At 40.3% G+C, this 144,179-nt stretch overlaps 1 protein-coding gene across 5 annotated transcripts; it reads left to right on the top strand.

Moving 5' to 3' along the window:
- Positions 1-24,332: 24,332 nt before the first annotated feature.
- On the top strand, positions 24,333-138,248 carry LARS2 (leucyl-tRNA synthetase 2, mitochondrial). Of its 5 annotated transcripts, none has more exons than XM_030551161.1 (22): positions 24,333-24,457; positions 26,634-26,880; positions 31,534-31,662; positions 47,796-47,887; positions 54,324-54,384; positions 65,600-65,689; positions 68,841-68,984; positions 82,184-82,291; positions 85,931-86,090; positions 89,473-89,577; positions 95,846-95,961; positions 96,876-97,159; positions 100,657-100,755; positions 103,858-103,995; positions 105,910-106,013; positions 106,948-107,130; positions 111,090-111,259; positions 111,847-111,924; positions 113,956-114,067; positions 116,363-116,406; positions 125,385-125,512; positions 135,796-135,882. In XM_030551161.1, the coding sequence occupies exons 2-21, from the start codon at positions 26,656-26,658 to the stop codon at positions 125,496-125,498; spliced, it is 2,556 nt and encodes an 851-aa protein (XP_030407021.1). In that variant the 5' UTR covers positions 24,333-24,457; positions 26,634-26,655; the 3' UTR covers positions 125,499-125,512; positions 135,796-135,882. The 5 variants fall into 5 exon arrangements, with proteins under 5 accessions (XP_030407021.1, XP_030407022.1, XP_030407018.1 ...); XM_030551162.1 differs by lacking the exon at positions 135,796-135,882 and adding an exon at positions 134,193-134,264; XM_030551158.1 differs by lacking the exon at positions 116,363-116,406 and having other exon boundaries at positions 135,796-138,248.
- The last annotated feature ends 5,931 nt before the right edge of the window (positions 138,249-144,179 follow it).

Below are 144,179 nucleotides of genomic sequence, written 5' to 3'. Positions count from 1 at the left end.
GAGGTTAAACAGGCCACTAGGTGATACAAAAAGCACAGGAAGGAAGTGGGAAAGGGGCAAGCAGAAAGAGAGACTGAGATTGCTCTTGCCTCATGAGCTGAGGGCTCCCTGGGACTGTCAGTTGAGGCTATATAGCATATAACTAGGGTGGAAACTAACATTGTAAATAAACTGCACCGGATGCTTTACCAGCTAAAAGGTCTCTGAGCTTTTTGAGGGCTTGAGCAGAGGCAGGAGCGAGCAATACATTTTTTTAAATGAATGTATTACCCCCACTTGACCGTATTTCATGAATGTCATGATTTCCCTGCATTTTGAGCTACAAGGAGAACATGGGCTGCAGATTTTATAACATTTAATTCTGAAAATGAGGTGTTGATTGGTATTAAGGGGGAGCATTGAAACAGCAGCAGCCCAGGATGTTTAAGCTTCCCTCTAATTAGCTAACTCTCAGGGATCAGGAAGATTTCCATCAAATATCAATAGATTTCATATAGCTGTGAGATTTATTCCAACATCTAAAATTGTTAAATTTCCGAGTAATAGGCGTAACAGAGTGCCTGTGCATGCAGCTGTCACGCCAAGAAAATAGATCAGTTTGATAATAACAGATGCATATTAAAAATAAAATTAGTACAAATAATGGATAGTAATTAAGTTATGTCATCACAGATAATTAAGGGGTCCAAACTGGAACTCCCTGATGATTGTCCTTGCTTCCTTTTTTAAAAATAACCAACCAAAAACCCTCTTTAAGAAGGATTTAATACAGCAAGCAATGTTAACATGGATAAGAGAGCAAGGTAACGGTAACTGCACAGGCAACTGGAGCTTATTTTAGTATCAGAGGTTTCCAAACAGTAATATATGCAATGTATATAAAATAGTAAAATGTGATATTTTGTTAGACAGTGAATGGGAACTGGTTATCCTCTACTGATGCCACATCTGAAATAATTTCTGGCTGGTTCCATAAATGTTTCCTTTACAAGTACTTCCCATGCCCAGGGGGCATGACTTAGACCTCATTCCTGCAATGAGCATGGCATAGGCACCATTTACCTCTAGTCAAGCTCTGTGTGGGCACAGAGTTCCTCTCACATGGAGCTTGTCCAGAGTCACTGTAGTCTGAATAACATAGACACGCAAGAACCATAGATTCAAAAGAATGCAGCAGGCATGTTCCCCTAGCAAGCCAAGGAGGTCTGGCTTCCCAGTGCCCTCAGTAGGGAACTACCTACCAAACCACACCAAACACCGGACAATAAGGGCAGGATCCATGAAGAAACTCTTGACACTGAGCATTGCAATGCCTAAAAAATCACAGAAAGAAGCTTTGCAGCTTGCAATGCTCATGATAATGGCACTGTTTGTGCTAGATGGCTGGCTGATCTGTATATGGCCAGAGGATACATATACATGCTATTGCTTTTAAATCTATTAATGGCCTTAAACCACAAAGATCATAAGATTCTGATGATGATACACAACTCTTCACCTCATTAAACTCAGTCAGTCCATTTGCACTGGTATCTCCAGCACCCTGATGGGTGGATTGCCCGGTGTTTCTTTTGAATATGATGCTTCAAATGAGAGGCTTCAGAGAAGAAGCAGAGAGGGAATAGCTATGTTTCCAAAACGAACACTCCTAATGCATGAAAGATATCTGGAGAAATGCCTGGATCACATGGTGATGGCTGCTTTAAAAAATTGGATAGCATCATAATGATATAAAATATAGAAGATAACTTTGGTCCATCTGCCTAGCAGACCAGGACTTCAGTCTCCATGACTGGAAATTCAACACTTTAAACAAGTATTAAAAACATCTTGATTTTTAAAGATTAAAAACAATAAATGCAGAATTTTGTACAACAAATATGTAATTTGGCTCGCCACTGCGTATAACTAGCTCTGTACAGCAGCTAAGTTGTATCAGTACATGTGATGGGGTCTATCAAGTCTTCTCTGCCCCCTGCTGAACCATGACTCTCCTCATCCAAGAAATATCCACTCAGACCAGACGACTAACAAGACAGCCCTCCAGAGCAGTGGTTCTCATCTAGGGTTACGGGTACCCCAGGGGGTATGCAGAGGTCTTCCAGGGGGTACTCAACTCATCTAGATCAGTGTTTCTCAACCTGTGGGTTGCAGCCCCCAGAGGAGTCACAGAATGGGTTTAGGGGCTTTCAAGTGCAGGGCCAGCAGTAGGGGGCAGCAAGCAGGTCAACTGCCCAGGGCCACAGGCCACAGGGGCCCCCACAAAGCTAAGTTACCTACTTCAGCCTTGCCAGCTGGGGCTCAGACTTCAAACAAGGCTCACAAGTGTAAAACAGGCTCTAGTAACACATTGAAATGTAAATACTGTACAATATTTATATTCCAATCCATTTATTTTATAGGGAAAATGAGAAAGGATGCAATTTTTCAGTAATAGCGGCAGTGACACTTTTACATTTTGTCTGATTTTGTATGCAAGTTATTTTTAAGTGAGGTGGAACTTGGGGTACACAAGGCAGACCAGACTCCTGAAAGGGTACAGTAGTCTGGAGAGGTTGAGAGGCCTAGAAGGGCCAGGAGAAAATACTGACCAATCAAGAACCAACAGAGAAGTTAAGAAGACTTGCCTGCATTTGCTCAGAGGTAGAGCGAGGTGACACTGGGACAGAAGAGGAGTACCTCCAGGTGAGCCCTTGCCTAGCAACTGAGGGTATGTCTACACTACAGGATTATTCTGATTTTACATAAACTGGTTTTGTAAAACAGATTGTATAAAGTCGAGCGCACGCAGCCATAAAAAGCACAATAATTCGGTGGTGTGCGTCCATGTACCGAGGCTAGCGTCGATTTCTGGAGCGTTGCACTGTGGGTGGGTAGCTATCCCGTAGCCATCCCATAGTTCCCGCAGTCGCCCCTGCCCATTGGAATTCTGGGTTGAGATCCCAATGCATGATGGTGCAAAAACAATGTCGTGGGTGATTCTGGGTAAATGTCGTCACTCATTCCTTCCTCCATGAAAGCAACGGCAGACAATCATTTCTCACCCTTTTTCCCTAGATTGCCCTGGGCAACCATGGAGCCTGTTTTGCCTTTTGTCACTGTCACCATATGTGTACTGGATGCCACTGACAGAGGCAGTATTGCAGCGCTACACAACAGCATTCATTTGCCTTTGCAAGGTAGCAGAGATGGTTACCAGTCGTTCTGTACCAACTGCTGTGCCATTGTAAATTGGCGATAACATGATGGTTTTCAGTTGTTCTGTACCATCTGCTGCTGTCATGGGTGCTCCTGGCTGATCTTGACTGAGGTCGGCTGGGGGCGCAAAGACAAAAATGGGAATGACCCCCCGGGTCATTCTCTCCTTTATGTTGTATCTAAAAATAGAGTCAGTCCTGCCTAGAATATGGGGCAAGTATACTAGAGAACCAGTGTATCAGAGAACCAGAGAGCACAGCCGCTCCATGTCAGATCCCACAGAAATGATGAGCTGCATGCCATTCTAAGGGATGTCCCTGCAACAACCCCACCCGTTGCTTCCCTCCTCCCCCAACCCTTCTGGGCTACCGTTGCAGGGTCCCCCCATTTGTGTGATGAAGTAATAAAGAATGCAGGAGTAAGAAACACTGACTTTTTAGTGAGATAAAATGACGGGGAGGCAGCCTCCAGCTGCTATGATAGTCCAGGCAGTACACAATCTTTTCTTTAGACATGAAAGGGGGGGAGCTGATGGAGTTCAGCCCCCAGTTGCTATGATGAGGACGGTTACCAGCCATTCTGCACCATCTGCCGGGAATAACCGGGAGTCATTCCTATTTTTACTCAGGCGCCCCTGGCTGACCTCACCTGAGGCCAGCCAGGAGCACTCACGGGCTGATGACGAGGACGGCTACCATTCCTACTGCACTGTACTGTCTGCCACCGGGGATGGGAGGGGAGAGGAGAGGATGGTGCTGTTCATTGCCCCAGCGCCGTGTTTACCAGCAGCATGCAGTAGACATACAGTGACATTGAAAAAAGTCAAGAAACTATTTTTTTTCCCTTTTCTTTCACAGGGGGGAGGGGGAGTAAATTGACGAGATATACCCTGAACCACCCCGGACAATGTGTTTGACCCTACACGCATGGGGAGCTCAGCCAAGAAAGCAAAAGCATTTCGGAGACTGCGGGGACTGTCGGATAGAGTTGGAGTCCTCAGTCCCCCCTCCCTTCCTCCATGAGCCTCCATTTGATTCTTTGGCTTTCCGTTACGCTTGTCACACAGCACTGTGCTGTGGACTCTGTATCATACCCTGGAGATTTTTTTCAAATGCTTTGTCATTTCTTCTTCTGTAACAGAGCTCTGATAGAACAGATTTGTCTCCCCATACGGCGATCAGATCCAGTATCTTCCGTACGATCCATGCTGGAGCTCTTTTTGGATTTGGGACTGCATCGCCACCCGTGCTGATCAGAGCTCCACGCTGGGCAAACAGGAAATGCAATTCAAAAGTTCATGGGGCTTTTCCTGTCTACCTGGCCAGTGCATCCGAGTTCAGATTGCTTTCCAGAGCGGTCACAGTGGTGCACTTTGGGATATCGCCCGGAGGCCAATACTGTCGATTTGCGGCCACACTAACCCTAATCCGATATGGTAATACCGATTTCAGCGCTACTCCTCTTGTCGGGGAGGAGTACAGAAACTGGTTTAAAGAGCCCTTTAAAGGGCCTCGTTGTGTGGACTGGTGCAGCGTTAAATAGGATTAAAGCTGCTAAAATCGGTATAAATGCGTAGTGTAGACCAGGCCTAACTGCTGGCATTTTGAAAGGTTTCCCCACCCCTTTTTCTTTAAAGGTGCAGACAGCTGAATCCTGAGTTCCTATTTTATTACTTGACTGTTTAGAGCAGTGATGCTCAGACTGAAGCTTGTGAGCTGCAAGTGGGTCTTTAATGTGCCTCCTGTGGCTCTTTGCTGCACATGATATTAAAACACTATGTGATTTAATTATTAACCAACCTAAGTTATGAACCAATATGAATGATTTTACTATGTTGTTAACCAATCATAGTTGATAAAATAATAATTGGTCAGTCATTTTGCTGTGAGAATAATAAATAAATTATATATATATGTCTGTGTGTGTGTGTTTGTGTATAAACTAAATATTTCCCATCATACCATTTAAATATGAATATATAGTAAATGAATTCACACTACTGTGGCTCTTTTATGTAATGCAGATCACTAATTTGGCTCCTGAACCACTGAGGTCTGAATATCACTGGTTTAGAGACTGACACCAAGTTTATGGTACAGACTCCCCTGCTTCAAGCAGGGGTCCAAACCTTGCAGACTAGGGTGTCCCTGCAGTACCACATGTGGCCCTGAAGGGACTCTACAGAGCAGCAGAGCGTCTCACAGTGCATTAGAAGAAAATGACAAGAGATGAAAAATGCAGGGAAGATTGCTTTGCTCTAAAGCTGGATAGTTGAAGAATAATAGAAATGAAAATGTATTGATTTTGTCATATTTTTCCTGCCCCTACACACACCTACTCACAAACTTTAATTTGTTCAGACTCAGGAAGAAGCAGTTCACTGTTATAGATTTACTCTCATGCTTTTTAGGGCTGCTTGAGACATCATGAACATTATGGGGAAAAGTCACTCCTGTGAAAAGCTCTAGCACAACTTATGGCCCACTTAATCCCTCAGGATAGGGTTCAGATGTGACTTAATTAGTGCCTAGGCCTCTGCACAGGGTGGAATTTCACCCTCTTTAGGGTTGTCAACCCTCCCGGTTTTGCCAGGAGTCTCCCGGAATCGGGCTTTATCTCCCCGAGGCTACTGAAGCCAAATGGGGAGACTTTAGGCTGCTAAAAGTCCAGTGGTGCAGCGGTGCTAAGGCAGGCTAAGGTTCATTGCCCCTGCCCAAAGTGCCGACTCCACAGCTTCCACTGACTGGGAACTGCGGCCAATGGGAGCTGTGGAGGCGGTGTCTTCAGGCAGGGATAGTGTGCGGAGCTCCCAGTTCCAGCCAGGGGCTGCAGGGACGTGCTGACTGCTTCCGCCTCACTGCACCACCAACTGGGAGCTAACTGAAGTAGGTGCCATCCAGCCAGAGCCAGTACCCCAAACCCCCTCCTGCACACTAACCCCCCGCCCCATCCCTGAGTCCCCTCCCACACCCAAACTCCCTCCCAGAGCCTGCACCCTGCAACCCTTCCTGCACCCCAACCCCAGGCCCCAGCCCTGAGCCCCCTCCCACACCCAAACTCCCTCCCAGAGTCTGCACCCAGCACCCCGTCCTAAAGATTGTCAGAATTGTACAAGAGGGGGAATGGCGCATCAGACAGTGGTGATGACATCATGACTCTCTCCTAGAGTCCTAAAGCATGTCAAGTTCAAGCTCTCGGGGTAGGAAAGCAATAGTGGACATTACCAACCTCCAAGCCTGCAACAATGCTAACAGGGAAATGTCCTATGTGATTTCAACTGGATAGTGAGGCCTTCTGCAATGTGATTCCTCAGGGTGAATTGCACTTGAACACACTCATTACAAAGAGCAGACACAATCTAATGATGCACAATGAGAACATAATGCAGCCCATAGGAAAATGTGACTTTTTAGTAACTAACCTGAATAACAACAGATGGAACCAACTGAAGTTGGTGGGGGTGGACGGTAAGCACCATAGACCTCTCTTGGGGAATGCAGTGATACAAGCCTGGGATGTGATCAAAGTGCAGCATCAGTAGGGTGACCATATTTCACAAAGGGAAAATGGGACACAGCATGGCACTGATCCAAGCCACTTGCCCGAGCCCCACTTCAGGCTCCCTGCGTGATGGTAGGGACTCTGGAACCCTTCCTGCTCCCTGCACGAGCACAGCCTCCCCACTACAAACTGCTGACACCGTGGCTGGCCCCCATGCACGTTCCTCCGCACTGCACTCCACTTTTTTGACAAAAGTGGGCATTTGTCCCATTAGCTCTTGATCAGTTGGCAAGAGCAAAAGGGACAACTGCCCACTTTTGTCAAAAAAGTTGGAACGGCAGAGACAGAGCTTAAAAAAGGGACTGTCCTGGCCGAAACAGGATATCTGGTCACCCTAAGAATCAGAATTTTATAGCTGCAGTGCAAGAAGCAAAATGGACAATGGAAACAATTTTAAAAGCATATGAGGATGTCACAGATGCCTCAAAGGAAAGCTGAGGTGGAAGTAGATCTCACGGTGAAACCTGTGTGCTTACCATGAAGAAAAATTCCAGTGGCACTAAATAATCCAGTTTGCAAAGAGCTCAAAAGTCTGCGGAGTAGGGGTATCATAGCACCTGCAGAGGCCAGTGCAACCTGGGTAAGCAGCCTGGTGAGGTAAAGAAGGACAACAGGCACTTTACACATCTGTATAGACCCAAAGCCACTGATGCGGGCATTGAACAGCTGCCACTATCAACTGCCCACTATTGATGACATCTTGCCTGAACTTTTCAAAGCCAGAGTTTTTACGGTCTGTGATGTGAGGAATGGGTTTGGGCACATAAGCCTAGATAAAGAGTCCAGTGTGCTGACAACCTTTGCAACACCATTTGTTCGCTGCAGACGGCTGCACGTACTGATGGGCACAAGCCCAGCACCAAAGGTGTTCGAGAGAAGACTTGCCCAAGTACTGGAAGGACTGCCTGGGTGAAAATAATGGCAGATGATATTCTCACTCTAGGTGAAGGGAGCAATGATACCAAAGCTCAACGAAACTATGACAGAAAACTGAAAGCTCTTCCGCAGCAATGCAGGGACAATAACCCAAAACTCAGCCTGGAAAAACTTGTGATTCAAACAGTGTGAGGTGACACACACTGAATATCTGCTCACAGCACATCCCAACAAGATCAAGACAATCAAAGACATGCCAGCTCCAGTGGATGTGAAAGGAGTACAGCACTCAGGAATGAAACATTTTCCATCCCAATTCTGTCCACACCTGGCTGCACTAGTGAAACCCATACATCAGCTCACAAGGCAGGATGTGGCGTGGGTCTGGGCACGTCCTCAACAGCAAGCATTTGACAACAAATGATAACGATTGTCCCTGTCCTGAAGTACTACCGGCCAGAAGAGCCACTGACATGCCAGTGAGTTGCATCGGTGAAAGCACGGGGTATACCTCTTTTGCAGGAGCAGCCAGTTGCATATGCCATAAGAATCCTTTCAGAGACTGAATGGGGTGTGTCCAAACAAGAAAAGAGCTTCTGCCTGTAGTATTTGGAGTGGACCGATTCCATCAGTACACATATGGCCACTCAGTAGCAGAGCAATCAGACCACAAACCCCTAGAAACAATCGCAGCAAAACCCCTTCTTCGCCTTCCAAAGAGATTGCAGCACATGTTGCTGCATCTCCAGTGCTACCAGGTGGAGATCAGATCCAATCCAGGATGATTACTGGTGTTAGCTGACACTGTGAGCAAAGCATATGTACCCAGTATCAGCGGGTTGGGGGAAGGGAATCAGGACATTGAATCCATTAACATGCTGCACTATCTCCTGGTTTCAAGAGCAAAGCTGGTGGAACTCAAAGAAGCCACAGAAAAGGGCATCCCACTACAGCCATTTGAGAGCAATACTGTCTATGTGGCCAGAAGACAAGAGCCAACTACCAATAGGAGCAAAGCCATATTTTTTAAATCAAAGATTAGATGAGTGCGTAGGATGGAATCATATTTTGAGGTCAGAGAGATGTTATGCTCACCTCATTACATAAGGATGTCATGCAAAAATATGTGCTGCAGAATTGGGCATAGACAGCTGACTTAGATGGGCTCCAGTGCATGTTTACTGATCAAGAATGAATACACAGCTCTGCTCCCTGATAGAAAGGTGTGACACCAGCCAGTCATGTGATTACCGCCAGCAGAAAGAGACTCTGTTACCACATGAGCTGTCCACCTGACTGTGGGAAAAGGTGAGAGCAGACTTATTTACTTTCAAGGAAAAGCAGTATTTAATTACAGTGAATAACTACTCAAATTTCTGGGAGGTGGGTGCCCTGTCTGATACAAGAAGCAAGTCAGTGATTGGAAAATTGAAGGCACCAACAACAGACTCCAATTTGCCTCAGAAAAATTAAAGTAATTTGCTTGCAAATGGGAGTTTGACAACCACACCTCCTCCTCAGTATACCCACAGAGTAACGGTAAGGCTAAGGTAAATAGCTAAGAGATTGTTACACAATGCTGTTTCTTCTGGTTTTGATTCTTTGTTAGCATTCTGGCACCCAGAAATATCCCATTACAGGGATTCCAAAACAGTCTGGTGCAGGCACTGTTGGGACAAAGGGCCAACCCTGCTACCAACGAGGGGAGACTGATGAGAGGAGATGGCCAACAGAGAAAGCAGGTGTTGTTAGTGCTGTGGAGTGTTGCTGATGCTATAGCATTGTTATTGCTGCTGTTCTTGGAGCTCCAGTGTTAGCTGTGTTTCCGAAATATCGGGTCTGCCTAGCTGAGAGCCAATTAACAGCCTGACAGGGATAAGGAAAAATGCTTTATTCTGCAGAAAAAGGAGAGCCTGTACCTTGGTACAAAAGACTCTGTCTTACACAAATTTCACAAACCTTTTATACACATTTAGACAAAGACCCTTGCGTGTTAATACTTGATTGGTAAGTGTAAAATCTCATGTTCCCCTTATCTAAGTAGAACTAACTGGTTTGGAGCAGGATCTTCTTGCCTTGAGGCAGGGAAAAAGAGATAGTGCAAAAATGCAAGCTACTGTGTCCATAAGCAGTACTTACTCCCCCCCCCCCCACCTACTGGCCGCTTGTAATCTATTAAGGGGGGTCAGCCAGCTTTCACAGCTGCACTCGGGTTCACAGCCTTTGGGTCACACTATTAGTTATACCTAGGGTTCCAGCAAGGCCTATAGCAGGTACTAGAATACAACAGGTCAGCCCTGGAGTCAGGCACTCCTGTGAGGATTCAGCCTTTAGAGGACACCAGAGAGAGTGAACTAAAGGAGTGGTGAGGGGTGGAGTGGCACCCAGGTCATTTGAAGTGACTGCAAGAGAGATAAGTGATCCAAAGGAGTGGAAGACACTTATGACCCAGTGGACGCAACACTGAGAGAGAACTTACAGAGAGACAACCATCCAGAAACCAACCCCACAGGGAGAGAGAAGACTCCACAGAGAGATAATTTGCTGGCCTCTGAGTCAGGTGACAGGAAGACACACATACAGGAGCAGCACCAGGGTTTCTGGCACCCTAGGCAGAATTCAGGGGGCGACATTTTGTGTTCTCCCCACGGGACGTGGGGGAGCTTCCGGTTTCCCTCCCATCGCGCCGCCGAAGAAAGACCCTCCGCCGAAATGCCGCAGGCGACAGTGGCAGTCATTGAGCTGCTCAATTGCCTGCAGCTGTTTTCCACGGCACATCAGCAGAAGGTCCTTCTTCGGCGGCGCAACGGGAGTGGAACCGGAAGCTTCTGTGCGCCCGGTGGGGAGCGCACAAAATGCTGCCCCCCAAATCCTGGCACCCTAGGCGGCCACCTAGGGTCGCCTAATGGAAGCGCTGGCCTGCACACATAGGCCACTTCCGGTGTGATCATGGTTGGGGAGACCAAACTATCTCAAAGATTATGTAACCAAACCAGCTGAGCCTGTGGTAAAGATGAGACTCCAACTCAGCTGTGTGCTAGCAACCTTTGACTGAAGGGACATGGGGTGGGGGGTCTGAGCATCAATTATTTATTTCTAATGTTTATATTTAAGATGTTTGTAAAACAGGTAAGATGTATCATGATCAGTGAAACTGGAGTGAGGTCAGCCCATATACCCTGGAGAACCTATTATTGATGGGTAACCAGAAAAACAGGAAATGTGGAGACTTGGAAGTTAGGCTGGAAACAACTCAGCCATTTGGACAGAGCAGTCTACCAGGTTTAGTAAAGTTCCTCTTGCTCAACTTTAACCTGCACACAGCTTCATTCTGTGTGAATGAAACAGCCAGCATAGATTCATAGATTTTAAGGCCAGAAGGGACCGTTATGATCATCTAGTCTGACCTCCTGCATAACTCAGGTAATGGAATCTTATCCAATAATTCCTGCATCAAGCCCATCTTAATGAAAATAACACCTCATTCAGTTTATTTTTTTATCCACCAAACATCACTTGTAACATATGCAGTATATTGAAAATTGTGTTAAAATTGTGATCCTGTAGCTTTAAATCACGTGACATTTTCTTGCTTCTGCTTGCATATAGGAGGCTCTGTAGAGAAGCATATGGTCAGGGTCAGTTTGCAGATAGTCAGCTTAGAATGAGGTGGGACGAGTTGTGCCTTTCTGTTTTAGGAGAAGCCTGCTTTGTCTCTCTCTGTTATTGTGTTCTTGTGTGTTAGGATTCTGAATTCTATTGCAAGCTTCCAGCAAGAGGCTTTTCTGATTTTATCTAATTCCTCTTTTTGTATGAAACATAGCCCTTCACAGTACTTTTGAGGATCCAGGCCTTAGTGTCTTCCATATTAAATCAATAACAGTAGTGAAGTCCTGAACAGTTATCATGGAATCTCTGGCACTTCTATTTTACAAGGTCAAAACTCTAGCTGGGGTTAGGGTTTTTGGTTTTTTACATTTATTTTATTAATTCATTTCCTTTTTTTAAAATACTTTTTACATCACTGCTTAATCGATCCTCTGATTACTTGCTTGACTTTGTGGGGTGAACAGAGGGAGAGAGAGCCAATAAATGTTTTATCCACATAGAAAACCGCAAAGGTCAGAAGTACGCGCTATCCTAAAAGAGGTTAATGGAAAAGGCAAACTCCTTAAAGTCACCTGAAATAATTTTCCTGCTATAATTTGAAGTGGTGCTGGGTAATGAATATTTTTTTTTGCATTTCACATGCTGATTTTGTAAACTTATTCTTCTATGGTAGAGGAAACCCTAAACATGGTTTTTATATACTGGATCAGCAGACAATGCTAGGAGAGCAAAATGTAAGTATTTATGGTAACTATCAGCTGGGGCCAAATTATAAGGCTGCACAGGTATTTTTAAAGCATGTCTGTTTCTGTGGCAGAATACAGGGGCACTTCAGCAAGATACTTCACAGTGGAAATAATGAATTTTTTACAAGCCTTGTGTAGATAAAAAAATGTTAAGGAACAAATTAGTGTAAATTCTGTGTAATCTCAAAGAAAAAAGGCTAAAATTAGGCCCTGTGAAATAATTTACTCCCAAACTTCTGACTCAGAGTGAAACTGCATTATACCACTGCTTCCCTATAGGGAAAAAGGGGTCAAGCAAACAGCTTTGCAGCCTTGCATAACCTGAGAAAAATCATAAAAATGCACTTCCCTTTTTGAGCCACACAGCAGCTGACTAGGAACTCTAACATATTTCTTCTACTCAGTTTCAAAAAATTAAGGAATGGATCAGTAGCATATTGCCTGTACATTTTCCATAATGTCCCAGGCTCTCTACTATTTAAGTGTGTGTGTGTATTTTCCTTTTTTATGTGCTTTTGTTATATTATGCACGAAATGAGGTAGCTTCATTTGTTTCTTGGCTAACTTTCCTTTCCATTAGAATCTGCAGGTAGTATGCAGGAGAAATCTTGCTCTAGGTACTGTTCTCTTTGGATGGGGAAATTGTGGCAGAGAGGTTAAGTGATTAGCTGAAGCCTACAATGGAAGCTTGTATCACAGATGGGATTAGAACTCAGGAATGCCTAGGCCCCTGTTCTTAGACCCCACAGTGGTAACTGCTGTGGTGGTTATTCATGGGGTTCATTGCTGACAATGGATCTAAGTGGAAGAAATTTTAGTTTTGATGCAAAAGAATTGAAATGTTAAGTGGCTGGGGAATAAGTCCTGTAGCATTAAGTGGTGTTGTGCATGCCTAGCATAAAATAACAGTTAATATCTTGGATTTTCATGGATTAACATGCTACTCAATAATGTAATTGTCTCTAAGGTTAAAACAGGCTTTCATGAGAGAACTGTATTTCCTGTTATCTCTTGAAGTGTTTGTCTCTGAGTTGTCCTCGGTTCACCCATAGATTTAATTTGGGTTTTCAGATGACCTTGGTTAACTTCATTTGATCTTGTCTGGCCTTCCTTTTGTTATAAATGGGCTAAAATAAGAATTGAACTAATGGATAATATAGAGGTTTATGCTGGGTTTAGGGATTGAGCTCTCTGTTAAGTCTCTATTGTTGATGAAAGATGTTCTCTATATTCTTGTATATGATATAATACCTATGTCATTGTAAGCCTATACTGAATGTTATTGGCTTGTTCTCAATTGCACTTAGTTAGAATCACACTGTCTGCAATGTCCCAAAGATAGATGGTAGGGGGAAATATTCCTTGTTTCTTATTTTTACTGTTTTCTTTAACGTATACAGTAGTGGTTGCCAACTGGAAGTACATGGGCAAGACTTTGCAGCCTTGTGTGGTTCTAAAAATGTTATACAGACAAAACTACACAGGATCTTTTTAGGGGCAAGACAAAGATGCCACATTTATTATGATAACAACTTGATTTATGACCAATAACTAATATTTTAATCCTTATACACACACATTATACCTAATACACACACACACACACACACACACACACACACACACACACACACACACACCCATCAGATGTTCTGCAGCTGCTGCAGTATTTACCAGTCCTGAAGATAGTTTGAGTTCATGGCTTTATTGTACAGCTTGGGTTTGTAGCTTGTGGTGGCTAACTGGCCAGGAAAGCCAGGCACAAGGACAAGCTGGGTGTCTGTTGGGCATGCACCGATGCCCTTCCATGTTGGCAGCAGAATGTTACCCTCCAAATTCTTCCATCTCACCCATCCTTTTTGTAGGCTTTAGTTTGAATCCAGAGTCTATAGGTCTTGCTATGTCATGCTGCCTCTGGGTTTGGTGATTGATCACCCGTCAATATCAGGCATGACTTTCAGCCTGGGACCTGGCTTTGATCTTCCTTCTATTGTACCTTTTTTTTTTTTTTGAGGGTGGACTCTTCTTACTTTGTTAGGGCTCTTGTCTCCATCTTCAGCCGATGGTGTTCGAACTCTATTTCATCCAGACAGGCTGGGGCTGGACGTTGATTCCATCATCCATACATACCTCATCCACACATCTAAACTAAACTAATAAGATTACTGCAGGGTTTGCAGAAATGAAGGTTGGAGGAAGCTTTTACAAATGGGGTGAGCGTTTTAAAATAGGGTTTGAATTACAATATGGCAAACAGTGAACAGAAGTTACAATATATGTAGTGAATGGTGAACAGAAGTTACAATACTGAAACAGTGCAAGTCTCAGTGATCTAACCAGGAATTGGACTGATAGTGAAACTTACAAAGGCAGCTAACTGAACAGCTATGGCTCTTAACAAGCATCTTCATTGTCAATTAGCTAGTTTTTGGGGTAACCGGTTTTATGAATGAATGTTGTTTCATTCATAAAGCTTTACTTATGAAGTTACATTAATAAAGTGAACAATTAAAAACAATTTCATTTATCAGTTCTACAAAAAGATATCCACCCTGTTCCTCAGCATCTTCCTTCTCACCACAGAGAACTTGGAATCCAGCTGTGCCCGTGTCAGACACTGAAAGAAGCTTCTCCAGATGGCATTGTTGCATAGTCTGGTGAGAAGTGGAATCTTGGATGCTCCAATTGCAGTCCATTCCTCCAAACACTTTGGGCTGGATTCACAAAGAAACGTAGGCATGATGACATTCAACATCATCATGCCTAACTCTTAGGTGCCTAGAACATCACTGGGATTCACAAAAGCCTGAGTTCATCACCTACGCTCCCTGTACAATGAATGGAGAGAGAGAGGCACCTTCACCCATGTCTACATCACCAGTGCACAGCTTCAGTTCTGCAGTTGTGCAGCTGTAGTGTAGATACTTCTCACATCTACAGGAAGTATTTATTCCATCAATGTAGTTAATCTACCTCTCCAAGAGGTGGTAGATAGGTTGATAAAATCCTTTCATCTACCTGTCTGGTCTACACTGGGAGTTAGGTTGATTTAAATATGTTGCCCAGGGCGTAAAATTTTGTGCAGCCATGAGCAATGTAACTAAGTCGATCTAATTTTTAGGTGTAGACCAGACCATTAAATGGAATCACAAAAATCAGCATTGTACGAAGCACTTCACTGAGGTAGCCAATGAGAGGTGCCAAGCTGAGCAGTGTGTGCTAAGACCTGCCCTTCTCTCAGATATAGGTGCCTAAGTCTGGGCTGCAGGAAGGCACCTCCCTCTGCTTGAGATTCTGAGCTGAAAACCCTCTCGTGGCAGTGGAGGAGGCAGAAGTGCTCCCTCAGATCTCTTAGCCCAGTCTAGCAGTTATCACAACATTTATTTTTTTTTGGTGGCCTCAGAGAGCACCACCAACTCTTGCTGGTGGCTGGTTTGACAATTTTTCTGCCACTCTGGGGGCCCCGCCATCCCTGGAAAGGTGGGTCAGGAATTCACCAGCTGCCTGGAGTCCCAGGTTCCTCTGGCACTGTGCACACCAGCTCCATGTGTGTCCAGAGGTGGAGGCTGACTGGTGCAGGGCACTGATCCCTGCTGGCAGTGCCAGCAAACACCAAAGTGGCACATGCAGGATTAACAGCTGGGTGCTTCAGGGAGGGGCCAATGATTTGACACCCCCCCCCTCCAATCTCTGCCCAGAACACTGTCGTGGGTGCAAAAAATCCGCCGGTAGCCTCATTTGAGAAACACTACTCACCTGGGATTTGGGAAACCCTGGTTCAAGTTCCCCTTCTGCTTGATGAGGCAAAAGGATTTGAACAGGGGTCTACTGCCTCCCAGAAGAATGCTCTAACCACAGGGCTATGGGATAGTCAGATAGGGGTGGGGCCTCAGTCTTTTCTATTGAAGGTGTTCCAACAGTGAACAACTAATGAAAGAATCATTGGGGAAGGCAGAGAAAGAGTTTGTAGCCTGGTAATTAGAGCACTCACCAGGGAGAGGGGAGGCTCGGGATCCAGTCACCCTGCTCCAAAGACTTTTAAAAATATATATTTGATGTGGGAACAGCTTCCACAGGAGAGACTGAGGGAGCCCTACATCAGAACATCCCATAGCTGAATGGTTAGGGTACTCCCCTGAGAATGGCAGATCCCAGTTCAATTCCCTTCTAGTTGGGGTGAGGGTTGACTTGACCCATAGGTCTCCCACATCCCAAGCAAATACCCTAAACACTTGCCTAAAAGTTATGAGAGAGCTTCTCCTCCACCCCACATCATTTAGTGTATAAACTCAGCTATAGAGGCCCAGCCTGAAAGGCAAACTTTGAGTATACTTACCAGATTAGGCCCACAAGTGAGTTAGGCAGGGGGATGCCCATCTTTCCCCTGTTCATGATCACTCCAGGGCTTAGGTATCTGGATGCCTGCTGCTGCTGCCCAGTGGCAGAAACAGAGGTGCCTGGGCTCTGTGACTTGCAATGGGGCCTGATTCTGGGATTTAGATGCCTAAAGTGGCAGTTAGGTGTCTAAATCCTTTTGTGAATCTAACCCTTACTACAAAGCAAAGTTCTGATTGTAGTAAGCACCACTCAGAGCAGTAAATGTTTGCAGGACTGGGCAATTGTATGTGCAGAGTGTTTATCAGACTATCATCTGAAATTTAGATTATAAAGCAACAAATAATACTGCTGTGTTTTATTTTCACATCCTCCCCTAATAAATTAACAGAAGAGTTGTAATATATCTAACATAAAAGCATATTTGTAGAACCCTCGAAATATCTGCAAACCTTTTTTTGGATCAGATGTGGACACAAATTTTGTATCTGCACAGGGCTCTACATATTTGTTTAGCACGAAGCTCTTCCATAAGCATTTTAAAGGGCAATTTGATTAGTTCAGTGTTATTCCAGATTATCTCTTGCTATAAGCAAATGAAATATATAAGTAGATTTTCAGAAAGAGAAAAATGATTTTTCCTGCAGTGAATGGATTTAAAAAGATAAGACAAAAGTCTGTCTAAGTGATTGGCTGTAATCTTGATGACAAGCTTGGAAAAATATAGGTCAGTATATTTACGGAAAAATACTTTAAAAAAAACAGTTTTAAGTAATTAATGTGTTTAAAAAATGCACCAAAATTCTGTATAAAATCTGGTTGTGGTTTGACGTATTTTTAATGTTTCTTACAGCTTTGTAGCACAGAAAACACCCTCTGAGTTAGAGAGAGATTTTGCCACCTTACTCACTCTGAGTAGTGCCTTCCTCTGTGGGTAATCCTTTTAAAATTAATGAAACTACTCACATAGTAATGTTGTACTAAGTGTGAGCAAGGGAGGCAAAATCTGTTTCTTAGTTGCTGCTAATATATTAAGTTGAAAACCAAATAAAGAATCAGAGTTTAATAACTTTACACTGAATAGCACTTTACCTCACAAGTAATCTCACTGACTTTAGTGGAGTAAGGTCAATTAAGAGGATTGGAATCTGGACACAACTTTCATTCAGCTTACCTTCCTATTTAACATCGCCCCTCTTTAAACTAACACATTTGTCCTGCCCTACTCAATGTGATTATTTCTATGTATTTTTGTCCTTCTATAAGAGCCATTGTTTTCTGGTCATTCCCTCATTGGAGGGCTGCTTTTATAAATGACGAGTCTAGTACTGTATATCTAGTTGGCTACTCCTAATGACTTTGGGCCTCACACTGATAACAGTTACTGAGCTTCAATCTAGACAGCTATCTAGAAGATCAACATGAAAGTTCCTTGAAAGCTACACTTCCAAACCAACTTAAGCAGCAGTGGCCCCTACCGCTGGTGATTTTTCACAAAAAAACCCCAAATGTACATCATTTTAAGGTTTGCCCTGATGCTGGATCCCAATAGTGGAATGTGTCAATTGTTCCCAGACAGCTGATTGATATTTGACAATCTGCAGCTGATTTGAAAATTCACATAGCCACATTGTAACTTATTCCTGCAAAGATTTGGGATGGAAAAAGTTGTTGAGAAACTCCAGACATCATCACTTAAGAAGAGCCAGGAAGAGACAATGGAATCAGTTTGCTTCTCCTTACACTGTGATAAATCAGGCATAATTCCAATGGACTTTAATGTAATTACATTGAAGTAAGAAAGGGTAGAGTCAGACCCGTGCTTATTTTATTTTCTGTGGCACAGAGGTTATAATTGAAGTATATTTGATAGATGTACACAGCAAAGCTGAAGGCTTATATCTGGTAAAAATTATTTTTAGTGATGTAAGACACACAGATGTACAAAGAAAAAATATATCACCCAGCTCTAGGCACTGTATTATATAACCAGAAGTTGTTCATTTCCACTTCACTTGAACACAAGGGTAAAAAACATCGCCCCTCTTTAAAGCAGCAAAAGGGTGTAATCAACAGAAAAAAAGTATTTCATGTTCCCTGTGCAAACTCGTAGTAACTACAATTATTAACTGCATTCTTTAGACAACTGGATAAGATGTTATTTTCCAGCCAGAGGTACAATTAATTATGCTGCTTGTAGATCGTCTTTATGGACTTGTAGCAGGGCAGTAACCCCACTCCTGCCCTGAAGGGCTTAAAACAACCCTGGGAGAGGGCTGTGGTAGGGCAAAACTTGGGCCGATTGGGGAAGTAGCCACGGCTGGGCCACGCCCCAATCAGGCTACAGCTGGCCCTTATAAGAGGGCAGTGGACTGGGAAGCAGTCAGTCTCTTTCTGCTTTCAGAGTGTGTCGGTGGGCCTGGGTGCTGGGAAGCTCAGGGTACCTAGAGTAAGGTAGGGCTGGGGAGCTCCAGACTGGCATCTCCCCAGGCTGGAAGGCCTTGTCTAAGGCCCTATAGAGGTACTGGCTTGTAGAGAAAGGCAGCAGGTCCAAAAACCCCTTGCCTGTGATGAGTGGCTTATATTGCAGTCTGACCCAGGGAGGGGGGGCTAGTTGGTGACTGGCTGTAGCCTACAACTGAGGTGAGGTGGGGATAGTGGGTGGGGTTTCTGTGGGGAGGGAGACCCTGTGGGGAGGGGTTACTGCCAGGGGTGGCACTCCACATAATGGGGCACTGGAGTCCAGGGAGGGATGTGGGGGCCCAGCAGCAGTAGGACATTGGCATGCAGAGGGTGCTCCAAGGCTGGAAAATGAGCTAATTCCCAGGACACCAGCAGGAGGCACTGCAGGAGTGAGTTTGCACTGCTACCGACTTTCGTGTTTTCCTCCTTAGTTCAGTTTTTTTAATAAAACAATTATTGGCCCCATTTCTGGGCTGATGCCAGGCAAACACAAAGGAGAAGTAGAAACATTATAAAATTCCAGCTGTGTATTGCATAGCTAGATGTGTTTTACATATGCTGTGATAGTGCCCATTTGGATTCCTAATAAATATGATGGTAGCTTAGTCACAGCAGTGCTTGAACTGTCCAAGCCCTGATCCTGCAAATGCTTTATGCATGTGCTTATCTTTACTCAGGTGAATAACTTACTTCCATGATACTACAAGTGTGTAATGCTAAACACTTGCAGAAATGTTTGTAAGAGTGGGACCTAAAGATTTAGCATGGTTTGGGGACATGGTTAGGGTCCCATTTCCACTACTAAAAGGAAGGATTGTATAACTATCCAGACAAGGTGGTAGTTTAGCTGGACTCTTAATGCCAGCATGTGTGATGGGTTGTGGACGTAATGTGTGATTTGTTTTCAAAACTGTATTTAAAGCCACTAGTTACTAGGGTGATTGGTACTAAGCAAGATACTATATTTTTCAGTAATTTTCTGAAGATGCTTTTTTGCTCCTTCCCTTCTGTCACAGTTCAGGGCATCTACTCCTATATTCCCACTCAGTGGTCCAGCAAGGGCACCCACTCTAGGCTCCTCACCTATCACCTCTCTTGGATTTTTCCAGGTTCAACAGTTCCCTGTTGTGAAGCTCTTGGGGCAACCAGGGCAGTAAGTCATCTTGTCAACTGCCTTCAGCATGAGGGAGTCTTGCCTGTGCCAGCTAGCTGTTAGCTCACTAGCACAACCAGCCTGTCAGCCACTCAACCACTCTTCTCTGAATGATAACAGATATTGGTTGACAATAGATACACCTATGTCCCTTCAAAATGTCCCTTCTTTGTATCATTAGATACCTGCAGAAATCCCAGATCCTCCGTTCCCAAAGGAACAGTGTACCCCCGTTTACCAGTTTTACCTTAGACCACCAGTCTTGTATCTCACCCGGCACCTGAGTTTAACTGTAGTGAAAACAAGAGCATTAAAAAAAGTATAAGGTTCAAGAAAGATTCAAATACAATCAAGTGAGAGCAATGGAAACAAATGGTTACATACAAAACACAATCATAAAATGTAAACTTGGGACTACACTTATTAATAGGTACCTTTCCTATTTCGTAAAGTAGATTCTCTCCACAAAGTTCAGTCTTTCTGCAGCATTTGGTAGTGCCAGAAGCCAGGACCAAATTTTTTATGAAGCACCTCCCTCTCATCAAGGTACCTACCCTGCTAGTGAATGGATTACTTTTGGGGGAATTCTGCACCAAAAAAATTAAAAATTCTGCACACAATATTCTAAAATTCTGCATATTTTATTTGTTAAAATAACACAATATAATCATGCTGTAGTAAGTAGAGGCCCTGAGATATAAACCTTGGTATCAAAGGCCCAGTATGAGGCCTGAGGCCTGAACTAAAGTAATGGTCAAGACTTTGCTAACATAAAGCAAAGTTAAGCTGTGAGCCAGAGGCAGGCCCTGCTCACAGAAGCTGGCAAGGAAAGGCTGATGCTGCAAGAAGATACATACCTAAAAGGTACTGAACACTAGATATCAGAACATTCACATACTTGCACATTCCACACAGATAACAAGGAACAGGCTGACCCATCCCAATAACAGGGCCAAAAGGGTAATATGATGGGTAGAGTTGTTTTGTTCGAACCAACATGTACAAGGTGAAAGGTGGCCCCTTACTACGTAGAGGAGTTGTACCTTGCTACGTAGAGGGGTTGCACCTCAATACGTCAGGAGTGTTGTATAACTTGTTTGTACCTGTATATAAGAATGCATCCCTGGGGCAGTGTCTTTGTCCAGCCGAGGGGGCAGTGGAAAGTCCTGCCACTGACTGAGCTGAGTCCATTGTCAGGGAGCACATATGTACTGGCTAGTTGCACCTCAGCAGCACCTTGGACTACGTTTGCTGGGGAGCTGGAGATTGTGTTTCTATTCGACAATAAACCTGGCCGACGTACCTTCGTACCTTACTAGAGTCTGTGGTTACTGGGGGTTCCTTTCGGGTCTGCTGTGTCAGCTATCATCGAAGAGCTGGGACAGCACACAGAGGGAACATACGCACGCAGCCGAGTGATATCAACATTGAACAGAGCAGAGCACCACACCGGTAGCATCTGACAACACATGCCAGTTTCAATTATTTTGATAATTTATTTCAAAATATGTGTCAGCAAATATGTCTGTAACAATACAGACAAAAAAGATTCAGGAAATGTTTTTTGACAAATAGATTCCTTACTAGGCATATTAATACAGAATGTTGAGTAATTCATTTAAACTACAATACAGAAACCTATTTCCCACATCCCTCAGAAGCGGTGCAAAGGTTTGGGGGAGTCGGGGTAACGGAGGAGCTGAGGTAGAGGGAAGTAATTGCTGGGAAGGAGCCTAGGTGTGAACTTGGGGTGTGTGGGTGGGAGAAGTATGGAACAGAGTTTTTTGGCAGGATGGATTGTTAGCGAGCTTCCCCCAAGCAGATCCTACTTGACCCCTAGCCTCTCTTTCAGTCTGGCACATCTGCCCCAATCCCCTACATTCTGGCTCCTCCCCATGTGTTCCTGCATCCTCCCCAGCCACCTGCTCATCCGCAGGTGGCCCTGCACCCCCCCTCAGCCACCCCTCCTCCCCATCCCTAAGTATCCTTGCACCGTCCACTCAGCCCCTGCCCCAGTCTGTCCCCTCATTAGGCCTTCTGAACCCCAGTCTGTGACCACCCCCAACAGCTCCATGCAGTTGGTCCCCCCCATATCCTGTGCCTTCTGATCTGGCCCCACGGGCAGGGCACTATGAGGAACATAGCCTTTTCTCTTCCCTATCCGCTTTGGGGTTGCTCCCACCTAGGAGCAGCTGCTCTCTTCTGGTACCACAGTAGCCTGATGGGTGAAAGGTATAACTGTAACACCTCTCCAGCAGAATACATTTTCTGCAGAGAAAAAAAATTATACACAAGCGATTAATTCTGCACATGCGCAGTGGTGCAGAATTCCCCCAGGAGTAATGGATGCAGTGTCTTTCTCTATCGTGTGATATACTGAATCAGTCTTTTGTCTTTATTCACAGACAGGGTGACCCCCCCCCTTTTCACTTCCAACTATTTCAATGCTTATGCTTTGTAGTTGATGGTTTTCCATTGACTTTTCTGGGTTGATGAAACTGGACAATTGAGTAATACATTATGTAATCAGCTACTGGGGGTGGGGAGTGATAACTCCCTCCTGTTTGAATACGCCATCACCAAGACATATGATTTCCTGGTGACACACTTTCACTCCAAGACCATAAGGGCATAATTTTCTACATAGTTACATTAGTCTTTAAATATTACCTGTACATACATCTCACAATAAGTTACAAGCTTTCAGCAGAGATCTCACATGCTATCCTTTATGGTTAAATACCATGAAAGTGGTGTATTGGGTGTAGGAGTTGCTTGTAAGAACAGTAAACCCTTTGCCAGTTGGCACTAATGGGCTTTTGTCACATCTTCCCTCACAATGAGTTCCCCAACAAGCCAGTCTAAGTAGGCCAGCATCTGTACTTTGCTTACAATTCAGCGTAATTATCCACAGCTGTAAGTTACCACACAACCCTTTTTAAGCAAGCACATTTATTCCTAAGGTAAAAAGTATTATGGCAACAACATATTAAAAACAATAAAAGAACATACACAGACACTAATAAGCTTATTAGAGATCACCCCAGCTCCAGTCTTGAGCTCTGGTAGGATTCAGTCCTTCAAATCCTACCAAGGGGGTTTTCTGTGGTCACAAGTTCATAACCACTTTTGCTCAGAACAAGAAGTTCTATGCCTTTCCATTATACAGCTGGGGGAGGGGGAGGTTGATATCCAGAGACTGAACAGGTAATCAGTCAGACAATGGTTGTCTCCTTCAGAAGGCTGGGTCTGGAAGTGGAAATTTGCATTTACCTCACCCCAGTTATTTCATAGGAAGCTTGCTTCTTTGGCTCAAAAATTCATTCTTGTCTGGCACATTGTTTAAAATAGTCCTTTGATGCTCATAACACTTCCCAGGATTTACTTTGGCCACATATCTGCTTGAGAGAAGTTATGTACAATTCCACATTAATACGCAAACTTTGCAAATGAGACAAGGGACTCCACAGCTATTTAAACTTCATTCAGTAAGAGCTCCCAAAGGTAGGCCCATTTCCTGCAGTCTCTCTCACAACTAGATTTTGGATTCAAAATCTCTAGCCAACTTTGTGGGTAAAGTTTTGGGTGAAGGCTGAGGCTGGATCTTATTTTATTTAAGCATTCTGCCCCTGCATGGGTAAAAGAGTGGTGGGAGCGGGGCTTTAAAGCGCTGTGCTTTCTCCATGTCCCACCCGGCACTCTGAGGCCCCAGCATTTACTTTTAGAAAATAAATACAAGTACAAAATAAGGATCAGGGATTTTTTTAGTAGTTGCGATGGACCATTAAACGCCAAACCCAGTTGGCTGAAAGGCTGCCTTGTAAGATTGTTTTGCTCCAGTCCCACACGCCTCCGCGGTGCCCCTGCGATGCGAGACGAGGGGGCTTTGCACAGGTGCTGAGAACACACGCCCCACGCTCCAGTCGCACGGCTGCAGCCCTGTTCTGCAAGGGATCAGCGTCCCCGGAGTTTACACCTCCGGAGCTGGCTGCGGGCACTGAGCTTCCCGCCCAGGAAACCCGGAGCAGCCCACGGGACGGTGACGCGGGCTCGGCTGCAGGTTCACTAGCTGGGGATGGGGCGCGGCTGCCCGCGAGTGAGGCACCTGGGGCCGGGCAGCACCTCACTCCCCGCTCCCGTCACAGCCTGGGCCCCGCCCCGGCCGGCGCGCCAACGGAATCGGGATCCGGGCACGTGGGGGAGGGAGGCGGCCGGCGCACCGCGGGGGCTCCGAGTGCTGACTCCTGAGCGCCCGCCCCATTGCTTGGCGCGAGCCTGTGCCGAGCGGCGCCGTGCCGCGGGATGCGGTGGCTGCAGCGACCACAGTGACAGGAGAACCCCGACCGCCCAGAACCCCGCCCCTTCCCTGTGGCCCCGCCCTTCGGGCCGCCTCTTCCCGGGGGCGGGGGTATCTGCGGTGGAGGCGGTAAAAACATGGCGGCGCCCAGCGCGAAAGCGGAAGGTGGCCAGAGCGCGTGAGAGGGGGGCGGACGCAGCAGCCGGGGCTCGCGCGCAGGTAACACGATCCTTCCCTTCGGCCCCCGCGCACGGACGTGGCTCGCGCCGACCCCCTGCTTCGGCATCGGCATAACGGCCCTGAGTCCCTACCGCCCCCAGGCGACCTTCCCCGTAACATCCCCAACCGTCCCTGAGCACCCAGCTCCCTCCATAATGGCTCCCTGCCCAAACCGTTCCCCCGCCTGTAGGAGCTCCCTGTCCAGCACTGCAGCGAGTACCGCTCCCCCACCCATAATCTCGACCCCTATAAGTACCCGTTCACCAAAGCATCTAACCCCAACACTGCTGCTCCAACCTGGAACCCCCATAACTACCTTGCAGAGTGTCCTCTTCCCAGAACTTCTACCCCACCCTAGAATCCCCATAACTGCTCCCCAAAGCACCCCCATCCCAGAATCTTCCACCTAGAACCCCCAACCCTACCTTAGAACCCCCTTAACTACCACCTAAGGCATGTCCAAGCCCCCATCCTAACCTAGAACCTCCTGTAACTACTTCGTCTCTAAAGCATCCCACATCCCCTTCCATCACCACACTGGTGACAAGCACTGGTGTGTAGTTAACTCCTCTCTCCCAAGCTACTCTCAGTACAATGTGCTTTCCTACATCTGTGCACCACCCGAGGCGTGGCTTCACAAGGTTTTATCCTTTTCTGTTCAGAACTGAATAAAGAGAAAATGACTGTGTCAATGCTTTATTAATCATTATTATTTGTATTGCACTGCAATACAATTATTCAGTTGGTGGGGGGGACTTCTGTTTTTATCCCAATGCAAGATTTAGAGACCACACTGTAAATTAAATCTTTCAGGGTCTTGATTCCATTCATTCCACACGAATGGTTTTGTCTCTTCTGAGTGAAGGATTCAACTGCAATAGGTTCAGTGGGAGGAACAAACTTGTGAAGCAGTAATGCTGAAGAATACCACCCTTGGGGACGAGAGGAGAAAATAGTTTGCAGTGCAACAGAGCAGCAAAAGTTACCAATGTAGTTTTGAGTTGCATAGATAGAGACATCACATCGTGGAATGAGGTGGTGGTAATATACCACCTGGCTTTTATATAGCACTTTACAAAGGAAGGCAGTATCATTATACCCATTTTATAGATGGGGAAGCTGAGGTGAAATATGTCCAAAGTCATCCAGAAGGTCAGGAGAACCCAGATCTCTTGAGTCCAGTGCTCCATAGCCATTTTCTATATTAAAAAAACCTACACCTTTTACTGAAATGTTATACCACTACAACTTTAAAGGGCAAACTAGGCCTAAGGATGGAGAAGAATTGGCATGGTGCAAGGGATATCAGCAAGAGTAATGGGATGAGATTAAAAAGGGAAATTTAGGATGACTCTCAGGAAAATCTTCCTACCGGTGAGACACTCTATTTATTTATTTAAAGGCTGTGTAATATTCTCCTAATAAAAGTAGGAAAAGTTGTTAGCAGGAGCAACAATCCTACATTGTCAAAGAGATAGACTAATAGGTCTTTATTGTCTCTGACTTCTTTTTGTGGTAACTGGATTGAGACCTCCAAAAGTGTGTGAAGAGAAGTTTCCATAACTTGCCCATTGTCTGAGCAAATTGGGGCTCATCATTATTATCTTTCTCTTGACTTGTTGAACCACATCTGAAACTGAAGAGTTTAGTAGTAAGTTTTCCATCTAATCCGTGCAGGGGAGTAACCAGAGGCGAATGTCAATCTGAAATCTAGTAACCATAGTCCACCCCCCTGGCTTTTCAGCAGTTACAAACTAATTGACTATATTTGAGATTGTTTTGTAACTCCCACCTTCCCCTGTCCTCATCCCAAATAACTATTAAAAAAATTAATAGCCTTTTCCAAATTCTGTTAGTTCAAATATCTGTAATCTCAGGGGGTTGATACTGATTTTTCTGGGAGATTGTAGAATGATTTCATCCCTTTAGGAAGTAATCTAATACTGCCAAACTAGTTTCATGTTGGTGCCCCTCCCAGGGCCAGAGCCAGTTCTTTAAAGTTGACTGCTTTAACAACCTACACTAGAAATAGAATGCAAGTACAATCTGAAATAAACAAATATTGTTTAAACCATGCGTAATGTATGTTTCATTACAATAAAATTCTAATTCAGATTTCTACTGTAGTATTCATTGCTTGACCTTAGATTAAAAATTATGTTTTTGTATTTTTCAGAACAGCCATTGTATCCTAAAACATGCAGACTGCTTGGCAGAGATTTGGAGTTTGTTCCTCATGTCTGAAAAGGCAGTTAAATGACTTCATTAAATGGCAAAAGGGATTGATTCCAGGATGGATCAGATCTATTTACAGTGAGACGGGGAAGTGGGAAGGAAACTATGGATTGGAAACAAGAAAGAAAGTTGAGAAGTGGTGGCTTCCAAGAATGAAGGAACAGTTTTGCAAAACTTCAGAAACAGATGTAAGCATTTTGAGAAACTTGAAAAATTCATATTTTAATTTTTTTCTCAAGGTGAAATATTTTTGAAAGCATCAGTCTGGAGTACTTAACACTGTTTAAAACATCTACATTATCCCCTACTTAGCAAAAATATATCCTGTAATAAACTATTTGAAAAAGTTATAATAAGAAAAGTGAATAAGGACACAATATGGTTAACAACAGACAAAATAATTTATAAACGTATGGCTCCCATTTAATAGCTTTCTTCTAAATAAAATTCATTGGCAGTAAAACCAAAAATATTTGTTTGTTTTTTTTTAAATATAACTTTCATGCTAGTAGCAATAAAAACTTTCTGTAGTGCGGTGTAGTGGAAGCAATAGAATACCAACAGATAAATACCAATAAATCACTCTGGAAAGAAAAATGGATGACTTAAAATGACCAGCAATTAGAAGGACCTTGAGAACACAGCTTTCCTGGTTATGGACAAGAAAAAGCAAATAAATGTGGTAATTCATACAACAAATTTCTTTCCCCAACTTCTTAATAAATAATTACTCATTTTATAAGTCTAAATATGTGTATTCAGACTATTCATGTTCAGATTTATTTAAATATATACAGATGTCATTCTAGGGTTTATGAAGTTAGTTTTTCATCACTTCTAGGATTAGTTTTACAGAGGAGGGGCGAGTAATATTTGTAAAGTAGTAAAGCTAATGAGAATAAGATGATTGTGGGCAGAGAGTCATGTAGCTTGCAATTCACACAATGACCAAAAAAGCCCCTTTGGGATTTTTTTTTTAAGGGGAAACTTCTCTGTACCATAAAGATGCCAATAAATTGGAGGGAAATCTGAGAAAAACAACACAAGTAATAACAGGGCTTGCAGAATTCATATGAGGAAAGATTTAAAAACTAAGGCTCGATTCTGTAATCCGAGAACATGAGTGCAGGAGTCCTCCCATGCAAAAGGGACTTTCATTGACTTTAGAGGGACTCTACTTAGGAACAGGGGTTCACCCATGGTGATCAGATTTCTAGGTTAGGACTTAAATGTGTACACGTTGGTAAAATGATGACTAAAGCCCTGATTGTAATTCCTACAGCATGTGCTTAATTTTATATACACAAGTAGTTCTGTTAATTTCACTGGGACTACTCACATATATAAAGGTGGGTACATGTGTGTATGTAAGTGTTGCTGGATTGGGGCTGAAAGGTGACTGGTATAGGATGACTAGATGCCTAAAAATCGGGACAGACCCGATTTTATCAGAACGTTTTGTCCCGCATCCCGATCAATGTTTGGTCCTGACACAATTTGTCCTGATATTTTGCACTCCTAGTGTTTTTGGTTTTTTTCCTTTTCTTTTGTTTTGTTGGGTGGACTCTGCCTTTTTTTTTTTTTCCCCCTCTGCCAGCGGGACTCCGGGGTTTTTTGTTTGTTCGTTTGTTTTTTTCCTCTCTCTCTCTGCCAGCGGGCCTCCATTTTTGTTTTTGTTTTGTTTTGTTTGTTTCCTCTCTCTGCCGGCAGGACTCCGGGACTCTGTTTTTTTGGTTTTTTTTTCGCTGCTGGCGGGACTCCAGGAATCCACACTTTTTTTTTTTTTTTTTTTTTTTTGCTGTGCTGGCAGGACTCCACTTCTTTTTTTTTTTTTTTTGCTCTGCTGATGGGCCTCTTCCTCTCTCCCCCCACCCCCCCGCATGTCCCAATATTTTCTTCATCCCATCTGGTCACTCTACTATGGTAACTGAGTGCAACAGAAGATTGCCAACACTGAGGCTATGTCTATGCTTAAAATGCCATAGTAGTGCTTCAGTGTAGACACTCGCTGCAGTGAAGGGAGCAATTCTGTTGTCGCTGTAGTTAATCCACCTCCCTGAGAGGCAGCAGCTAGGTCGACAGAAGAATTGTCGACCTAGCGCTGTCTACGCCGGGGATTAGGTTGGCATAGTTGTGTGTCTCAAGGGTGGGGATTTTTCTCAGCACTGAGAGACGTAGCTATGTCAGTGTAAGTTTTCAGTGTAGAACAGCCCTAAACAGAGAGAGGAATTGCTTAGGGGGTACTAGTACAAGGTAAAATCAAATGAGTTATATTTTAGGCTGACTATGAGAGAGGTTTTCTTAAAAGTGCTATCTGTTCTGCTGAAAAATAATCACCCAAAGGAAAGGGCAGAAACTTCCATTGTTTGAGGGTTTTTTTTAAACTGGCTTGGACAAAGCACTTAAAAAATACTGGTAAGATCAATCCTAGATTGTGAGCAGAATGGTTTAGGAAGCTAAGACCCTATTTTCCATAGCTCTGTGATTGGAAAATACTTGAGGGTCTCACCCATGAGGGAGCCATTTTTAAAGTAAATCATTTCCCCTGAATACTTTAAAAAAAATAACAAAAAATGGAAAAAACCCTTTGAGATTATAAAATTTGTAAGGAATCAGTTTTCAAAGAGCAGTTTGGTTTCACTGACCAACTGCTAAATCTGTTGTCCCACTAATGTGGCTTGTTACATTTATATTTAAGGAAGCTTGTTTCTCAGTGTTTTCTATAATTGAAAGCATCCCAGGAACAATTAATGTCTTAAACAAAAATCCTCCCCACACTGTGAAGATCTTTGAATAACAATTTTAGTATACTCTGTCTCTAATACAATTCCATGCAGGGACGGCTTCAGGCACCAGCGCACCAAGCGCATGCCTGGGGTGGCAAGCTGCAGGGGGCGGCAGTCAGGCTGCTTTCAGTGGCATGCCTGCAAAAGGTCCGCTGGTCTGCAGTTTCGGCGGCAATTCGGTGGCAGGTGCACTGAAGGCGCAGGACCGGTGGACCTCCTGCAGGCATGCCGCCGAAAGCCACCTGACTGCCATGCTTGGGGTGGCAAAATACATAGAGCTGCCCTGATTCCAGGTTTCTTTTTCACTCTTACCTATGTTCAGTCACGTACCTGTAATCTCTCATTCTTCCTTCTTATTTGCTTCTCTTCTCCCCCTACCTGTCCTTTCTCAGGCAGAAAATAGAAGTCATTATATTGTCACAAAGATAGAGAGATGACCTGACTTGCATGAAGAGGGAAAATAAGATGAGAATTGTGTGTGCATGCCAGGGAAAGAATTGGTTTAAATGCACGCCTTTTTAGTATGAGACAACAATCTAGAAAGCATTTATAAATATGCAAAACTCAGAATTATTTTTAATATTTTTGTTCCATTCCTGGTGTTAATGTGACATTTAATAAAATCCAGTGTTAATGTGCTAGTTGTCTGTACTACCCCATTTTGATTCTCTTTAGTTTTGCTGTTTCCTGGGGAAACAAAAAGGAAAATCTGTAGGGGAAAATATATTTGGAAGAGAGTGTTTGTTAAATAGGAATACAGAGTAATATTCATAGTACAATAGAACCGCATAGTTATGAACACCAGCATTACGAACTGACCGGTCAACTACAGACCTCATTTGGAACTGGAAGTATGGAATTAGGCAGCAGCAGAGACAAAAATACTATGATAGCTTTTAAAAAAATACAGTAGAACCTCGGAGTTACAAACACCTTGGGAATGTCAAATATAGTACAGTACTGTGTTAAACAAACTGCTAAAAAAAAAAAGGGAAAGCAGCATTTTTCTTCTGCATAGTAAAGTTTCAAAGCTGTATTAAGTCACTGTTTAGTTGTAAACTTTAGAAAGAACAACCATAACATTTTGTTCAGAGTTGTGAGTATTTCAGACTTATGAACAACTTCCATTACCAAGCTGTTTGTAACGCCGAGGTTCTGCTGTATTTTTTTTAGAAGATATCAGTATTTTTGTAACACCAGCATTTAAAGAATAATGGACCAGCATGTAAATTGTTGAACAATGGATATAATCATCTATATAGTGACCAAAATTAGATTGTGAACAATTTAAAGGGAAGATTAAAGTTGCAAATAAAAAAATTATAATGTTACAAATATTACGTTATTTAAAAAAATCAGAATTTAAGTATTTTCACGTACTGTTCACTCTTTAGGCTGCCTTTATGTATTTTTAGTTTTTGCAATAGGAATGTAGTGATCAATTTCACTTTAATTTGTAGTCAGTTTTTAGTCACCTTAACTTTTCACATTCTCATGCAGTAGCTCAGTGCTTTAGTAATTGGTTTGTAGACACTCTAGAGGCATGTTCATTTGCTTTTTAAAACTTTTTTAAAAAAATAATTGAAACACTTCTGTTACTCTGGGTTTGGATTTTTAAGAAACCTAAAATCTGGTACAATTCTGACCTGACTGTTTTAAAATATAGCACAAATTACAGTTTTAAATGAACAGTCAAATCTTTTCCCCCCATCTTTTGTTATCTTGTAAAAGAATCTTTTGTAAAAATAGGTATATGCAAAAACCCCATGAATGTTTGCAGTTAACTTTTGAGATAAAACACTAGGTTTCAAATTCTTTGTTAATATAGATTGGTACAACCCAGTTGAAGTTTGGAGCTCTGCCAGTTCATACCACCAGCAAACTTAACTTGGATATTTTTTATTCAAACCCTATTTTTGCCCTGCTGTAACATGTCTTTGTTTTGTTTAATAGGCCTTTTTAGAGATTGTGTAGCCTATAAACTGCTTATTGATTTATTTTTTCAAAATTAAATGCTAACCTACTTGGGTTTAACCTTTTTTTTATTCTTCCTAGAAATCAAGACAAAAGTTTTATGTGCTTTCAATGTTCCCATACCCGTCTGGAAAGCTGCACATGGGCCATGTTCGTGTCTATACCATCAGTGACACAATAGCACGGTTCCAGAAAATGAGAGGGATGCAGGTAAGGAAAGATTTGCTGTACAGTTAAACCTCAGAGATATGAACAGCTTGAATGAAGGTTGTTCGTAACTCTGAAGAAAATTTTATGGTTGTTCTTTCAAAAGTTTACAATTGAACAATGACTTAATACAGCTTTGAAGGGAAGAGAAATACTGGTTTGTAACGTCTTAATTTAAATGAAACCAGCACAGAAAGAGTTTCCTTACCTTGTCAAATATTTTTTAAACTTTCCCTTTATTTTTTTTAGTCATTTATGTTAACACAGTACTGTACTGTAATTGCTGTTTTTTTGTTGTCTTTGCGACTGCCTGATTGCATACTTCTGGTTCCAAATGAGATGTAGAATTGACTGGTTGATTCGTAACTCTAGTGTTCATAACTCTGAGGTTCTACTGTAATTCATAGGCTCAGGAGCACACCCAGTCATATTTATAAATGTATGGCAAGTGCTGTACAGTTCTTAGCAGCACCCAAAATTTCAGGCCCAGAAAACACACCAATAGAGAACACCACTGTTGCTGATTGTTAAAGTGCTCTTTCAAAGTCTCTGTCAACTGCATAGCTCCACACTGGGCTCTAGTAATGACCCTCGTGTCTGGCTGTTCAAACTCAGCAGACAGCTTTCCACCTTCGCCCTTCATCCTTGTGGCACCTTGTACTCCTTTGCCTCTCAGATATTGTGCAGGATGCAACAGGGAGCTATAACCATAACAATATTTTTCTCACCGAGATCCAGTCTAGTGAGTAAACTCCACCACCATCTCTTCAATCTACCAAAAGCACATTCAACAGTCATTCTGCACTTGCTAAGCTGGTAGTTGAATTTTGGAGCTATCTACTGGCTGGTGTATGGCTTCATGAGCAAGGGGTAGGCTCGGTCTCTATTGATATTTCAGTATCACCAATGGTAATCCACCAGTTGGAAAAGAATGTCCCTGCTTGTAGCTCTCTGAACAGTCCTGAGTTCTTAAAAATTTGAGTGTCATGCATCTTCTCTGAACAGTCCAAGTTGATAGCAGTGAAGTGTCCTCATTGATCCAGTGCTTGCATAACCATAGAAAAATAGCCTTTTTCTATACTCTGTGTCAAGGTGGGCTGGTGTCAAAATAGGAATATGCATGCTGTCTAATGCCTCACCACAGTTTGGGAACCCTATTGCTGCAAAACCATCCACTATGTCCTGCACATTGCCAAGAGTCACAGTCGTTTGTAGCAGGAAATGATTCATGGCTCTACACACTTTCTTGACCACAGTCCCCATTGTAGATTTCCCACTGACCAGCAGCAATCTGGAATTGCAAGTTTCCACAGTGTGATCACCAGTCTCTTCTCCACTGTCAATGCAACTCTCATTCTGGTGTCCTTGTGCTGGAGAGCTGGGGCAAGCTCATCACACAGATCCAGGAATGTGGCCTTTCACATCTGAAAGTTCCTGCCGCCGCTGCTCGTCATCCCAGACCTGTATTATGATGTGATCCCAGCAGTCAGTGCTTGTTTCTCAGGCCCAGAAGCAGTGTTCCATCACTTGCAGTTGCTCCATGAACACCACCATCAACTTTGAATTATTTTTTGCTATGTCCTTTAAAAAACTGTCCTCGAAGAAACCATCAAGTCCCCCATTGTTGTGATACATCCTGTGGGTCTGCCAGTACAGAATAATCATGTGTCCTGTATGTGCAGTGTTCATGAGAATAGTGTAGAGCTCTGCAGGCTCCATGTGTCTGTCAGAGATGGTGGACAGTGACAAGTGCCACACGAGTTTGTGGGATTTTTTTTAAAAGCATGAAAATTATGGTATATAGATGGCGTTATGGGATGGAGAAAGTTGCGTGCTGTGCACTTAAGCTCCTAGGTCTCAGAAATCCTGAGTCATTTCTGCTCCACAAGACGTGAAAATGTCCCCAAAGGCGTTGCACTGGACGGTGGCAGGTGGCACTTGGAATATTTACTTATGGTATACTGCACTTCGCATTGACACAAGCACTCCATGTGATTGTACACTGCACTGATGCAAGCAGCCAAGTATGCATATGCCTGAGCAATATACAAACGCTGATGGTAGAAGATGAAGTTACTTGCATCAACCAAAGTTTGTAGTGTAGACATGGGTTGCTTCACTTTCATTATCTGAGAAGTTCTGAAAGGCTTTCCTCCCAACCAGTTTTTGTATGAGATAAAGTTTTTCAGACCGCGCATTCAACTTTTTTTTTACCTTTTATATGAGAAAAGACTATGTGAAGTGTATTAGAAGCAGTGGTTGCAGAACACTCTGAATTTCCTATGGATCTATAAATAGGCATATCTTTTCCTTTGTGTTAATCTGCTTGAAGATCTATTTATGACTAATGATGGGCAGCCAAAGAATTCAACCTTCACATACCAGAACAGACATGAAAGGTCTCTCAAATGATTTTCATTGTCTGTCAAACTCAGAGCTGTCGTGTCATGATGAACGTTTATATGAAAAGAAAAGTTCTGAAGTCTTTTTGAAGTTACCAGCCTTGCTAATTCCTACGATGTAGGAATCAATGTCTTCATTCCTGAATTTCTCATTCAGATTAATTTCTTGTCTGTTTTTTCAAGAGGCTGTCTCAGCTTCTAAACTTCTACAGATTTGCTCTGTGTGGTGATTACAACAGACAAGGGGTTGGGCGTTTTATTATATGTGGAATTTGAAAACAAGAAAAATAGCTTCATTTCATTACTTGACTGGGTTTTACTGAATATGCAGTAAATGAATGACAATTGTTAAAAAATAACAAACCAAAATATATCTTTGAATGCATGAATTGGAAAGATTTTTTTTTACTTTATACAGTGAAAAAGCAAATTTGGGTTTTGCAGGGCTATATATTCTTAAATCTCTTATTTTCCAGATAGAAATTCATAACTTTTAATATTCAAAGCAAGTCATATTTTAAAATGTTTTTCTTGGTGCAAATTTTAAAGTTAGAGAGCAATGCCATTTATACTTGGTTGCTTTCCTTAAGAAATGGATAGAGTAGAAAAGAGAATCTTTGAAACAATGTCACATTTAAGGACTCTGCATAAAGATCATAGAATATCAGGGTTGGAAGGGACCTCAGGAGGTCACCTAGTCCAACCTCCTGCTCAAAGCAGGACCGATCCCCAACTAAATCATCCCAGCCAGGGCTTTGTCAAGCCTGACCTTAAAAACCTTTAAAGAAGGAGATTCCATCACCTCCCTAGGTAACCCATTCCAGTGCTTTACCACCCTCCTCATATAAAAGTTTTTCTTAATATCCAACCTAAGCCTCTCCCACTGCAACTTGAGACGATTACTCCGTGTTCTGTCATCTGCTACCACTGCAAACAATCTAGATCCAGCCTCTTTAGAACTCTCTTTTAGGTAGTTGAAAGCAGCTATCAAATCCCCCTTCATTCTTCTCTTCTGCAGACTAAATAATCCCAGTTCCCTCAGCCTCTCCTCATAAGTCATGTGCACTAGCCCCCTTATCATTTTTGTTGCCCTCCACTGGACTCTTTCCAATTTTTTCACATCCTCCTTGTAGTGTGGGGCCAAAAACTGGACAAGGTACTCCAGATGAGGCCTCACCAATGCCGAATAGAGGGGAATGATCACGTCCCTCGATCTGCTGGCAATGCTCCTACTTATACAGCCCAAAATGCCGTTAGCCTTCTTAGCAACAAGGGCACACTTTTGATTCATATCCAGCTTCTTGTCCACCCCCTAGGTGCTTTCCTGCAGAACTGCTGTCTAGCCACTTGGTCCCTAGTCTGTAGCAGTGCATGGGATTCTTCTGTCCTAAGTGCAGGACTCTGCACTTGTCCTTGTTGAACCTCATCAGATTTCTTCTGGCCCAATCCTCTAATTTGTCTGGGTCCCTCTGTATCCTATCCCTTCCCTCCAGCCTATATACTGCTCCTCCCGGTTTAGTGTCATCTGCAAACTTGCTGAGGGTGCACTCCACGCCATCCTCCAGATCATTAATGAAGATATTGAACAAAACTGGCCCCAGGATCGACCCTTGGTGCACTCCTCTTGATACCGGCTGCCAACTAGACATGGAGCCATTGATCACTACTCGTTGAGCCTGATGATCTAGCCAGCTTTCTCTCCACCTTATAGTCCGTTCATCTACTTCTTTAACTTGCTGGCAAGATTACTGTGGGAGACTGTATTGAAAGCTTTGCTAAAGTCAAGGAATAACACATCCACTGCTTTCCCCTCATCCACAGAGCCAGTTATCTCATCATCGAAGGCAATTAGTTTAGTCAGGCATGACTTGCCCTTGGTGAATCCATGCTGACTGTTCCTGATCACTTTCCTCTCCTCAAAGTGCTTAAAAATTGATTCCTTGAGGACCTGCTCCATGATTTTTCCAGGGACTGAGGTGAGGCTGACTGGTCTGTAGTTCCCTGTATCCTCCTCCTTCCCTTTTTGAAGATGGGAACTACATTAGTCTTTTTCCTGTCATCCAAGACCTCCCCTGCTCGCCACGAGTTTTCAAAGATAATGGCCAATGATTCTGCAATCACATCTGCCAACTCCTTTAGCACCCTCAGATGCAGTGCATCTGGCCCCATGAACTTGTAGAACTATTCTTCTGTCTGATCCTGTCAGACAAGCCAGATAGGTCCCACTAGTTCTAACCTAGAATATAAAAGAGATGAGTCTCTTTCTTAGGTAAAAAGGGGACTTGGGGGAGTGCCAGTGTGGTTTACAATGAGAAATCCTAAGCATGGCCATGCTTGGGGGGAAGCTGAGGCTGATATTTATGTTGTTTAACTTCTCAGTAAAGGAAAACTCAAAAAACTACCGTTAGTGTGGACATTATATTGAGTTAGGAGCAGAGTGGGAATGCTGCTTGCTTATATAGGCATTATCTACTGGAGAAAGTTTTATGTATTTAAATAAATTGGTCTTATATTTACTTAGCTTAAATTGGAGAGGAGTTGACTTAAGTTAGCTCAATATAATGCTTAACTAAGAGTGTCTACACAAGGGCATTACACGTATTTAACTAAATTAGTTTCTAAACCAATTTCTGTAAATACATCTGTATAATTTGGTCAGGTAGGTCATGGGCTGGTATCTCTATGGGGACAGAGTTAAGTAGTTGGGGTACTATTTTGGATAAGTGCAACTTTAGTGTTTCATCTTTCCAGATTGCCAAAGTTTGATTTTTTAAAATTTAAACACTAATGTAAACCAGTAATATTTGCCTGAAACCTTAATTTCATTTTAACAACTTTTTTTTGTGGGGGGGACAGGGGTTGGGAGGGGAATGTGTATTTGCTGTTTTCTTTCTTTCTTTGTTGCTTTGGAATTTTACTTTATGATAGAGCACCAGTTGATGCAAATGCTGTGTCGCACTTGATATGAACAAGCAGGTAGGAGGGCTTCACTAGCAAGAGTCTTTGTCTTATTGCAGTACAGTAACACTAGCAACTTACTTCCATGTGTTTTTTCCAAGTGTAATGTCATATGAATATATAGTCACATTTGAACATATGGATGAATGATGTAATAACAAGGTTTCATTATATTATTTATCAAAAAGTATTTTTGTAATGCATGAGGAGTCATTTGTGAGACCTGCATAGACAAGTCCTCAGCTTGTGTAAACTGGCATAGCCCTATTGAAGTCCATTTTATGTCCCCTGAGCCTCTGGCCCACAATCTTTGAGAATGGCTCCACTTATCCACAGTTCTCTCACTGGACTGTATGTAAACCTAAAGCCCTGTCATGCACCTGGAATAGATTGTTGAATAAATGACTTCTGGTGTAACATATCTGTTTGTAGGACAAGTTGTTTACTTTTTAATTATTGAAGACAAAATTTGAAGACAAAAATCTTAGCACAGTTTGTGGTGCTTAAAGTAATACGGTAATACTGATGTTTCCCAGGTACAAGTACAGTTAAAATAGATCTTCAGATATGTAGTGTTAATTACAAATCTTGTTACAAAACTTAATTAAAAAATATGCTATGGAAAATCAATTTGTAGATTTAAACTTACAAGAAAAGCACTCTCTAAATAAACTAACTTCAAACCAAAATAAATTTAAGTTACTGCTTTATCTTCATTTCTCCCTGAATTTACACATACTCTTATGTAAGTTCAAAGAGAGAAGCTTTGCGGCAACCTATGACATTTTCCTTTCTATATTTTTTTAAAATATTGTTTTCTTTATTTTGAGGGTGTTGTGTCCTTTAGAAACCTTAAAACTACTCTTGACATTTTTTCAAAATCATCCAACCTGCCTCCATTTGAGGAAAAAAATTCTATTGCACCATGCTATTGTTATCAAGGCAATTTAAATTATGATTTAATTCACCACGTGAATAAGTAATTGATTTTAATCCCCCTTTCCATATGTACTATTTCTGTTTTCTAAAGAAAGGTGCATTCTCATTGGTTGATACAGCCATTTAAACATGTTTATTTACAACTAAATAAAGTCTTTACACTGTAGTTTTTTTGCTACCTGGGGGGGTACACAGTAACTACGTACATTTATTTAAGCAATTATAAATCTTAATTGTCATGGTATAATTCCCCACTCTGAACCTTAGCGTCCAAAAGATGGGGTACCAGCATGAATTCCTCTAAGCTCAATTACCAGCTTAGTACTTGTAGCGCTGCCACCAATCAGGAATTCCAGTGCCTGGTACACTCCGGTCCCCCCCAAAACCTGGCCCGGGGACCCCAAAACCCAGTCCCTCTGGATCTTTCCCTCACCGTTGCCTCTCCCAGACTTTCCCTCCCTGGGTTACCCTGGAAGATCGCTGTGATTCAAACTCCTTGAATCTTAAAACAGAGAGGAAAATTCACCTTCCTCCCTCCTTCTCTCTCCCCCCCCAAGACTCTCCCTGAGAGAGAAAGTAATCCTAACACAGAGAGAAAATTAACCTTTCTCTCCCCCCTTCACTCCTTTCTCCCCCCAATTCCCTGGTGGATCCAGACCCAGTCCCCTGGGATCTCACCAGAATAAAAAAACAATCAGGTTCTTAAACAAGAAAAAGCTTTTAATAAAAGAAAATTTTTACTGTTTTTTCTATCTTTGTAAATTTAAGATGGAATATGTTACAGGGTCTTTCAGCTATAGACACTGGGAATACCCTCCCAGCCTAAGTATACAAGTACAAATTAAAATCCTTTCAGCAAAATATAAATTTGAACTCCTTCCAGCCAAATACACATTTGCAAATAAAGAAAACAAACATAAGCCTAACTCGCCTTATTTACCTAGTACTTACTATTCTGAGTACATAAGAGCCTGTATCAGAGAGATTGGAGAGAAACCTGGTTGCACGTCTGGTCACTCTCAGAACCCAGAGAGAACAACAACCAAATACTAACAGCACACACACAAACTTCCCTCCCTCAAGATCTGAAAGTATCCTGCCCCCTGATTGGTCCTCTGGTCAGGTGACAGCCAGGCTTACTGATCTTGTTAACCCTTTACAGGCAAAAGAGATATGAAGTATTTCTGTTCTATTAACTCTTAACTATCCGTTTATGACATTAATATTTTCAGATTCTTATTTATTGTACAATTTTAGTATATTAGAAGATGTGAATGATGTATTGCTTATTTAGTAGATAATTAACTTTTTATTCATAATATGTCTCAAGCTATATTAGGATGATAACTGGATTTTAAATACAGAAAAAAGCATATAACAATTGTTTTTATTACCCAAAACAAACTTAAATGTTTTGGATACATAAACTTCTCATATCAAAATATGTTTCACATTTGCAACCAAATAATTTATTAAACAGAGGAATTAACTGTAGCAAATGAATTAAATTGATTATTTCTGGTCAGTCTGGGACAATTTTCAAATATGCCTAAGTGAAAGTGACTGGAGCTTAAGTTTTTACTTGCGTAAGTCTCTTGAAAATGTTGCATTCTCCTAACTTACATAGGCTGACCTATTGTGCCATGTTTTAAAGCCCTAGTTTAACCTCAAAAGTAATGTTTTTTTCCCCTGATTCTTTCTTTATACAGAAAAGAGCCATAACGCTAACTTTTTTTTTTTTGAGAAAGGCTCATGGATTAAGCATATTTATTTTTATTTAAATGTTTTAAGAGTTTATAAAAAGTTATGGCTTTAACATATTTTGTGTAAAATCAGATTTTATTTTAAACAGGTTTATTTTTAAAAAAACAAGAATTTATAATTTAAATAAATTAAAAATTCTGTTTTAAATAAAAATATTTTTAATTTTTTTTTCAAGAAAGCAATGATTTCTATCTACAGTGTTTCTAACAAATTCTTACACAGATTAATCATTTTTGTCCTTCCCGGGCCTGAGAATAATTCTCTTAAGAATCAGTAAACAGAGAGAGATTCAGTTTATTTGTTCACATGGTGTTATTTTAATAGAATCATAGACTGAAATTAATACAAGTGAGATTCAGTCATTTACAGGAAAACTGGAAATCATACTGTAGGAATAGTCTGAAAATTATTATAAGATTGGATTAGATGTCACTTCCAAACTAAACATTCCTCTGCACTGTGGCTGGATTTATTTTATTTATACTTAAAACAAGTCCTAACAGATGAGATTCAGACTAACTGAACATTTCTAGTATCATTTCCACAACATCCCAAGGGAATTTGAAAATATTTTTTTTCTCTTAACCACATCACAACTTCCTCCTTTTGAAATGACTTGAGTTTCTTGTCTTCCTTATGCCAGTGCTTTTGGAAATGTAGGCAGTTGATGGTATTGAAGAGGGATAAGCATATCTGTCTGAGTCTTATTATGCACTTGTCACCATGACATGTTATACCAGTGCACTTCAATTCTGATCTTCATTAGCCTTTATTTCTGCTAGCTTCTCCTGAGGAAATGTTGCCCATTTTGTTAAATTGTTAGATAGTTCCTGTGTTTCAGATTAAGTGAATAGCATCATGTATATCTCATGTGAACTGAGTCAAATTTGAATCCAGTTTTCCAAAGGCAGATAACTAAGGTGTTAATTAGCTGACTGACTCTTTCACATTAAAAAAAGAGAAATCGTTGGGGATGCAATTAAACATAAGAACATAAAAAATTAAGGATGTGAGACCTCTTTGTGTTGTCTAAGCAATTTTGGTTGTGTGCAGACATAGCATAAGACAGAGAATAATTTTGAATTTTTTATTTCTGTTGAGAACAAATATAGAAATAAATGAGAGCATTACATAAGCAGAGTTATTATGATGATAGAAGCCTGTGGGTTGATTTTTTTTTTAATTGGGCACTAGATTAGCAGAATGTTAATAGGCAATACTGTTGCAGAGAATTATTGAAATAGTGCTGCTTGCTAGATCAGATATAGTAGTCAAATATTCATAATTTTAATGTTACCAGTTGTTCCTTGCCTGCCTGATTTTTAACTGTTACATATCTGTTTCTGTTAACTGGTAAATTTAAAAGGCAATTTGGAGACATGCTCAGAAAGAGAGCTTGTTTTTAAAATTTCATTCTCTCCCTAATGTGTAGGCAAATAGAGGAATGTAGGATTTGTCTTAACCTAGTAGACCATTAGTCCTTCAAATTCTTTACTGCTTAAACAAGACCCTTTGTTTTTGCCTGATGTTGTCTTCTCCTGCCAGCTTTAAAATAAATAAAAACAACATATAAAGTTTACTAAATGGATGTATTTTTGGCACTTATTGTAGTATCTGAGCACTTTAAGAAATTTCAGTCTTTATAATGGAATGCAACACACCATATTACAGTGCTGTGACACGCTATTCCTTAGATACCAAAGACTTTAATAATGGAAACAAGCTCTTTGTTTCCTTTTAGCAATTAAGCAAAGGTCTTTGAATAGCTTTTCATGCCTTCTCTAGTCAGATTGATAGAGACATTAAGTTGAATATTGTTAATCTTGTATCATGAAGCACTTCTTGATTTCACCCAGTGGTCTCACACAGACATGAAATACAGTATCTGACAAGACAGAACATAAAGAGATTGTGCAGTTGAAAACCTTCTGAGAGAAGGGGCCTGAGAGCTCTCTGAGAGGAATGGAGGGAACTATTTTAAATCTTCCTTGTCCAGTTCTGTAGTCATGTTAACAGGGCCTCCTGGTTAATAGTGACAAGTCACGGATAGAAGTGGTAGTATGAACCTGATCATCTGACTTCGGTCCATTGTCCTGAGAACATGGACCACATCATGGGACTAGCACAGTTGCTGTGCCATGACCTAATGTTAAACTTGATTCTTTGGAATCTAAAATATTTCAAGATATCACTTTCTCTTGGAATTGGCCCAACTGCACCCTTCTCAGGGATCTTTTCTAGAAAGAAGAGGCTTGAGACTATGTGGGGTAATAGTCAAGAACATGATATGAAGTAACCGTTTTATTATTGTAACTTCATGGGCCTCATATAAAATATCAAATGCAGATTACAAAATACCAGTCTCTGAATAGCTGTTGCTTCCTAATAGTATGACTCTTTCACCATCAGCTTAGTAAGTGATAGGCATCCTGAGACTTGCAGAGAAGAGCCTGAGCTAGGAGAGAGAGCCATTGTTTATTTTCTCTTTACCTTGTGGGTAGGGAACAACTATCATCTGTGCTGAGAAGCCTTGTTAGAAAGGGGCTGTTGCTGTACTGAGTGATCTCCAAGTGAGCAGAGTTGGTCTGTTGGTTGTATAACCACAAGAAGTAGTGACCTTTGTCTTAAGTCAGCGTCAAGTCAAAGTATAAGAAAGTGATTGACTTTCTTGCATTTCATTTGTTCATCTGTAATGCTGGGGAAAATAGTGTGTTTTCTGCCGGTGCCTGAATCACTATCTGTAGCTAAGGAACTGATGTGCATATACATGTGTTATAAACTGTTTTCTTCCTGTCCTAGTTTGTTTGTTTTTCCTTCTTTTTATAAAATGAGGGGTCCTTATATTCTTTTCAGTATTATTTGAATTTGATGTATCTTCTGATATACAAGTAATGTGTGTATTTCATGCATTCTTCCCTGATTTCTACCCAGTATTTCACTACTGTAGAAATCATACTCAGCTGAATAGGCAGCTTTCTATTATGCTTTGTCCATGTTATCTGAGTAGACCTTAAGTATAGTATTGAAAGCTGTGTGGAGACTACTGCATTTTATCTGTAGATTCATATCCCTGAGTATGGTCAGAAGAAACAGACATATTACCATTTAGACAACTGCATTTCACAAACCTTTCAAATCCATTCTCACTATAGAGGTAAAAGACAGTGAACTTGAAATGATTTTCTCTAATATATTGTGTGTGCTACATTAGTCTCTATGGCAACTACATAGATATATCTATTCTGGAGTTTCACTTGTGGATATTTTTAATCTCTTTAAACTAAGGTTCCAGTTGGAAACCTCTAATGTAAATATTTCTTTGTTCTTTAATTTTAGGATCACCTTAGATAGCTGTTAGAGCAAATTTTCTTTTGTTGGTGAAATTCTTAAATTGATTTCCTAATGAATAGACATTCCAGAGGTTGATTTAAAAAAACCTGTGTGAGGAGATAGCAATACTGTACCATCTTCAGAAAGGTAAATATTAAACTCCCCCAAAAGTTGATGGACTTAATAGGAAGACACAGAGTACAGTGATTGCATGTTTGTTATTGTAATGAGAGAGACAAAGTGAGTGGGGTAATATCTCTTATTGGGCCGACTTCTGTTGGTGAAAAAGACAAGCTTTCAAACTACACAGAATTCTTCAGTCTGAAAAAGGTAATTGGAATGTCTCAGCTAAATACAAGGTGGGACAGATTGTTAAGCATTAGGAGTAAATGCATGTTGCAAAAGACCATTTAAGGTCCGGTGAGCAATTAGAACAAGCATAGGACAAGGAAGGGTTAGTTGGTTACAGATTGTTGTAATGAGTCATAACAACAGTATCTTTGAGTCCATGATTTTTAGAGTCTAGCTGAGTTGTGAATTCAAGTTCCTAGGCTCATCTTTTGAAGATGGTGTGCAGATTTCCTTTGAGGATGAGGACTGATAGGTCAGATATAGAATGATTGCTTTGTGAAAAGAGTTTGCACATGGGTAATAGCATGTTTTTGTCTCTTATCATTCTTCTGTGAGTTCGTTCAAGAATGTAGTGATTGTCTAGTTTCATGCGCATAGTTGTTGAGGCATTTGATGAGGCATATCACATGTTGTGATAGGCATGTATAGGACCCATGGATCTTGAAAGATGTGTTGTGAGGAGTATAGATCATTGTAGCGGTAGAGATATATCTGGAGGTTTTGCATCTGCTGTTATTGCAAGGTCTGATGCTGCTTTGAGTTGGTCTCCTGTTGGGAGCTTACTTCTGATGATGAGCTGGCAAGGCTGAGAATTTGTTTGAAGGCCAAAAAAGGGAGTTCAGGAAAGATTTCTTTCAGGATGTGGTCTCCATCAAGTATGGCAAGTAATTGTTCAATGATACCCTGTGTGGGTTCCAGTGTGGGGTGGTAGATGAGGACTAGGTGTGTGTGTGGTCAGTGGTTTTGTTTTGTTTTGTTTTCTGTGTTTTAAGCATGCTAAGTTATATATACCAGATTTTCTCCTTGGAGCATATTCTGTGGGATCTGAGTGCTGGGCTTTAGATAACAGGTTTCTTGGTGTGTCTGGGGTGGTTACTTGATCTGTGGAGGTGAGTGTGGTGATCTGTGGGTTTCTCGTATATAGATGTATGTGGGGTTCCATTGTTGGAAGCTGATCATGCTATCCAGGAAGTTGATGCTGGTGTGGGGGTATTCTAGAGAGAGTTTGATGGATGGGTGGTGGCTGTTGAAGTTGTGTGGAAATCTATGAGGGAGTTTAAATTGTCCAGAGGATGAAAATGTCATTGATGTATCTCAGGTATATCATTGGTTTCCTGCCACATTTTTTCAGAAATTCTTCCCTTAATGAAGTTAGCATATTTGGGAGCCATCCTACTGCTCGTGGCTGTTCTCATGGTTTGGACAAAGTGTTTATTGTGAAATGTAAAGTTGTTAGTGAGGATGAAATGGATGAGTTTGGCAATGTTTGGGGTGGATATCTGAGTGCTGTCCATTGTCTTGTTGATATTTGAGACAGACAGTGATGCTGTCCTGGTGAGGGATGTTGATATATTGTTGTAATGAAAATGTAGGGTTATGCTGTGGTTGTTAAGCAAGATATATAAGGAGGGGGCTCCATGCTAGCTTGGGCAAACTGTTTCTGGGGCCACTGGGAAAAACACATGAAAGAACAACGGCTGTGACCCCCTTTAATAGAATGTAGTATGTACTCCCTCTTCCTGCACTGGTCAGGAACATCACCCAGCTGCTCTGGTGGGTCTAGCCAACAGAGGAGCTAAATTTTCCTGGTTCTTGCACTTGGGGATCATGAGGACTGAGACTATGGGCTGCTCAGCTGAGCAAAGAGTGGAAAGTTCATTGTTCCCAAATACAGATTGGCCCTTAATGTTTACAAAAAGGAACCCAGAGCAGTTATTCAGAAGTGTATTGTAGGCACATTTCTGGTTGTATATAATGATGGAGATTATAATGATGGGTGTGGGAAAATTGTAGAGTAAAAGGCTATCTCACCAAATGTAGCAGCTCTTTCCTGCAAATTCCTCAACATTTAAACAACAATCAGGACTAAATGATGAGAGGATGCTTATCTTTAAGTGTCCCATTTAAAAAAAAAGAAACCCCATTAAAAATCATTTAACAGAATTTTTAGTTAAGCAAAATTTTCATTTAATCTATTTTATACTAGCCTTTTTAATTTTTTGAATGGCCCCAGCATGCTTAAAGGGCTGTTGTCACGTGGTGTCGGCCGAAAATGTGTACTGACATCAAATGGTTGTAATCTCAGGGAAGTGGAGAATGTATTTTTGTTACTAGGTACACTGCTACCCCGATATAACACTGTTCTTGGGAGTCAAAAAATCTTACCGTGTTATAGGTGAAACCGCATTATATCGAACTTGCTTTGATCCACCGGAGTATGCAGTCCTGCTCCCCGGAGTGCTGCTTTACCACGTTATATCCGAATTCATGTTATATCGGGTGGCGTTGTATCGGGGTAGAGGTGTATGTTTGAAAATCTGCTTGGTAACTGGAAAAGGCTACAACAAAAAATACAATATCTCTTGATTTGTTAGTGCATTGATTTTGTGTAAATCTATGCTCTGGAACTCCCTATGTTGTCTTGAGTCACAGTTAATCAACAAATATTCTTCCCAGAGCTGAGCACATTGCTTCTAATGTCATTGATGGAACTGGTGCACCAACAGAGGAATAAAATAGAGCAATATTAGTTTTTAATCAGTGTTTAAAACACGGGATGTTGGGGAGACAATATCCGTTAGATGCTGATGCTTATATACTGAGGTGGTGCTGCAGCCACCATGTAAATATCTAAGGGGAATGCCTTTTGTTTTTGTTTGTGTTTCACATGGGAAAGAACCACAGTTGAAGTCAGGGGATCATTTTTTGTTCACATGTTTGGTGGATTATGTCAAATTAAGAGTAAAAATAATTCAAAATAATAAGAAAAGGAGTGCTTGCACCTAAGAAATTAGTTCATTTTTCCGGATGGAGGTATTAGCATTTGTCTTCATATTCAACTTCTGATATTACTATTGCTGAGCTCCTAAGTCACTTCACTAGGCATTTACACTACTGGCTTGTTTGTCTAACTGTTCCTCTTTCTTTTTTTTACAGAGTTCTAAAATAACACAGGGAGATATTTACGTAATGATTATTTAGGTGGGAGGTCAAATTTTATGTCTTGCAAACCTTTTAAATACTATTCCTATACCACAGGAATTGGCAACCTTTGGCACGCTGCCTGCGAGGGTAAGCACCCTGGTGGGCTGGGCCAGTTTGTTTACCTGCCGCGTCCGCGGGTTCGGCTGATCGTGGCTCTCACTGGCCGCGGTTCGCCGCTCCAGGCCAATGGGGTCTGCGGGATGCGGTGCGGGCTGAGGGATGTGCTGGCCGCTGCTTCCCGCCGCCTCCATTGGCCTGGAGTGGCGAACTACAGCCAGTGGGAGCCACGATCAGCCGAACCCGCGGACGTGGCAGGTAAACAAACCAGCCCGACCCACCAGGAGGCTTACCCTCATGGGTTGCGTGCCAAAGGTTGCCGATCCCTGTTATATCACCTGCTGCTGCTAATCTTTTATATGTAATAGGTCAGAGTTACTGAATTTGGTAACCTATTTAAAATGGTAAGAAACTCGGTCTCTTTTACAAAGCACGTATCACTATACCATCCAGGCACATTTAACGGCAACATTACTGAAGTGTTAAGTTAAATCATTTTTACACTATTTCCATATATTCAGGAAAAGAAAAAAAGCTTCTTGAATATACTGTGCTGCTGGCTAACTAATCAATTAGTTATCAGTAGGAAAGCTGTGTACAGATTGCACCACTTTAAATCAATATTTTTGTTTCTATAGTAAACTTTTTTTTTCAGTTGTCATTTAATTGTCATCTTTCTAAAATAATGTGCATAAAAGTCTTCAGCCAAAATTCCCAAGATTGTTTTCACAAAATTTACTGAAAACTTTTTAGGGTCTCTGTGTATGTCTTGTGTTGCCTGTATTATATGGGGCTATTGGAAACTCTTTTCCTTCCCCCATTTCCCACTTAAACCAAAATTAAAAAATTGGATAAACAGGCATGCTCCAGTTTGGATCTGACCTAGAGCTATGCAAGAGTTTCTCAGATATGGGAATTTGTGTCCAAACACACTTGTTCATCTTTTCACCCTTTTCTAGCACAAAGATTTGTAATACAACAGCTTCTTGCGACTCAGAATGTCAGTTGCTTTGTGTTTTGGCATAGTCAGACCATTAGACAAATTACAGAGGGTTGATATTGTCATTGTTAACCCATTACTGAAATAGTGACTGTGATGCACTATGAGTGATCTATAGATTAACTACTACTACTGCATTCATGCTCCGTATGTCACCAAACTACAGCAGGCAGACATAGCTCATATTTCCATTAAAGCTGAACTAGTCCCAGTGGGCACTTTTTGGAGTGACTCAAATCAGGGAAAGCAAATGCTGAAGTGTGAAACAGTTCATTATTTTGAGCCCTGAAGGTGTTACTAACGCCATTCCAGAAAGTGACAAAGGATAACCTTTTTCATTATTGTTACAGGTGATAAATCCAATGGGATGGGATGCGTTTGGGTTACCTGCAGAAAATGCTGCAATTGAACATGGACTGCACCCAGCAAACTGGACACAAAGGTATTTTTTATCTACTTAGGTACTTATCAAATTCACAGTATAAATAATGAACTGTACTGTTGGTTAAATTTTAAAAGCTAAAGTATATCACTTTGATTTTATAAATTCAAGATGTGAACTACTCCAAATAGCAAGTTGTAGAAGACATATTAGCTGCATATTATAAATAGGACCCTACCAAATTCACAGTCCATTTTGGTAAATTTCACAGTCATAGGATTTTAAAAATTGTAAATTTCATGATTTCACTTATTTAAATCTGAAATTTCATGATGGTGTAATTGTAGGGGTCCTGACTCAAAAAAGGAGTTGTGTGTGTGGAGGGGGGAGGGGAGGTTGCAAGGTTACTGTAGCAGGGATTGCAGTACTGCTACCCTTACTTATGCGCTGCTGCCTTCAGAGCTGGACAGCTGGAGGGCGATGGCTGCTGGCCAGGAGCCCCGCTCTGAAGGCAGAATCATCGCCAGCAGCAGCACAGAAGCAAGGATGGTATGGTATGATATTGAAACCCTTGCTTCTGCATTGCTATCTACAGAGCTGAGTCCTTAGTAAGCAGCTGCTGCTCTCCAGCCACCCAGCTCTGAAGGCAGCAGCACAGGAGTAAGGGTGTCATGGTATGGTACTGCCACCCTAACTTCTGCGCTGCTGCTAATGGGGCACTGCCTTCATAGCTGGGTGCCTGGCCAGCAGCCGCCGCTCTCCAGTCACCCAGCTCTGAAGGCAGCATCGGCACCAGCAGCAGCATAGAAATAAGGGTGTCGTGGTATGGTATTGGCACCTTTACTTCTGCAGTGCTGCTGGCAGTGGTGTTGCCTTCAAAGCTGGGCACACAACCAGCAGCCGCCGCTCTCCAGCCACCAAGCCTGAAGGCAGTGCAGAAGTAAGGGTAACAAAAGCACAACCCCCCTGCAACTCCCTTTTGGGTCAGGACCTCCATTTTGAGAAACGCTGGTCTCCCCCCTGAAATCTGTATAGTATAGGGTAAAAGCACACAAAAGACCAAATTTCACCGAGGGAGACCAGATTTCACGGTCAGTGACGCCTTTTTCATGGCCGTGAATTTGATAGGGCTCTAACTATAAATATGACATTTCCCAAACTCTGAAATCAGAGATAAGAATAAATACAAACCTGTTTATGCTGGAAAAAACTGTTAGTGTAGAGTTCATAACTGAGGGAGATGACTTCCCTGGCTGGATTTGCTGACATTTTCACTATCAAATTGGGGTTGGGAGATGATTGATCCTTTGTTTGGGCCTGACCCTGGGAAGTGACAAGCACCTATATTTCCTACTAAGTTCAGTGGGGGTTATGAATGTTCAGAACCTCTCAAAATTGGGCTCTCCTTCTCCTATTACTTATTGTTTGTTTGTTTTAATAATACTGAGTAGAACTTTCTCTGACTAAATACACACTAATTTTTGTAGATGATATGTCTACAAATCGCCTATCTGCAATTATTTTGTTTACCACCTAGAGCAGAGGTGGGTGAACTTTTTGGCCCGAGGGCCACATCTGGGTAGGGGAATTGCATGCAGGGCCATGAACGTAGGGTTGGGGTACAGGAGGGAGTGTGGGGTATGGGAGGGATGCAGTGTGCAGGAAGGGGCTCAGGGCAAGGGATTGGACCACAAGAGGGGTGCGAGGTGTACGAGGGGGCTCAGGGCAGGGGGTTGGGGTGCAGGAGGGGTGTGCAGTGCAGCAGGGGGCTCAGGGCAGGGGGTTGAGATGCAGGAGGGATGCAGAGTGTGGGACAGGGCTCAGGGAAGGGAGTTGGGGTGCAGGAGGGGTTCATGGTGCGGTAGGGGGCTCAGAGGAGGGGGTTGGGGTGCGGGGTGCAGGAGGGATTCAGAGTGCAGGCTCCAGGGTGGCAGCGGTTCGCACTGGGTTCAGGGCAGGCTTCCTGCCTGCCTTGGCCCTGCGCCGCTCCTGGAAGCGGCCGGCACCATGTCCCTGAGGCCCCTGGGGGAGAGGAGGGCGGAGGGCTCCACGTGCCGCCTTTGCCTGCAGGTACCTCCCCCAAAGCTCCTATTAGCTGCAATTCCCCATTCCCGGCCAACGAAAGCTGCAGGGGGTGGTGCTGCAGGCGAGGGCAGCGTACGGAGCCCTCTCTCCCCCTAAAACCCTCCCCAGGGGCTGCAGGGATGTGGTGCTGGCTGCTTCTGCGAGCAGCCTGGGGCTCACGGCAGCATGGATGAGGCAGTCCCGCTGGCTGGATCCAAAGCCCTGATGGGCTGGATTTGGCCCGTGAGCCGTAGTTTGCCCACCCTGACCTAGAGGGTGTGGTGGACTTAACCATGTTTTCATTTTCTACTTTGATCTATTCCCTTCTCTGAAAACGTCCTCTGCCTGTACCTTTTCACATTCCTTGGACAAATACTGAGATTGTTTGATTCCTTACCCACTAAATATTAGAGGAGGCAGTGAAGTGTAATTGATTTTGTTAGCAATAACTAATACTATGCATTGGTAATTTATGATATTTGCATTATATTTATTGCTTGTATTTTCTTTCTACTTTGTCTAGAGTAAAATATAGAAGAAAACAGATTGCCATCTAGCAGAACACTAGGCACTGGCTTTTGTTCTTTTTACTCTCCAGAGATGGAACAAAACAAGGCCTTATACGTAATGCATGGCAGACAGTCAATTATGTACTACATAAAGATAGTTCAGAGGAAGTTATAGACTGCTGAACTCATAGAACATTGCACATACACTTGACTTTACTACATCTGCCCAATGTATCCCCTCTGGGCAAATGTATATCTATTATTACCATAGATTGCTTATTGTGTTATCTCTGAGGAAGCTGGGCAGTAAATTGGTGATCACTATCTTCTTCCCACCCCCTCCACTAAACCTACTGTAACCTGAATACAAAACAAGTCTGTCTAAGGTACTTGTATGACATCCATCATGGTAGTATCTGAGTACCCACAATCTTTAATGTATAACACCCTTGTTGAGGTAGGGAAGTTGTTGTTATCCCCATTTTACAGATGGGAAACTGAGGCAGAAAGAGGCTAAGTAATTTGCCCAACATTACACAGGAAGTCTATGATGGATCAGAGAATTGAACCTGGACGTCTTCTATTTTTGCTGTCCTCTAATTTTTAGATGTCCCTCTTCCCTAATAACTCAGCCTGGGCAGTTTTTGTTTCTCTTTTCCTTTAAGAGTAAACTGCTAATGAAGCATTTTATATTTATGTAGTTGAGTCCATACATCTCAGAAAAAATACAGTGAAGCCTCTCATAACATTAATTTGCCCACACTGTGTATACTATCTGTCTATACATTTAAAATAACTGCACATATTTGCATTTATTAATGTGAGAGCCCTAGTATTGTTATGGAAGCCTTATCGTTAGCATTTCCTCATTTATTTCCCCTTCCCCCTTGATGTGCTAATAGTTTCTGTTGACAAAGTAGTCAATCCTGTAAATCTCTTTAATACTGAAACGTGTAACATTAACTTGTTTAATATTTAAACACACTAGGACTATTATAACAGAACTATTTTTAAACAAATTAACAGTTTGTAACCTGTCCTTTAAATCAGCTTTGGTACCCAATGACTGGAAGTTAGCTAATGTAACGCCAATATTTAAAAAGGGCTCTAGAAGTGATCCTGGCAATTACAGACCGGTAAGTCTAATGTCAGTACCGGGCAAATTAGTCAAAACAATAGTTAAGAATAAAATTGTCAGACACGTAGAAAAACATAAACTGTTGAGCAATAGTCAACTTGGTTTCTGTAAAGGGAAATCATGTCTTACTAATCTATTAGAGTTCTTTGAAGGGATCAACAAACATGTGGACAAGGGGGATCCAGTGGACATAGTGTACTTAGATTTCCAGAAAGCCTTTGACAAGGTCCCTCACCAAAGGCTGTTATGTAAATTAAACTGTCATGGGATAAAAGGGAAGGTCCTTTCATGGATTGAGAACTGGTTAAAAGACAGGGAACAAAGGGTAGGAATTAATGGTAAATTCTCAGAATGGAGAGGGGTAACTAGTGGTGTTCCCCAAGGGTCAGTCCTAGGACCAATTCTATTCAATTTATTCATAAAAGATCTGGAGAAAGGGGTAAACAGTGAGGTGGCAAAGTTTGCAGATGATACTAAACTACTCAAGATAGTTAAGACCAAAACGAATTGTGAAGAACTTCAAAAAGATCTCATAAAGCTAAGTGATTGGGCAACAAAATGGCAAATGAAATTTAATGTGGCTAAATGTAAAGTAATGCACATTGGAAAAAATAACCCCAACTATACATACAATATGATGGGGGCTAATTTAGCTACAACGAGTCAGGAAAAAGATCTTGGCGTCATTGTGGATAGTTCTCTGAAGATGTCCACGCAGTGTGCAGAGGCGGTCAAAAAAGCAAACAGGATGTTAGGAATCATTAAAAAGGGGATAGAGAATAAGACTGAGAATATATTATTGCCCTTATATAAATCCATGGTACGCCCACATCTCGAATATTGTGTACAGATGTGGTCTCCTCACCTCAAAAAAGATATTCTAGCACTAGAAAAGGTTCAGAAAAGGGCAACTAAAATGATTAGAGGTTTGGAGAGGGTCCCATATGAGGAAAGATTAAAGAGGCTAGGCCTCTTCAGCTTGGAAAAGAGGAGACTAAGGGGGGATATGATAGAGGTATATAAAATCATGAGTGATGTGGAGAAAGTGGATAAGGAAAAGTTATTTACTTATTCCCATAATACAAGAACTAGGGGGTCACCAAATGAAACTAATAGGTATCAGGTTTAAAACAAATAAAAGGAAGTTCTTCTTCACACAGCGCACAGTCAACTTGTGGAACTCCTTACCTGAGGAGGTTGTGAAGGCTGGGGCTATAACAGCGTTTAAAAGGGAACTGGATAAATTCATGGTGGCTAAGTCCATAAATGGCTATTAGCCAGGAAGGGTAAAGAATGGTGTCCCTAGCCTCTGTTCATCAGAGGATGGAGATGGATGGCAGGAGAGAGATCACTTAATCATTGCCTGTTAGCTTCACTCCCTCTGGGGCACCTGGTGTTGGTCACTGTTGGTAGACAGATACTGGGCTAGATGGACCTTTGATCTGACCCGGTACGGTTGTTCTTATGTTCATGTTTATTGTTGAAACTGCTTACAGTAATACACTGAAACTAAACCCACATTTGCATTTCCTATTATTTTTATTTGTACTACATCATAAAACTACTAAATGTAAATAATAAATAATGAACCTCAGTTAAGTTGTCTACTGTGTGTCTCTTTTCCTCTTTTAAAAAAACCAGCAAACTAAGGCCAGGTCTACACTGGAAACTTTTGTATATAGGTCGGTTGTGGTGTAATTTTTTTAATGACACTTTTATACCAGCAAATGGCCTGGTATGGATGCAGTGGATGTCTCCCAAGTCCTAGGTGTGTGCCCTACCCACTGGACCATCCTTTCTCTCTAATTAAACTGGAGTATTTCCTAACCAAAATAAAAAGTTAAACATTTCCAGAATGTTAATTCTTACCTTTAATTTCCATAGAAATGTAAGCATTTATGACCATCCTATTACGTTCCACATTGTTATGCCACGTAGGAGGTGCATATTTGGGAATACTCCTTCAATTCCCTCTGCCAGGATTGGTGGAGAGCTGATGTGCAGGCCTCCATGCATTGGGAGGAGTGTACTGACCACTATCAAAGGGAAGATATTGTGGTGATTCTCTTCAGTGAAGAGACTTGAGAGCAAATAATGCCAATATTAGTTACATTTTTAAAGAAATTCCTTTGCAGTTTCTTGCATGCTACTCCTAGGAAATGGGAGGGGCTGCCTGTAAATATCCACAAAGCCACTGCGTTATCCACCTTCAAATCTCTCCTTAAAATGTGACTGCCATGATGCCTACGAATCACTCAGCAATGGTAAGGCAGTTGTTAAGATGATGTCACAACACATTACATTTATCACTGTCCTCTCAGTGTTACCTGGTGCTCCCTCTGTCTGTTTCGTGTACCCTCCTGATAGGTCTTGTCTTATATTTTGATTCAGTAATTTGGGGTAGGGACTATTTTATTGTAAGGTATGTGTACAGTCTGTAGCACTATGAAGCTGGAGTCTCTAGGTTCTACTGCAATACATATACTAAATAATAACGGGAAAGCATGTTCTCCAAAACTAAAAGTTGTCCTCTTCTCTTCAGTTACACTCAAGGTAATGGCAAAAATCAGGAGGCCTTTAAAGTGGTCACATACGAAGGATTTGCCTATTAGACAACTACTTCAGTTGGACTGCATGTGTAGGATAATGATATTTAGCAGTTCTGTAGTACCTTTGAGGGTCAAAGGGCTTTACAGGCATCTTATAACAAATGTATTACATAATCAACAATAGTTAGGAATATTCTTTAATACTCTTCATTGTTCCATATTTTTCTTTTTTGCAGTAATATTAAACACATGAGGGAACAGCTTGATGCACTAGGTCTGTCTTTTAGCTGGGAACGGGTAAGCTTTTTTCTCTTTAAGTGTCTGTTTTGTTGATGTATGAATATTATGCAAAATTGAATCTGTATAATTTTAAGTAAAATAGAAACTGTAAGACATAATCTGGGATGGTCACTGCTTCAGACTGTTACACAGCATAATTATACTTGAAACACATTTGGAAAACTTCATTGCCAAACTTTCCCCACTTTTGAGATGCTCATTGACACCACTCTTTTCCACATAATGTGGGGGATGAAGGAAACACTCCTTTTCTTTTAGCAGTCATCTCAGTTTTGCATTAGAATAATTCTTCCCTTTGGTTTTTGCCTGTCTACAGTAGAACTTCACAATGCCATAATTAAGGCAGTGTATCAATAGTTTTTATAAGCCCTATGTTTGTGTGCCCTAAAATATTACCTGTAAGCAGAAATTTGCCATATTTGCACTCCCTCTGTCCCCGCCTCACATCTTTTCTGTGGTTGTGGTTATCAGAAAGTAAACAAAAAGGTTAAACTTCTTAAAAAGACATGCTATCTAAATTTTTTAAATGTCTTTGGTTTATAAAGTAAAGAGTGCTAAGTGAATTCCCTACTATGATATGACACTGTGGAAGAAAAGGATAAAATAGCTAATACATACATTGGCTGTTAGTCCATGTATGGTAAGAAATTGTTATAAGAACTGTACTACATCTATCAGTAAATATGTTAAAATTAGTCTAAATAGTAAACCCAAGTGCTCTTAGGAACCTTTTCTGTTTGTTGGATAAACGGTTTTCCCTTTAAATATTTTTGCAATATTTATTTATGTGGTAGTTTGTGGTATGAAATTCCTTATAGGAATTAATATGTGTTTAATTTTTAAAAGGATGTAAAGATATGATAGATCAGAGATGGAAAGGAAAAATTAGAAAGAATTTTTTGCTTATTAACCCTGCCTCTTCTCTCTTGTCTTAGGTATGTGCATTGGAAATGTACACTATAGGATGTATGTATGGCCTTGCACAATATATAAAATATATCAGTCCAGTTCACAGAGTTGTGTATGGCCCAATGCATGCTTCATAAAGTGTGCATTGAATGGGGAAGGGCTGCTGTGCATTGTAAGATGTATATTTTCAGATGTGCTTTTTTAATATGCACATATTTATCATGTGCAGAGAGTGAAGAAACTGTTCAAAAACAATTTTTTTAAATGCTGGATTCTTCTGTTGTTTAAGAGACTGTAAAGCACTAGCCTGTATTATCGTAGTTGTCTATATCACCACTGGAGCGAGAGTAGGAGGGAAGCACATTGGAAGCTGGAAGATCTGTTTAAAACAGAAGTGCTTGAGAAGCAGCTGTTACCAAGGCTTTTAAAGTAAAGAAAATCAGACAAAAGACTGTGCCATTATGGAGATAAGAATGAAAAAAATTTTATTTCTGAAGCACCATACATTCCAGGGTTATTGCATTTACCAATAGATTGAAGTTATTCACTACCTTTGAATTCTCAGTGGTAAACTTTAATTATTACTTTAGTATGATTCTGCATAGAAAGGCAGAGATGTTAATCTTGGGTTTTTATAGCAGGACTATAGCTCGGAAAAGAGAGAGGATTTGTTTTCAGCATGCCAGTATAAGACCTGCCCTCGATTTCCATTAGCCTTAGAGGTGTAAGGATGCTTAGTTACATGGATAAAGTCTCAGAATCGTGGCACCACATGTTGCAATGAGATCCTTGTTGCTGTTTTAGTGAGATTACAGTTCCCCTGCATAGCCAAGAAGTTGCTTTGGGAAGAACAGGCTAGGAGAGGAAAGTTCACCGAACACATGGTTCACATCTAAATGTTTCCATGCATTTGTAAGCTTTTTCATGTCCGAGAGAGATTTTCTATACATGTAATGAGGAAACTTTTCAAATCATTAAACCTTTGTGTGCCTACTGTAGTGTATCCTAAAGAGCTAAGTATACTATTGCAGATAGTCTTTTAGGAGAGGTAAGAACATCCATCTACTATTTAGATCTTTTACATAACTTGAAGACATTGGCTAATAGATAAAACTGGCTATTTCTGGGATGTTGGAAACTGAAATGGGAAGGGTATACGGCTGTTGTGAGACAGGGTTGTCAAACTGAGTAAAGTGAGTCACACCTAATGTTCTTGTTATGGCCAGTTTGTGAGCTTTGCCCTCACCTTCCTAGGACAGCTTATTTAAATATATGCCCCCTTGTTAATTGCTGATGCTTCAGAGGTCTCTAAATATTTGTGGTAGGGTTTGTGACACAACCCTTGCATTGATGGGGTGATTTAAAATGTTTTAGGGACATTTTAGTTTATTGGTTTTTATGGAACCTTTTCTGTAACAGGCTAAAAAGAGTTAATTGAAATTCATAGAGAAGTTGTTACATAGAAGAAAGCAAGCTGATGAGTTGAGTATTTTGTTTTACTTAATTTCAGATGGCTGGCCCTTTGCAAATATTTAACTAGGATGTTAATGGCCTGAACAGCTGCTTAGAAATGAAGATACATACTTATTTAATGGAAAAATCAGCTGACATTGCCAGAGACTCATCTCCTGAAAATGATGGGAAAAGAATCTTTATCATGGGTTGATCAAGCTACCCATGGCTCTTTGTCAAAACAGGAGTTTTCATTTTTTAGTGGAAATTTATTGATTTTGCTTAGATATGTACCTACTTAATTTCAATAAAGCATGACACATAACAAATATACAGTAGACGAGCATGATAAAAAAGAAGTTGATAAAAGTGGAATTTTAATACTTAGTATATATGGCTGTGCTTAAAAAGCTGACTAAATATAAAATTATCTTTGGCTTTGCTGCAAACTCCTGTCCAAGACTAGTGGAACCCAGATGTGGTTTTATTACTGAACAGAGCTATGAAGTAGATAAGGAGATTTCCTATTGTGACTAGCTGCCTGAGGTCAGGCTCTTGTATCCTTGTTTTTATTAGTTTCTGTCAAAACCTGAAAGATACCTTTTAATGTTTCGGTTTTCATGTTGTAGTCAGCAAAATTGCACAGATAGAATACAGAAGGATCTCATGGCAAGCATTATAACATTATCAAAATTTAGCAACTTTATTTCAGAGAGCCAGTAACTCAGATCTCGTAGTATCATGGCCGGCTCCAGGCACCAGCCGAGGAAGCTGGTGCTTGGGGCGGCAGATTCCAAGGGGCGGCATTCCGCCCAAACCTTTTTTTTTTTTTTTTTTGCACTTTGCCGCTTCCGCTGCCCTGCAGGATTTTTTCTTTTGGTTTGCTGCTCCTGCCGCCCTGTAGGGGGTGGCGGCGCAGAGGAGGGGAGCTGCTGGGAACAGTGCCAGTTCTACAGCAAGCCCGGCACGGCAGCCCGCGTCCCTCCCTGCCCCCCAGAGCGGTGTGGAGCCCTCCCAGCAGGCGGCACGGCAGGAGGGGCTGTGTGGTGAGCGCCTTGCTTAAGGAAGCCCTGGCCGCTCCTTTCTTTCTCTCCCCCTCCCTCCCGTTAGCTGGGTGTGCACTCTGCTGCCTGGGGTCTGCAGGGCTGGGAGTCCCCCTGCACCCGCGCTCCCGTCGCCCTGCAGGTATTTTTTTTTCTTTTTTGATTTTTTGTTTTTCTTCCCTTTGCTGCTCCAGCTAGGCGGCAGGTTGGTTTCCCACAACCCCCCCCCCCAGCCCTTTTGCTGCTCCAGCCGGGCGGCAGGTTGGTTTCCGCCCCCCTGTTTGCTGCTCTGGCCGGCAGGTTGGTTTCGCGCCCCCCCCCTGCCCCCTTCGCTGTTCTGGCCGCTGCGCAGGTTTGTGGGGGATTTTTTTGTTTTTTTTTTTTTTGCTTGGGGCGGCAAAAAAGATAGAGCCAGCCCTGCTTAGTATATTTCCTGTATTTTAAACAAAATATTTAATGGAATTAGTGGAATACTGATTTTCAGAGAGGTTGAGCACCTGCCCTCTGAAAATCAAGCTCCTTTAAGATGTTGCAAGCAGGGCACCCAAAATCACTAGTCATTTTGGAAATATAGGTCATTATATAAAGTTGATGGTACTTTAAAGCTCAAAATTTTAGAAGACATTCGGATATTAGAAATTTAGATCTAGAGTGCCTTTGGTAGGTAGGGACCTACCAAATTCAGGAAATTTTGGTCAATTTCATGGCCAGAGTTTTTAAAATTATTCAATTTCATTATTTTCAGATGTTTACATCTGAAATTTCATGGTGTTGTAACCACGTGGGTCCCAACTCGGGTGACCAGACAGCAAGTATGAAAAACTGGGACAGGGTGAGGGGTAATAGGCACCTATATAAGACAAAGCCCCAAATATTGGGACTGTCCCTATAAAATCGGACATCTGGTCACCCTAGTCCCAACCCGAAAGGCAGTCAGACTGTTGCGTGGGGGGGGAGGGGGGTTACTTCTGCCCTGCTGCTGGTAGGGGCACTGCCTTCAAAGCTCAGCAATAATGAGAGAAAATACTCTGAAAACCTATGCAGAGCATTACATTTCTCAGTCTGTCAGAGTACTAAGTGTTCAAAAGCTGCATGTTTGAAAAACACACTCTAAGAGACTATAAAGATATTTAGAGAGTCAAAAGCATTCTAGTCATGCTTACCAGTTGTTGTCAAGGAAACCAGAGTTTTGGGATTCCTGGCAATAGGATTCTTCCAAAATACCATTATACTAGACAACTACCTCCCACTGTATAGACAACTTTCTGCCACTGTATAAACTGGCTTTTCAAAAAATTTCTTTTTAAGAACTAGTCAATAAAATTTTCACAGAGAAACACATCACCACCAACAAAAGATACAAACTTTGACATAACACCCTCTCTTTCCATTTTGGGTTCCATCAAAATGAATGCACATTCTCATCAAGCCACCAATTCACAACTAGACAAATTATCGAATTGTAACTCTCTTCATCCTAGAGTACAGTCTTCACGCAAACTTATTTGTGAACCATTTCAACCTGTTCATGTAAATTTTCATATAATTTTCATGTAAAAATAATATTCCTTTCTTCCTCATAGTAATTTTTAAAATATAGTAATTCTTTGATATTTTTCTGTAGTTTGATCATTTTAAAATAAGCTTTAGTTTACTGCCTGGTTAAGAGTTTTAACAGTATATGCAGTACCTACTAATTTTCTTCTCCATCATGGTCATTACTTGTGTCTTTATATCCATCTTAAAGATTTAGAGTCACATCTTTAGCTAAGTCAGCACAATTCCTTTGATTTCAGCTGAAGATCTGGCCTTTATTACTTAAACTGGGCCACTTACAGCTATTGGGTTTGTAATGTAAATACAATTTTATGAGGTTGTAAATCACTTTGGGAAGTGGATGAAATGCTGCTGTAGAAATGTTGGTTTGATAACACTTTATGCTATATATGGTTGAATAGAAAAGGAAAATCTTGACATTGCACAGCTTTTAGTATGGAAATAAAATAGCTCAGAGAGTTACATTCTTCATTAACTTTGCATACAATGTAAACAACACATGAAAAAGGAGCTTGCAAGTCCTTCAGTAACAAATATTTAACTGCTAGGTAGGAAATGTACTTTGGTCCATCTCTAAAGATCTATGAAAACCAGGAAATTATTTTACTTCCAGCAATCTAGTTTCTACTTTGGTGTCAGAAAACCCATATGATGCCTAAATGGACAGGTCATGTATTAAAAACTGTTTATTTTTTAAAAACGTTTTGGAGAAATGCATCCAGATTTTTTTTTGTTTGTTTCCCCTTAATAAGAGGAATTGCAAGTTCAGTGAAACTGTCTTGATATCTGGATGTGGTAGGAAAGAGTGATTACTAATAAATTAAGAAATGGGTTCCCTCTAATTGAGTTATATATTACTCACAGAACTTAGCTGGGCTCACAGCAGGAACAGTTCTCTCTCTCTCAGGCTCCATATATTGCTGATATTAAAAAATAATACCCCTGCAAATAGCTTAAAGGTAAACTTTAAAAGTGTTCTCTCTCTTTTTTTTTTTTTAAATGCAAACTGGTTAAGTTCATGGTTCAGTAATAGGAAATGGTATGTGTATAGCAGACTTTAAAATCACAGATGGTTACATTATAAATTAAGGCACTTGAAAATCTGTTCATCCTTTACTTATGAACTGAATCTTGCATCAGAATTCTTTAGATCCTTGCATATTCAGCAACCTTAAATATGGATTTCCTCTTCTTCCCACGATACCTGGAAGTGGGCCAGAATTTTGACCTGGGCTGGACTTTAAGCATTTGTCTACGCAAGGATAAAAAACCCCTGGCAGGCCTAAATCAACTAGCTAAGCCTATGGGGATAAAAATTGCTATGTAGATATTTGAGCTTCAGGATCCCACGTAGGATTCCAGAGCTTGAGCTCCAGCCCAAATTCGAAGATCTGCACAGCATTTTTGAGTTCTGTCAGACTGAGTAGGCTGACTTGGGCCAGCTGTGGCGATGCCATGGGTCTTTTATTCCTGTGCAGACAAACCCTAAGTCTCCTCTTGGAAATCCTAACCAGAGTCAATAGCTTCCAAAGCTGCACCCCACTCAACTTTAAATTAGCAATGCTGTTTATTCATTTAAATTGAGAATTTGTTTGCAACAGAACCTTTAACTGAACTTCAGACAATAGTGGTAAGGTGCCAATTAACTGATTGTACTAATTCCTCCAGCATAATTCTCCCTGGGTGGGAGAAGATACTGGGCATGAAGGGCCTAAGAAAGGAAATTCCTGGATAAGAATGCATTTTTCCTTTCCATGTCCAGCAGTCTGAACAGTGATATATTTCTAGCATTGAGTGTCATCCCTGAGATAGTACATTAACATTAACTATAAACAATGGTAAAGATACTTCTTGGTGAAAGTAATAGATATATTTGTGGCTAGCCAGTGGACAAAAGGAGGAACGGAAAACTGAGAGGGAGGAAGAAAGAAGAGGGGGGGATCTCTCCCCTCAAAAAACTCGTCAAACAACCTGGTGGATATTTGTCTCTAAATCTGTCACAGACACTGAAGAATACATGCAGTAGGCAAATAAAAAGAATATTTCATTTTTTGTAAATATGGTGGTGTTTTTAACATATATTCTATCTCAGAAGCAAAAATGCTAGTCTTCTAATAGGTCAAAACACATTCACCTGAACTGCGTTGTGTTATGGCATTTTTTTTGCCTTACCCCACCCCCAAACAAATGATTGTATGTATGTACTATATATTGGAGGACTGTGCTCACAAGCAGAGGAGCTAAATTTGATAGACTGCAGGAAGAATCCTGTCCTGTAGTTTTGCAGACTCATTTTATGAAAGCTTTTCTGGCTTTTTGTGTCAGAACAGCTGAAGACTTTCAAATCTGTGTTGGGATCATTTGAGGCAGCACAGATAAAACCTTTAATACACGTCTGTCTTTAATTAAAAATGTTAACAAACTAACAAAAGGATATTTCCAAATATAATTTTAGAGTTTTATAACTGGTGAATATGAGAATTTTATTTTCTCTAGAAGTTTTAATGTGCTAAACTAAAGGCAGAAGGATCGTATTTTCACATTGTCTTTGGGGGTGGTTCTTGGCTTGTCATCATCTGCAGTGACACAAATTCTTGCTGATCTCAAACCTTGTTCATTTTTTAGAAAGTCTCTTAATGATTGACTCTGTAATAATGTTGTTGCTCTACCTTTTTTATTCATGACATATAACTTCAGTCCTTCATGGTTATGATGTTAAATAAATTATGGGTTTGACTGATCTCTTTGCTGTTTGGTGATATGAGAGCACATCTGTTTCAGTGATGTATTCTCCTTCATCTCCTCATGAATGGCAAGCCAGGTCACCACCTACAGGAGAGAGTACAAATGAGATTTTGTTTGCACCAGTTGAGTTTGTATTGTGTAGTTCTAAGTATGTTCACTATACCATTTAAAATTGAGAATGTCATCTCCTATAGTTTCAAATGATAACCTGCCCATCAGGATCAGATGGCCTCTGTCCATTTTATTACTTTTATCTTGACCTTTTTTGATAGCTTGTTTCAGTTAGTTTATGGGTATGAGGCTACTATCCTATCCTGATCTACAGAAAAAAAAAGAAAAGGTTCAGTTGGGACTGATTCTCCACTCTCTTGCGTCACTGGTATTTACATGGACATAAGTACATTGACTTTACTGGAGCTATGCCAGTATAAAACTGGCATCACAGAATGGAGAACCAGGCTAAATTAATTGAATATGCAAATAATACCAAATGTGTACTGTATTGTCTGAGACATGGAAGTCAGGCTTTTCATCAAGTGGTCCATTTTCAGCACAGAGTATGGAGTTTGTGGTGTTAAATCTTCACACACTGCTGAAAACTTACCATTAAATGTCTCTCTTCGGTCTTCAAAGCCTTATTTTTGGTGCTGAGACATATTTGCACAAAATGTATTAATTGTTCGTAGCTGCATGTCAATACTGTAATGTTAAAATTGTAGAAAATCAATAAAATTATTAGGCAGAGGTATTTCAAAGGCCTTTGAATGTCAACTGATGTTACACACGTCATGCCGCAACAACTATAACAAGGAGAAAAAAGGCATTATGTGGACCATGCTCGTTGACATTTTTAAGAGTTTCTTGATCACATTTGTTCAGTTTAAAAGTGAAAAGTTGCTAGTGTTTTTCTAATTGCCAACCATGGAATCTGATAAGTCAAATTATGTTCTTTTTGGCTTCGTGACTGCTATGAGAGGCTGAATAGAATCCAGCTCACACTTCCATTGTTTTGCTGTTTTTGCAAGGCTAACAAAAAGAAAAGTAGTAGAAATGTATTTGTGTCTCTTAAGCAAGCACACATGAATCTAAAAGCACCCAGGCAGCAGATCTGTTGTGCAAGAAGTTGCCATTTGTATATAGTTACACTTTTCTTATCCTGATTCAGAGTTTGACAGAGTTCTTTTGCTCTTTTCATTTTGGTCCAAACTTGAAAAACTGGCCATGCTCATGAAAATGTGCTTGTATCCATTGCACTCATAATCCATTGCACCGAAAACTGGGATTTGCATGAACAGCAAATCTTTTTCCAACAACAATTTGGACTTTTAGTCCATGTTACTGAAACACTTTTTTATCTTTGAAGTTTTTTTAGAACTAGTGTTTTACAAAATATTGGACACTATAAAGTGTTTGGTTCTATTGACTAAAGAGTTCTTGCATAAATATGTTTAAGTTTACATTTTAAACTTTTATTTTCCAACACCATATTCCAGCAGGAGAAAGATTTATAGCTCTATTAGCCTTGATTCATACCACAAACATTGAGGTCTGAGTTGCATACTTATCAAGGTATTTGTTTGTATAACATATTAAAAGTACAGTGTGCTTTTCCTAACATTTCTGTTAATTTTAAACTATATTTCTTCCAATGTTTCAAAGGCACTAATCCTGAATGAGGCAAATTTGTGGCTAATTAAAAGTAGACTGTTTTTATTCAGTGGAGTGCAAAACGTTTCTGTAAATTGTCTTAGGTGTAAAAAATGCTGTCCATGATATAGTCATCTGTCCTCCTCTTAACTTCTGCCCCTCCCCTATCTTTTTATGACATGTGGCTCTCAATCTCACTTTCCTCACAATCCCCCAGCACTGTGATTTCCTATCTGATCCCTTCATCTCACTTCTCCTTACTGCCACCTTCTTACACAACTTTCAATCTTAGATCACTTTGCCAACTAACCAAAATGACCACTTATTTGACCTTATCTTCACTAAGTATTGCTCCATCTTTGATTTCTAAATATGAGATCTCCTCAGCAGCTATCCTGTCTCCTTCAACGAACGTTGCATGCTTATCCCTTTTTACCACCTCTCCGCCATATTCTTCCAGTCTGTCAACATGCACAACTTCTCAGCCTTTTCCTGTTCTCTTTCCCTCGCTTCCGTGGTTCCCTTCAGTCCACTTTCTCCTCTACCTTCAACTTTTACCCTTCTCTTCAAAAGTAAAGTCCACTTGTCACCTCCTAGGGTGCAGTCCAGACCAATGAATGGTTTCCACCACCTGCCATGCAACCTTGGGTGTCTCACATTGCTTTGTTGTTGTAGCTCCCAACTTGGGCTACTCACAAACAGCCAAATAGCATGCAGGGGTCATCCCCTGAGTATCTGGTTGCTGTCCTGGTTAGCAAACACAAGCCACCCTTTGGCTTCCAGCAGCCTTGGTTAATACTTACAGGGTGATCCCAACACACTCCCCATCCTCAGTTTTCCCCAAAATGGGTGTTCTGCACTGTCCAGCCCTCTCCTGGACAGTTCAGATATTATAGGTCTGTTGCCCCTGTAGGGAGTCAGTATGCAACAGTTTGCTACTCTAACTGGAGTTACCAAACAGTTCAGTTTAACCACCACACTGCATTAGTTCAGATTTATAAAATAAGTTTATTTAACTATAAAGTGAGAGATTAAGTGAGTACAAGTATAATGTGTTAAAGACAGAAATAGTTACAAGAGAAATAAATATAAAACATTTCTAGTAGCTAAAACTTAACAAACTAGACTTGGTTCAAGGTAAAATCCTTACCACAGGTTCCCAGCACCCTTGCTGACCAAATTCTCAGAACAGGAACTCCTCCAAAGTCAGTGGCTGGTTCCTGTGTCATCTTAGGAGAAAGAGAGAGAGAGAGAACCTGAGGTGGTTTTGCTCCTCACTTTTATAGTCCAGTCACCCTTTGAAATGCATCTTCCTGAGTCTTACCCCAGATAAATTTCCTTCTTGCTGTGAGAATGGAGATATGGAGTCTCGTGATGAAAGAGGTTCCATGTTGTTGTTTGTTAAAATTCAGATCGATCTGTTCCTGCCCACCCAAGAACAGCCACTTGATGGATGATTGGCAATCTACATTGATAACACCTGGCTAGAAGTGTCGGCTTGTCCTTTGTCTTTGAGAAACTGATTTACCCCCTCTTGCTGCCAACTTCTTCAAGAAAAATCAACCAGATCCTTCCCGTCCCACCCTGTGGGCTGGAATAGCAGCATTGTATAAACTGTGTTGCAGCTCCCTGGGTTGGCTGTGGCTTGGTGTACTGAAGGGCCTTTCTCCACAAACCATGATTTCTCTGACTTTACACATGTGCGCTTTTCAGTCATGGTGCACTTTTTCTAAATTAATTTAATACAGTACATATTTTCCCTACAGGTTGCAATTATTCATATGTCTATTAAGTAAATCACTTGAGTTATGATGTAGCAGGAAGATAATAGAATGGTTTTTTTTTCCTTCTCTTTACAGGAAATAACCACTTGTTTGCCAGAGTACTATAAATGGACACAGTACCTCTTTATTAAGTTATTTGAAGCTGGGTTAGTCTATCAAAAGGAGGTAAGTGCAAACATTGACCTATACAATTATGTATATACCTTAAACTTAATGTCCTGAGTCACTCATACTATAGATAACATCTTTCAGGCTCTTCATTTCACATTCATTAAGGGGACAGATATCTGCATTACTGTGTTTGTGCTTTTGTATATCACTGTAAAAGATAAAATGTTAATGGATAACTATCTTCCACTGCTAAGTATAATGGCAAGGCAAATCAATGATCTTTATTATCAAACTGGTGTACAGTGGCCATACGTGCAATATTGGCATGCCAAATTAATGATGTAGATTGAATTTGTTTATTTCTTGGCTCTTGATGTCATAAAACGACTCCTGCTTACTTAGGGTGTTCTCCTCCTCCTAGCAAAGTCATTGGAAGATTTGCCATTGACTTAAAAGGGATCAGGATTGATTTTATCAGCAGTAAGACTCTTCAATCTGTGCCGACACCAGTTAATGCACATCTTCATCTCTGCCTCCAGAGATGCCTTAAACAGTCTGAAATATCATTTATTGCAGTTATAAATGGAGTATTAGAGGAGTAACTGTGGCTTTGCTGAGGCTATAAGGGTAGCCTTGAACGAATATGGATGTAGAGCTCCATTCCATGACTGTGAATGCCAGGCCAGTAATTACCAGTTTACACATTGTTGAATTAGTCTGGGAACTGGAGTCAGTGAAAATTAACAGAGTCTGTCTCTGTCTTTCAGCCTCAGTAAAGAACCCAGTTTGTATTCATCACAACAGACTCCTGTCTCTTCTCTAAAGTAAGAGACTGCCTGAGTTCTGAACACTAGTGGAAAGGATGCAGTAGTGAGACAGAAGGGACAAAACACAGCTTTAAATCACTGTTTATAACTTTCAACTACTGACTTACATGTGTTACTGCTCTATTTTTTCTTCATTGATTGTGATGGAGTTGTCTATTTGAAAAGTTCTGGATTGTGTAGTAGTGCTAATCAGCACCACCGTCTCATGGCTAGTTTAATCATAATCCAAGATTTCAACATATATGCTTCTCCTCAATATCAGCAAACTAAATCATCTCATTTCTTCTCAGCTTTGGATTGTAGGTATTTAACAAAAGAAAACTAGTTCATAATGATACTGCTTCATTTTGTTTTTTTAGCATGTTATTTTTTTTTAATATGTCTGTTTTGTGTTCATCAATGTTTTGTTTTAACTTTGCAGTGGTCTAGGCATCTTGTTAGGGAGCGCTTTATAAATAAAACGGTCACTGTTTTTAGAGCCACTTTTACAATGTGCTGTACCATTATTGAATATATGTATTTTGCTTGGCTTTGAAAATGGATTGTAATAAATTAATCTCACATGGTATGATATTAAGTATCTTTTTAATTTCAAAAAAGTTTGACATGATTAGTAGGTTAGCGATAAAAGGTAGCTGAATCACATTAAGAATGAATTCCCATGGAACACTTGTATTCATGTGAGCTTGATTTGTAGATAGGAATTTAAATTTTTCATCAAAAATATCTATATTTAATTAATTCTGTCATTTATATTGTATAAATCAATGCAGGCAATCAGATGATGCATAAAAGTCACTGTTAATAACAATTGTATTCCTAAGGAGAAGGGAATCAAGCAGCTACATACTACAGTATTTCCCTTCACACAATTTGTGAAGTGGTTTTTGCTTTTTCCCAAGCACAGGCATTGTGTTTAAGAAGAAGGAAAAAAAAAGTTTGGAAATGGGGATATTTTGAAAGGAGAATGATGATAAATACACAAAATGTAGTAACATGACAAAGAAAACCCTTATTTAGTTAAATTCTGAAATTGTGAGTCTTCCCCCTATATAATAGGTTTATTTAGTTTATTTCAGATAATGTGTTAATGTGTAAAACATTGTGGAGCAGAGCTATTTTTCATTTTGACCGTAAGTCACTTTGAATAGCTCAGCCGAAGTTACTAAATGATGCGCTATATGGTGGATTGATTTTCACAGTTGCTATTATTCTTTTCTTGATATTTAAATTTCCGTTCATGTTTTTTTAAATAAACACCTGTTAGCATATCTCTTTCATTTACCATGCCATGAAATTCCTTCAATCTCTTATTATAAACAGTAGAGGTTCTAATCTTTCAAAATTACGCATGTCTTTTTCTGCTGTATGTAACATGCACTATTTGTGATTTAGGCTGAAAGGCAAATTGCATACTTGTGATTAGGGCTGGACTTGCACACAGATATTTTCTCCACTATACCATTTTGTACTTTCTAGTTTACTTGGATTGTTATAAATAGGAGAGAGTGATATCTAAAATAGCATATATTGAGTAGTCAAATTCAGTGCAGGAAATGTTAATTCTGTTTAACTTTACAGCTGACCAGTATTAGTTGAACATTTTTTCATGTGATTCCTTATCTCCGGGATAGGCAACCTATGGCACGGCTGCCGAAGGCAGCACGCGAGCTGATTTTCAGTGGCACTCACACTTCCTGGGTCCTGGCCACTGGTCCGGGGGGCTCTGCATTTTATTTAATTTTAGATGAAGCTTCTTAGACATTTAAAAAACCTTATTTACTTTACATACGACAATAGTTTAGTTATATATTATAGACTTATAGAAAGAGGCCTTCTACAAACGTTAAAATGTATTACTGGCACGCAAAACCTCAAATTAGAGTGAATGAATGAAGACTCGGCACACCACTTCTGAAAGGTTGTCAACCTCTGCCTTATCCTCTCAGGTTAGAGCTCTTTAGCTATAAATTATCCTCATACTTACCCCCAGAGCTTTTGGATCAGTACCAGCCTATTTAACTATATTCTTGCTCTGTAAAGCCAATAGTGTTTTTACTTCATTATTGAAGATAACAAATGTCCTTGGGTCAGTATACCCCCTGTTCATACAATCAATCCAAGTATGCATGTCTTAACTCTGTAGAAAGGTAGCAGGCTTCATTGTTGGGCTTTGAGTTCTGAAGAGCATAGTGCCCAATAGATCCCTAGTTGAATCTCAATTCATGGAGATGACTCTAACGGACATTTTTATGCAGAGATCACAGGAGCCTTGGAAACTATCTTTGTACTGAGTACTGTCAATATCTGAAAAGTTAGATCCATTTTTTGTGACACACATACTAAAACTAGTACTTTGTTTCCTGAAACATTTTTAGGCCATGGTTAATTGGGACCCTGTGGATCAGACTGTTCTAGCAAACGAACAGGTGGATGAAGATGGCTGTTCATGGCGTTCAGGAGCAAAAGTGGAACAGAAGTACCTCAGACAGTGGTTTATCAAAACTACTGTTTATGCAAAGGTGTGAGTATGAGGGTTTTGGACGTCACCCCATAAAATCTCTCTTCAGGTCTTCATCAGGTTAGCAGGAGAATGTGTTATGCATGTGTGCATGCACACATTATTATTATTATTTGCCTTTTTCCTCCTCCTCTGAAGTAAGAGATCTGAATACCTGGTTTAGGATTCAGCAGTGGAGAAGTCAAAAATAGGAATGGTTTGTTCTCATCAATAGATACTATTTGTTTATATCCTGTTTTTTATTTTTTTCTCATATATGGCCAGTCAGGAAGTTTAGATTTGCCTTTCACACGTGCTTCTTATAGGTAAGGATCAGTGTTTTAAAATATATTTGAGTTGAGTAACCCTGTCAGAGTCTCTTCTCCCTTCACTTGTCATGTGAATCTTCAGCTAACAGGGACTGAATAATCATTATTTTTTTTTTAATTCTTTTTCCTCCTTGAAGCTTCTACAAAATGTTTGATCATTACCCATGAATATTAACAGCCAAGGCAGATACTGTAGGTACACAGTCTTTGTGTTTATCTACATTCCTATTTTATATCCACTTTCCTTTTCTGCCTTACTATGTTTCTCCCTTTTTTCTCCTGGCTACTACTTTTGCTTAACCTCCAAGTATGTGCTTAAGTAACCCACCAAATAGCAATCATGCACAAAGGGTCAATGTGTTATGCAGTCCTCTTGGCTGTTGCATTGATCAAATGTACCTTGTTTATGCACATAACATTTTTTAGGCTTCCAGTATGTTAAGGGAGATTTTTTGGTTTGTTTTTAGAATTGGTTTTTGTTACTGCACCTGTATTAATTTATTTCTTAAAATAAAGAAAACAAAAATTGAACAAAAATACTGTTTGCTCATAAGGCACTTCACCAATGATGACACATTTTAAAGGGTAGAAAGAGTGACAATGCTTTAAATTTGTAGCAGGAACCCTTATTTGTTGACTATGCAGATACTATTTTAAGTAATCATGATCGTATTGTCTCATTTTTCAAAACTATCAGTAAACTTAAGATACTGTCAATTAACTTTTATAGATTCTTTTTTTTTTTAAAGTAAATTTTAATTAGCTTTTTTGTTTTGACAAATTTCTCTGGTAAAAGTATAATGGGCTTAACTGATGGCATTGTTATTCAAACTGTTATCTGTGCATTTTAGAATCTTATTCTGAAATATTTAGTTACTATGGTTACTCAGCTAGGACTGTATGCAGATTCATTGAAAGAGCTATCTGTTAGTTATTTCTGTCTACAAGTGTAAAATGGTACAGTTATTTTTTATGCACAGCTAGCTAAGTCTTCAAATAATGATACGTAAGGATGGCCTTTGTTAGCCCTACCCTCTCCTGAAGGGGTGCTATGAAAATTTCAATAACATTTTGATATTTGGTTTTAAAAACTCATCACTGAAGAGCAGAAAATAGATACATTTCAAATGTTGCAAAACAGAAAACTTTGAAATTTAATTTTTTTTTCATGAATTCATATCCCTGTTTTTTGTCCAACTCTAGGGTGGTATATTTATACTTCATTTTAAAAATGTGGAAATTGGCAGGAACCACAAAACCCTGCCATGGTTAGTTTATAACCAACTCTGAGAATTGCTCTCTCTGAGTGCATGTTTTTTAAACAGATGTTTGAGGCACATCCTTCCCATGGTACACAGGTTGAGTAGCTGGATAGTACATTACGAAGTTTTAGGCATAGCTTCCTACCCAACCCATGGATGGAGAAATGATCAGTGAAGGGACCTACCAGCTCAGTTGCAGCTTTTCCCTTGACTTGCCCTTACACCTAACAGTCACTTTCTCAGCATTGTAGGAAAACCCCTCAAAGAAGGATTCCAGCACACAGGAGTTTGTATCTTCTAAACGGGGGTTAGGCATTCAGCCCTTCCAACATCCACAAAGTTCCACTGGTGTCCCTCCATTTGACATTTTTTGAGGTAGAGAGCTAAGTGGATGTCACTGTGAATGTATTCATGGATGCATATGGTTTGTTAAAGTGCATAAATTAAATGAAGAAAAAGACAACTGAGGAACTGTCTAATTTGAGTGAGGCAACTGAAGGAAATATTTCAATGTTATTAAATCCCAGATTGATTTGCCTTTAGAGTTAGAAATCTGTGCTCTGTGGTAAACTTATGATTGTGCTGTTAATACCAAGGACAAAAGAAATCTTAAAAAATATCACAAATTTTTTTTAAAAAATTGAATGCTTTTCCTACTGTATGAATTTGTCTGCCAGTATTTAGAACAGCATTTCTTGCTGAAAAAAGTGAAATTTGTGTATGATGAGCACAAGTGGAATTAATAAAATCCTTGCAAGGAGAGAATGCTCAGATTAAAAGCAAATTCTGATTAACCTGTATTAATGGTTTGTTATGCCATAGAAAAGTATTGCAGTAATTTATTTGTCAGCAGTAGGGGTGACATCAAGAATGGACATATAGGTCCAAATATAACTAGTCTTGTGTGTCCTGATTTCATGTTTCTTGAATATTTTTCTTGTTTTATTTCTGTGGTACTGTGCAGAATGGCTGCCTCTTTACTCCACAATAAAATAAAACCAAATACTGCCTTTTAGCGGAGAACAGATCTTGACCGTATCTCAGTTAAAGTGCATAATGTAAGGTAAAGGCTTAGTTGTGAGGAGAATAAAAATGTTGCCTTTTAATCTTTAATTTTTCAGACTCTGGGATTTTATGCTTCCCAACTCAAGGTTCTGTGTCAGACTTACCATCCCTCTGGCTGAATGGGGCTGATACAAATCTCTTTGGAGCCCTTACTCTTGAGTCATGTAAAGCACTGTCTCCTGCACAGGGGCCCAGAGCACTGTCTCCATAGATCTCTTGGCACTTGTTAATGCAAGGAATGAACCCATATCCCCCACATGGCAACACAGGAATTACTTGTAGGCATCCAGGCCAGGCTGTACTTTCAGGCTTAATATAAATAAAGTATAGCATTAAATTCTACAATGCTATAGATCTAAATTCCTATTATACAATAGTAACTAAAGCAATGGACTTTAGGGTTAATGTTTTTAAATAGAAACGACTAATCTGTTGCAGTGCTTGGAGTCAGATTAGCAAAATGAATATGATGGTTTTTCAGTTTTCTCCAAGTGGTACATTTTAGTATGTTTGTGACTAAAGAATATAGGGAAAAATTCACTTCAGTGACATAAACAGAGAGAAAGCTGAATATTTTAGGAACTCTATTATCCTGTCTTTTGTAACTCCGTTGTTTATCTCAGTTGTATTTGGTCAGGCAGCAGTGTTTATTGACAATGAGTTACAGAATATAGAAAGAAGCAAAAACTACTGAGAATTGAGGCCCTTGCTAGTGAGAGTTTGAAGCAGATACAGTACCAATGTTATTGCTCCTTGTGTGTGTATATATATATTTTCAGGATACTTCACACTTGGGAAATAAGATTTAAGTGTGACCTCTTGTAGAGTAGAAAGAGGCAATTGAAGGTAGAGGAATAAAATAATAAGAGATTGGGGGGGAGATTAAAACTCCAGTTCTGTAAGAAAAAAAAATACATGAGTTGGAAATACTTCAGTAGAGCACTAAATAGATGAGATATGTGTAATATTATCTTTGTTTGCCAAAATATTGTTTTATGTTAAATTTTAGCAAATGACTTTCTGTAGCGTCATAATACTTGAATTATATTTAGTTACTCTATTGGGAGTATGGGTAAATATAGGCAGGAACTTAAATTTGCCAGCTTAAATTTAACAGATCTTGAGTATACGCATGGCTTTCTGCTCATGTGATTTCAAACCCAGCACTTTCCCCCACTATTTTGTGTTTAAGTGTAAGACATTTTTGTTTATTAATAAATTGAATACTTTTGAAGTAAAATCATTTGCCCACTTCTTTCTGTTATCCTCTCTTATATTAGTGGAGCAGTTCAATCAGCCAATTTCATAAGTGTCAGCTGTAAATAGAATAAAAAGCTGGGAAGCTATTGGGAAAACCTTAGTTTTAAGTCCTCTGTACCCTGAATTTATTTGACTAGATCGCTATGTATAGGCTCTATTACCATATAATTCTTGGCTAGACTGTCAAAGTTTGACCTGGCTTTACTTTGACTTTGTTTCTGTTGAAGATTGTTGTTCATGCCTTGCATTTCCCCTGTCAATTATTACAATTCTTTCTTTTAGATATGCTTAAAATTGGTACTTTTTAACCTTCAGAAAGTCACAGAATGGTGCTACTCTCTTACTTGAAAGTGGGGCCATCTCAAGTTGATCATATTCTCACTGTCTTTAAATCTGCCCTTCTGATTTCCATAACCTTCCTTGGACTTGCACTATTCTAACTTTTTGATCTCATTTACCTTCCATTTTACTCACATCTCATTTACTGTACTCTTCCTTCCTGGTGTTAGAGAATTATTTTTCTTGTGGTGCAGTAGTTTCTATACTCCCAAAGTTTAGGGGAAAAAAAAAGATTAAAAAATCTGAAAGGGGAAAGAAAAGGGGCACACAATCCAGGAGGTCTGAGTCCTCCAACTCCTCTCCTGCGGGAGGCGAGCTGTCTGGCTCTGATGCCAAACAGGCTGGGGGAAAAGGTTAGCAAAGGCTTTTTCCCCTGGAGAAATGTCAAGCCATGTACAGCAAGGTTATCTGCACGATTCAAACACAACCTCTGTAGGCTCCTAAGAGTGAGCCTTGCAGTCAATTTGTTCCTGCAAAACCCTCCCCAATGGCAGTGATACCTCTTCATTCCTCCTTCCAGGGAGTGAGTAGGGTGAGTGGGGTAAGCCAGGTAAGGGCCAGCATGTTAACAAGAGCGATGTCAGGCTCCATAATGTTTCAGACCCAAAAGGCTCCATTGCTGAGATACCAAAGGCTGCTGCTGCTGCAGCATCCCTCCCCAGGGATACGGTTAGCCCCTCAGAAGGTATCAGAGGGTAGCCGTGTTAGTCTGGATCTGTAAAAGCAGCAAAGAATCCTGTGGCACCTTATAGACTAACAGACGTTTTGGAGCATGAGCTTTCGTGGGTGAATACCCACTTCCTCAGATGCATGTAATGGAAATATCCAGGGGCAGGTATATATATGTGTGCTAGCAAGCAAGCTAGAGATAACGAGGTCAGTTCAATCAGGGAGGATGAGGCCCTGTTCTAGCAGTTGAGGTGTGAAAACCAAGAGAGGAGAAACTGGTTCTGTAATTGGCAAGCCATTCACAGTCTTTGTTCAATCCTGAGCTGATGGTGTCAAATTTGCAGATGAACTGAAGCTCAGCAGTTTCTCTTTGAAGTCTGGTCCTGAAGTTTTTTTGCTGCAGGATGGCCACCTTAAGGTCTGCTATAGTGTGGCCAGGGAGGTTGAAGTGCTCTCCTACAGGTTTTTGTATATTGCCATTCCTAATGTCTGATTTGTGTCCATTTATCCTTTTCCGTAGAGACTGTCCAGTTTGGCCGATGTACATAGCAGAGGGGCATTGCTGGCATATGATGGCGTATATTACATTGGTGGATGTGCAGGTGAATGAACCAGTGATGGTGTGGCTGATCTGGTTAGGTCCTGTGATGGTGTCGCTGGTGTAGATATGTGGGCAGAGTTGGCATCGAGGTTTGTTGCATGGATTGGTTCCTGAGCTAGAGTTATTATGGTGTGGTGTGCAGTTACTGGTGAGAATATGTTTCAGGTTGGCAGGTTGTCTGTGGGCAAGGATTGGCCTGCCACCCAAGGCCTGTGAAAGTGTGGGATCATTGTCCAGGATGGGTTGTAGATCCTTGATGATGCGTTGGAGGGGTTTTAGCTGGGGGCTGTATGTGATGGCCAGTGGAGTCCTGTTGGTTTCTCTCTTGGGTTTGTCTCGCAGTAGGAGGCTTCTGGGTACACGTCTGGCTCTGTTGATCTGTTTCCTTATTTCCTCATGCGGGTATTGTAGTTTTGAGAATGCTTGGTGGAGATTTTGTAGGTGTTGGTCTCTGTCTGAGGGGTTAGAGCAAATGCGGTTGTACCTCAGTGCTTGGCTGAAGCTTCCATCCCGGGCACATCACACGATCCATTGTCTACAGCCAAGCACTGAGGTACAACCGCATTTGCTCTAACCCCTCAGACAGAGACCAACACCTACAAAATCTCCACCAAGCATTCTCAAAACTACAATACCCGCATGAGGAAATAAGGAAACAGATCAACAGAGCCAGACGTGTACCCAGAAGCCTCCTACTGCGAGACAAACCCAAGAGAGAAACCAACAGGACTCCACTGGCCATCACATACAGCCCCCAGCTAAAACCCCTCCAACGCATCATCAAGGATCTACAACCCATCCTGGACAATGATCCCACACTTTCACAGGCCTTGGGTGGCAGGCCAATCCTTGCCCACAGACAACCTGCCAACCTGAAACATATTCTCACCAGTAACTGCACACCACACCATAATAACTCTAGCTCAGGAACCAATCCATGCAACAAACCTCGATGCCAACTCTGCCCACATATCTACACCAGCGACACCATCACAGGACCTAACCAGATCAGCCACACCATCACTGGTTCATTCACCTGCACATCCACCAATGTAATATACGCCATCATATGCCAGCAATGCCCCTCTGCTATGTACATCGGCCAAACTGGACAGTCTCTACGGAAAAGGATAAATGGACACAAATCAGACATTAGGAATGGCAATATACAAAAACCTGTAGGAGAGCACTTCAACCTCCCTGGCCACACTATAGCAGACCTTAAGGTGGCCATCCTGCAGCAAAAAAACTTCAGGACCAGACTTCAAAGAGAAACTGCTGAGCTTCAGTTCATCTGCAAATTTGACACCATCAGCTCAGGATTGAACAAAGACTGTGAATGGCTTGCCAATTACAGAACCAGTTTCTCCTCTCTTGGTTTTCACACCTCAACTGCTAGAACAGGGCCTCATCCTCCCTGATTGAACTGACCTCGTTATCTCTAGCTTGCTTGCTAGCACACATATATATACCTGCCCCTGGATATTTCCATTACATGCATCTGAGGAAGTGGGTATTCACCCACGAAAGCTCATGCTCCAAAACGTCTGTTAGTCTATAAGGTGCCACAGGATTCTTTGCTGCCCCCTCAGAAGGGGAGTTCTGTCTCTGGACTTCACAGATAGGAAGATGGAGGCCATTCTCAAACAAGACTTTGAAGCCTCCTCTACTGCCTACCGAGTGTCCCTGGGAGCAGCTGCCTGCTTTGCAAGAGTATCTCTCCTGGCTGGGAGATCACAAACCCCTAATGGAGAGAGATCACCCTGACTTTGGCTCCATTTTAATGACTGTCTCTCTAGCAACAGTTTTGCTAGTGGGGCTGGTTTTGTCCAGTGTCTAAATTAATGATCTGGAGGATGGCGTGGATTGCCCCCTCAGCAAGTTTGCAGATGACACTAAACTGAGAGGAGTGATAGATACATTGGAGGTAGGGATAGGATACAGGGAGACCTAGCCATATTAGAGGATTGGGCCAAAATAAATCTGATGAGGTTCAACAAGGACAAGTGCAGAGTCCTGCACTTAGGATGGAAGAATCCCATGCACTGCTACAGACTAGAGACCGAGTGGCTAGGCGGCAGTTCTGCAGAAAAGGATATAGGGGTTACAGTGGATGAGAAGCTGGAAATGAGTCAACAGTGCGCCCTTGTTGCCAAGAAGGCTAACAGCATTTTGGGCTGTATAAGTAGGAGCATTGCCAGCAGGTCAAGGGACATGATCATTGCCAGGAGGGATAGGTCAGTGGTTTGCGCATCTGCCTATTAAACCCAGGGTTGTAAGTCCCATTCTTGAGGGGGCAATTTGGGGCAAAAATCTTTCTGGGAATTCGTCCTGCTTTGGGCAGGGGGTTGGACTAGATGACCTCCTGAGGTCCCTTCCAACCCTGATATTCTATGATTCTATCTGTATTGTAAATTTCCTTCCTTCTAGACCAGCCAAAGGGAGGAGAGTTCCAGCTGGACAGGGGTAGGCAGACTTTTTGCCCTGAGGGCCACATCGAGTTTCCAAAATTGCATGGAGGACCGGTTGGGCAGGCTGTGCATCCCCAAACAGCCAGGCATGGCCCAGCCTTTGCCCCCTATCTGACCCGCCCTGCTTCTCACCCCCTGATGGCCCCCCAGGACTCCCACGCCATCTATCCCTCCCTCCCTGTCCCCCTGAATCCCCCCGGATTCCTCACCCCGATTGCCCTTGTCGCCCCATTCAATCCCTCCTCTCATTCCTGACTGCCCCCCCGACCCCTGCCCCATCCAACCATCCCCAAACCCCTGCCCCTGAGTGCCCCCCCACCCTATCCAACCCCCACCTCCTTCCTGACTGCCCCCTGGGGACCGCTGCCCCCTTTCAACCCCTCTATTTCCCACCCTCTGGCTGCCCTGACCCCTATCCACACTCCTGCCCCTGACCACCACCCCGAACATAGGCGCTGACTCTGTTGGTGCTCTGCACCCACCGGCAGCCAAGCTCCCCGCTCCAGCTCACCTCCGCCTCTGCCTCCTCCCCTGAGCGCACCCATCCCTGCTTCTCCTCCCAGCACTTGCCACCACAAAACAGCTGTTTCGCACTGTAACAAGCTCTGGGAGGGAGTGGGGCAGAGCGGGTTCGTGGCGCGCTCAGGGGAGGAAGTGGGGAAGAGTCGGGGCTGGGGTGAGGATTTGGGGAGAGAGTTTAATGAGACAGGGAGGGGGTGGAGTTGGGGTGGGAACTTTGGGGAAAGAGTTTGAATGGGGGTGGGGCAGGGGTGAAGTGGAGGAAGGGAGGGAGTAGAGCACGCACCAGCACCAGGGGAAGTTGGCGCCTGTGACCCCAAACTCTCCTGCCCTCTGTCCAGCCCCCCCTGCTCCCCCTTAAGTCACCGTCTGGAGCACCGGCAGCATTTCTATTGTAGACATGGCCTGACTTTTGATTTGTATTTCTTTGTTCATTTTGTTAGTGTGTGTATTGCCTGAGCGCAGTGTAAACTTTTGTTCCTCCCTTATTTGTCTTAGGTCACTTAACCTTTCTCCTTGTGTCCATTCTCTTTGTCACTTTATCGCATTTGATTTTATTCAGTTCTTTGTTTCAGACTTTACTCTCCCAGTGGATGCCTTTATTTTCCCTGCTATTTCTGGTGTCTAATCTAATTACAGAACTAGCTTTTGGCCACATTTATTTATATTTTCTCTATGGTTCCAAATTGTATCTTCTCTATGTGAAAACAAAGTGAGGGACTAGAATTTCCCTTGGGTGCCCGAAGTTAGACTCCGAAATCCGTATTTCAGGCACCCAAATAAGTGTCTTGATTTTCAGTGGTGCTGAGCACCCCCATTTACTTAATCAGGAGAATGAAAAAACTAGTATTACACTTGCTATTGACACTTTTTTCAGCAGCCGATCCATCCTAATTTTATTTGGTGATGAAAATTTCAGAAAACATTTTTCTTTGAACATTTTACAAAAATGTCTTCTTTTACTCAAATGATTTTTAAAAAGTGAGCATATTAAATGAGAGAGAACTGATGAGTATCCAGTTTGAGATTGTTGTACGGTTACCTATTAAATATCGAGTAACATTTATTAACATGTTAGGAATATATCTCCAATGCACATTTTCCCCTTTGTAATACTGTTTAAAATGTTTTAACAGTTGTTTTTTTACTAAATTTCCCAGTGTAGGCCTCTGAAGTTATTAGAGCAATGCCTTAAGTGCAAAGAACTGGGATTGGGGATTATCTGTTCAGAAATGTTGAGGGCATTTATTTTGTCTTTTCATTGTGTACTGTGCAGGCACATACTTATGTGAAGAAGTTTCTGTGCTTACAAAGTGTATTAGGCTATGTATTCACTGCAGAGTTAATTCTAGTTGTTTAAACTCAAGTTAATCTACGTTGAGTGAGAGGGTATGTCTATACTGCAGTGCAAGCCAGAGCTCAGATTTATGCTCAAGCCCTAATCCCCCTTCGGTCCACACACATATATCTCAGACTCTGGCTCAGACTCAGGGCCCTAGGACCTTGCAAGAGTGGAGGGTTCAAGCTCCCACGTCAATGCGGGACCCAGGGTTTGAGCCCTAATGCTTTGCAGGGTAGTGGTCTATGTAGGGGGGCATCAGTGGCTATACTGAGTGTCATGAGTAGCATCACCCACTTCAAGTCTGCCATATCTGTCATTGTCTTCCTCCTCCTTCTGCTGCTGCATCATTAGTTCTGTCAGGTGCCTTTGGTGGGTCAGAAAACACTGCCAAACTGACCAGCAACATCACTTGGAAGCGCTGCCCACATCCTGAAACAGGAGCAAAAGCCCAAGCAAGAGACGTTTCTGAAATGGCGATATCTCCATATTGCTGGCTCCATTGGTTGGGAGTACACAGACCAAAATGACAACTCATCAGGAGGCGTTGGCGGGCTGTTCAAGCTTCTTGTAACATGCAGTGTGGACAGTCAAGATTTTCTCACACTGCCCCATGACAAGGGGCTAGAGCAGCCACATTTCAGGAGGACATTGGGATGTCTGGGATACAGTAGCTTGGAGTCAGGTCTGTGTACTGCAATGCGAACACTGGAATCCCAGGTTTGGGCTTCGGTTAAAAAAACTTTTAACCTGTTGTTGGCAATCAGTGTAGATGCTCAAGCACGGGGTTCTCAAACCCAGGCTCCGCTGACTTGAGTCCCGCTAACCCGGAGCTTACATTGCAGTGTAGACATACCACAGAGTACGTTTACACTGCAATAAAAACCCCACAGCACTGAGTCTCAGAGCCCAGGTTAGATGACTTGGGCTCACAGGCCTCAGGCTGCAGGGCTATAAAATGCAGTGTAGATGTTCAGGCTTGGGCTGAATCCCAGGCTTTAAGACCCTGTGAGAGGGGAATGTCTCAGGGCGTAGGCTTCAGCCTGAAACATCTACACAGCAGTTGTATAGTCTGGAGGACAAGTCCTGCAAGCCCAAGTCAGTTGACCTGGGCCAGCTATGTTCATGCCACAGGTCTTTTATTGCAGTGTAGATGTACCCACAGAGGCCTTCTACACTGCATAATAACACTTAGGCTGCACAGAGTGATTGGATTAGCTACACAAAGTGATTATCAGATGAGGAATTGTGCTAACCTGATCTGTAGGTTATATTTTCTGATGGGCCAGCCAACTCAAGTTAAAAGTACTACCACACTCAAGTTGAGTGTGTGTGTGTGTGTGCACGTGTGTGTGTAATGGACGTGAGTTACGGGCAACACTCGAATTATAAAAAAATCCTAGTAGTCACACAGTGGATTTTGAACAGAACAGTATCTGACTAGCCAGTCAGGTGTCTATTGACCTACTTGCACGCTCTTAAAATGTATTTATATAAAATATATATAATTATTAAAAAAAAAATCCACTCATTGGTTTGTCCTCTGCATTTCTTGCATTGGGTTATTATATGTAAGCACTCAGTATTCACTGTAGATAGAGCCCAGTACTCAAGGGAACAGGATACCAAGCAAGGTAAATAATCTTAACATGAACATTTAGAACAGAACATGGAACAATAAAGGGAATTATTGGTTCATATTCCACTAAAGTCATTACATTATTGTTTTAAAAAGCAGCGGCAGCAGCTTGGCATTCTTATATCTATAGATCAGCAGAAAAGGAAGTAGTTAGTTGAGGATGTAAAAGAAGGTTAATCTAATAAGGAATAATAATCCAAAACAGTATGTAGCTATGGGGTGTGGATGACAAAAATGTATTATATTGTGAATCATAGAGTGAATCATAGTAAAAACATTAGTAGCCAGCAACTAGCATTTGTAACATGCTTTAAATATATAATTTTGGATATTTTTAGTATAATTAAAATATAATAATTGAAAAGAGCACATTGTGTGTTCAGTAATTATATTCTATGAAGTGGGGCCTAATTAGTGACATATAGTATGAATGATCCATGCTCCCTGGCAATTGTAAATTAACAAAATAATAAAAGGCTTTCATGTTGCATGTTGGAGCTGTGCAACTTAAGGGCAAGTGATACAGCATATGGACTCCTCTGCTTAGAAATTAAGTACTGAACATTGTATCAACTATCTTTCTGTCTGACTCATGCCTCCAGCTGTATTTCTGCCAAGGTAAAAGGTAAAAGTTTTGGACAGTGGTGGAATATTCCTAGCAAAAATGTCAAATCTTATGAAGTATAGATTGAGATGGGGTTTCCATTATACCCCCGCCCCTAAAATTCTTTGTTTAAATTCTTTGTGTTTCTTTAATTTAAAAAAAAAAACTTTTCAAATTATGTAGACAAAGTGAGCGGATTTAAAGCAATGCTTCCAACAGCAATCATAATGCTCCATGCTGTTTGTGTGCCTGAGTGCGTAAACTAAGAAAGCAATATGTTTATAACTCGCTATATAAATGTACACAGACTGCATACAAGTTACAGTAATGCAAACTGCTACATTATGGATGGGAAGAAAATAATGGATAATGTGGGAACTATCACTGTGAATTTCTTCTTTGTTGTGTGGGTAGAATCTTATCCGTAATATTGTATTAACATAACATTTTACATTTAATATACACCATTATTGTCAATTAATATTATTTGTATTGCAATAGCAACCAGAGGTCCCATTCAGAATTGGGCCTATTGTGCTAGGTAAAATATAAATAAAATTATAAAAATCTCATAAGGTATGTAAAACTGATGGACAGCATCAGCCTCATTGTTATAGTATGACAATTAGTTGAGTTTGAAGAATTTTGGATAAATAAATGTGACCTATCTGTATAGAGTTTCCAAGCTATTGGCCAGAGACCTAGTCTAAAAATAGCATTCACTCCTGCAAACACATATGCATATAAACAGTCCCTGTTGTGTTCAACAGGACCAATCACATGCACGTTTTTCAGGATCAGGACTACAATTAACACAGATTTAAAATATCTTTCCTTGTTTACTTTTTCTTCCTAGTCTTTCTGTTTTCACTGTTTAAGACTGTGCCCATGAGGAAGCTATGTCTCAAACAATAGGATGCACCACTTTTCTGGTCTTTGCCGTGTTCCACTAGTTCTTGAAAGATAAGAAATTGGAGGAGCTATAGTAGAATAACACCTTGTTCATGTTTTTACTCCTGCAGCTCTACTGCTTTGCCCCTTTATGTAACTAAATTTGAAAGTGTTAATGTATATGGTTTTATATATATGTTAGAGTTGCTGACACCTCCTTTATATTGTGCCAGGCCATGCTTGATTCTTTGTCTGATCTCCCTGAGTGGTATGGTATAAAGGAAATGCAAGCAAACTGGATAGGTGATTGTGTTGGATGTTATCTTGACTTCGTGTTAAAGGTAAGTCAGAAATTTGACCATCCCTTTCTTCGTGTGGATTATGCAAAATGACTGAAATGCATAATGGGATTTCTCTTAATATCTAGAAGACTTTTGAAAGTTAAGGATAGTATTACATATTGTTTTACAAATATATATATAATATATATATATATATAATATATATATATATATATATATATATATATATATATATATATATATATAGTTTATTAAATGTAACATTTTGCATTGTTTTTATTGTTATTGCACTATAACATTCAAAGCTCATTGAAGATTTCCTGCAGAAAGATTGTGGCAGACCTTAGTATTTTTGTAAGTGAACTTTTACTTAATAACCCAAATCTGTGGCTGATCAGAATTCACAATTCTAACCCAAAGCAAATTAAGATGTGAGATTACTTAAATATATCAGGTTTAGTGGGAAGCTAACGTTATGAGACTATGTTTAATCACTGGATGGAGTAACAAACAGATATGTAGGATTAAGATAAAACAAAGAGGAGAGGTATGTTGAGCTGTGTTTCTGAGTGTTCTCGTAATGATCATATAAGCTTCATGCGTCACATTTAAAAGCTCCAGTTCTTCATTGTACTGGAATTTATTCATGGGACAAAAGTAGTAAAATTTTAGTAGCTTCTCATTAGTATAAAAAGCAAGAAACTGAAATCCTAATTCAAAATTTGTTGTATGAGTTCAGCAGTTTGGAACCCTGTAGCTGTTCAGTTCTGTCTGTGTCGCCTAGGGTCCACAAAGTCCACAGACGAGTGCTGAGAAGTTATACAGATCTAACGTAGTAGTTATTTCATCTCCAACCATTCCCAAGAAAAGCCAGCTGCATCAAGTATAAGTATTTTTGCTAGAGTGATTATTAGCTCTTGGGACAAAAATCACATGAAACTATTATTAATTCTTAGTAGGACTAAAGAAAAGCCAGTAGTATTTTGCTGTTGAGTCTTTAAAACTATTTTTGGTTAAATGCTTTGGGTACAGAATCTTCCTTTGCTCAATATTTGTTTTCCTTCCTAACATTGAGTCCTGCCAACCTGCATGACCACAGAAATTTTTTAAAGCAACAGAGTTGTTGAGGATGCACACATATACCTCTCAACCCCGTAGATATCAGTGTAGAGCAACAGGAGTAAGAGATTCGTTGTTTTTTTTTCTTTTCCTCCACTGGAAATGGAAGAACTCCCCTCTTGGGAAATCTATGCTAAATTGAGCCTCTTTATATTGATAGTACTATTTATTGTAAGTACTAAATTTCAATGCAAACTAGAAAATTAGATACGGAGGAACCTAAAGAAAAGTGCTGGATAAAAGAGGAAGGTAGGTAAGGAGAACTTAAGAAAAGTACAGATACACTTTGCCCTGTGCTCTGTCCACAGAACAAAGAGAATATGACATCCTTTTGGAAAGATGCAAAAGTGAAATGACTTTTGATGATGATCAAGTGAGAGATTTTCAAAGGTACAAATGGTGTTAGGCACCTAGCTTCCAATCACTTTCAGTGAGAGTTAGGTGCCTAATTGCTTTGGCCTAACATTTCATAAATGACTGATGACTTTAGGTGTTTTAATTTCTGGGAGCCTAAATTGAAATACCTTAAAGGGGCTCTGCACATCTGAAAAACAGGCCACCTTAGTCAGAGGCTTCTGTAAATATATGCCTAGATGTGCACTTGAAAATTTCCTCTGAGGCTCCATGTGCTAAAGCATTTAACTGGAACAAAATTCTGTAGCAATTCTGCAGTAGCTTAATTTAAATGTTAAAAAATAGATTTTAATTAATAAAATATTAAAATAAATATCAATATACAGTGTTCCCAGTGTTAGTCATATATTACACTTAATTTATTTCATATTGTGCCATCTTTTCCAGTTTTCATTATGCGTTGTAAGTACAAAAATCTGCAGCATTTAACTTCACTGTAGAAATGTCAGTGGGGAGGCTGGAGATGGAAACAGTTTAAAGTTCTGTTTAGATTTCAGATTCAGCGCCTCATTTAGATGAATAATGGGATAATTTCTGTCAGAACTGTTGTCACAGGATGACTGCAGACTCCGAAAAATAAGATTATTTTCACTACCACTAGGGCCATAGCCATAATTTTTTTTAAATGAAAGTTTAGATTCTGGATCACAAGTCTGTGGCAAGGGATAGATTTTCATGGTAAATTCTGTAGCCCCAGAATACACCAGTCCCTGAATAATGCTTACCATGCATAAAGTCATTTAGTCATTTACTTATAATACATTAAAGTGATTTGCAAACATTAACTGTGATATTCAACCAATAGGTCTGATACAGTGCTTATTGCAGTGAATGGAAAGGCTCCCATTGACTTGTGTAGGCACTGGATAAGACTAAATACCCAAAGAGGTTCTTAAGTATGATTATCCCTATTTTATAGATGGGGAAACAGAGGCAAGAAAATTCTCTTTTCCAGAGCCACAGAGAGAGATGGTGTCTTAGTCAGGATTAGAGCTCTGGAGAGTTAACTTCTAAGGCTGCCTCAAATACACAGCTGACTGTGATATTGGGTGTTATCCTTGTGTATCTGATGGATTAATTGGGCCTTTAATGTGAATAGAAAGGAAGGTGTGGTATTGTATTAAGTTAGATAGACTATATAGGCCAAAGGTTTTCACATAACCCCAGTCTCTGTCCAACAATAAACAGCGTTAAACGGTCCTCGGTTTGGTACACGGAGACCTCGGCCAACTTACTACCACAGCAACCATTAAAAATCCTTGTAACCTTTTATTAAAGATACAGAAAAGAAGGAAAAATAGCTAAAGCATTTGAAATCTGAAGTATTATGTAAGGCTTTCATTTTAACAATATCCTTTATTTCCTTTAGCTAGAGAGAGTTTTTAGATGGAAAAAAACGCCTTGTTTGACAATGTCCTACGTGGTGTTAATAACTATCCTTTTGGGTAAAAGAGAAGTTAGTTGTGATGGGGTGGAGTTATTGCTTCTGCTGCTACTCCTGTTAAAGTCCAATCCCTTTCATCCTAAGTGGTGGTTGGGAGTCAGCTGGAGCCAGTAGAGGTGGCGATGTTATCTGGGTCCCTTTCTCTAACCCAGTCTGGTCAGGACATCTCAGAATTAGGATAATGAAGGCCTGGGGTCCCAAGAGATTGTGGAGGTGGAAGCCATGAAGGTGAAGTTTACTTCAGTAGCCACCATTTCTGTTATTTCATATTGTCAGTTCTTTCTCTATTTTCTCTCCCCTCCCCCCCAAGTCTGTTTCTTTTAACAAGGAGTGATTGATGGAATAGCCCAACCCCACATGATTTGTACACCATTAGGCCTAATATCTGATGCAGCAGTTTTGGTGCACTAACTTCCAGCTCCATACCATATGCTTTTAACAAACATAATTTGAACAGTCCTTGGATTATATCAATATGTGTGTGAGTTTCTGTTTGGACTAATTTAGTCTGTCTGTCTGTTTCTCTTGCTCCTGTTTATAACATTCTTTATTGAAAACAATTTGACCTACTTTCCATGATATATTCCTAAACAGGCAAGTTATAGACCAATTGTCACAGCAGAAGGAAATATTAAAAACGTCATTTTAATGGAGAAAATTAGTAATAAAACTGCTCTGGAATACTTTCTGCTCTTTATCAGGTTAATGGCAAAGAAACAGGAGAGAAGCTAGCTGCCTATACCTATACACCTGAAGCCATTTATGGAGCTTCCCACTTATATGTTTTACCTGATCATAGACTACTGCATGCAAATAGTAGTCTGAAGGAAGTGTTGCAGAGTGAGTTTATCCCAGGCAAAGGTGAGTTTTTGGTCAGTTTTTATTTTATTCTGGAACTGTGATAGTTTTAGAGACTAATGTTAAAAAAAGGGAAGCATGAACCTGAAAATTCCTGTTAAGGAGAAACAATTCCTTTGATTCTTTGTACATGTCAAGTAGTATCATTTTACCTCGCCCTGACTTCAAGGACAGTGGGATGACAATGTCTGGAATATTAGTCTTAGTATTATAATGGTTGATAAACCTTTAAAGAATACAATTGGTTGCATGAAAATAGTGGGCCAGATCCCTGTTTCTGTTCTGGGTCCTTTCTACCATGTCCAGATTCTGGTTGTAGTTGCCCAGTGGAAAATTGTCCTGGTGGATTGTTGCCTCCTCATTGTAATAAAGCTGGCAGAGTTAGCCACACATATCTCCCCATTCTGCCCTACCCCATCCCGGGGGTGTAGAGGGCATGTGGGAAAAGATGGGAGTGTGGAGGGAGCAGGCTAAGATATGCTTTGGCACACTGATCGTCAGCTGCCATAACATCCCAGTGGAGTAAGTTAGAGCAGCTCCATGGCTGGCCTTGACTTACTCTGGAGCTGGCACAGACTGTTCTCCAGAGTAAGAGAGTTGTAACTGACTTCTTAACAAACACCACACTCACCTGGGCTAAGTAGAGGTATGGCCTGTTATTTTGTTACATTTGGAAACTCACAATCAGGATGCCTTAAAAAGCAGATTAAGTACAAAATATACGTATTTTATTTCTACTTCATTCTGCTAATACTTATATTTTTATTAAGTTGAAAAAATCTTATCTTGTGCACATGTGTTTATAATATAAGGTCAAATCCTCTGCTTTGCTCCTCTCGTGCTCATTGGAACAGATAATATCTCCCTGACTCTCTTCCCAATGTCTGGCCTGAGTATAGATTTAGGGCTACTCTAAGTTCTCACAGCTCACAGTAGTCCCTAAGGGGCCATCTGCCTTCTATGGGTAGTTGGAGCACAGTGCATTTCAGCTACTCTTTCCCACCTGTGACATGCTCGCTGCACTGAGGGCTGTACGGAGGGTGATATAGGAACTGGCTATGCCAGGTTTACAGCTGTTGGAGACTTGCCCACATGGGAGAGATCCCCAACAGGAAAGATAAGCCTGATTCCGTCCCCTTTGCGCCACTGTGCACAGGGTCAGAGCTGGCCAGAGAATCTTGCTCTGTGCCTTTAATATCATAATTGCATACTACTTTTTCCACCTCATTCAGTGACAGAATACCTGGCTCAGAGAATGAGGTAGCTGTTCAAGAATTATTTTTATCTTTGCTGCTCAATGTGTGGCCCACTGTCTCATTAACTTCATACTCTCCAACTTCTGCAAGGAATGAGGAAGGAATCAGTGGAAAAAAAATAAGGTGAACATGTAATTAAAGATGATGCCATAATATAAATGCGCAGGGAGCAGAGTTAAAGTACTTCCTGACTTGAATGGTTCATTTTTACAACCTTGATATTTTTCATACTGAATCAGAAGAAACTGGGGCTGAAAGGTATTGGTTATCCCGAGCCTCTTCCATGGGAGCCAGGAGAAACTGGAGCTGGGATATCAGAGGGATTCTATTGTATGATTAAAAACCACTATGCCTGTGAGAAATGCATGTTAAGCTCTTATAACTCAGCTAAATCAAAACAGATTTTCACTGGCCCAGAGAAGGGCACAGCTGCATCCTAGGGATTACATCCTTACCAACTTTTATATTCCTATGCCAGACGACTGGAGCGCAAAAGCTGTGCAGTAAAGATCACGTGTTATTTTTTTATAATGGCAAAAGTGTATTTTTTACACATTTCCTACACAAAAATAGTTGAACAATTGTTGCTTCAAGTTGCCTAAAGGAATTCACCCTCCTGTGAGACCAGATCTAGAAAATTTCAGCCAGAATGATGAAAGTTTGAGAAAGTTATAAGCAATTGAAAAGAACCTTTAAAATGGAAATAGTTACACACCTTGTGATGCACCCTCGGGGTACAGTCTGGACTGTGAGACCACTGTGTCCCATTAATTCTCCTCCCTGGGCTGTATCTTACAGTGTGCTAGTGACAAGCAGCAAAACCCCTCCAGGTGCTGTGCTCCCTCAGTCAACAACATGCAGGGACACACCCAGCTAAGTTGCATGAATGATCTGTAAGACACTCATGAATTATACAGTGAGAGGCCCCAGCGAATTTCCCCAGACTTGCACCCCAGAAATGTACCGTTTTATACAGCTCAAGACCTCCTCTTGAACAGCACGAGCTCATCAATTAGTTCACCACTTCGTCAAAGGAAAGTGGACATGCACCAGCCTTTGTGACATGGGGGGGGCTAGGTTACCCCCATTTGGCACATGCCCTCTCTGAGGAGTCTCTGGGACAGTTGATTCTTATTGATGGGCCATCAACACATCTGGTCGGTCCTGATGTAAATCTGTCATATCAGTTCTTTATTGTCACTGAAAAGCTACTTGTGGGTGTTTCCCACTTACCACATATTTCAGTAACAAACACATAGCAATACTTCACAGAATATCAGTCCAACCCCCTGCTCCAAGCAGAACCAATCCCCAGACAGATTTTTAGCCCCAGATCCCTAAATGGCCCCCTCAAGGATTGAGCTCACAAGCCTGGATTTAGCAGGCCAATGCTCAAACCACTGAGCTATCCCTCTCCCCCATTATCAAAAATAATAATATAAAGTGAACACTGTGCACTTTGTATTCTGTGTTGTAATTTAAATCAATATTGAAAATGTAGAAAAATATCCAAAATATTTAATAAATTTCAATTGGTATTCTATTGTTATAAGTCCAATTAATCACAATTTTTTTTTTTTTTAGTTAATAGCATGAGTTAACTCAGATTAATTGACAGCCCTAGAATTTACTATTTTAAAGGGTCATTGTCAGCCAAAATAATGCTTTGGTCTGAAATTGTTGTACTAGCTGTTGTTTCAATTAATTTCTAAAATGAGTAACCCTGAAAGAAATTGGAGAACAATAATGTATTTCACTTGGTTTACTTTGTACATTTATCAGTTCTTTGCACATTGTCTGTTCCTCTGTTTCTACTATATAGTGAGTTAGTTTCTTTTATTTGTGGGGATCTTTCACATGCCATCAGGGAACAAAAAAAACAGTTTTTTAAATCACAAAATTTGGCAGTGGGACTTACAGAAGCTTTTAACAGCTTTAAATTCATATTTTGAAATTGACTAGATTCTAAATTGAGCCTCTCCCTTTAAACAAAGAAAGTACTTTGATTCAGTGGGTTACTTCATAAGAAATTAGGATGCAAAGCACAGAAATTTGCATATTAATAAGTGAGATTCTTAGCACTGTTGGTGTCATATTTTAATTATTGTGATCTTTACATGTATTTGCAGACTGCCTTACGTCAGTGACAGCAGTGAACTTACTTACCAACCAGGAGGTTCCTATAGTCATCTCTGCAAAATCAGCTTTTGAGGGCTATATTGATACTAAAATAGGTAAGTGACATTTAAAAATACAAGAGCAACATTGAAGTTTTTCAGTTACCATTTTGGAACACTAGAACTGCTGCTGTAAACCTTGGAAGATAATGGCTGTCTTAGGGCCTTTAGAGGCAATATTCTTCCTAATTAAGGGAAAGGGAAAGGAAAGGTAGCTACGCAGAATTTGTTACAGGTCTGAATACAAAGAGACAGGGTAATATATTGTAATGAAAGAGAAAAATATTATAAAAAATTAATAAAATTAAAAGTTGACTGTAGTGAGACCCCAAGCTTGAAGACCTCCACATTTTCTCTTAAGAATTATAATACAAGACGTGAATATGAGTGTGTCTCTTTCTCACACATACCAAAACAGAACAGCATCAATGCTTGACAAAAAAAATATTTGCCAAAGATCAGACTCGTAGCAGTGTAGTTTTGCTATGCCTACCATACAATAGAACGTCCCAAAAGAAGATATCTTAAAAATTGCCTTACTTCAATAAATGTATCAAACTATCAATCCAAATTTGGCTTTATCTAGTTGTATTTGTTTTGATATCAATAAAATAATACAGAATGTACAATAATTGTGTTTGATCATGGTCAGTGATCTCAAAGCTGGGAACCTGAATGTACCATCCACAGGGCTCTGAGCTCTGTCTTGCCTTGCTACCTCTCCTAGACTCTCTTCTGCTTCTTTCTTTGCACCTTTCTGCTTTTATGTCCTGGGGAGGATGAGCCTATGTATGCTACCCTATAGGGCATGACCAGGCTGAGTGGCAAATGTGGAATATTAGCCCAAATGTGCAGCTTTCTGGAAAACAAGGGCCACTTCAGAGTTCTGATTGAACAAAAAGTCAATAATAAAATACAGAGTTCCTCTTGGTGGGTTCTTGTTAAATCAGTTTTTAAGTTCATTATGTTCTTATAAGTTGCTGAATTTTCTTAGAAATTCTTTATTAACAGTTATTAGAAAAATGGATGAATAAATCAAGTGATGTGACTAGCCTGCTAGCTGTGGTATTATGAGTTTCACAGCATGGGTTGGAACTCGTTAGCCCAATCATATAATAGACTGTATTATTATGGCCAGTTTAGAATCAGTAAAATGTAGGTGAGTGATATGAATTGTTAAAGTGAGAGATTTTTTTAGGTTGTTTTTACCTTCATCTTATTCATCTTATTTTCCTTCACAAAAAAATTTTTTAGGTAGTCTTAAAAAGTGTAAAAGCTTAATACATGTTAGGAAGATGAATCTGAACAAGTGTAGGGGAGGACATTGAGGAGGAAAGACAGAAGGGAACAAAAAAAAAGTGTGTTTTGAATCTTTTCAATTTCTTTTAGAGATTTAAAAAACAAACAAAAAAACCTAACTCAGCTTAATCCAAAAAAGTGTTTTTTATAATTTTAAAGATTCCATGTATTGTCTTTCTCCTGTGTTTTCTCTGTCTTTCTCACTGAGTCAATCAATGCCTTCCTTTCTGGCATCCCCCTCTCAGCCTTTGCAAAGCCAGCCAGAGTTACAAAGCCTTGTAACTTTTTAAAGGTATTCATCTTCTTCAAGATGTTAAACAAACTTGGCTGTTTTATTAGGAGGAGTCCAGATTTTCAAGAGTCTCCAAATTTGCATGTTCAGAATTTTAGCACATGCTTGTTTGTGTATGTATTGAGTTGCTTTGTATACACAAATTGCTTCAAACAGACATTTTTAAATTAATAGGTTATCTTGAAATTTACTTTCTTTGCACCTTTCTGCTTTTATGTCCTGGGGAGGATTAGGCTGTTAATCTAGAACTTTTGATAAGAACTAAATTCAATTAAAAATATTTTTAAAATATTGTATGAGTATTGATAGGATATTTTACTGCATCTTTATTAGTTTGGGGGTGGTATACCATTGGTATTAATATGACTTCCATGTGTCATATTCTTTATTGACTCCTAGTGAAGATTTGATATAACACAGTTCCATTCAACATTTTTGTCATGTACTTCCACTTTAATCTCCAAGGAGTAAATAACTAATACATCATTGTATTTTTGGGAGCCAAAGAATATCAAAGCAATTTCTGGAATAGGAGAGGCCAAATAATTGAGTTTCCCTAATATTACTTTTCATGACAAGCCTTTGTTTTGTTCACTGGCACATACTTTGGTCTTATGTATGCTGGATACCTCCCAGATCTTCCCAGGAAATGCTGGATGCCAACTGTTGAGTTTTAATAGAGGACAGTGGCATCGTCATCTTCTCTAAAGAAAAATAGACTAAAATGTGGGAGCTGCTTTCCTCTATTTGTGCAGCATATGGTAAAACCACCTGTGGTGGATTGCAGAGGATTCTTTGACTTAGTAAGATACCGATATACCATGCTTTAATAGGGGTTTAAGAATGGCAATAGGGAGCTTCTGCTGTGGAGTTTCATATGATTCCACATTTTGGTTTCTTTTTCGTTTGTTCTTTTGTTTTGCAATTAGCTATCTGCTTATGTATTTCCATATATCGACACAGTTGAAATATTTAACATAATGGGTAGTTCCATAGCTGAGTAAGGGTGTATGTGATTTTTTAATTCAAGTTTGTATTGCGATAATTCTAAGGTGGCTGGGTTTTTTAAATCATTTTTTGAGAGCCTCTAGATCTGTAAGATCAACAGTTGTTTCCAAGAATAGGAAGGAAAAAAGCTAGCCTCACATTTGGATTGGTCAATATATCTGCTGTTCTGGCTGATGGAGGCCAACCTATTAATGCAGACTTATTTAAAAAATAGAACTGACCCCCCAAAATGAAAACAAATTAACGTAGAAGGATATACATAGACTCATAGACTCATAGGTCAGAAGGGACCAATCTGATCATCTAGTCTGACCTCCTGCACAAGGCAGGCCACAGAACCCCACCCATCCAATTTTATAACAACCCCTATCCCAGGACCGAGTTATTGAAATCCTCAAAATTGGTTTGAAGACCTCAAGCTGCAGAGAAACCACCAGCAAGCGACCTGTGCCCCACGCTGCAGGGGAAGGCGAAAAACCTCCAGGGCCCCTGCCAATCCGCCCTGGAGGAAAATTCCTTCCCGAACCCAAATATGGCGATCAGCTAAACCCTGAGCATGTGGGCAAGAGTCACCAGCCAGCACCCAAGAAGGAATTCTCTGCAGTAACTCAGTTCCCATTCCATCCAACATCTCCCCTCAGACAATTGAGCAGACCTATCTGGTGGTAATCCAAGATCAATTGCCCAAATTAACGATCCTATCATAACATCCCCTCCATATACTTATCAAGCTTTGTCTTAAAGCCAGGAAAGTCTTTTGCCCCCACTACTTCCCTCGGAAGGCTGTTCCAGAACTTCACTCCCCTAATGGTTAGAAACCTTCATCTAATTTCAAGTCTAAACTTCCTAATATCCAGTTTATACCCATTCGTCCTCGTGCTTACATTAGTACTAAACTTAAATAATTCCTCTCCCTCCCTAACGTTAACCCCCCTGATATATTTATATAGAGCAAGCATATCCCCCCGCAGCCTTCTTTTGGCCAGGCTAAACAGGCCAAGCTCTTTGAGTCTCCTTTCATAAGGCAGTTTTTCCATTCCTCGGATCATCCTTGTAGCCCGTCTCTGAACCTGTTCCAGTTTGAATTCATCCTTCTTGAACATGGGACACCAGAACTGCACACAGTATTCCAGATGGGGTCTCACCAATGCCTTGTATAACGGTACTAACACCTCCTTATCCTTGCAGGAAATACCCCGCCTGATGCATCCCAAAATCGCATTTGCTTTTTTAACAGCCGTATCACATTGGCGACTCATAGTCATCCTGCTATCAACCAGTACCCCAAGGTCCTTCTCCTCCTCCGTCGCTTCCAACTGATGCGCCCCCAACGTATATCCAAAATTCTTATTATTAATTCCTAAATGCATAACCTTGCACTTTTCACTATTATATTTCATCCTATTTCTATTACTCCAGTTTACAAGGTGGTTCAGATCTTCCTGAATAGTATCCCTGTCCTTCTCCATGTTAGCAATACCCCCCAGCTTCGTGTCATCTGCAAACTTTATTAGCACAGTCCCGCTCTTTGTGCCAAGGTCAGTAATAAAAAGGTTAAATAAGATCGGCCCCAAAACCGATCCTTGAGGGACTCCACTAGTGACCTCCTTCCAGCCTGACAGTTCACCTTTCAATACGACCCTCTGGAGTCTCCCCTTTAACCAGTTCCTTATCCACCTTACAACTTTCATATTCATTCCCATCTTTGCTAATTTGACTAACAGTTCCCCGTGCGGAACCGTGTCGAACGCCTTACTGAAATCTAGGTAAATTATATCTACCGCATTTCCTTTATCTAAGTAATCCGTCATCTTCTCAAAGAAGGAGATCAGATTGGTTTGACACGATCTACCTTTACTAAATCCGTGTTGCAATTCGTCCCAATTACCATTGACCTCTATGTCCTTAACTACTTTCTCCCTTAAAATTTTTTCCAAGACCTTACATACTACAGACGTCAAGCTAACAGGCCTATAATTACCCAGATCACTTTTATTCCCTTTCTTAAAAATAGGAACTACATTAGCAATCCTCCAGTCATACGGCACAACCCCCGAGTTTATCGATTGCTTAAAAATTCTCGCTAACGGGCTCACAATTTCACGTGCCAGTTCCTTTAATATCCTCGGATGGAGATTGTCCGGGCCCTCCGACTTCGTCCCATCGAGCTGTTCAAGTACGGCCTCTACCTCAGTTGCGGTAATATCCATTTCCATATCCACATTCCCGTTTATCATCCCTCTATCATCGCAAGGTTCCTCACTAGTCTTATTAAAAACTGAAGCAAAGTACTTGTTTAGATGTTGGGCGATGCCTAGGTTATCCTTAACCTCCATTCCATCCTCAGTGTATAGTGGCCCCACTTGTTCTTTCTTTGTTTTCTTCTTATTTATGTGGCTGTAGAACCTTTTACTATTGGTTTTGATTCCCTTTGCAAGGTCCAGTTCAATGCGGCTTTTAGCCTTCCTCACTTTATCCCTACATGTTCTGACCTCACCAAGGTAGCTTTCCTTACTGATCCTGCCTTTCTTCCACTCCCTGTAAGCTTTCTGCTTTTGTCTAATCCCCTCTCTGAGTTGCTTGCTCATCCAGTTTGGCCTACAACTCCTGCCCATGGTTTTTTTCCCCTTTCTTGGGATGCAGGCTTCCGACAGTCTCTGCAGCTGCGACTTAAAGTAATTCCAGGCCTCCTCCGCATTTAAATCCAGTAATTCTTCCGTCCAATCCACTTCCCTAACTAATTTCCTTAACTCTTTAAAATTAGCCCTCGAGAAGTCATCGTGTTATATAGTATGTCAAACAACATATAATTGTATATTTGAATATAAATACGTATAATAAAAATGGGGATTTTTTTAGCTAACCACCAGAATGCTGTCCTTGTAGGTGAAACACAGCAGCTGCTGAACAGATTGCAGCTGTCAGGCAGTAGCATTGTGAAACAAGGGTTATTTTAAAATAATACATCACTTTTTGATATTGGTAAGTGGCAGCAATAAAAAGAATTCTGTGTGGGTTAGAAAAGACTTGTATTCAAAATGTGTGAATGTCCCAGGTAATAAGGCATAGTGGGAAAAGGTGTCATCGGTGGCCTTAAATATTCTGACAGAATGGCTTATTCTGGCAGCAGTAAGAAATGCTTTCTCTAGCTTTATTCTGAATGTAAGGTTGACATTACTTTGAATTGGAATTACTGGAGATGACTTTGTCATAGCAAAGGATGAGATTTTAAAAAGAAGGGTCAGCAGTGTTGAAGGACATTGTCAAGTTAAGTCATTTTCTTTTTTTAAAAACCTTACCTTTGTTTTCAATAACACCTTCAGTTATTTTATAACAACTTACTATGTATTTTTGCTATTTGCTTAGCTTTTGCATTTCTCTCAATTTGGTAAATGAAAACAGATTAGTCAATTTCAGTTTTATTTTTAGTCAATTTCAGACCCAATCACTTTCAGGTTCTCCTGAGCTAGCACAGTAATAATGATTTTTGGGTTGTAAACACTATAAGAGAATGTTTTATTTATAACGGTTGTCACTGAAATTTCACAAGCTTTTTATCAATTTTGTGAAATTTTGGCAACATTTTACTTGCCAATGTCTTTTTAAAGCCATTGGAAAGAAGTAAATACGTACCAATAGATGAAAATATTTTCCTCAAAAAAATTATGAGGAGCAGCCATGTGTTAGCCAATTATGAAACTGACTTTTTTCCTCTTCCATGGCTAGGAATTCCTAGTATTAATCCAGAAGATGCTGCTGTTGCTCAGAATCTGGGTCTCTCTTTCTCTGAAATCATTGAAACACTACCAGATGGTTTAGAGAACCTCGTCAACTCTGGAGAGGTTGGTGCACGTGTACTGCATTTCTTTCTAAAGTACAGTGATAGTGCATACTAAAACCCACTACTTGGAAAATGCCAAATATTTTGTTTTCAAGGCTTAGTCTTCAAAATTTTACATACCTGAAAGAACAAAAATGCTATAGTAGTGTAAATTTTACAATAGAGAACGAATAATAAATTCCATCATGAAAATGACTTGATGTTTTTTCCCGTTTTTCATTTACACATTTGTTGTTCTTTCAGGTAAAATGTTAATATATTAGTCTCCTTGGTTGTATTCACTGGAAATGTTATTACGGGCCATTTGATAGCTTCATGGCTGTGTAAGGATGTAACCCTAAACTAACGCTGAAGAGCTCTTGAGAGTCTGCATGTATTAATCTGAGGAAGAGGCGATTGTTGTTCAATAGGAGACAGGTTTTGTGTCTGTCTAACCTGGGAGGGATATTGAATGTTTAAAATATATGAAGAAGTGAAGTATAAAACCACCAAGAATGAATATGTGAGGGAAGGTCTGATTTACCACCCATACTCTTGCAATGTCTGCCTTGAAGTTCCAATATACTGGATGCATTGCAGTAAGGAGAAGCCACCTTAACTGCAGATATCTGGCCAACAGAGGCCAGGAGTGCTGAACAGGCCCTTCCTCAGCAATGACCCATTCAGCCTATCAAGGGAGTGATCTTGATAGGCTTTCAAGGGTGACCAGAAGGGTGATTGACATGTGGAAGACTGGAAGGTGGATGGGCATAAACCAGAAAAAAAATGGGGAACCTCAAAAATGCTTGGAACCTCTGTCCCATCAGAGTTTGAGTGTTGAGTTTCTGTACTATGCATATGAAAAACAACATAATGGGGCTACTACAACATTGTCAATAGTAGCATATATTAATTATCAGTCTTTCTTTTTATCAGTTCACAGGCATGACTAGGCAGGAAGCTTTAAAAGCCCTAACTCAGCAGGCCAAAAATAAAGGAGTAGGTGGAGACCTAACAAGTGACAAGTTAAGAGATTGGTTAATATCTCGACAGCGGTACTGGGGAACACCTATTCCCATAATCCACTGCCAGACCTGTGGCACAGTCCCTGTGCCTTATGAGGACTTACCTGTGAAGTTGCCCAATATAACCACCTTTACAGGAAAGGGAGCCTCCCCTCTAGAAACTGTCCCAGAGTGGATGAACTGTTCATGTCCAAGGTGAGCAAATATATACTCTCCACTTGCTATAATTCTTCTTGCCATAATATGGCCTCTTACTGTTTCTTAACACAGTCTCTTTTTCTTAATAAATACCTACTGAAGGAAAAGCTCAGCTTTTTTAAGTGAAAGAAAATGAAAAAAATAAAATATTTTTTTCTCCTTCTTTCTCCACTTCTTTATAGTACTGCTTACTTCATCTGTTGCAAGATTTGTTTTCTCTTTCAACAGCAGAGTTAAAGCAAAGGTTGTAGGGTATATTGAGTTGTTTCATTTGCTTTTGTTAAGGAAACTAACATATTGATCAATTAATTAATAAGTCCAACAACAGAGATAAGATGGTGCTACTGCAGTAGAATCTTTTATAAAGGTTTACATGCCTGGTGCATTTTACATGGCAGCAAATAATTCAGGTTGAAGGAGTTAATAGGTGTATGATTCAGTTTTTGGTCATACAGTTTGTTTCCCAGCTCTTTAAGAAGAAGCATGTAGTTCAGGTTTAGAAAGATATGCATTCATTAGAGAAAACAAGATGTCTCCAGAGCTGGTTGAGTGTTGGGTACATTGGAGTTTGTGCTCACCTTCTGCAGGTGGAAAAAAGAGAACCCGAGGAATCCCTGATAGAAACCCTTTCCTTTCCAGGCATATAGTGAAACCCTGCTGTCAGCAGTGCTGGCCCAGCGACCAGGGCATTGTCAGTCTCTCATGCTTCATAACACAGAAACTGTAAATCTGTTGCTTTGGAAAGTTAGAGTATTAGCGTGATTCTCATTTGTAATTAGGTGGCTTATACAGGGCAGTTCTGTGGCTCACTGGAAACATGTTTGACTTGTTGATGATATACATTTTGAGTAAAGGAAAGACATACATCTGCATATTTCTGCAAAGAAAATGTCATTTCAGGTAGTCTTTTTTAAACACTGCACAGTAACTTGTTAAGGAATATGGATATTTCAAGGCAGTCTGACTAAATGAATTGTAATATTGAAGTAAAACTCTCAGCAATGTCTTTGTTGCCTACACTCCAGGCTTCCCACTGATATAAATGTTGAAATGCCTTTGTTGTGAAGAGGGAACACTAGTTCTGATCTCCTCTAGACTATATACTCCATCTACATGCAGTATTTAATAGCTGGGATTAGGTGGATTAACAGTATGAATAGAGATAGGAAGCTGAGGTGACTCTGTCTGTGGACATACAGATGTGTAGTTTTGAAGCTGTAACCAGTCATGTGTGGAAGGATGTGCATAATGACTTCACAGTAGTTAAGAATTATTCAGTGAATAGGCAAATGTCTGCCGTCTGCATGGCTAGCTGTAGGCTATCAGTAGCTGGAGTGTAGTGGCTTGCATGCTGTCACTATGTTAAGAACATAAGAAGGCCAAACTGGGTCAGACCATTGGTCCATCTAGCCCAATATCCTGTCTTCTGATAGCCAAATGCTTCAGAGGAATGAATGTTAGTCTGGATCTGTAAAAGCAGCAGAGAGTCCTGTGGCACCTTATAGACTAACAGACGTATTGGAGCATGAGCTTTCGTGGGATCCAACGAAGTGGTTATTCTATAAGGTGCCACAGTACTCTTTGCTGAATAGAACAGGGTAACTTACCAAGTGATCCATCTCCTATCATTCAGTCCCAACTTCTGGCCATCAGAGGTTTAGGGACACCCAGAGCATGGGGTTGTGTCCCTGACCATCTTGACCAATAACCATTGGGTGACCTGTCCTCCATGAATTTACCTAGTTAATGAGCCATAGCCAACTAGGGTGCAGGGAATTGCATAACTGCTATGTAAAGTATCCCAGAAGTTGATAGGCTGAGACAATTCTGTTATAGTATAATACAATATTTATTTATTTTGTAATAAACTTATTATTCTAGTCTCTGGGCACATGTACAGTATTTAATATAATTGACTCTTTAAACTAAAAAGTCAGCTAGAAACAAGATGCCTCCGCTGCAGTTATCAGGCTACAAGTAAAAGCTTGTTAAAAGAGATGGGCCTTGCACAGAGATCTGACTGGAGAAAAAATAAGTGGTGGTACTTCCCTAAGCTGTGCCTGCAACCCAAGCTCACCTACTCACGTTGCCAGAATGAGGCACCATTCAGGGTGAATTATGCAGATATTAATGTAATTGCCTCTCTCCTGTCTTATTTGTTTTGCTCAATTAAAAAAGTGTTGACATTGGTTTCAGAATTAACATCCTATTGAGATGAATGTTTCAGACTGTTTGCAAACTCAGGCAGATGTGACTGTATCAACTCACATTTGGTTCACATTTTGGAGGTTAACTCCACAGTTGTAAAGGCTAGAGACTTTTTTTAATGGAAGTTTAGATTCTGGAGCATGAGATAGCAGTTATCAAGTAAAAATTCTGGGCTGCTAACCTGACATCACCACAGCAGTCCAACCCCCTGCCTTGTACGATGCATTTCAGGGTAGCAAACTTGGTTTAAGTCATCTGAGAAAGGAAAGGAAAGGCTTTCCACTAATCACACTCAGACATAAGTCCTCTGATACTTACCACTAAATACATGCATCTCACATGCCTCAGATGACCGGAAATTCTATAGCAAATATGCAGAGAGAGGGTGTCTTAGGTATTCAGGACCCAAGTCACATAAAGGTCTTATAGACCAAAGACTCACCATATCCCGCAGTGACTAGGAAGTTAGTGTTCCTGTTGAAGAGCTTGTTTTATATGCTGTCTGTGGTTTACACTATCAAGCAGGCAGTCTCGTGCTGTGCTAGCTGAAGCTTCCAAGCACCGTAACAGGTTAGCGTTACAATTTTGTAAGTGTTAAACAGCCAGTTGACATTCTTTATATTATATATAGTGCACACAGGTTTGCAGCAGGTTGCAAAATTTCATTTGTGTTATAAATTTATCCTTATTTTAGCAGATACATACTTAAATACTGAGTAGTTGCAATAAATGCAAACCTACTTTTAAAAAAGTTTCCTCCTGCTGTTTGTTTCCATGATCAAATTATTTCTATTCATGGGGAAAGGAAAAACTATTCCAGCATTTAACTTCTCATTTTGAATCTGTTTTAGTCTGTACCTTCAATATAATACCTAGCAAATATTGATTTGTTCTAGCAGTAATCATGAATTAAAATATTACTATGACTGGGAAAGATATGATCCTTCTCAATGAAAACTGGAATTAAACTAAATTTGTTTTTCCTGCAAATAAGTGGAATCCCAACTAATCAGGAAAAACAAACCATTTTATAAAACCAGAACCAGTGAAATGCAACCTACCATACTCTTTCTACTGGAAGTGGTCATGAATGATTTATCTGATAGTACCAGAAGAATGTACTGTTTTTTGAGTATCTTTCTATCCTTCTATTTAATGGCAAAATACTTTTTCCTTTCTCTTGGACTTTCATAGCATTTGTTTTATATCTTCAAGATGTGAAAAAAATCAGCATGTGATGTATTTTTTTTTCATCTAGGAGTGCTGAAAATGTTTCTATTCCCCAGGTGCAAAGGAACAGCAAAGAGGGAAACAGACACCATGGATACATTTGTTGATTCATCTTGGTATTACTTGAGATACACTGATCCTCATAACTCTGATAGGTAAGGCATCCAGGCAGCTTGCAGGCAGGACCATGGTCATATGGGTTTCATGTAACCTGGACCTGTTTTACATAGCAGAAGTAGAAAGAAAAGAAAAAACAAGCAGCCAGATGCTCTGGTAGTTCTTCTGTCTGCTGGGTGCAGCAAGATGGGAGACTGTCTGGGAACCCTTTTATGAGTTCCTGATTCTCTGCATGCTGATTGGCCGTACTCAAGCTAGAGTAGCCTTGGGAACTGTTCTGAACTGTGGAATAAGGCTATCAGCCCCTAATGGGACATGAAAGGGGCGAGACTACATGCAACTGGTGATCCACAGGTTTTACTCCTTAAGCTGATTGCTTACTCTCCAGCAGTAGACCAAGTCTCTTATGTATGTGGTCATCAGGTGCTTTTCCGTCAACTAAGGCAGAAACAGCCTGTGTAACTTCTGTAATGTGGACAAAGCCTTTAATTTTCTCTTTGTTGTTACTGGTGTGCTTACATTCTGCCACTATCTAAGAATATAGCTAACCGGCTTCTGGGATTTATAGCAACGCATTCAGCTGGCAAGAGCTGATTGAGAAGGAAAGAAGTGAGAAATCAAGCAATTTTCCCCCAGAGACCGAAATTAAGAAAACCTCCAATCTAGGCTAGCCAAAGTCATGCTAATTTAGGTCCAGAACTAAAATAAAGTATCATCATAGTGGCTAATTGCCATGTTACTACTTCAGTTAAATACAGTATTACAAAAGGAAACTCTTGATATGCTGTACATTAGTGACTATAAAATAGGGCAGAGTGAGAGATAGACAAAGTTATTTATCTGTTTACTTACTCCATCTTCTATCGTACTAGCAAAGCTGATTGTGTCCTGGAGGTTCTGTCAAACCCAGCATTAAAGCAGGCTGCGCAAAGACTGACTCAACAGTTTAAAATATATTTTCTATACACTGTTCAGATTAGATTGCTGTCTGCAGTTGCTGGACAGTCAGCCTATGATTACTGCTTCTTGAATATTTTATGAGCTGTTCTGTAGGCAAAAGGCTAGCCATAAACTAGATAAGAAGTATCACTGTTTGGGTTACTAAGTCTTCACACAGATATGTATGGAAAGTGTCTGATAGAATGGCTTCAGTGTGTCCAGTGAATTGTAGTATGTGATGATCCTATGATAGGCAAACCCTGCTGTTAGGGTCTGTCTTGTTTTACATGCCAAGGTTTCTGATTTAGAATCTGACCTCCATGGGGTGGCGGAGAGAGACATTTTGTTGAAAATTATTGCCTACTTTAAGAAAAATAAAAAAATTAAAAGGATCCTGGTCAGTGGGTCTTTTTTTAAGACAAACTCCATCATTAAAACTATTTACATGTTTGTTTCGGTTATCTGCTTTTTATCTGACATGAGATAATAAGAAATCCACTTGCTTCTCTTGGTGAGGGAGGAAAAGGAGTTGATGAAGAGTTTTGATTATAAAGACTTGGGGATATGGAGAGGATTCCATTTATTGGTCCCAGTTGTCTTTCTGCTACAGGTGGTGCTTGTCCCCTGAGCACAGTCTGGATGTGCACTGATGTACCATTAAGTAACATCCTTGGAATAAATTAATTAAATTATAGAAATAATATATTTTAAATAGAACTTGACCCAGAACAACATTCTGAACAGGATTCATAGCTCAAACTAAGGCCTTGACTACCCATGAACTTTTACTGGTTTAGTTAAACCAGTGCAAACCCCTGTGTAGACACACTCATTTCTCTTCAGCTTAAATGTGTTCTTAATGGACGTGAATTAAATCGAAATAAGCCTGATTTATACTGAAATAAGAATGCCCACATATCATTTTGCACAGGTTTAACTAAATCAGTTAAAATCATACCTTTAGGCCAGTTCTATGCTATACAAAGTTTTGTCAGCATAGCTGTGTCAGTCAGAGGTGTGAAAAAAACATACCACCCTAGCCAATGTAGCTGTGATGTGACAAAAAAACCCAGTGTAGATGCAGCTGTGCCAACAGTAGAGTGTTTCTGTCAGCAGAGCTAGTATCATTCCTGGAGGTGGTGTTACTATGCCAACGGAAAACCTCCTTCTGTCGGCATCTGCTGCATTTACACCAGGGGGCTGATATAACTGTACACCCAACACATTTGTAGTTTAGATAAGGCCTTAGTTAAACAACATATAGAGAAACCCTTATTTTTGTGGGTCAAACACCAAATCTGGACACAATGAACTTAAGAAAAGCTCAGATCTGCATTTTAGAACTTTGGGTTTGTGACTAGTTACATTATAGACATGTGAAGTCTTGATCCATGGTTTTATTCCAGGCTCATCTCTAATTAAGGAAGCATAACTAATGTACAACAAAATAAAATCACAGTTCTGATACAAGCTGAGGTAGTCCAATAGGTGCATTTGCTAAAGAGTGGGGCTATAAAACATGCCTTGAAGAGACATAGCTACTTGAAGTGGTGTAAACCAAAACAGTATCTTTAAAGTTTCAGTTTATGATGCCCCAAATGAATATTCAGAATATGCTTTTTAAACACTATAATAAATGTCATGCTGCCCTCTAATGGTGGCAACACAAACCTTCAATTTTAAATAAATAAATGAAATCATTCCGATATTTTTAAAATTGGTTTATTGTTATATATTTTGGAGAATAATATATAGCCATATATATACATTTTATATATTTTTCCCACAAAATATCAATTTGTAACCACAAAAGGCTAGAACAGATTACCACAACCCAGTTATGAAAGTTCCATAGAAATCGAGCACATATTTCCATAGCACTTTTTTAGTTTTTAGGTGGTACATGTGAACTGATAGTCATACATCTAAGATATTATATGCAAATTATATTCTAGTGGATCTTTGTCTATAGCTTTTAAAAATTCTCACACGGATTTTTGTAATTTAACCAAGTCAAATACTGTTTTTTAAAAATAAGAATTTAAGCCATTAGCAAAATTAATAGAATGTAGTTTAAGATGCACATGCAGCTCATTGTGAACATTTATTTCTAGTCAAGTTTTATTGGAGATGTTCCAGTAAAGCTGTTTTTTCCTTTTGCTTTATACTTAATGTATGCTTTCTGTTACTTTGTGTTTTAGGCCTTTTAATAAAGCCTTGGCTGACTATTGGATGCCTGTGGATTTGTACATTGGGGGAAAGGAGCATGCAGTTATGCATTTATACTATGCTAGATTCTTGAGCCATTTTTGCTATGATCAAAAGATGACCAAACACAAGTAAGTATTATTAGATTTCTATGAAAAATAATTCAAGCATCAGTCTCAGACTGCATCTGACATCCACAGGCATTAATGAAATTTTATAAAGGTAGAAGAAGCAGAGGTACCAATATTATTTTCAATAGTATATTTTACATTTCGTTCTCTGAGCCTGAATTTTCTTCCTCTTCAAGTTTAGCTAAGTGATCAGTTTCTTATAGTCTGTATTGCATTTGTTGTTTGTGTACATATGTGTCTCATGAATATTTACTGGCTCAGGGCACTAGTAGTAAAATTTTGCCTTAGGCCCTCATCCTGCAGAGAATTACACTCATTTAACTTTATGCACTGTGAGTAGAGCTATTAATTTGACCATGCTTAACTTTATGCACTGTGAGTAGTCTCATTAATTCAAATGTAACTATTCATTATGGAGAGTTAAGCACTTGCATAAGTCTTTGCAGAATTGGGGCAAAAGGTATAAATAGTTCCTGATAATGTAGTATTCTGCCTAAATCCTTTGGAAATGTTTTTTTAAAAAATCAAAGCAACTATTTTTACGATAGCAATTTTAAATTGTATTTCCTTTAACCAGCAGATGGAGTCATCCCAACATTGTTCCTAGGGTGAAACCCTTTTGAGCAACAGGAGAAATTCAGTACTGATTTGCATTTGTTTCTAAGCCCTGCCTTCTCCCCCAGATCCTTTCACAGGCTGAGCATTTCTGATTTTGGGCATTTCTCCATCCTTCTGTAGTCTCCCACTTAAATCAAATATGTTTCCTTTTTCCTTTTTCCCCGTATATGGTAAAATATTTTATACTGCATCTTTGAGCCTCTCTCCATGTAAACAGAAATTGGAAATGCACATTCCTACTTTTAACTTTTATCAACATGGCATCTGACCTGAACTAACTCTCTGTTATGAAAAGACAAGCCTTCCCTGAAAAATTACCTGCAGTTGGGACAGTTACCCAGTTTTTGTTGCTCTGATTATTTAGTTAATGTTCCCATATTTGGTAAAATATGGTAGTTATTTAAATGCCTGTTTTAAATTCAAGAGAAAGGCATAAGTATTGGGGAAGAAAATTAATTGTTTTATTTTTCACCTTTTTGTAATTTTTTTTAACTGTTTTAATTAATGGTCTGGAAGGGCTTGCTCTCCTGAAATAAGGAGCAAACCCTCAGTTTATGAATTCTCATCTTATGATTACCTTGGAAAACAATTATTTTAGGATTGGATCACTTCTTTTTTAAGATGTTCTCTTGTTCTTGTGATGGCAGAATCCGGTTGCAGCTTTTGCATCTTTAAGTGCCTTTAATTTATTGTAGGCAATTAAGCAATTGAGTTTGTCAGGTAGGTTATGAAATGCTATTTGGAAAGTGCTCATAAAGACACTCAAAGTGTAACTCTGTTAAATTAGGTAGTTGTCAACACCAAGGTTAATAGTAGGGGTTATGTAACTAACATGTAGAAGTTTCTAAGTTTACCCTTATCCCACATCTTGCCTACTGTGGGATTCTTGTACCTTCCTCTGAGTTGACGGGTGCTGGCGACTGCCAGAAATAGGACACTGGACTCTGATCCACTACTGCAACTCCTGTGTTCCTGTGCTGTGGGAACACTCAGAAGGAGGCCCTAGGTTTGTAAAAGAGAAGCCATTTGTTCAAACATGAATATTTGAGTGACAGAAAGACGGATGCAGAAAGTGAATGGTCAGATTGCTTTTTTCATAAATATTTTTCTCCTCCATTAAAGTTGCTCTTTAAAATATCCTTTGATTTTGCAGGTGACAACTATTTCAGTTGTCAGTGTGACATTCTTCTTTCATTAAATAATTGTCTAATTTAGTTCAGCCTCTAAAGCTTAATGTAAAATGTGCTTTTGACAGCTGTTTTCAACAGACAGGTTTCCTTTTCCTTTCATCCTCAGGGAGCCTTTTTATAAACTCTTGGTTCAAGGTCTTATCAAGAGTCAGACATACAAACTAACAACAACAAGCCAATATCTGAAGAGAGAGGAAATTGATCTCACTGGTAAGAGACCATATGGGACAACCAGCGCAGGTGCATCCAGAAAAGTCAAGGGCTAGTTCAGTGAAAAAGGATGTACAAGTCATAGTGCATGGAAAATTCATCAGTGAGAGTGAATTCTTGTAATCATTAAACTGGAGATTGACTTTTTGTGTGTGTTCTGGACTCATATGCTTAGTGCTGAATCCACATACAGAGAAAATACTATTCCAATTGCGTGTAACTATTACCAAACACAGTATTTCAGCTATATTTGTTTTTACTTAAGCCTGGTCTATGTCTAAAAATCACTAAAAGTGAGTATCTTATGGAGGCCATTCACTAGCCCATGTGAAAGGAGTTGGTGGTCTAAATTCCTTTCCTAGTAGACTGATGTCCACATTACAAAACCATTAGCACAGTCAACACCATTGTTGGCAATCTGAACAGATAAGATCTAGATAGAATGGGCATAGAATGAACTTCTCTCCAATGCTTACATGCAATCCTTGCAGAGCAGTTTAAGAAAACATATGTTTACTACTGGCTGTGCTATACGTGTACCTTGTATAAAAGACAGAGTTTGTGTGCAGTAGGGAAATCTGCAAGTGGCATATTACACCAGTACAGCACATCCACGCAGGAGGTTTGCATTGAGATAGCTACACTAATGCAAAAATCCTAATGCAATAGATTTAGCTTCCACGAGCGCTGGATTTAGCTTTACAAAATGGAAGAAAGACATTTTCTCCCCTGTGTGATGGAAACATCATAATGTTACTTCAGTAAAGTTATGAATGTAAAAAAGGTTTTTGTCTTACTCTCATAATTTTTTTTTCTCTTTCAGTTATATGAGGGTATCAGAGAAGGGATTAGAAATAACCTAGTATTATGTTCTGCTACTCCAGATGTTTATAGAATCAAATTAGTTGTTATAGTATATGTTCTATATATTTAGGGATTGAACCAGTTCACATAAAAACCAAAGAGAAGCTGCAGGTTACATGGGAAAAAATGAGTAAATCCAAGCATAACGGGATAGATCCTGAGGAATTAGTAGAGCAGTATGGTATAGACACTATGCGACTGTACATCCTGTTTGCCGCCCCTCCAGAACAAGACATTTTGTGGGATGCAAAAAGTAAGTCAAATTGTTTTGATTCTTTCCTCCTCTTGGTTTATTTCTGTTTGAAATACAGTTTGTTGTTTGGGATTTGGAGAATTGAATGTGAGCAGCTGATGTAATGAGAAGATTACACTGGCTGTCTTTCTAAAACGGGACCTTTGTTGGGATAAAATATACTTTTTGTTAGTTGTGTATATATTTAACGTTAATAATAGGAACATGGGTGGACCTCTGGTCTCATACGCTGGGTCACATTCCTCTCTCTGAGTGACCAGTACCAGATGCTTCAGAGGACATTGCAGTCTTCCCTTGGTTAGTGGTTGGCTTAAGTCCTAAAGCATGAGGGTTTATATTACTTCTCAAAAATATTATCTTACCTCATATAATTATAGATGTTCTCAATATCTATAGAGATGTCTAATCCTTTTCTGAATCCTGATAAGCTATTGGCTTCAGTATCTGGTAGCAGTAAGTTCCACAAGTTAATCATGCCATGTTTTGAAAAAGTATTTCTTTTAATCATCTTTACATATGTTGCCTTCAGTTTCACTAATTGTTCTTCTGTTATGGGAACAGGTAAATAGGACCATCTGATTGACCTTTCTAGGAGTCATTAATTTCTGATAATGGGTTCTTCAGAGTTTCACATATAATCAAAAATTAGATTAGGTCATTCTGTTCCAGGCTTCATATTGAAAAGAATATTTTACATTGGGAAGGTTTCTACAGAACTGAAGAATCTTTTCATAAAGGGTGTTCCAACATGATGCTATTGCAGGATCTGAAGCAATATTAAGGATGATGTTCCTATGTTAAAAGAATTTTGAAGTGGTTCTGTAATTTCTTCAGTAGTAATGTTAGCCTCTGCCTCAGGCATTTTATCAGAGGCTAGAAATGATAAGTGTTTAGATGTATGCACTTGCTGTAGTACCATCTTGGCTGAGAAGAATCTTAATTTTTTGCTCCTTGATACCAGAAAGATATAGGAAGTAGTGCAGCAGAACTAGATAGGAAACTTTACATCTCTCTAAGACCTTGAATGGTCCCTTAGAATATATGCTAACAGCTTATGCTAAACTATCTGTTCGACCTTGTATTTAGCTGTGTCACTCTGAGTACCTTTCCTAGACCTGAGGAAGAGCTCTGTGTAGCTCAAAAGCTTGTCTCTCACTAGCAGAAGTTGGTCTAATAAAAGATATTACCTCACCTATTTTGTGTCTCTGATATCCTCTGACAGACATAGCTGCAACACCACTGCATACATACATCTCTGTAAGGCTGTTGAACGCAAGGGTCTACAATAATATGGCCTCTTCGCTGCACACTAGAATATGAGTCTTAGGCAGAAAAAAGTCTGCAGAAATTTTCCATTATTATGAAGACATCTTGTACACTGTGGGAAATGGAAGAAGAGAGAAAAAAAATTAAGCATCCTTTTATAAGTATTTTCCTTCTGTTTTAGCTTATTTGAACTATGATCTTGTAGTTCATGAAAATAGTGATGCCACAGAACTAGGCTAATGTCCACTTTGTAAATTGAGAAAATTATCTTTAAGAAGCTAATTTTGCAAGACAGTGTTAATTAGGCTACAGACTTGTTTAGGAAGCACCTCTCTCCCTCCTTCCCTTACAAACCTCTTAAAAGCTAAGATCAGTTGTGTGTAAAAAATAGCTCCTTTGGTAGTAATTTCTTTATAAATGGTGAGAGGGTGCACCGCCCCAGTCTCTGAATCTCTCTTCTTACCAATGACTTAGAAAGCAGCTATTGTAAGATTAGATCACCTCCTCCTTTTTAATATAGTCTCTCTTCTTTTCATGATGGGAGAATCCATTTGGAGTTTAAGCTGCTTTAATTTATCATAGACAGTTATGCAACACAGCTTGTCAAACGGGCTCTGAATACCATTTGAAAGATGCTTATAAAGACACTTACATTGTATGCTGTTGAGTTACATAATTGATGAAACTAGGGTAAATAATGGATCCTACAAACACACAAAACATGTACAAGTGTCTGTCTAGTTTCACCCCTTAAATGTGACTTGCTTATGGGGCTCTGCCTTTTCTAAATGAATGTGCAGCCCAAATGCCATCTTAATTTTAATTTCCGTTTTATGTCTTTCTTGCTTCATAATAGTCGGTGTGCAAAGGAAAATGCATGCATTTTAAAGCAACTTTCCTGTCACACAGGACTTCAATAAAACATCTAACTACATTGTTTTGAAAAATAAATGGTTTTAAATGATTTGTTCTACCTCTTCATTCTTTGTTTGATCGACATCATCTTATAGTGCAGCTATGCCAACTGCAGTTCAGATTGGTCTGTATCATTACCATTTTTATTCACTATGTACCAAACTACCACATTTCTAACAACAAACTTTTGGGGGTGGAGTTGATAACATTTTTTATGTTAAGATTCCTATCACGATCCTTTCCTGAAAGCACAAGACTGAGAGTTAGTAGGTTCTATTCCTGCCCCGTGGATTCTCCTGCCCTTTGCTAACATTTAGTAGTGCCTTACTCTGTGAGTAATCTTACTGAAATCAGGCTCTAAGTGAGTCATCCAGTTGTTGTTGTTGGGGTTTTTTTTGCTGTTGTTTCTCCTTCTTGAAAATGAGAATAATGAAACTTTATCCCCTTTTTGTAAGTGCTATGCGATCCTTGGATAAAAGGTGTTATTTTGCAAAGTATTATTACAGTTTGGTGGTTATATTATACACACATTCTTTCATAAGTACAAGCACAGATATCTTATACAGTGCTAGGAGAAAAGCATTTTGCCACTCAGACAAGTCTCTTGTCAAATATAGAGTAGTGTAAAGAAAGATATTTTTGAGAGTCACCTCTTGTTGAGGGAATATTGGAAAAACAGTAAAGAAACAGTTAACAAGTTTTCAAAAAGAAAATGGGAAGGAAAGATAATGAAAACAGTTTAATAAGCCTTCTGTAAATACTGGCTAAGGCCTGTCTTCTCCTTACAGTAACAAAATGTACATTCATCCTGAAGGAGCCACACTGGTAAACAGAGCATTGGCTTATTTTTGGCAAAAAACTGCACAATATTATGTAATAACACTGGGTCAGATACTTGGCCTCATTAAAGCTGCTTTACACTTTTCCAATGATGTAAAACAGCCTTAAATCTATTGTAAGCAGCCATTTGGGGATCACCTCAGAATAGGGAATCCCCAGGTGGTGTAGCAGATCTGATGCCACTCACTCATCCCTCGCCTCTTCCCCCCTCTTCCCTCCCCTCCACTGCTCTCAAGTATAGACGTGTGGCCTGAGCACTGTTGTACTCAAACAGTCCCCAGTTAGAGGAGCAGCCTCAGAAGCTGAGACAACTTTAGAGTCTGGACTGGTGACCTCAAGGATTAGAGAGGACATAAAGGTGGCTTATAGCCATCCTTTGCATTCCCTGCTCCCCAAGCTAAGCTGGGTGCTAAATAGATGATCCCAAGTAATCTGGCCCTTTATCTTTCATTACCATGGCAGCCACTATATATTGATATGTCAGTATATATACATGTGTATATATGTAATTTCTGTCATCAATATAGAATAAAGTTTAAAAGGAAAATCTCCATTCAGGAGTTTGTATCATCTTTCTTGCAGATGAAAGCATATGAAAAAAGACTGTTTTCCTGAGTAGTTGACAGGTCATCTGTGGTTTTTCTTACATTAGCTTGATAGTGGATTGTATTATACAGTTAAGAAAATACACTGAAATGCTACTTAGAAAATATTCTTGATTTCCAGTAGTGTTCATTTGTCTTCATTAAAGCAACCTAACAATTTTTAAAATGTATTTTCATTACACTGAGGTTTTTCTTGCAACATGTAATTTCCCCTTCAATGTTCAGTGGTATGGAACTCTGTGGTACAATTTTCTTTCTGTTTCTTTTTGATGTGTTGGCTTCATTCATTACAACTCAAGTCTTCCTCTTTCTGAAATCTGTCATTAAACTCAGCTGATGCTGTCCCTGGTGTACGAAGATGGCAGTCACGCCTTTGGTCCCTAGTAACCAAACTTATAGAAGCCAGGACTTCCAGCACTGTGCCCAATCCTCAGCTGTTGAACAAGAAGGAGAAGGCTGAAGCCAAAAAGATCTGGGAGCAGAAGAACCTTGTGGTCTCTGAGGTTAAAAGGAACTCTTAACTATTTTGAAAATGACTAGATAGATAGCTAATGTTGTTATATCATGCACCAGCAGTATGCCTGACTTCTTGTGTTATCGGATCAAAAAGTTTGTCTTAAGATTTTTCCATCATAAACTATTTTCATTGGGAAACTTTCTCTGCATAAGTTGGGAGAGAGTGGGAGTCCATAATTACAAGTGACTTCACTTACCTAAAACCACATGGGGCATTACTCTTCTGTAGATAATTGAGGTCTGAATAAACAGGTTTTTTCATAATGTAATTTATTACAGGAATATCACCTCCACAGATTGCACATGGTGTGCACACATATATATGTGTGTGTGTGTATATGTGATATATGTGATATTGTTTTGAGAGAAAGGTAATACTTAGTCCTGTCACAAGTGCAGGGGTCTGGACTAGATGACCTTTCGAGGTCCCTTCCAGTTCTATGATTCTGTGTGTATGCACTTTGCAATTTTTAGCTGATTGTTAATGTTGTTGGTTTTTTTTCTAAAAAGCAAAACGCTCAGTATATGGAAATTGTAAGTAACTAATGAAAGTGAACATTTTTTGTATATCTAGGTAACAAGTTACTTCACAAAAGATTACTTGTTTAATGCTGCAATTTCTCGACTGATGGGCCTCACTAACGTACTCTCAGTAAGTATGACATCTAAAAGAGCTTATGCAACAACTCCTTTTTCAATCTCTGGACTTAGAACTGTACAGCCAAAAGAGAAGCATCCTTGGGGCCTTTGTCTATCTTATACCATATTTTAAATATTTACTACCATTATTACAACTATTGCTTTTATGGCCCCATAAACTTGCATCATACAGCAATTCAAATAAAGTGCACACTAGTATCAGGTGTACAATATATTGCCATGAATAGCATAAAGAGGAAGCTGACTAACATTAAAATTTTTTAACTAAGTGGGTTATTTAATTTTAATATCTTCCATTCCATTTGTGGGCCTATGCAAAGATATATACACACATACATGGAAAGGATCCAAACCACCTGATAGTTTTGTTGTTTACATCTGTGTCCAATAATGTCAAAGGAAGCCCCTTTGAGTTCTTCATTCAGTTTTGTTTTAAATTAGAAGTTAGTCTTTTTAAAGAAATTAGTTACTGTAATCATTCCAATAAATAAAAAAGAAATATTGTTACTACTGACGGGCAAAATCACAAATCCCTTGCATTCCTCTGAGATCACTTTCAGCACTGGAGCTTTTTGATGTTAAGAAAGCCTGGAAATACTCCTTTTTTTATAAAATAACTTTAATTTGGCACTCTTAGTTTGGACCATCATACTGCAGATCCGTCAAGTGGTGATAGGTCAGATATAATAACTGTTGCCTTCATTATTGTGCTATACTTGATGGAGGAATTAATTCTGTTTAATTTTACAATGACCTAAATTAGAGGTCAAATTAAACATTGATATTTTTCATCTTTGATTTCAATTAATTGTAATTAGACTTTAACTTGTGATTCTAAGGCAGTTGTTGGTTAAATTACAACACTTAACACAAGTCCCCCTAAGACATATGCAAATATTGTATTGAAATAGCAAAAATCCTAGAGACTGCAGAGTTCATGTGGTTGAAAATGTGAGGTTTTTTCTCCAGATCAGAGATTCATATCACTTCAGACAAACATCCAAATATTTGAACACAGCTCTGAATTCTGTGGTCAAGAAATAAGGGTGGGTATCTTTCAAGCACAAGTTTCCGTGTAACATTTTAGTACTTCCTCTTTCAATCCCAGCTGAAACCAAGAAGTGTGGAGATGTGTGAAAATTAAAATTTGAGAAAAAAACGAAATACTAAACTTAGTCAAGCCTTAGACAAAGATGAAGAATTAAATATACATAGAAGCTGAACTAGCCTCATCATTGGAGATGGTTCCTCCAGCTCAGAGTGGAAGCATGCTGGTGGGGCAGAATAGAGGAAAGCTTGCATAGTTCTACCTTTTCTAGAGATAAATTATAAACAGGGGAATTCAGTTTCATATGCTGTCGGTCTGGCACCTTTCACAAGAACTTATAAAGAACTGTTAGAAAAACAACAAAGACTTGAACCACAAAAGATTTTCCTGTTTTTCACTCACATTTTTTTTAGATCTCTTTAACGCTATACCAACTTTATCTAGATCAGGCCAGGATCCTATTCTAATGAGCCCTATCTCAGTAAACCACATGCCATGCTTACATTCCTGGTCTGGCTTAATATTCTGACATGTTTTTTTTAAATGAATTGTGAATGTATTGGGCACTGCACTTCTGGAGGTGTGTGGGAAAACACATTCCAGTACCCAGAATTCTCTTCAAGGTCCCAATCCTACAAAGGCTCCCATATGAGCAGACCCCCTACGCCCACAGGGGTCCAGTCACACTGATCTTTTTTCAGGGTCCAGGTTTGTAGCCTTTTTATAAGAGTGCTGGTGCCTGAACTCTGTGTAAGGGTCCTCTGTGCACAGCTCTTTCCAGTGGTGCACTTTGGGAGCAAGAATTTTCATCCTCCGTGCCTTTTTTAAGCTTCTCATTCATTGTATAATGGGACTTTTTCTGGACTTAGGCACTGATTTATGTTTTTATTATTTCATTCTCTCCATTACAAACTGCATTTTATAAGAATATTTATACTTACAATTTCTGTTTCTTTTTCTTCCCCTTTTCCATAGCAAGCCTCTCAACCTCTCATTCTCCACAGTGCAGAATTTGAAGATGCTTTGGCTACTCTTTGTATTATGGTTGCACCTATGGCCCCGCACATAGCCTCAGAGCTATGGAAAGGTATTTGCATAAAATTCTTTTTATTACTCCTGCAGAAAAAATAAGGTTGGGGAAATAATTTCCAAGGAAGTTACACAATAATAACTAGATAAGTTTGGAAAAAGCATCTTAAAAACAATATACCTCCTAGTCACTTAATAACCCACAGATCAAGACCTGTCTTCTCCTCAGTCAGTCACCATAACCCCCAAACATACAACTTTCCCACCCCAGGGAGTCGGGTTTAGTAATGTCCTCATGCCTGTCATTCCCCCTCATCCATATAATTCCTACACTAACCTGAGTCTTACAGTTTGATCACTCTGCACTTTCAGTTTTCATGATTTATATATATGTGGTCACATTATAGTTTTTCTGTGGGGGTGATGTGATGGGTGAGGAAAAGGTTATGTTTCTTTGGGTGAGAGGAAAAAGGATCAGCCACACCCAGAAGGGCTTGTACAGGCTGTCATAGAGGGAAAAGCTGACAGCTGGGCCTAGGGAAGGAAACAGACCTTTTAAAAGAAGAGTTTGTACCATAGGAGTGGTCCCTACTCTCTCTGAAGAGTTTGAGCTAAGAGGACTCCTGTCTACAGGGCTGTGTGTCAAGCAACATGCAAGGTTGTGGATTCATAGTACTACTTTTGCAGCATTCCCTGGACAACTTGGGACATGCTGATGTGAGTTAACTCCTTTAGGGGATTTGAGATAAAACCTTGCTTAAGACTTACATCAGCTTCGTAGGGTGCGTCTACACTATCCGCTGGATTGGCAGATAGCGATTGATCTATCTGTCGGGGATCGATTTATTGCGTGTAGTATAAATGTGATAAATCGGTCCCCGATCGCTCTCCTGTCGACTGCTGAACTCCAGCTCGGCAAGAGGCGGAAGCAGAGTCGACAGGGGAGCGGCGGCCATTGATCCCACGCTACGAGGATGCAAAGTAAGTGATTCTAAGTCAATCTAAGATACGTCGACTTCAGCTACGCTATTATAGCTGAAAATGCGTATCTTAGATCAATCCTCCCCCCCACTAGCATAGACCAGGCCCTAATATCTGAACCCGTAAGCTGGCCAAATCTTACAACCCTGCTAGGGTTGCCATCAGTAGGGTGAGGAATGTACATACCAGAATTCAGAAGTCAACAGCAATCATGTTCATGGTTTGTTGATAGAAATGCCAAGATATATGTGAGAAAATGAGAATATATTCCCTTTTAAAGTTGGCCACGATAGACTGTGTTACCTTGGGCATTGCATTTTATGAAGCAACATTCAGAAGCAAAGATATTCATGCTGTAATTGTTCGACTCGGCGGAGCTACTACAATAGATCCTCAAGAGATAAGAACAGCTCAGGAATGGAGGTTGTTCGTAACTCTGAAATGTTCATAACTCTGAACAAAACGTTAGAGTTGTTCTTTCAAAAGTTTACAACTGATCAGTGACTTAATACAGTTTTGAAACTTTGCAAGGCAGAAAAAAAATGCTGCTTTTAACCATCTTAATTTAAATGAAACAAGAACAGAAACTATTTTCTTACCTTGTCAAATTTTTTTTTAAACTCTCTCTTCATATTTTTAGTAGTTTACATTTAACACAGTATTGTGCTGTATTTGCTTTTTTTTTTTTGTCTCTGCTGTTCCTTGATTATGTACTTCCAGTTCCAAATGAGGTGTGTGGTTGACTGGTCAGTCTGTAACTCTGGTGTTCACAGCTCTGAGGTGCTACTGTAAATAGCTTATTTTTCAGAGCCATCTATAGCATTGGAATACTAACTGCTAGAGGAAAGGATTCTTGAGGAGAAATTTTAATTTTAGTTGATGGTTTACAGGTAATAGATATTGGAATATTTGTTTATGTGGAAGTTTTCTCTTGCTTGTAAACCATCAACCAAAACTCATTTTTCTCTTTGTTTGCACAGAAATTACTATAATTGCCACAATCTGATCTTCCAGCTGTTTGGAGTTTTTATTACATCTGCATACAGTGCCCCTAGCATAATGGGGGTGGGAACACTAACTGAGGCCTCTAGGCACTGCTGAAATACAAATAATATTAATGAATAGAGAATTATGAAATATGTTTAGTAAACTGACAAAAACTACCAACATGTCTTGGCTCAGATCTCTCTCTGGTCAAACATAGGACCTGAGCCTGCAAAATATGGAATGCCCTCTGTTCTCATTTAAAGTCTTTGGGAGTTGTGGATGCTCAGCATTTTTCAGGATCTGGCCTATATGTGATATGAGAATACAGAGCAAGAACACTAATTAATGGACTTGTGCTCTCTTCTCTTGCTACATGTATTTGAAGATGCAGTTGTGTTGTCCAGAGACTCCACCTCGTGCACAAATGAGGTTAGCCTACAACTACAAAAACAGTTTGTTTAGATTGCTAAACTTAGAAGCGTATGGATTGAACATGAGAAGCTTTCTTTATCATCCTGATCATCATTACACTCTAGTTAAGCTATTTTATCACAAGAGAGATCAAGTGTGTGTTAATATTGTCTGCTTTATATAGTATAAAAATTGTGTTGCTTGGAGAGGATCCAACATTTGTCATTACTCAGTCAAGACATCTGTGAAAAGTATCCATCTAGAGCCAAGTTATTCAATAACAGGGAAGCAGGTTAATGTTCTCAAACATATGAGTCTGCATTCCTGATCTTCTAACCCTTGGTAATCAGCAATTTAGGCATGTTCTTCAGTCCCGTTGTATACCGAGGTACATTCTTGGATTATTTCAAGAACTATAGCTTTAAGATTTTAAAGACAGTCTCACTGTGTCACTTGTATATGAGCATAATTTGTGAAGTTATAAGTGATTTGTGTCGACTGTACCTTTTACCTGATATTTGTACACCTTATCATTACAGTTATAATCAGACCTACTGGAAAATAAATGTTTAATATGATTTTGGACTTGACAGTTAAACAATCTTTTCACTGTTTTTAAAAAGATAAAAAACATTAAAATTAAGATTTTTAAATCCTCCACTTAATCTCTGTCTGTGCTTGAGTTCTCTATGTGTAAAATAGGAGTAATTCTCTCTGTGCCTTGGTTTCACATCTATAAAATAGAGATGTTAGTATTTCCTTTCTCAACTCTTTCTGTCTCCTGTATTTTGCTTGTATTCTCTTCAAGGCATGGTCTGTGTCTCTTGCTTTGTGTTTGTACAGTACCTACCACAGCTGAGCCCCAATCTTTGTTGGAGGTGCTACAGTACTAGAAATAATAATAAGGCTCTATATTTGCTATCTAAATTTTGGCCCTAAAATATCTGATACAGTCCCTTTAATTTACTTTTTGTTTTAAGTCAAATTTTCTTTCTAAAGATGGAATCAGACAAGTCTTACTAATTAAATAGATATTTTTCCTGTAGGCTAAGAACAACATTGAACAGGAAAATGGATTCTTCTGTTTACCCTGCATCATGTTACACCCTTTCTTTATTTGAACTATCCTTGAGAAGAAAGGATTTTGCTGTGTTAATAGTATTTTGTAACTGGGGAGTGTTTATTGGGTAATTGAACATACCTAGCATTTATTGCATTACAGCCTTTAAAAAAGAGAGAGAGCACAGTTTGAGTGTTTTGCATAGTACTTTGCAGTGTAAATAAGCCGCCTTCTAGACTGTATTACATTTTAGTAGCATAATCTCTAATCTTTTCAGCCGCTTCTCCTCACTGATATGGGTAAGCTTGGCAAAATCACTTTTTATATATAATTTCAAAAGATATTGATTATTTTTAAGCATTTTTTCCTACTTTTATCTATTTAAATTTTCACAGTTGCAGGAAGTTATGAGGGTCAGACAATAATTATTTAATGACAGTAGACATTGAGATTCCAAACATTAAAGCCTTAAAAAGTTATAACTTTGTGAAGATCAGACATCAAAATATACAAAGTAAATATGCTTAAATCAATAATCCACTAATAATTTCTATAGCAGCATTTTTCTTTCTTTACCTATCTGTAAATTTCTATCATTTATGCAAATTATTTTTTGTCTTGGTATACAGTAAAATTGATGTTTTCCAACATTTACCAATACAAATTTAATTCTTCCAAGACCATGGGCAAGAATGAAGTGTGTAAGAAGATATTGCAGCAGACAAATTCTGCTTAAACTAACATCATTTTTGTATTTCAGTAGCACCAAGACTCCCCAATCAGGGCCCCATTGTGCTTGGCACTGTATACACACATTATGAAAAGACAGTCCCTGCCCCCAAAGCTCTTACAATCTAAGTACATGACAAAAGACAACAGGAAAAAACAACAAACGGGCAGGGAGAACACAAGCTAACATGGAAACAGTTGTGAATAGTGCGATGAGACATCAGCTGCCTAGCTATTATCAAGGGTTTTTTTGGCATCACAATAGAGGTGATTTATAATGTAGCTTTTAGTCCACCACCTTCCGGTTCTTATTGTCCAATGACAAAGCACTCAAAATCACCACTCTGGGTTTAATGCCACAGCATCCCTCTAGTGTAATATTTAGCCTTGTATTATAACCCTTCTTTTTTATAGATTTTTTTAAAAATAGAATCAAAACTCAATAATTTCTGCACATCAGTGATTGAAAACTGCTTTATTTGTTTCGTTTATATGTGACCATTTTGTTTATATATTTCAAGCAGAACTTTGGATAAGCAGAGAAATCTACTTAGGCCTGAGCAGTACATTTTTCCAGTTCGAGTATAGGGAAAGGCTATTTGAATGCTGTCTGATAAATGTATTACCTTTCAGCAGTTGAACAATAATAACTGAGTAGTTACGGTACTTTGATATTTTTGTATCTTACTTTTTTGGGAAGTGGCCCTTTCTCCAGCTTAGCGCAGGAACTGTTTCCAGTGTCTTTGTATCAGCTTAATTCTGTTACGCAGTGTACAGAACGCTATAGTGTAACCAAAAAAACCCCAAACCAACAACAGTTAATATAGTCTCTCAGAGTGGGAAGAGTTCATTGGGCTGACATACATTTTGGCAGTCTGTGAACACTAACAGGATGAGGAAATCTATTTCCTTCCTGAAACCTTGTATCTGAGGAATATACATGCACCACTGCTAAATTTGAGACTCTTTGTATGTGTTTGTGCTTACCCAGTATTTTCTCATCCAGGCAAGGATGTGTAGCTGCTCATTTTCAGAAGTTTCATTTGTGCTAGACCTACTTTTGTCATTAAAAGATGAAAGTGCCATGTGATATGTGTTAAACAAGCATGGTCACTTCATCCATTTTTCATAATTTGTTGAAATTTAGCATAATTACTGGTATTTATGATGCCGTAATTGTCTTGGCAACAAATTAACAGTCATTACAATAGTCTCATTCCTGAAATCTTGATTCAGTTTTTACTCAGTCCTTGCTCAGGGAAAACCTCCACTGGCTGCTGTTAGAGTTTTATCTGAAGAATAAGGGCTAAATAAAAATTCTGTTAAAGTTACTAAAAGGACAGGTAATTTTGCTTTGTCCTTGCACAAACCACATATTTACCATTGATATATTTGGTCTTCATCTGAACTATGCTCCTTTTACAGCTTTCTTACCAGATTTTGACCCTTTATAAATGCCCTGAAAGAGTCTCAGAGAAGTACAGGACACCGTTCCACCCCACCAAGAGAGAGTAGAGTGGAGTGGAGTTCTAGTGCTGGAGCAGAGGATTCCTGAGTCATTTATCCTGTGCAGGAAAGAATGACTCAGCATGGCCTAGGATAATGTACCTTACAAGCTAGGTCAGTAATAGTAACTGTGCAAAGCTAGTTTAAGTGCCGTTTTTGAAATGTTTTTTGTTTAGCGATACACTTGTATTTTCATGGCTCACAAAACCCAAAGGCCTTTGAGTGCATTATCAAAGTCCCCACAAAAATCTAAAAGCAGAAATTTCAATAAGCAACATGGCCAAATATCAAAAGAACTCTTATCCAATATAAAAACTTGCCACCAGTTTCTTGTCAAATAAAAGATGATTTTACTGTGTGAATTGAGGAGGAAAAACCATGGTCAGCCTTGTTCAGAAGGATGCAGTTGGAGGAAACTAAATGGGAGAACATTCTAGAACTCTGGCTCTAGAAATCTAGGCCTGCATCCCATAAAGTTGTTTGACGTTAATTGGTTCCTGCTATGAGACATACAAAATGAGCCCCCATGGGATTGTATTCAGCTAAGTGTAAGTTGAGCCTTGGATACCCACTTGTGTGATACGAGTAACATTGCACAACTTTCCTCCCAGCTGTTTGGAAACAGCTATGATAGTATTGACTTAATTGCTCTGCTGTTGCAAAGCATAGCACATGTACTCTGCAGACATATACCTCCTGTACTGCCAAACATGCATCCTGATATTCCTCTGGTTTGATTTTATTTAATGGGAATGTCCATTTAAAACCCCAGTACAGAAATATACCAAAGAGCAAAGTAGAGTGATGACAGTATACTTGGAATTGATTGTAGAGGCAAATAGAATACTAATCAAACATGAAAATCTACTAAATATTGTAAATGGCTGTACAGAGCTGCTTGAGAGCACTTCATTTGTCTGTGTGATGGTATTTTTACTCAATGCAGACTCTCACTGTTTTGTCTCTGCCAAACCCAGAGATTGCTAAAATACCCCTTGAATAACAAATACTTGCACCACATTCATATAGGATCATTCTGCACTGCCCTTTTCTAATATTTCCGTATCTCTGCCTAAAACCCTTGCCTTAAACTCTGGTCACAGCCACTTCAAATCCCTCCACTGGCTTCCTCTCACCTCCCTCGTCACATTCAGTCACCCCTCTTCCTTGCCTTCACAGCGCTACCATCTGCCTACCTGTGCAAACGTCTTTTGACTTTTCCTTCTCCCCGATCCCAAGCTACATGCCTCGTTGCCCTCTTTGCCCTATATACACTAGAAACATTTGTACTCATATTCCAGCACCAGTGCAGCTGTACTACTGCTGGAAAAGTACAGGTACAATTTTTTCTAGTGTAGTTGCATCCATTGTTTCATTCTACCATGCTTGTCTCTGTACCTTCTTTCATGTGACCCTGTAAGCTTGGGAGCACCGTGCTAATGTGATCTGTGAGCTGCCTTGCTTCCCCCTCCCTTTTTAGCCCTTCCTCAAAACAAATTTTCCATGTGGCTAATAATCTGTATTTTCTTCACCAAAACCAGTATTTTATGGGAAGTATTATTCTTATGAAATTCTCATGACTCTCACACTACTAATCAAAGTATTCGCATGATTTTGCTGCTTTAAACCATGTCCTCCCTTCCCTATCACCCACTCTTTCACGCTCACCAGTGTTTGTTTCCGCCTTTTACAATGTTGTGTTTTAGCTTGAACCCTGATCCTGTAATTAGAGCTGCAGGGCTGGATCCTGGTGCCTGCGTGGCTGTGTATGAGGTAAGAGCGCGTACCACCCAGGCGGATCCAGAGGCAGGATCAGGGCCTTGGGCATCGCTTAGACAGGGATATTGCCTTTTGTCAGCCTAGAAAGATCTGTGTACATTTATAGCCCTACATAAATAATTATTAAGTAGGTCAGTTGGGATTTAGACTGCATAGCCAAAACAAGAAGACAGGCTATGAAAATATAAGCAAAATACGTTTCTTTGTAATGTGTATTTCATCAAGTAACTTCTCCCCCTATGAGAACCCAACATAAGCAAGACCAAAGATAAGTGTTAAAATTAATAATTTCAAAAGATAAGTCTGCTAGAAATGCCAAATGATTGGTTAAAATCATATTTTTTAATATCATACAGCAGAATGAGTTATTTCAAAAGGAGACTGGATAGCCATCTGTCCTGGGTGGTTTAGACACAACAAGTCCTGCATCATGGCAAGGGGTTACACTAGATGACCCTTGCAGTCTCTCCTAAACCTATAATTCTGTATTTCTATTTTTGATGGCTAGTTTTTTAAAATGTACAAGCAATTCCAGATTGTGACAGATGAAAGCTCCATTCTTATTTGTTTTGTTCTGAAATTATGTAACAAAATGATTCTTGCATTTTCTGTCTTCTGGAGCTTATAGAATGTGAATTAAGACAGGAAACCAAGCAGGCAAGGTAAATGAAACTTTCATGTTGGTTTCCTGTCTAGCTGCATTTTCGGAAACCAGCCCTGTTGATTTTTTTCACATTTTTTTAAATATAGACAAGCTCAATCTTTCTAAATGGTGATATGTCTTGTGAAAGGATCTATTTAAAAAGAGTGACGTTTCTTTTGCGGTATTAATATTCTGTATCTGCTGAAGAATCTTTTCCTTTTGCTTATTTTATGAGGACTGACAGCCTCTGCAGGGATTATGGGTGACCCAGTTTCTGCCTCTTTAGGTCTTGTCTCAGATCTTTTGAAGGTATTTTTGCAATAGAATGAAGAAGCCATTTAAACAGGAAAATAAGGAGTGGCCTGTCCTGTATGCATGTTTTTCTGCAAGGCATGTGATCCTTTGGAAAGAAGAGAGAACATCTGTACCTGCAAAAGCCAAAAAGAGATGAATCTGTAGCAGCTATCTTCTTTAAAGACCAATGAGAAAATGAATCATCACCATGAAGATTTCTACTGTTTGATTTCTTTCATTTTGCTTTCTTGGTTTCAGTACACCTGTTACAGAAAAATCCATTCTTGTTTTGCCCCCAATGAAGTATTTTGTCAGATATTTACTTAACAAGATTGGAGCCTCCATTGTCACACTTAGGAAATACTTGCATGTTCTTATTGCCATCAGAAATAACTCCCACCAATCCACCCCCCTTCTGAGTCATTAAGAAGATAGCTAGAGTATTTCTGTCACTTAGAGAAGTGGCTTGTCCGCAACTTTTTTCTGATAGACTTTAATTTTGGTAGAGTTAAACTCTCGCTCTCCTTTCATTTGCCCCTATTCAGTACATTTACCTTACCTAACCACTATGATAAATGTGTCTGTCATGTATGGAATACTATGGATTCTGTCTTTGTCTCTGTGAAGTATTTTTTTTTAATTACTTCATAAACAACAACAAATCTCGTGGGGCTATGCATCTTAGACTATTGTTTTCCCTTACTCTATTGTTTGAGTCACTGAAGACATACTTGTCTTTGACCTCTTTTTCACCTTGAGTTTGTAACTCTGTGTTGACAAGATATGCGCATTTTCAACTACATGTCTGATCAGTTGCTATGGATTTGCAATTCTGATTGGAGTTTTAGTTTAAGAAAACATTTAGAATTATGTTATCTCGTTGAAATACATGATGTATATTTAATCTGAAAATTCCTTGATTTTATGAGAGAAACAAATAATTACAATGGCAGCTGGAAGCATCAGTTTCATGTTCAGATATTTTTGTAGATATTCAAGTTCACTGAAATTGGTGTTTTTATTTCATCCTGCAACAGGAGTAAATTAAATCATTTTATTTCCATATTAAATGTTCATTCCATGAAAGAGTGATTTCAGTACTGTTTCCTTCTATCTACTGATGACTTACACTGAAGAGCTAGAATTAGTTGTCTTGTATTTTGTGAGAGAGTGAAGTCTGATAAAAAGGGAAGCATTTGTAGAAAGCTAGCCTGTAGCAGTAGACAAAATCAAAATGTAACACATTTCAGGGAGTGTGAAAGAGTGCAATAATGTTTATACTGAGGGCTTGTCTACATCACAAAGTTGCAGCGCTGGTGAGGGGGTTACAGCGCTGCAACTTAGGAGGTGTACACATCTGCAGGACATCACCAGCGCTGCAACTCCCTGTTTGCAGCGCTGGCCGTACTCCCGTTTTGTCTCGGGTGTAGAGGATCCAGCGCTGGTGATCCAGCGCTGGTAATCAAGTGTAGACACTTACCAGCGCTTTTCTTGACCTCCGTGGAATAAGCAGGTATCCCAGCATACCTGAGGAAGCCTCTGGTAATCAAGCTGGTCTCCTTCCCCGGTTTGCTCTCGCGTTCCCCGAACCTCCGTGCAAGCAGGTCTCCTTCCCTGCGGTTTGCAGGGGGGTTCGGGGAACGCGAGAGCAAACCGCAGGGAAGCTGGTCTCCTTCCCCGGTTTGCTCTCGCGTTCCCCGAACAAGCAGGTCTCCTTCCCTGCGGTTTGCAGGGTGGTTCGGGGAACGCGAGAGCAAACCGCGGCGAAGCTGGTCTCCTTCCCCGGTTTGCTCTCGCGTTCCCCGAACCCCCCTTGAAGCTGCCCAACAGCGCTGTATTATGGCCACATCTAACACCACTTGCAGCGCTGGTTGCTGTAAGTGTGGCCACTCTGCAGCGCTGGCCCTATACAGCTGTACTAATACAGCAGTAACAACCAGCGCTGCAAAATTTTAGATGTAGACATACCCTTACATTCTGTAGAGCCTTTCATTTGAGAGTCTCAAACCACTTTACAGAAATTTGTTACGTAGCCTTGCAAATAATGGTATAAAGCATTTTACAGATGGGGAAACAGAGCCACAGTGAGGGTTAGTGACTTAAATGTGAAAAGTATCATTGAATATATTGTGAGATTGAGATTAAGCAATGATTTAAACAAGAAGTAGTTGCAGTTGTGAAGAGTTTAGAGTTGACTGGCTATAAATAGGGCCCTACCAAATTCACAGTCCATTATGGTCAATTTCACAGCCACAGGATTTGTAAATAGGTAGATTTCACGTTTTCAGATGTTTAAATGAGAAATTTCACTTTGTTGTAACCCTGGGGGTCCTGACCCAAAAAGGGATTGTGTGGGGTCGCAAACCTGTTGTCAGTGGGTCACAGGATTGTCACCCTCACTTCTGTGCTGCCTGCAAAGCTGGAACCTGAAAGCAGCAACCGCGGAGCTTCTGAGCTTCCCCCGAGAGCGGCAGTGCAGGGAATGGGCAGAACTAGGAGCCCCCGGCTCAGGTGCTCAGAGCAGCAGGGGAAGATCGGCTTTCACGGGGAAGGGCTTATTTCATGATCCATGATGCACTTTTCATGGCTGTGAAATTGGTAGGGCCCTAGCTATAAGATTAAAGATTAAAGTTTTTTATGTATAACAATGTAGCATCAATTTAAATTAAAAGAGTAAGTTTTGGCCTTCTATATCTGTGCTTTATGGCAAAGTAGCAAAGGTTTTGGAGCTCTAACCATAATCTGAAAAGCAGTCACATTTGAATCCCTGTACATTATATAAGAAAATCCCCTTCAAAGCACTGAATGCTATGTATCTTTCTGTTTATAGTATGCTGTATGCTAAACTAAACCATATTATTTCCTCCCAGTGCATTTGCTTTAGACAAGATTTAAATTAAGCAGTCTTTTGACATATTTATGAAGTCAAAAGATTTAATGTTCTAGTTAAAGTATTATCAGCAATTTATCAATTTTATATTGTAGGTTTGGCACATGTGCAGAATAAACTTTGTACGTATCATAAATGGGATGATGATGTGCTGCATCAGTCCTGGCCCAAAGTGGACCCAGAATACCTCCAGCAGCCAGATATCATAGAGATGTCTGTTCTGGTAAGAGTTTACAACCTGAGTTCCAGCAGTGGTCAATGAATGCATTATTAGCTGCTAGTTTTGTTCTTGAGGACGACAGATGAGGTTTTACATTGCTGATTGACTCAATGCTAGGTTAGAAAGAATGAAAGCTAAAGTTAGAATTTTGCTGGTTAATTTGGAAGACTGCTCAGATGAATAAGTGAAGTGGTCTTGCAAGAGAAACCAAGAATAAAAAAGTATAGAGATAACTGTATGATTGTGGATAGCACTACTCTAAGAGGTTTGACTTATGCACAGTTGAGGACAGGGACTGCAGAGCAAAGCTGAGTGAGTCCAAAGCAGAAATTATGAACATATCAGCTAAGGGACTCCTACATATTTTTAATCTGTTAATCCACTGATGATGATGTATCTATACAAAAGTGTATATTTATAGGCAAAACTGGCTGCTCTGCCTATCATTAAGGTTACCTAACACTTACCATTTTAAGACCCTGTTTTGAGTTGCTTGTAACTTAGCCAGACTTTGTCTGGGCTAAAGTTTTCCATGTTTGGTCTCTACCTCAGGCTGACATATTTTGGCAGATCTCAGCAAAACATGATTAACTGTTTTCAGGAATGAGGAAATAAAGTAGTTCTGCCAATGTTCAATTTTTTTTCCAGTTGTGTTTTGCAGACCTATAGCACCTTCATGCTTTGCAGCAAGACCTTGGAATTTCGTAAGAAAGTAGGTCCAGGGTCAGAGAGAGAGATGCCTTTTGCTGTCCCCATGAAAGTCCATCCAGAGTTGTCCAAATTATGAGCCTCTGGAAGTTGCCAGTTGCATGTGATCAATAAAACTTGTTACTAAAATCTCTGGAACCTCCTGACTGCACTCAGCATGCTCCCAGACCCAACAAAGCTTTAACTCCAGCTTGTGACACAGCAGTAGCAACTGCCTCTTTAGCCTTTAGGGGAACAGTTGCAGATCTTGGAGCCTGGAGGAGGGCATGCCATGAGTCCCCCAGGTTTAGCTCTTCTGGTGCCTGTGTAACTATAATTAGAGCCATTTGTCCACATGCATTACGATAACTGTTAATTATATAGTCACAGACTATTTGGTCTACAGGACCCCTGCCTCTCTCAGTGCACGAAAGAGAGAATCTTTTTACATGATATACATACCTATAAACACACACACATTCTACATGTAAAGATGTTCTCTTGTGTTTCTGTCCATCCTGTGCACTGAAGAAGACAGGATCTGTAAAATAAATAGTATGTGATCAGATAATTAAAGATTTTATTTGGGTGTGTGTGTAAAATAGAAAAACATTATGAAGGTGACATTAAGGTTTTACAACTATTTTCACAAAAAAATCAGGAAATGCACAAGTTAAAATTCTAACAAGAAGGTTAACTTGGTCACATGGCACATCTTTCAGATTTTATGATATACATTTTGCAACCTGAACAATAATTTGTTCCTCTACACATTTAACCTGGACAACAGAATGAGAAAGTACTAGATATATTTACAGTGCAGCTAAGTTAATGTTACAGTTGGAATCGTAACTTCTGTAAAACACCTGTCGTTGACTGTACAGCCTTATGCTGGTATAATTTGAGGGCTGGATTAAAAATTCTTGTTTATTTTCAAAAAAGGTGAAGGAGGAAAATTGCCAGAGTAGTGGTAGCATGTGAGTGAACATAAATATACTTAATCCCTCACCTCATATGGGTGAACAGGGTTCAGGATGCATGAGTTTCTCAGTTTTTGCCATTATAGTTTAGCAGTGGACAGTTTTATTATCATTTTGCATTGTGACAACTGTATCTTCACATTGAAAAAGACAATGAAGACTTTGGTTATAGTCTTCCTCATGCAAATTGTTGTGTTAACAGACTGAGACCAAAATCTCTTGTCCTTGCCTGAGCCCCTGGATGATCCAGATGGGCAGAATATGATATGATGCCTTTAGTTCTGCTAAAATCCTTAGCAAATGCTTAGAACAGAGGTGGGCAAAGTACAGCCCACAGGCCACATCCAGCCCACAGGACCCTCCTGCCCAGCCCCTGAGCTCCTGCCCTGGGAGGCTAGCCCCCTAGACCCTTCCCTGCAGCCCGAGCTCGCTCCTCCGCCAGTGCAATACTCTGGGCAGCGGGCTGCGAGTTCCTGGGGCAGTGCAGCTGCAGAGCCCAGCCTACCCAGTGATCTGTGCTGCATGGGCGCGGCTGCCAGTCCTGATGCTCTGAGCAGTGCGGCTGTAGCTCCGCCAGCCACCGGTGCTCCAGGGAGTGGGGAGGTTGGATAGAGGGCAGGGGAATTTGAGGTGGTGGTCGGGGGCAGGGGTGTGGATAGGAGTTTGGGGTGGTCAAAGGGCAGGGAACGGGGGGGTTGAATGGGGGCAGGGGTCTCGAGGAGACAGTCAGGAATGAGAGGAGGGTTGGATGGGGTGGTGGGGGGCAGTCGGGCAGGTTCCGGGGGCAGTCAGGGGACAGGGAAAAGGGGTGGTTGTATGGGGCAGGGGTTCCAGGGGGGCCGTCGGGGCGAGAAGCAGAAGGTGTCAGATAGGGGGCGGGGCTGGGCCACACCTGGCTGTTTGGGGAGGCACAGCCTCTGCTAACCAGCCCTCCATACAATTTTGGAAACCTGATGTGGCTCTCAGGCCAAAAAGTTTGCCCGCCCCAGCTTAGAAAAATCTTTCAGTTGCTTATGGTTTCTTATTTTGTTCTCTGAACAAAGGAAAGTCCATAATGCCAAGTGGGCAAAAACTTCAGACTACAATTTTTGCTGTAGTCTTATTTTAAAAAGAAATAATTAAAATGGTTTACAATGGTAAAAGTATGGCTCTTTCATCCATCCGTAACTCAAAAACAGTCAAAAAGACTTTGCTAAAAATTACAAAAAAGATAAACAAATACACACCTCACCTTCAAGATCAGTACAAAGTACTTGATTTAGGATGAAAAAATGAAATGCACAACTACAAAATGGGAAATAACTGGTTAGGTGATGGTACTGCTGAAAATGATCTTGGGGTGATAGTGGATCACAAATTGAATATGAGTCGATGATGCATCTGTGAAAAAGGCTAATATTCTGGGTGTATTAAGAGAAGTGAGGTATCTAAGGCCACATCCAGACTAGGAATTAAAATCGATTTTAGATACGCAACTTCAGCTACGAGAATAACGTAGCTGAAGTCGAATTTCTAAAATCGAGGTACTCACCAGTCTGGACGGCGCCGCATCGATGTCCGCGGCTCTCCGTGTCGATTCCGGAACTCCGTTCGGATTGATGGAGTTCCGGAATCGATGTAAGCGCGCTCGGGGATCGATACACCGCGTCCAGACTAGACGCGATATATTGATCCCCGAGCAATCGATTTTAACCCGCCGATGCCGCGGGTTAGTCTGGACGAGGGCTAAGACACGAGAGGTAATTGTCCTGCTGTATTTGGCACTGGTGAGACCCACAGCTGGAGTACTGTGTCTAATTCTGGGCACCATACTTTAAGAAAGATGTGGAAAAATTGGAGAGAGTCCAAAGGAGAGCAACAAAGATGCTAAACGATTTAGAAAATCTGACCTATGAGGAAAAGTTTAAAAAAAAAAAGTCCATGTTTGGTTTAGAAAAGAAGCCTAAGGGAGGGACCTAGGGGACCATTACAACCTTTGTTTACCTTTCTCATTCTATTGTTTATGCTATCCAGCAAAATGCCAGGCTAGTCTTTTGTTTTCCAGGATGTTGTACAGTGAGTCCTTTTGTCAATGGTCAGCATTATTGAACCCTCTATATTCCATTTAAAAACAAATGAGGGTGTAAAAAATTCCCAGAGTGGATCCAGTAAAATGTGCCCTCAGCCTAACCTGAATTCAGGTCTTTTAGAGAGACAGAACAGTCTGTGTGCCTGAGGCAACACACGTTGATTTACTGTCTCTTATGTTAAAGCCTTCTCTGAGCCAAGGGGAGTTAGGTGAATTAGAAAACAGAAAGCAGCTCCTTTTAAGAGCCTGGCAAAAAGAAACAGTTGCTACACCTTAGATTACCTGCAGGAGAAGGGCTTAGATGCACTGTACAGTATGTGTGCATTTCTGCTGGCCCAGGCATTATTGTAGAGCTGCACTTTGCCCACCGTTACACTACATCATACTATTTGGCATTGTAAAAACTATCTGGAACTACCCACTGTGGTGTGTGTCAGCTCAATGAATTAGAAAGGAAAAGCAAAATGATTTATTTCTTTAGACACTTAGGCTCTGATTCTGCAAACACACACAAGTAGAGTTCCTCACATATCAGTGCCTGCAGAATTGTTCAGAATTCTAGTCTTGCAAAGGATTTTTTTTAAAGCTCGTTTATGACTTCTTTTTTTTGCTGCTTATTGTACTGCTTTAGTGCAAGTGTTAATGGATTGGAGTCAGATGGGTGTTAAAAAAAAAAGTAGGGAAGTCTGACTTGAAGGTCTTCTCCCTCTAATTGCTCAGTTCAATCTTTTGCAGAATCATTGTTTCACTAGGCTTCAATCCCTGAAGAATCTTCCCAAGTAGATGACATCCAGAATGTCTAATGTAAAAAAGTAGCAGAAAGGAAATTGAAGCAAAAAAGGACACAAGCACGTTTTTTGTCCCCTCTTGAAGGTCACACTGAAGTAGATTTTGCAGTAACACAGGATGTACTTGGTGCACAGACAGAATATTTGCACCCTGGCTTTCTGGTCTGAACACTTCTACCTGGAGCAGATATGGGCTATATTAGCCCATTGAAGGCTAGAGAAAGGTGACTAATCATAGTAGTTGACAAGGGTACGGCTGACAATCTGATGTAATGTTTTTTATTTATTTTTTTTAAATGTGACTAGAGTGCTTGTTAAAGGTGGTGGATGTTCTGAAGGTTGTATTTTAATAACAGAGTTAATACACAAGCCTTTCACATCAGGTGGTGAGGAAAACCATTTTGTAAATATTTGGTGACATCACAAAACCACACTGCAGTTTGACATAATTTGCAAGCTCTGCCCCAGCCACAAATAGCAAGGATATGGCCGGTCAGGACTGACAGCGTTGGCAGCTGCAATGCAAGTTTGCCCGTGTTTCTCTGCCCTGACTGGAGGGACCACTTGTGGGAGTGAAAAGATAATCCATTTGTCATATTCATTCAGTCCTGTGGCTTCTCTGCCAAGACTGGCACCAAGTATGCGGGTTGTGATAGTTTTTGCACTGTGGACATCTGCCCACTGGAAATGACACTGAGACTTGTTAACCGATTTCGCATAAGACAGTGAACAGCATCAGATGTTACCATCTCATCAGCCACTGCTAACCTGGGATAGATTTGAACTGTTGACCTAGTAATGAAAGGCTTTATATCCTATTAAGAATCTCATGAGCCATCCAGTCTCCCTATGTGTTTTTCAGCACTCTACTAATTTTGACATTATACTTTTTCTTTGGAATGTTTCATCAATGGACCATCTTTTGCAGCCCCCTGTCAAAAAGAAATAGTCTGATGAACAGCTTTTGCAGATTTTTTCATAAAAGCTACAATAAAGTGTTGTAGCGTATGGCTGAAATCTAATGGGGTGCATCATATAAGGAATTAGAGTAAGGTCTAATGTATAGACAGAGTCGGGTTGTGTTTTTTTTAACTTTATCTTAATTTAGAAAGTGTCAACAGGTTTATAAATCTTAGTCATGTAAATAAGAGACAATACAATAATCATTACAACAGTGAGGTTTTGTTTAGAGCGCATTATACAATAATATAATCATTGGATCTCTCTATTTAAAAGGATGTTATCATGTTACAGAATGAGCATCTTTACACTACCCGTGCTATGTCGTTTCTAGTAACTTTGTTAATGGGAGTGAATTCTCTGATTACGCATTTAACAAAGTAGGCATGTGCAGACAGGTTTTTATGACCCGTAAAATCTGTAATAGAGAGATGAATGTGTGGTGTTGTTCTTATTCTTCGGGTACTGGTCCCTGTGTGTATGTCGCAGGTGGATAAGTATGTGCACCCTGCACCTGAGTTTGAAAACTCTTCAAAGCAGTGTTCATTGGCTCTGTCGCACATGTGAAGTAGTTCTCCTAATGCTCCGGACCAAAGGTATACGAGGCAGTGCGGGTCAGCGCCTCTCCAGTTCCTTCTTACCACCACATGGACCGAGTCACAGTCATGTCCTCCTTCAGTAAGTTATAGGCAAAGAAAGACAATATTTGTAAATGGTTATGAATTTTAGCTTAGTAGTTAAAGTTATAGTTAGCCTAGGATATATCTTTTCCCCAGCTGGGTAACCCCTCCCCAGCTCTAGGACTATGCCCGAAGTCCCAAGATTCAAGAATTGTTTCTCCTGCCCTCGCTCTGTCTCCATCAGTGATGATCAACAGTGCTTATACTGTCTAGGTGAGGCACGTGGGCAGTGAGTGGAGCACCCCTTTGGGGTGGCTAGCATCGGCTCTGCTCCTTTTGCCCACGTGCCCCCCACCCCCATGGCCAGAGCCCCCCACCTGCCCCCCATTCCCACGTGGAGAAGCCCCAAGCGCCCCCTCAGCCAGAGGAGCCCCAGGCCATCCGGAGGCCTGAGCGCCTCTTCCCTCCCCCACCCCCCCCAGCCAAAGGTGTTCAAACAATGGGGTACCCCCCTATGGGACCTCTTTGCATCCCACCTGCACTGAAAGTCCCTGCTGTATTGTTCCAGGGGAGCCATGGGACTCTCGTACTGTCTTAGATGAACCGCCTCAGATATGCCTTTCCTCTCATTTTCCTGCTCTCATAAATCATGGGGAAGCTATGTCAAGACAGAGCCAACATCTTTTTCCTAGCATCCTACTGACCCAGACAGTTCTGCTTTCACAGAACTTCTAACAATGTCTGTCCAGCCATCAAACAGGATCCACCCCATTCCCAGATCTAACACAGGACGGGAGGAGGAAATCAAGCATCTCAGTCCAGACTCATTCCATCTCACAGCCTGGTGTTTGGATGGGCATTGAAAATGGAACATTCATGTTTGTTCCCCATTCAGAAGTTCCTTAACCAAAGCACAAAGAAATTTACTAGACCCTACTATGTGGCCAAATGGAGATGCTTTTCAACCTGGGCACAACTCCACCAACACTCTACAGACACCTTAAGCATCCCGGTTGTCCTAGACTATCTCCCGTCCCTGAAGACTTCAAGTCTCACTCACTGTGAGTACACCTACCAGCAGTAAGTGCCTTCCTCCTCTGGTGGAAAGATGCTCCATCTTTACTCACCCTGCTACAGTCTGATTTATGAAAGATCTGCTCTTTTGCACCAGGCCTTAAACTTACACCTCAACGGGACCTTAACCTTGTCCTCTTGACACTCTCAGATCCATCCTATGGCATCATGTCATGACCCACCTATCCATGAAGGTGGCATTGTTAGTGGCTATCACTTCGGCCAGGAGAGTCCGTGAGTTCAGAGCCATCATGGCAGATCCTCCTTATACAGTGTTTCACAAAGAAAAGGTTTTTCTCCATCTATACCCCATATTTCTTCCCAAGGTTGTTTGAGTTCCAGATCAATCAAATGATACACTTAACTATATTTTTTTCAAAACCCCATGCTTCCTCTGAAGACAAGAGACTTCACTCCCTGGATGTTCCGCATGCCCTGGTGTTCTACCTGCAAAGAACCAAACCCTTTAGGAAATCACTGAGACTGTTTATCACCATAGAAGAGAGATTGCTTGGGCAAGCCATATCCTCCCAGAGGGTTTCTAAGTGGGTTTCGCGATACATCTTAGAGCATTACAAGATGGCAAAACTGCTTCATTCAGGGGTGAAACAGCTCATGCCACACAAGCACAAGCTGCCTCCACAGCATCCTTATCTGATGTTCTGCTGCAGGACTCTGCAGGATGACCACCTGGAGTTTTGTCAACATGTTCACAACACACTATGCTGTAGTTCATGTTTCAGTTGTGAATGCAGCTGTATGATCAGTATTGTGAGCATCTTTGATACCTGCTTCCTCACACCCACCTTCAATCTGAACAGTGCTTGCAAATCACCCACATGTGGAATACACATAGGGACCAGCACTCAAAGAAGTAATGGAGTTTGCTTACTGTAACTTTGAGATTCTTTGAGATTTGTGGTCCCTATCTGTATTCGACTACCTACCCTCCATCCCCTAGATCTTGTTGGATTTGCGGTAAGAAGAGGAACTAGAGAGGTGTCGACTCACACTACCTCCTATATCCTCAGTCAGGAGCACAAGAAGAAATGTACTGGGGGGAGGGATAGCTCAGTGATTTGAGCATTGGCCTGCTAAATCCAGGGTTGTGAGTTCAATCCTTGAGGGGGCCACCTAGGGATCTGAGGCAAAATCAGTACTTCATCCTGCTAGTGAAAGCAGGGGGCTGGACTTAATGACCTTTCAGGGTCCCTTCCAGTTCTATGAGATAGGTATATCTCTATATATTTATACATTTGTGTGCCAAAGGATACTACTTTGAAGAATTTCTGGACTCAGGCATATGGTGCACATGCATACCCACGTGTGGAATACAGATAGAGACCACACATTTCTAAGCACCTCCAGTTACAGTTAAGTATCCCCTACTTCTGTCATTAAGTATTGCACAAATAATTTCCTTTTACCAAACCTGGGACCCACCTCTCCCCCTCCTCCTGGTTTGCAGTAGCTGTACTGTATACTAATATCCTTTATAAAATGCAGTGGCCAGAAAAGGTTTCACACAAGCTCCAGTCCAAACTCCATGGAAAATGTTACTTTTTGATCCAAAGGACAAAGATCTGCACCACCTACGCTGGCCTTCCACATTCCTACAGGGAAGTAATTTGGTTAAACTAAATAAAAATATCTAAAAACCTTATTTGATATAATTTAGGATTGGGGTTGATTTCATTAATTACATTAAAATGTTACATACAAATCTGATAGCTTTTGTGGTAACTAATCTCTTGGTTTTAAATTGGGAGGAGGAGCTCAGTAGGGATGTCCACTCTCCTTCCTTTATCTATTTTATTGGCTGAAATGATCTACAGTAATGAAAGGGTGAAAGGCATCCCCAGAGGTATCTTTTATAATTTTAAATAAATCTGTAGGTAGATGTTATTCTGCAGTAGTGTGTGATTTTTGCCATGCTGCTAGGGAGCCAGTCGGAGGTTGCTTTGTAAAGCAGCCAAACAAACGAAAGCATTACCTTCTTAGGGGATGTGTTCCTAGCAGTTGCCGTTAGCTTTATGGATACTCATCTTGTTAATAAACGGATGTCATTTTTTAAAAATAGTTTGTGATTAATCTCTTTTGGAGGTATCTCCCCTGTCACAAGTTTTGTTTTAAACTAAACTGGTTTAATCTCTGTGGTTTATCATTCAAGTGCTTTAAAAGACAAAGCAAAAGTCTAAAGCAGACTGTGAAAAACTTCCATCTGCCAAACCGTTAGATTTGCTGTCTCCTTGTTCAGCTTGTGCAATTCTCAAACATTTAATATATCACCTAGTTGTAGAGTCTGCTGATACTAGAAGCCTTCAAAAAGGAGAATTCACATTGCCATTCTTTCAAGTTTCCTTGAGCATATACTGTGAATCAGAGACACTCTCCTTCTATGTGGTACCTAGGGAACAGGAGTACTTGTGGCACCTTAGAGACTAACAAATTTATTTGAGCATAAGCTTTCATGGGCTAAAACCCACTTCACTGGATGCATGCAGTGGAAAATACTGTAGGAAGATACATATACACAGATACATATACACAGATAACATGAAACAATGGGTGTTACCATACGCACTGTCATGAGAGTGATCAGTTAAGGTCAGCTATTACCAGCAGGGGGAGGGAGGGAGGGAAAGCTTTTTGTAGTGGTAATCAAAATGCCCATTTCCAGCAGTTGACAAGAAGGTGTGAGGAACAGTGGATGGGTGGGTGGGAGGGTGGGAGGGGGGGAATAAGCATGGGGAAATAGTTTTACTTTGTGTAATGACCATTGTTTCATGTTCTCTGTGTATATATATATCTTCCTACTGTATTTTCCACTGCATGCATCTGATGAAGTGGTTTTAGCCCATGAGGGCTTATGCTGAAAGAATTTTGTTAGTACTCCTGTTCTTTTTGCAGATACAGACTAACACGGCTGGTACTCTGGTACCTAGGGAGTTATTTGTTTTTTTCTTTCTAGTCAATAAAGAAAAAGAGAGAAGTTTGATATCATTGTTTCTTACAAGTGTAACTGGGTGGATTAGAGTGTAAATATGAAGTCCTTTGGGCCAATTTAGTAACTTCAGTCCTTTCTTGCTGTCATGTCTCTGTTTTCCAGATCAATAACAAAGCTTGTGGCAAAGTCAGTATGCCTCGCCAAGTAGCCCGGAATGCTGAGGAAGTCCATGAACTAATTCTTCAAAGTGAGCTGGGAATCAAACACCTCCAGGGACGTCCTATCAAAAAGGCCTTTCTGTCTCCAAGAACTGCCCTCATCAACTTCCTATTGCAAGAATAATGGGAATATGTGCTAAGGCTGCTAGCCTGTGAGTGACTGATGGAATGCTTCAAAATGAAGCCCATTAAAAATACCAATTATGCTTATTTAAATCTATTTCACAATGTAGAAAAAGGAAGAATCTTTATTGGCTAAAACTGTATTGCTGCTGATCCTTGTCAAGTCAGTCTTCATTTAAACATAAAGAAAAGCCAGGGTATTGGGGTTTCCTATTTGATCAGTGAAGGAAGCTACTTCACCATATTGTCAGGCTGAGCAAGGATGCTACAGGAGGCAGCAGTGTAAGGAAAAGCAGGCAAAAGAAAAAGAGATTTGGGAGAGAGATCTGAAGCTGCAGTTAAGAAGACATTAGAGATGGGCCCAACCTACAATGTCTGCATCAGTATTCAAGTGTCCTAAAGTTCATGGGTATCTGGGCCAATCTCTGGAATGTATCTTACTAGGAAATTGCCTTTGTTTCTATCAGTGTTTTTAGTAAATATAATTAAAGAGCCAAACTACTGTAGTGAATACTTGCTCCACAACAACGTTCAAAAAACCATAACGTGTCACCAGTCACCTCTGCTTCCTAGATAGAGATCACATTTGGGTTTGCTAATATGAAATAGCATTATTCCTTATTCACAGTTTTGGTGCAACTGAGTGCTTATAGGAACCAATTAGCACTGGATTCTGGCTAGGGTAGTGTAGGCCAGTGGTTCTCAACCAGGGGTCCAGAGCCCCCTGGGGGGCCTCAAACAGGTTTCAGGGTGTCCGCCAAGTAGAGGCAGTGTTAGACTCAATGAGGCCCAGTGCAGAAAGCTGAAGTCCCACTGCATGGGTCTGAAGCCCAGGGCCCTGAGCCCCGCCACTGGGGGTGGAGCCAAAGCCTGAGCAACTTAGCTTTGTGGGGGGCCCCTGTGGCATGGGGCTGCAGGCAAATGCCCTGCTTGCTCCCCCCCTACCGCAGGCTCTGGTTTTTATAAGCAGAAAACCAATGGAGTTTTTAAGAAAAATGTTGAGAACCCCTGGTGAAGGCCATCAGGATGGATGTTTCCTTACACAGCTCTGACAGTGCACTTCGGACCTGTTTGACAGACAAATTAAGAATATAAAAAAATACTTTTCATATATTCTGGTTTAATCTGTGTCCTTTTTTGCTTGTTTTCCATCTCCTTACATTTATCTTCTTCAGATTTTACAAACTACAGAAAGTCTCTTCTGAATAGAATAGAATTTGTTTTCACCAGATAGCACATCTCTGAGCACATCAAACGCATTGTACAAAAGAATTACTTAGATACTAGTAATGCAGGGCTGGTGAAGGCAAACATAGCATCCTTTCTTGGTTCAAGGTGAGCTCTCACGTGAGAACCCAAATGGCAACTCTTGTTTTTTCGGTGGATTTCATTATGTGCAAACAAACAATTGTGTTCCTAAGGGAATTTGAAGTCAATGAGATTGTTTCATAAAATACAGAGTAATTCTCATGCACCAGTGCAGCCATTTTTGTGTACAATATGCCACTGTTATATGCACAAAGAGAAGTTTACACTGTTTAACAAAAGGAAGAGAGGGAATTTGAATCCTCAAGTCTGCACTGCAGTCATTTGGAATGGTTTTCTTAAAAAAGAAAATTACAGGGTTTACTGTACGATGACCTTTGTTCTTTACAGGCAGTGAATCAAGTGGCCTTTTAAACCAGCCACGCAGGGGGTATCTTTGCAGCTAGGAAGCCAGCCAAAAAAATCAGCTAGCTGTCTAAAAAGGTCTCTTAAGCCTGGAGCCAATTCATCAGCTAGACAGCCTGTCTCCTAAATGGAAAAGAAATCAGAAAAATCATCCTGTTTAATAGTCATAAACAAGTTTATCTAGTCAGTCACTCAAGCAGCTAGAATCCAGTTAGAATCCCACACTAGTTCCAACCTTAGCAAACAGGATTTGGGTCTCTGATTTTTTAATTCCAGAAACTAACTCTCCTAGTTCCCAGCTGCTTGCCCTGCCCACTGGAACATACTGATGTATGCTTTCTCTTTCAGCAGTCCTTTTCAACAGAGAAACACCAAGGGAATTTGGCAAAGTTGGCATATTTACAACGAAGATCTGCTCTTTGTAATGTAATTCTTTAAAAATCCTAGCCATAAATAAATGTATCTAGCCAGGCAGTCAAACATAGGCATCAGCTGAAAATTAAAACCAGTTTAATTCCAGTGTCTGTCTGATATACACGTTGTTATAAATTCTTAAAACTCAGATGCCTCTATAAGGACTAATAAAGAAGCCTTTTAAACTATCATTTGGAACTCACAGTAGTCTTACTTTTTCTGCGTAAACATTTACAAAATCCTTAGGCAACAGTTTTGAAGAGTTTTTCATGTATGTGGGAGGTGTTATAATTCTGTAAATAGAAACCCTCATTTACTAGGAGGAAGAAAAATGCAATAAGATCAACATATCTGTATGCCTTTTAACGAGGGCTGCAGTAACTGCCAGTTTCAGCAGCAGACGACAGTATTTATTGCTGTTAGCACAGGAGTGTATTTGCTTTTCCAGGATGAAGAAGTGAACTGTATATTTTACGTTGCAATGCATACACATATAATAAGGAACAATTTTTGTTCTGTCTTGAAAAAGAAAAGTCATTATAGCCAATTGTGCAAGAAATACATCAAGTCGCGGCTGCATTTTTACAGTGAGTCACAACTTGGTTTCTAGTGTGGGCTCGATGATGGAATCAAGTTCTGAAAAAATAAGCAGGGGAGAGATGAAGATATGGAAAGCTTGACACAGCCTAATCCCATATTGGATTGTGTATTTGAAAGATGTATGGCTGTCAACTGAAGTGTTTTGGGTTTAGCCTATGACAGCTGTTGAAACTTTTTATAAAGTTAACATGCTTCTAACCAGCACCATTTTATTTATCTTATGACAGTTGTGTATCACAAGTTTGTTTCTATATTAATATGCCTAGACTGGACTGATATTGACAACACAGACTGCCAAGTGGTATCTTACTTGTCTAAAGTAACTGTGTGGTATTTGTTTATTTATTAGCCTTTCCTAATCCACCTCTTCTACATTTCTTTAGAAATTATTTGTTTTGCAGTATAGATACTCCAACTCAGTCCCATTAGTCTAGGCCCTGTACAAAACAGGCAGTCCCTGTCCCAAACCTTACAGTCTTAAATAGTATGAGATTTTGAAATCTATTCCTCTCAGTGGTGGATCATGTGAATGGCATTATGCTAGTCATACATACTTAAATGGTTATGGTATCCCTATCATTATTCCATGCAAGTGATGATCAAGAGAAAGCTTGGTCATTGGGAGACTATCTGTACCCAGTGAGAGAGACATCCAGTACAGTCCATAACAATCAAATAGAAAAGTGATACTGCAAGGAAAATTTCCAGTATCCTACTGCTTAATGAGAAACCTGTACAAGAACAAGTGGACATTCAGTGACATTAGAAGACAGCATATTTTAAAACTGTTTTATGCAATGTTTTTATCAATGTAAAATTAGACAGTGGAACTTATTGCCCCAAAATATCACTGAGGTCAAGAATTCAGTGGAATTAAAAAATTCTGGACATTTATATGGATAAAGAGTTACTTTACTAAGGATTGAAAACAAAAGTTTGAAAGTGATACAATCATAGAAATGTAGGGCTAGAAGGGTCCTCAAGAAGTCATCTAGTCCATTCACCTGCACTTAGGCAGGATTAAGTATACCTACACCTAATCCCTGATGATTAAAGGTATAAGACAACTTCTAACTGAGGGGGTAGGAAGAAATTTCCCCGATGGGTAAATTATCCGTAACAATGTTTCTTGCACCTTCCTCTGAAGTATCTGCAGCTGGTCACTGTCAGCTGATAGAGGTCAAGATGCACCATGGTCTGATCCCATCGGACAGTTCCTATATTTCTAAAGTTAACTTTTGAGTTTTAAAAAAGTTAAACATTGATACCTCCTTATATCTAAAATCCCCAACATGCAACCTCTACCCCAAGTTGAGTTTTTACCCCCAAAAGGGAGAAGTGTCAGAGATTTCATGAAGTCCACTAGGGCCTTTGCTGTTGATTTCACATGGAAGGGGCTCAGATACTGCAGTTATGGGCAGCTGTATAAAACCCATAGATAGATTAAATAATGTTAAAGCATACTTATTAAACATGGCTGTCTGGCTAGCATGATCAAGGGATTTGAATTCTTGATTTTAACATGTGGATGAGGCAACATGGTTTTAAAACCATGTTGGAGAAGGCTGTTACAGCCTAGGTCATGCGCTAACACCATTCTATAAACATATCTCAGCCATACTTCAAACAAAAATCTATGCTAGAACACTCTTAAGAATGCGCTTATTTTTCCAGGCCTCTCAGCTGACTCCAAAAAGGAGATCTGATTGAAAAGCAAATGCAGTTAACTCTTGTTTATTAGCTTTTTAAACAATGCCTCTGAACCAAAACACCTGGCTAACACCATTTTTTATTTGCCTTTATAAAGAACTTGGGGGGAGGGTTCCTCCCCATAGGAGGAATTCTGCCCATAATGAAGCTCATAAAGTGTAAGCCTTTGTGTCTTCTCTTTTCAGTGTAAAGCCTCCCAGAAGGCCATGGTCTTTCTCTAAACCTTTTACAATCAACATGAACTGGAAAGAATGTTAAGTAGCACTTTGCCAATTGTTCATTCCTAGAGAGATTTGCAATGTATAGTGCTTTAGTGAGAGCTTCATTGTATCTTACACTAGGGCTGTTTCTGGTTAGTTAGAGACTGTGGAAAAAAATCACATGTCATTTTATGTCTATTTTAGGGTAACCTATAGAAGGGAGTCAACACTCTTCATTTTATTTTTTACCTATTTTGAGTTTTACGCGCAGATTTTCAGGATAGATGCTTTTTCTTCCACTCTCTTTGGTGCCTCCCACCAATTGCCATACCTAATTTTATATCAAAGGTCTGTACTGTAGCAGAAGTGTTGGCCAATGATAGTATTGAAACAAAATGAGAACCCACAGAAGGCAGATGCACTCTCCCATTAGCTCATAGGCCCTTTGTTAGCTCAGGATCTGATCATCCCTCTTCACAGAAATACCCATGACCTACCACCACATTTTTTGGTCAGGCAGCCGGGTTTGGCAGGCCCCTCAGAAGAAACATGGGGACCAGCCCCTGATCCCAGTTGATCCAGCAAATGCAGAGGAACTCAAAAAACATGTTCTGCTGTGTACAGCAGTCAGAGCAGAACTGGAATTACACGTGTAAGGGGAGCAGAATATCAGTTACGATCCACAGTGCAGACCAGAGAAGAGAATTTTGCCTGGCGCGTGTCACATGTGAAAGAGTTGGACTCATCCTCTGATCTTCATGGTGGTGATTTTCCTTTTAGAATGTTTTGGAAAGTGACTTTCTAGTATTGTATAACATGGTGCTTCACTAGCCTCATTCTCCTTTGAGATGAGCTAACATTTTACAGATGTGGAATCTAAGACGCAGAGAAATTAAGGCTGATATTTTCTAGTGACTACTGAGTTTTGGTGCCTCAATTTTGGATACCCAGCACCCAGAGGACCCGTTCACTCCCTCTGGAATTGAGTTTCTTGAGGGATTCTGAAAATCTGACCTTGGATATCTCAAGTTCAGCACCATTTAGCGGATGCTTTTGATAGTGTGGGCATAAGTGACTTGTGGAAAAAGACGCAGCAAGTCAGTGACAGAATTGTTCTTCCACGTCCTTAGCATTAGCAATTAAGTACTGGATGAAGTGAAAAGCTGAAGTTTTTGAAAATCTCTTGAATTTTTGTATTTATTTTAAATTGAATATAGCCTAAATCTGCCATAGAGATGTTCAGACGACCTCATCAAAAGTAGCCTGTAGTAATGGGCAGCCATGAGACTCCTTTGCATGTTCTACTGATCTGCAGGCCATTACAGGCAGCTTGATCTCTCACTCATCACAACAGCAAAGGAATGGAATACGCTTAGCTGTAATCAATTTAATCAGTATGTTCTTTCCAGCTGTGATCACCCAAACTCATTCTCAGCCTTTCTTGGTGCAAAGAATTCTACATTTTATTACTTTAAAGGCCTGCCCTTCAGTACAATTGCAGGCAGTCGTTTACATACATCCAAATGCCTACCCCTGTTGTGCATGCACTACTAGATGTGTGTGTGCAAGTCTCTGTTTTGCACATACGACGAGTTGGACACTTTGCCGTATGCAAATCTTCCATTTGCATGCATGCATCTAATAGTGTGTATCCAAAGCAAGGGCACGTGCTAAATTTGCATCTACCCATTTACTCAAAATCAGGCCTTGCATGCTATTAATTATTAGACTCCAACCAAGCCACTGGATCCAAACACCCCTGAGCTTTGGGGCAGGAGGATGGTCAAATCCAGATCTAAGGACCTGAATCTCCATTTCGCTGTATCTGGTCATTTACACCAGTCCAAAATGGGTGTAAAATGCTTCCATTCTGAGTTAGTAGAGTTCTACACCTACTTTTCACTGACGTAAATGACTGCACGAGGTTCAGAGCAATGGGGAATCAGACCCTGCAGTTGCAGCTGATCTCTGCTAATTATGCTTCATGCCAACAGTACCCAAAGTTACATGTTGTATAATCATGACATGACATGACAACTATAAACCATACAGTGCCAGAATCTGCAACTATAAACAGCACAAATAATGAGGCCAGAAAAGAGCAACGCAATAAAGCAATATGACGCATTACTGGCAGTGGGCATTCTGGGTTTGTTTTGAGGGTAAGGCTAAAAGAACAGGCCTCCAACAGGAAATTACATTTTGTGACAAAAAAAAGGTGATTAGCTTAAAATATCCAGCAGCAGCGTTAGAGAATCTTACTGATTGCTGCAAGATATACTTTTCAGAAACTAGTTATATTCCTGGAGTTGAGCAGCCAAAAAGTATTGTCAAAAGTTAGAAAGCTTTTTGAAATATTTTTCTTGAGTATGTGTCATCCCTGGAGATCCATGTGATCATATAAAATATCAAGGGTGCAATCAAAATGTTTGCTTTGCAATTTTCCCACGTGAAAGAGCATTTAAAAAACATCTGTTGGTCAGCAAGAGCCTTCTAGAACATACAGTGAAAGGACGGGTGGATGTGTTAGCCACATCTGTTATGTCCACTATAAGTCCACTATGTTGAATTAGTCCATTGATTAATGCCAGGATGTCACATGACCTACAGAGTTATTTCAGACTAGGAATACCAAGGGGCATGTACAGTGTTTAAGCAGATCACAACACTGTATTTATTAATGCAAAGGGGAGGGAGTGGAGTTGGCATATTTTCCAGATTTATTCTCCTGAAAAGCAGGATCTTTTTAACAGAAAAGAGAAAATATTGAGCCTGATTCTCTCTATTCATTCACGTTGGTGTAAATCAAGAAAAATGCAACTGTCACCAACTGAGTCACACTCGTGGAAATCTGGAGTAACTGAAAGCAAGAGTTTAGACTTACATGGATGTGAGATCAGAACCACGCCAGATGCCACGGATGGTGTATACATAGATGAGAAAGAGAAACGCCAACAATGTGTCTGCTGAGTAAAGGCAGGAAAGCTAGAGAAGCTTCTTGCTTGGCACTTCTCACCTAGTCTCCCATGGGCAAGCACACAGCACCAGGCTCTACAGTTCACTGAACACAATAGAATTTGCCCCATATCACAATTAAGAAGCTATGTGATCTAGTGGCCGGGATCCCTGAGATTGTTCCCTTGCTCTGTCTCCCCAGTGATTTGCTGTGGGGCCTGAGGCAAGCCACTTACCTGATCTGTGCCTCACTTTACCCCTCTGTAACAGGGATACATGATACTTGAATGGTGCTGTGCGATTTATTTACATAGCACTGTGTGAGCCAGAGCGCCACTGTTGTGGTGCCTTATAACTATAAAGGGTGAGGAAATTAGAAAAACAAACAAACCTTTACCACTGACTGTGTGAGAAGCTTTTCATTGGACTGTATGATTTGTATTCCAGAGCAGGGATGTATCTCCAGCTGTGATGGTTTTAGCTGGACTTTGGTGGAACATTTTCTGTCTCTAAGTTACACTCAGTGAACTTTACTAGAAAAACAGAGGAAAAAGACAAAGCCGCATTTGGTAGGACCCATTTCTGTCCCAAGTTTGTGTGGGGAGGGGAAGGAATAATCCCCACAAGTGCTATGTGGAGATTTCTCCTCTCTTCT

The sequence above is a fragment of the Gopherus evgoodei genome, chromosome 2, assembly GCF_007399415.2.
Source record: "Gopherus evgoodei ecotype Sinaloan lineage chromosome 2, rGopEvg1_v1.p, whole genome shotgun sequence".
Taxonomy (NCBI): Eukaryota; Metazoa; Chordata; order Testudines; family Testudinidae; genus Gopherus; species Gopherus evgoodei.
The sequence above is the reverse complement of the archived record's forward strand: the minus strand, read 5'-3'. Positions and strand labels throughout refer to the sequence as shown.

Bases quoted from the DNA above. Each gene is read 5' to 3' on its own strand.
- LARS2 (XM_030551158.1), top strand. From the start codon at position 26,656: ATGCAGACTGCTTGGCAGAGATTTGGAGTTTGTTCCTCATGTCTGAAA. The intron at 89,578-95,845 runs GTAAGTGACATT...TTCCATGGCTAG, and splicing joins CTATATTGATACTAAAATAG to GAATTCCTAGTATTAATCCA. The intron at 103,996-105,909 runs GTAAGTATTATT...TTTCATCCTCAG, and splicing joins CAAAAGATGACCAAACACAA to GGAGCCTTTTTATAAACTCT.